Source organism: Triticum urartu, chromosome 3, assembly GCF_003073215.2.
Source record: "Triticum urartu cultivar G1812 chromosome 3, Tu2.1, whole genome shotgun sequence".
Taxonomy (NCBI): domain Eukaryota; kingdom Viridiplantae; phylum Streptophyta; class Magnoliopsida; order Poales; family Poaceae; genus Triticum; species Triticum urartu.
The window spans coordinates 319839804-319983982 of NC_053024.1; positions in this window are offsets into that span (position 1 = coordinate 319839804).

Consider the following 144179-nt stretch of genomic DNA (forward strand, 5'->3'; position numbering starts at 1 on the left):
GAGACCTACTCTACACAACTCCAAAAGTCTTGAAACTTTATGGAGAATTATTTTGGAATATATAAAAAATATTGGGCGAAGAAAGCACTAGAGGGGGCCACCAGCCATCCACAAGGGTGGGGGCGCACCCTACCCCCTGGGTGTGCCCCTGCCTTATGGGCCAAGTGGCAGGCCCGCGATGCCCATCTTCTCCTATATGGTGTGTTTTGACTTGGAAAAAATCGAAAGGAAGCTTTCGGTAAGAAGCACTGCCGTCTCGAGGCGGAACTTGGGGAGAACCAGTCTAGGGCTCTGGCGGAGCTGTTCTGTCGGGGAAACTTCCCTCCAGGAGGACGAAATCATCGCCATCGTCATCACCAATGATCCTCTCATCGAGAGGGGGTCAATCTCCATCCACACCTTCACTAGCACTATCCCCTCTTAAACCCTAGTTCATCTCTTGTATCTGATCTTGTCGGCGTCCCCAGACTTGCCTGCCTGTGGCCCACGGTGTGGCTCCGTCAGTGGCCTTATATGGCCCATCGTCACCAGCAAACACTCAAGACCCTCACGAGGTGTCGAGCCTCACGAGGCGGACGATGCAAGATTATGAGGACATGACTACCTTGGATACGACCAAAAATATTGCATACATGCATATTTGTCAGGTGATTTCTAGTGCAAACTATTCAATAATCTATTTATGTTATCCATAACAAAAATACTTCACACACTTTTGTGTTTTGTCTAATTGCAGGTGTATGGGACATTTCTACAATCCACATACGAAGATACGGGAAAAGGAGAAGTTTAGATTCTGTTCAAAAAGTCCTCTCACGTCACTTTTTGGCCAAGAGAAGATAGAGTCCAAGTCTCTCACGTTCTGCTTTCAGATTCGGACTACACACACATACCTGACTCAAAACGTCAACAACTTTTTCATACGGACTCCAAATTGGGTGATTCTTTTTTGTTGGAAAATAGATTCCGTGCTCTTTCCAATCCAATTGGAATCACCCTCAAATTCGTCCGGAGCATTGAGATATCGACGAAACAATCTGACACTGCATTAGAATCCGAGTCAAACAACAAGTCCAAAGGTGTTGCACCACCTCCACTTCGGCCCATGAGCCTTGTACGACCTAGGGTTAGTTTTAAGCTGCCTTGGGACGTCCTTCCACCTCCTTGGCCGCCACCCCTTGCTCCTATATAAGTAGATCCATCTAGTAGCTTTTTCCTTGGGTTTTGTTTAGATTAAAAGTTTGCCATAGCTGCAACTTCGCGTACTTCGTTTGTGTCCAGCGACCAGACCAAGACGTCACAGAACCCCACCTTCATCAATAAAGCTTTCCTCTTATATTCGCAATATCCATATTGCAATTTCAATTTCTTGCTTGTTCTTCATTGCTTGCAGGAAATAGACCCTCATGGTCAGGTTGATCATGCTCCGGCGTGGTCAATAACCTCTCGGAGTTGGTTGAGTGATTGCTAAACTGCGCGACGTCCTCACAAGTTCGTAGTCGGATCGTCAAAGTCGACTTCCACCAAAACGATAGCCACCATCTCATCGAAAGATCGGGCCCCTCGCCTCTATCAAGTGGTATCAGATTTTCGGGTTGCTCGGTGAGATTTTACAGTTTTTCGTAGTTTAGATCAAGTCTGTTCTTCATACCTACAGTCCACGAAAAAGCCAAAAAAATTAGGGTTAGTTCATCATATCTGAACCAGTCTAAGCCTTTGCATAGTCTTTTCAGTAGTTTGCTTTGTTGAATTTGCGGTTGCATCTTCGTGTCTAGTTGCTGGTCTTAGAGTCTAGTCTTTTAGAGTTTCGAGTTTTGGTTATAAGTTGTCACGCCGCCGCCGCACCATCCTCCTCGGGGGCGGCCTCACGAGGATGGCTTGCGAGGGGCGGAGAGATCAAGGCAAGGGGCACCTCACGAGTTTCCTGTGACGCAAGCCATGACGACCAAGGCCAGGCGGGCGCCAGCGTGCATAGTGTCCTCATTTCCTCTTTGGTGCTAAAGAGGCAAGCGCAGGCGAGGAGTCCCGAGGCATCAGGCAAAGGTTTCCACATCGGTTCAACGAGACCAAGACCAGTAGGACGGCAGGATGGATGTCACCGTGGAGCCCAGGACGGGGTCACCACCACAGCCTTTGGCAGGCGAAGACCATCTTTTGTCAAGATAGCTTGTACTAGCTGTCCCCCTTCAAATTGGCCGTTGTGGAATCCCTTCCCGCCTAATAATTGGGAAGAGGACCCGGGCCTCTACATATAGGACTAGCCACCACCGTACGGAGGCATCTCATCTTGGACCGGATCCATTCCACCAAGGCCACCACTCTCACCAAGCATAAGAGCACCTCTCCTCAGGAGGCTGTTCTTCCCTTGTAACTGTTCATCCTTAGCCCAAGAGGCAATCCACCACACCACACTGGAGTAGGGTATTACACCACATCGGTGGCCCGAACCAGTATAAATCTTGTGTCCCTTTGTTGTGACATTCCAAAAATTTTCTTTTGATTTTCTGCAAAAACTTTGTTGGTTTTAAGAAGAGGCCATTTAAAATTTTTCCCAGAAAACCTCTCTCTTAAAAACTTTCACCTTTGGCAAGGATTTTCATTTTTACATCCTTTTGAAATTTGGTGTTTGAATTTTGGAAACTTTTCTTCTGGTTGTTTCCCTCTCAAATTTATTTATTTTCATTTAAAAAGAAACCCTAGGAGTTTTGGGACTTCTTTCTTCTTTTAAAAAAAAACCACCCATGATTTTACCATGTCACATGTGGTAAAACCTCTCAAAATCCCTTCTTCCTCCTTGGAACAATCTAAGTTCTCTATCCCAACAAGTCCAAACCATTTTTAGATTTTATTTCAATCATTTTATCTCTCAAATCTTTTCTGTCAATTATTTTGAGCCTGAGTGATTTTCAAAGCAAGTACCTTATTGCCTTTGAGTTTTAATCTCAAACCAACTCCTCTGGATTGTCCTTAGCATCCACAACCCAAAACCATCTTGATCCACTCCTCCTCTTCAAATTTTTCAAATTTCAGTCTCTGCAAGTTTGGACCAGATTTGCCAAATTTGGAGAAATTCATATCTCCTCTTCTCCAAAAATTCTACCAAAATTCAGGCAACCTCTAGTTGCAATGAGAGACCACTCCATCAAAAATCAGCTCAAGGAAAAATCCCTCGAGGCCAGAATCATTCTGTCGAACACTTGGCATGCACTGTTTTTATTCATGTTCAGTAAATTCAGAATTTTGCAGTGTCGTTCTCCGACAGAGGTTCAGTCACATGTCCACAGTGCCCTTGGCACGTTGCTCGCCGCCTGGCCTGCTTGTCCCGAGCTCCACACGCGCGCTTGGCGCCTTCCTGGCGTCGGTGGCACCCTGGCCCGCCTGCGCCGGCGTGTCTTGCGGCGGCCAAACCACCGTAGCAGCCGACAGGGAGCAGAACAGCGGCTCAACGCCGTTCGGCGCCGCCCAATCCTCCTGGTAGCTCCGCGTGGCCATCTCCTTGCCAGCGCATGCATGCAGCACCGTCGCCATGGCCTAGCACGCGCAGAGCGCGTTCTCTGCCGCCGGCATGCCGTGCGGCCATTCCGTCGAGGGCAGGCCGTAATCCTCCCTCCCGTGCTGAGTTGGACACTGGGATGGCACCAGTGCTCCACCTAGTCGACGCTCAAGCCCGTAAGCCAGCCGTCCACCCACAGCGCCGCCGTAATCGCCCGCCGGACTTATCTGTTCACGACAACCGCCTCGGGCCGTCTATATATAGCCTCCCCGAGCTTGCTCTTGCCCCCGGACAACTCCACCACCTCTCCATACCTCGCCTAGCCACTAGAAGGACCTCGAGGGGCCTTTCTTCCTCGACTCCGGCCACCTCCGTCCGCCTCGTGCTCCGGCAACGTTCACTCTGGTGAGAACTCCTCCGCCGCCCTACTCTCGCCCGTAACCTCGTACCACCTCCAGAGGTCTAACCCCCTCCTCAATTTGATCTCCGCAGCTCTCTCTGACGAGGCCCTCAACCACCCGAACCGCCGTCCACCGGAGCAAGGCTCGCCGTCGACGTGGTACTCGCCGGCGACCACCACCACCACCAACCGACGTGGAATGACGCCCTGAGCACGGAGGTACCTTCCGATCTCTCTGCCTCGCCGTGGATCGCCGCCGGCGACCACCGCGGCTCTCGGGCACCGTCGAGCTCTACCGCCACTTTTGAAAATTCAAACCTGACGGGCGGGACCCGCCTGTCAGCCTCTCTGTACTTTCTAAAAGAACCGTTTTCTGAAAGCGTCTTTTGCCAAAATGCGCTTCCCTCTAGGCTGGCGTATTCTCTATCGAAGCGTTTTCTGTTTTTATAAGCTAGCCCCTAGAAACTTTCTGTTTCATTACAGATGAGTCCCTAGACAAAAACCTTTATAACTTTTAAACAGAAGAGTATTTTTGAGTGATTCTTTTTCTGTCCTCTTTGAAATTTTGTCTAGTTTTATATCAGATTTATTTGAAAAAAATTTGGAATAATTTTTGTGCACCTCTCGGTATTTACGTTAGCGCGTGTGTTTTCTTTATACCGTAGATACCGAAGGAGGTGATGGAACCGCGAACTTCACCGAGCTAGGCTCCGACTACTCTGAACCAGGCAAGCATGTTTGAACTTTTGATATGATGATTGTTTTGGCATGTTTGCATTAAGTAGTTTCATGGCATATTGACGAGCATACCGACGAGTGTCATGTTACATGCAACGTTGAAGCAAGTGAGTATCAAGAATTCCATAAGTGGATGGATGTGAGTATGAATGGCCATGTGTTGGCATGAGGATGGGTAAGATGGCAGTGTTGTAGCATGCCAGTCTTATGCCAGACTATGTGACTTCAGTGTCAAACCGTATCGGTCCAGTTCCTCCCATTTCCTTCTCTGTACTACCACATGTTTTCCGCAAGGAATATGGCTTAGTAAGTTGCAAACCGCTTTCCTGGTACACACCAAAAGGAGAGGCTGTGATGATTGTTCCATGGCCCTGGATTAAAGCCAGTCATCCGGTCAGGGGGCATGGGTGTTTCCGGTTGGGACCGAGAGGGGGCACCCCTTAGAGCGCGCGTATATAAATTTTATCCCATGCTATTCGAGATTGTGATCTCCCCGTCTCAAAAGTTTTTCTTGGACGATGTCTAGGGTGAGTCCTGGCATCGAGAGGTAGGATGGGTGTGTACTGGTTAGCTGTGTTTTCTTCCGAAATACCGTAAACGGAACTAGTCCTTCGTGACTACGGAAATCCGTTGGTTGTGGGAAAAAATTTTGTACAAACTCTGCAGAGTCATACATTCCTTTGAATCATCTATTCCATGTCCAAATTCGTATTATCTCGTTCTAACAGTGTCAGTTTGATGACAGAGACTCCGGTGAATCACATGAGTGCTAAGTCCGGTTAAATGTTTAATTCTGTGGATGGACTAACCCGTTTATTATCATGAATTGAATGTTTATTATGAGCATTATTTCCTTGTGAATAAAAGCCCTTTCTGCGATGTCGCTCAGACGTCCGACTGTGGCATTGTTATTATTTACTTTCAATAAAAGCCCTTTCTGCGATGTCGCTCAGACGTCCGACTGTGGCATTTCTTTTAAAGCCCTTTATGTGGTGTCGCTGAGACGCCCGACTGTGGCATTTCTTTTAAGCCCTTTATGTGGTGTCTCTTAGACGCCCGACTGTGGCATTTCTTTTAAAGCCCTTTATGTGTTGTCGCTGAGATGCCCGACTGAGGCATTTCTTTTAGAGCCCTTTATGTGGTGTCGCTAAGACGCCCGACTGTGGCATGATTTTCTTTTATTTATTTGTTCCCCTTTCGAGGCGTCGCTTCAGTCACCCGATTGGTTTCCATTTATATTTCTGTTGGGATTTCAGGCGGACTACCGCCGATTCCTTTTTTGCTTACCTTGCCTGCTAATATTTTGAATATGCATTGGTAAATTAATCATGACGCATTCATGCATGCATTTGTTATATCTTACATCCGAACTGTCTTGCGAGTACTTTCAAAGTACTCACTGGCTTGTTGATTTGGCCAGATGCTGACGAAGGTGATCTCATGGATGAAGAGTTCGATAGCGAGTCCGATGCCTAGAGGAATCCCAGTCAGTCTCGTGCGACCCTGGATTTGGTCACTGTATTATATCCTCTTCCGCTACCCGAATAAATTCGTCGAGCCTCACCTCGACGCTCGATGAGATGCCAGTTTGAGAGTCATGCTATCACACTCCCCACTATGTTATTCCACCATCACTTTACTCTCGAGTCAGTAGTATGCCACCACACCATTGTGTTATATCCGCCATTATGTATAATTATTGGCGCGCTTTTAAGGATTTGTTGAGCACCCTTAGCTCAACCCTGTAATATATTTTTTTTGCTACTGGCTTATTGTATCAAGAATTTGTCTACTAGTGAGGAGGATTTCTCTCATACTGGACTCAAAAGATTGGTTTCTCAATAAATATTTTTATTGGAAAACCGGTCGTGACAAGCTTGGTACCAGAGCCAGGCTAACTGTAGGAAGCCACTAGGTGCGATCGCTAATCGGTTATTAGCATGATAGAGCCAATTTATATTTTTGCAATTGTAGTCATTTTCTGACTATCAGCATAAGTTTATGATCTGACCATTCAAAATTTTTGCCTACTTTTGTAGATGGCCGACAACAGCTGCGAGTCTCAGACCTTCGCCAACGTTCCCGATGGGTTCGTCAAGCTTCTCTCCTTCATCGTTCAGGTCGCGATGGGGCCATCTGTGCGCCCAGTCTTCACACTCTACCAGCACAAGGTCAACGACAGTCTGACCATGCACCAGGCCGCGGTGCAGTTCAAGGGAGGGCGTGGTGAGTTACGCCGCTTCCGGTTCGTGGGAAGAGCCATGCCTACGGAGAAGCATGCTATGCAGATGGCAGCCCGCGAGGCGATAGCTCGCCTCAAGGATGTCCTTCCCGTGATGAAGACTCGTCATTACCGCTATCTTCCATGCCATGTGCCCTACACCTGTCACTACGCATTCTCCTGCCCCAGAGGAGAACGAGACGAGGCTTTTGAGATGCTTATTGAGTATCTCCGGGCTCTGGAGGCAGCCTTCGACAACCTGGTGGACGACTTCGTGGCTGCCCGCATGGACTCAGTCCATGGCTGTGCCGCCAACAGGAGGGAGCTCCTGCCCACCGCACCGCCACTGACTTTTGTCTCGTCCTCAGCATCTTATGCACCTACTCGCCGCCTGCCTACCACCGAAGAGTTCAACCAAGTCATTGCGCCCACTCCAGCGCGCACTGCACCACCCTTCGCGCCCACTCCTGTTCGCGTTGCTCCGCCCCTGGCACCCGCTCCATCTACTCGGTGCAGCACTACGCGTATGGATCCTATTAGCGAGGAGGAAGTCGAGTCCCCAGCCTCGCTACGCCTCACCCTTGCCAGGGCCAAGGACAACATCAACATCTCCCGCTGAGTACGCTTAGCCGTCATGCGATGTACCGCTTTAGAAGATATGTTTATATGTACATAGGTTGTGAGAAGTAGCTTGTTTGCGCATCATGTAGGAACTGGAGAAGTGCACTAGCCTAAATAACATGTCAGGATTATGTACGCATATCCTGAGTGATGTATTGTATAATTATCGCCCGCGTGTAAGATACGTAATGAGCAGTCCTTCTCCGTGCGCAAATCGATTTGTTTTCCTTAAGTAATCTTGGCTATTTAATTTATTTGCCAGCCTTGTGCATTTATGGATTTGTTTTTGTGACTACTTTCGCTTTTCTTATGAGTTTTACAAAATATATCCCCAGAGTGAAAAATGTCTCGTCCTTGGACTCGCTCCATGCCAACTCCGCCAGAGGAAAATTATGACACTCGACCAGGCAACAATTTCACACAAGGGCAGTCGAGTCAACAGGACAGTGAAACGGCACTTTCTCAAATGTGCCGCCTTTATGAGCAGAGTCAGCAACATCATCGGGAAATGATGAACCAAGTCATAAACATGGGAAATCACCATGGACAGTATCAGCAGCATTCCAAGTTATCTGAGCTACAAAAGACACGTCCCCAAACATTTTCTCATACTGACAAGCCTCTTGAAGCCGAGGACTGGCTTCGAGACATGGAGAGAAAGTTACTCATTGCAAAATGTTCGGACCCTGAAAAGGTACTATATGCTCCGCACTATCTCACAGGAGCAGCCGCATCCTGGTGGGAGAATTTCCTATGCATGCATCCCAACGAAAATGATATAACCTGGGATGATTTCAAGGAAGGTTTCCGTGGTGCACACATTCCTAAGAGTATTATGAAAATCAAGAAGAGAGAGTTCGATGACCTCAAACAAAGGAACATGACAGTGTCAGATTACAACGGTCAATTTACTCTATTGTCTCGCTACGCCAATGAAGAGCGTATGACTGAAAGCAAGAAGATGGAGAAATTCCTTGACGGTCTGGCGCCCGCGCTTAAATGCCAACTGGTCGTGCACACTTTTCCAGATTTTAAAACACTGGTGGACAAAGCCATTACTCTAGAAAATGAGAGACGCAGCTTGGAAGATTTCCGCAAGCAAAAAAGGGACCAGATTAACCATGCTCGGAATCACCGAAGCAAGACAGATGTTCAAAAGGGTGGGACACACAAATCCTCGTGCAACGTCTCACGCCCAATCAAGAATTTCCATGCAAGGGACAAGGAGTTCACATATCGCCCAGGCGTTACTTGTTACGCCTGTGGAGAGGAAGGGCACTATGCCAAACAGTGCCCCAAGCCGAGGAACTCAACCCCAAAGCCAAATAACGGCGGTAATAATTCAGCGCCCAAGCGAAACAATTTCAATCCCAACAACAACCACAGGAAGGGTCATCTGAACCACGTAACCAAAGAGGAGGCACAAAATGCTCCGGATATCGTACTCGGTACGTTTCCTATCAACACAATACCTGCAATGGTTTTGTTTGATTCTGGAGCTTCTCACTCTTTCATTTCGAAAAGTTTTGCTTTGCAAAATAATTTTTCGATGCTTCCTTTGGAGAAATCCATGATCATCAAGTCCCCTGGGATTCAGCAAGTTACTCAGAGTTCCTGTCCGAATGTGGTTATTGAGTTCGAAGGATTGGAGTTTCAGGCAAATCTTATTGTGTTGGAAAATAAAGGACTGGATGTCATCCTAGGGATGGACTGGCTAACCACCAACAAGGGTTTTATTGACTGTTTCAACCAGACCGTAATTCTCACACACCACCACGGGAAGACAATAAGGGTGTCCGCCAAGGAAAGAAAAATACCCCGGCAACCGAGATTGAATAAGGTGGACGTTTCTGAGCTAAACAAGGTTCCAGTAATGTGTGAATTTCCAGACGTATTCTCCGAAGAACTACCAGGCATGCCACCAGACCGAGAGATAGAGTTCAGCATTGAGCTCACACCAGGAACCACCCCCATATACAAGAAACCATACCGAATGGCACCATGCGAGTTAGTTGAGTTGAAGAAACAAATAAAGGAATTGCTAGACAAAGGATACATTCGAGCCAGCTCCTCACCTTGGGGTCACCAATTTTATTTGCCAAAAAGAAGGATGGAACACTGAGATTGTGCATAGACTACCGACCACTTAACATGGTCACAGTCAAGAACAAATACCCGATGCCAAGGATAAACGATTTGTTTGATCAACTCGCTCAGGCCAAGGTATTCTCAAAAATTGACTTAAGGTCCGGATACCATCAGTTAAAGGTGCGAACAGAAGATATCCCCAAAACAGCCTTCACCTCCAGATATGGACTGTATGAGTTCACAGTAATGCCATTTGGATTAACGAACGCCCCCGCATATTTTGTTCACCTCATGAACAAAGTATTTATGAAATTTATGGACAAGTTCGTTATGGTATTCATCGACGATATTCTGGTATACTCCAAGACACCAGAAGAGCACGCGGAACATCTCAGGATTGTGCTAGAAGAACTCAGGAAACACCAATTGTATGCCAAGTTCAGCAAGTGCGAATTTTGGCTAAGACAAGTAGGCTTTCTAGGCCACGTACTGACCCAAGACGGTATCGCAGTAGACCTGGAGAGAGTCAAGGCCGTACTTGGCTGGAAGTCACCAGCCAGCGTAACGAACATACGGAGTTTCTTGGGAATGGCAGGATATTACCGCAGATTTATTAAAGGATTCTCCACCATAGCCAAGCCTATGACGCAGTTACTCAAGAAAGACAAGAAGTTTGAATGGACAGAAGCCTGCGAGGAAAGTTTCCAAGTGCTAAAACGGAAATTAACGACAGCGCCGGTATTAATTGTACCCGACATACACAAGAATTTTGAAGTGTATTGTGACGCATCCCGAAAGGGCCTCGGGTGCGTGTTGATGCAAGAAGGCAAGGTTGTCGCCTACGCTTCAAGGCAACTTCGCAAGCATGAGGAATATTATCCCACTCATGACTTAGAAATGGCAGCTGTCATTCATGCACTCAAGGAATGGAGGCATTTCTTACTTGGGAATCGATGTGAAATATATACGGACCATAAAAGTCTCAAATATATTTTCACACAACCAGAACTAAATTTACGGCAACGACGCTGGTTGGAATTGGTAAAGGATTATGATGTTGGTATCCATTACCATCCAGGAAAAGCAAATGTAGTGGCCGATGCTCTTAGTCGGAACCCCAGCTCCAACAAAAACAGTCTGCAAAGCTTGAGGCCCGAATTCCAACAAGAATTTGCCAAACTCAACTTGATAATGGTAGCAAAAGGCACCATATCAAACTTGGAAATACAACCCGACCTTGTGGAGGAAATTAAAGGAGCTCAGCCTGGTCACCCCAGCATCGAAGGCATCAAAAGAAAGGTGAGTATGGGCAAGGCCTCGGAATTCGTCATAGACGATGGAGGGATATTATGGTACGGAGAAAGACTCTGCGTGCCAAACATAGAAGACCTTAAACAGCAAATTTTAGCTGAAGCCCACACCGCCCTGTACTCGATCCACCATGGAGGAACCAAAATGTATAAGGATATTCAGGAAAGATTTTGGTGGCACGGTATGAAGAGGGACATAGCCACCTTCATTGCATGTTGCGACTCATGTCAACGCATAAAAGCTGAGCATCAGAAACCAACCGGACTACTGCAACCGAACAAAATACCTGAGTGGAAATGGGATGAAATAGGGATGGATTTCATTGTCAGACTACCTCGGTCACAACATGGGAATGATGCCATATGGGTCATTACCGACAGGTTAACCAAAGTGGCACACTTTATCCCAGTAAAGACGACCCACACCACTCAGAGGCTTGCCAAGATTTATCTATCCCGCATAGTTTGTCTGCACGGTGTCCCGAAGACTATAATATCCGACAGAGGCACCCAGTTCGTCTCGAGGTTCTGGGATCATTTACAACAGGCTCTGGGAACTCAACTAGCCTTCAGTACAGCATACCATCCCCAGACTGATGGACAAACGGAACACGTAAACCAAATTTTAGAAGACATGCTGAGAGCATGTGTCCTCACCTATGGAACCAGTTGGGAAGAAAGCCTGCCATATGCCGAGTTTGCATACAACAACAGTTACCAGGCCAGCCTGCAAATGGCACCATTTGAAGCTTTATACGGATGGAGATGTCGTACCCCGCTAAATTGGTCAGAAACCGGAGACAGCCGCATCTTCGGCCCAGACATGCTCAGAGAAGCCGAGGAAAAAGTCAAACTAATCAGAGATCGACTCAAGACCGCTCAAAGCCGACAGGAGTGTTATTACGATCAGAAACATCGTGGGGTCAGCTTCGAACCCGGTGAGTTCGTATACCTGAGAGTATCCCCCATGAGAGGATTACAACGATTCAAGATTAAAGGAAAGCTAGCACCAAGATTCATCGGACCATTCTGTATAATGGCACGAAGAGGCACGGTAGCCTACCAGCTAGACTTACCTGAGGAATTATCCGATGTCCACAACGTGTTCCACGTTTCGCAGTTAAGGAAGTGCGTAAACAACCCGGAGAAACAAGTATCCAATGAGAACATTGACGTGCAGCCAGACCTCACTTATCGGGAACGTCCAGTAAGAATATTAGAGGAGTATGAAAGGAGGACCCGACAGAAAACCATCAAGTTTTTCAAAGTTCAGTGGAGCAATCACACCGACAGTGAAGCAACTTGGGAAAGAGAGGATTTTCTTCGGGCAGAGCATCCACACTTATTTAAGGATCAGCTGAAATCTCGGGGACGAGATTTTTCCTAAGGGGGTAGGTGTTGTGACATTCCAAAAATTTTCTTTTGATTTTCACCAAAAACTTTGTTGGTTTTAAGAAGAGGCCATTTAAATTTTTTCCCAGAAAACCTCTCTCTTAAAAACTTTCACCTTTGGCAAGGATTTTCATTTTTACATCCTTTTCAAATTTGGTGTTTGAATTTTGGAAACTTTTCTTCTGGTTGTTTCCCTCTCAAATTTATTTATTTTCATTTAAAAAGAAACCCTAGGAGTTTTGGGACTTCTTTCTTTTTTTTTAAAAAGAAGCCACCCATGATTTTACCATGTCACATGTGGTAAAACCTCTCAAAATCCCTTCTTCCTCCTTGGAACAATAAAGTTCTCTATCCCAACAAGTCCAAACCATTTTTGGATTTTATTTCAATCATTTTATCTCTCAAATCTTTTCTGTCAATTATTTTGAGCCTGAGTGATTTTCAAAGCAAGTACCTTCTTGCCTTTGAGTTTTAATCTCAAACCAACTCCTCTGGATTGTCCTTAGCATCCACAACCCAGAACCATCTTGATCCACTCCTCCTCTTTTCAAATTTTTCAAATTTCAGTCTCTGCAAGTTTGGACCAGATTTGCCAAATTTGGTGAAATTCATATCTCCTCTTCTCCAAAAATTCTACCAAAATTCAGGCAACCTCTAGTTGCAATGAGAGACCACTCCACCAAAAATCAGCTCAAGGAAAAATCCCTAGAGGCCAGAATCATTCTGTCGAACACTTGGCGTGCACTATTTTTGTTCATGTTCAGTAAATTCAGAATTTTGCAGTGTCGTTCTCCGACAGAGGTTTAGTCACATGTCCACAGTGCCCTTGGCATGTTGCTCGCCGCCTGGCCTGCTTGTCCAGAGCTCCACACGTGCGCTTGGCGCCTTCCTGGCGTCGGTGGCACCCTGGCCCGCCTGCGCCGGCGTGTCTTGCGGCGGCCGAACCACCGTAACAGCCGATAGGGAGCAGAACGGCGGCTCAACGCCGTTCGGCGCTGCCCAATCCTCCTGGTAGCTCCGCGTGGCCATCTCCTTGCCAGCGCACGCATGCAGCACTGTCGCCGTGGCCTGGCACGCGCAGAGCGCGTTCTCTGCCGCTGGCGTGCCGTGCGGCCGTTTCGTCGAGAGCAGGCCAATCCTCCCTCCCGTGCTGAGTTGGACACTGGGATGGCACCAGTGCTCCACCTAGTCGACGCTTAACCCCGTAAGCCAGCCGTCCACCCACAGCGCCGCCGTAATCGCCCGCCGGACATATCCGTTCACGGCAACCGCCTCGGGCCGTCTATATATAGCCTCCCCGAGCTTGCTCTTGCCCCTGGACAACTCCACCACCTCTCCATACCTCGCCTAGCCACTGGAAGGACCTCAAGGGGCCTTTCTTCCTCGACTCCGGCCACCTCCGTCCGCCTCGGGCTCCGGCAACGTTCTCTCCGGTGAGAACTCCTCCGCCGCCCTACTCTCGCCCGTAACCTCGTACCACCTCCAGAGGTCTAACCCCCTCCTCAATTTGATCTCCGCAGCTCTCTCCGACGAGGCCCTCGACCACCCGAACCGCCGTCCGCCGGAGCAAGGCTCGCCGTCGACGTGGTACTCGCCGGCGACCACCCCCACCAACCGACGCGGAATGACGCCCTGAGCACGGAGGTACCTTCCGATCTCTCTGCCTCGCCGTGGATCGCCGCCAGCGACCACCGCGGCTCTCGGGCACCGTCGAGCTCTGCCGCCACTTTTGAAAATTCAAACCTGACGGGCGGGACCCGCCTGTCAGCCTCTCTGTCCTTTCTAAACGAACCGTTTTCTGAAAGCGTCTTTTGCCAAAATGCGCTTTCCCTCTGGGCTAGCGTATTCTCTATCGAAGCGTTTTCTGTTTTTATAAGCTAGCCCCTAGAAACTTTCTGTTTCATTACAGATGAGTCCCTGGACAAAAACCTTTATAACTTTTAAACAGAAGAGTATTTTTGAGTGATTCTTTTTCTGTCCTCTTTGAAATCTTGTCTAGTTTTTTATCAGATTTATTTGAAAAATATTTGGAATAATTTTTGTGCACCTCTCGGTATTTACGTTAGCACGTGTGTTTTCTTTATACCGTAGATACCGAAGGAGGTGACGGAACCGCGAACTTCACCGAGCTAGGCTCCGACTACTCTGAACCAGGCAAGCATGTTTGAACTTTTGATATGATGATTGTTTTGGCATGTTTGCATTAAGTAGTTTCATGGCATGTTGACGAGCATACCGACGAGTGTCATGTTACATGCAACGTTGAAGCAAGTGAGTATCAAGAATTCCATAAGTGGATGGATGTGAGTATGAATGGCCATGTGTTGGCATGAGGATGGGTAAGATGGCAGTGTTGTAGCATACCAGTCTTATGCCAGACTATGTGACTTTAGTGTCAAACCGTATCGGTCCAGTTCCTCCCATTTCCTCCTCTGTACTACCACATGTTTTCCGCAAGGAATATGGCTTAGTAAGTTGCAAACCGCTTTCCTGGTACACACCAAAAGGAGAGGCCATGATGATGGTTCCATGGCCCTGGATTAAAGCCAGTCATCCAGTCAGGGGGCATGCGTGTTTCCGGTTGGGACTGAGAGGGGGGCACCCCTTAGAGCGCGCGTATATAAATTTTATCCCATGCTATTCGAGATTGTGATCTCCCCGTCTCAAAAGTTTTTCTTGGACGATGTCTAGGGTGAGTCCTGGCATCGAGAGGTAGGATGGGTGTGTACTGGTTAGCTGTGTTTTCTTCCGAAATACTGTAAACGGAACTAGTCCTTCGTGACTATGGAAATCCATTGGCTGTGGGAAAATTTTATGTACAAACTCTGCAGAGTCATACATTCCTTTGAATCATCTATTCCATGTCCAAATTCGTATTATCTCGTTCTAACAGTGTCAGTTTGATGACAGAGACTAATAAAAGCCCTTTCTGCGATGTCGCTCAGACGTCCGACTGTGGCATTGTTATTATTTACTTTCAATAAAAGCCCTTTCTGCGATGTCGCTCAGACGTCCGACTGTGGCATTGTTATTATTTACTTTCAATAAAAGCCCTTTCTGCGATGTCGCTCAGACGTCCGACTATGGCATTTCTTTTAAAGCCCTTTGTGTGGTGTCGCTGAGACGCCCGACTGTGGCATTTCTTTTAAAGCCCTTTATGTGGTGTCGCTGAGACGCCCGACTGTGGCATTTCTTTTAAAGCCCTTTCCGTGATGTCGCTTAGACGTCCGACTGTGGCATTTCTTTTAAAGCCCTTTCCGTGATGTCGCTTAGACGTCCGACTGTGGCATTTCTTTTAAAGCCCTTTCCGTGATGTCGCTTAGACGTCCGACTGTGGCATTTCTTTTAAAGCCCTTTCTGCGATGTCGCTCAGACGTCCGACTATGGCATTTCTTTTGCTTAGACGCCCGACTGTGGCATTTCTTTTAAGCCCTTTATGTGGTGTCGCTTAGACGCCCGACTGTGGCAATTCTTTTTAAGCCCTTTATGTGGTGTCGCTTAGACGCCCGACTGTGGCATTTCTTTTAAGCCCTTTATGTGGTGTCGCTTAGACGCCCGACTGTGGCAATTCTTTTTAAGCCCTTTATGTGGTGTCGCTTAGACGCCCGACTGTGGCATTTCTTTTAAGCCCTTTATGTGGTGTCGCTTAGACGCCCGACTGTGGCAATTCTTTTTAAGCCCTTTATGTGGTGTCGCTTAGACGCCCGACTGTGGCATTTCTTTTAAGCCCTTTATGTGGTGTCGGTTAGACGCCCGACTGTGGCATTTCTTTTAAAGCCCTTTATGTGGTGTTGCTGAGACGCCCGACTGTGGCATTTCTTTTAGAGCCCTTTATGTGGTGTCGCTAAGACGCCCGACTATGGCATGATTTTCTTTTATTTATTTGTTCCCCTTTCGAGGCGTCGCTTCAGACACCCGATTGGTTTCCATTTATATTTCTATTGGGATTTCAGGTGGACTACCGCCCATTCCCTTTTTGCTTACCTTGCCTGCTAATATTTTCAATATGCATTGGTAAATTAATCATGACGCATTCATGCATGCATTTGTTATATCTTACGTCCGAACTGTCTTGCGAGTACTTTCAAAGTACTCACTGGCTTGTTGATTTGGCCAGATGCTGACGAAGGTGATCTCATGGATGAAGAGTTCGATAGCGAGTCCGACGCCTAGAGGAATCCTAGTCAGTCTCGTGCGACCCTGGATTTGGTCACTGTATTATATCCGCTTCCGCTACCCGAATAAATTCATCGAGCCTCACCTCGACGCTCGATGAGATGCCAGTTTGAGAGTCATGCTATCACACTCCCCACTGTGTTATTCCACCATCACTTTACTCTCGAGTCAGTAGTATGCCACCACACCATTGTGTTATATCCGCCATTATGTATAATTATTGGCGCGCTTGTAAGGATTTGTTGAGCACCCTTAGCTCAACCCTGTAATATTTTTTTTGCTACTGGCTTATTGTATCAAGAATTTGTCTACCAGTGAGGAGGATTTCTCTCATACTGGACTCAAAAGATTGGTTTCTCAATAAATATTTTTATTGGAAAACCGGTCGTGACATTTGTTGTGCGAGTTCGACGCGCTGAGCCTTGAGATTGTGGTGAGGGCGTGACCTAGAGGGAGGAGAGATCTTCGTGTGCACACCACTGTCCGAACATTAAGGGTTTTGCCGGAACCCGAAATCCAACATTTGGCGTGCCAGGTAGGGGTTCCCCGAAACCTCTCCTCCATTAGCAGATACGCTAACGCTCTGCAGCGCTGATGTCCGGCGACCCGAGTGCCGACGCTAACCACTGGGCAGCCTGGCCAGCCCGGGCGGCATCATTCGCCCAAGAAGACCTCAACTCCATGCTGCAGGCGGCACATGCACCACCAAACGCCACAGGGTGCGGGCGGCATGGCCCGACGCCTTCCACCCTTACCCGCGGCGCGTGTGGGCCACCGCAAGGGCCTCAAGCTACGCCTTGGCGACTGCGCCGCACTCTTGACGGGAACAAGCGAACATGAGGGCCGCGCTCACAATGGCGCGGGAGCTGCTGCGATGCCGACTGATGGAGAGCAGGCGGGATGCATTGCTGGAGCGTGTTGCCGAGCTGTTGGATGCCGCAGCCAGGGGCACGCCGCCTTTATGCTCCTTGCTTATGCCTCAGGCTGTGGCCAGATCGCACGGTGGGCCTCGTCGCGCCCGCGCGCCCCCGGGTGCACCAGGAGGGTTCGTCGGCATCGACGCAACCAGCGGCGCCGGACACCCAACCGCACCTGTGCCTCCCCCAATGGGCGCAGGCATATGCATCGCCACCCACAGTCCCGACAGGATGCCTCCCTACCATCCTGGCGCGCCGAGCCAAGCGACGTGGAGCGTGGGGCACCTCAGCGAGGTTTCCGGGGCGATGGCTCCAGAGGCCTATGTGCCTCGCATGATGGACCAGGAGTACACACCGGAAGATGATCCCGGTTCGTTCCTCGAGCAGGGTTTGGAAGAGGAGATGCTGGAAGCTGAGGCCTTCTAGCAGCCACCCGGGAGCCTCGCTAACCACGCTGGCGACAACAACTACAGGGTACCACTAATCTCTGAGGAGCAGGCTTACGCTAACCATGGGTCGCAAGTGAATCGGGTCAAAGCGGTGGACGACGGCCCCAGCACAGGAGTCCCCCTTCCACCAGGGGAAGCACATTGGGAGCTGCGGGGGAGGAGCCAAGAGCAAGGCCCCTCCCCGCATCGTATGGAGCAAGGCGTCGCCCAGAGGTAGGTCCTCTGCCGGGGAGGCACTGGCGAGCCTTCCCCCCGGCAGAGGGCCCGTGGTCGCCGATGGCGCCGCTAGCATCCCCTTTTCCCCTTGGCATCGTCCTGGTTTCTGGATGCCCCAACGATGGTCGAGGGCAGCACAAGGCGGGGCCCTCGCCTGGCAATATGAAGCAAGGCTCACGCCTGTGAAGGCCTCGGCTTGTGACACTCTCACATAATAATGAGTTGGGCTGTACACGCCTCGGAGTCTCCGGAGTGCCGCCCTCGGGCCTCGGGGTCTCCCACCCATGTCCTAGTGGAAGCACCATGCTCCGCGCTGGCCGTTGACACTGTCCCCCAATGACTATGCTCACGGCCTGTGAAAGCACTTAGCTCCGCGCAGGTGAGAATACTCGAAGACAAGAAGACTAGCTAGGTGCCGGACGCGGCCATTTGCTTTTCACCTCTATTCTGTAGCTCAGACTCACAGCTTTTGATCTTGAATTTGAAGTTGCATTTCCATTGGCAATCGTGGGGGGGGGGAATCCTTTCTCGTTCTTGTTGATTTCGTGAGTTTCTGGATTCGTGTTTTGTTTGAGGTTCGCATCCGCTACCTCCCCCCTTCCGAGCACCTCGCGAGCGGGGGCTGGCACCGGCGTACACGCGCTTCGCGCACACCTTGCCATTACTGGCACTCCCTTCTCATGAGACCCTCTCGGGTGGACTGTCGGACCTCTCAGGAAACCAAAACCTCGCGAGCTCGTGAAGGGCTCCTCACGGAAGGAACGCACGTCCACAACTGCCAAATCAGTTTGAAGCCCGGCTAAACCAAAGTAAGTTACGACATCAAGCCCGCAACGGGAGTCGCGAGCACCCAAAAGCGTGCTTTAAGCCTGGCCTAAGGAATGAAGTGGTAGTCTATTTACATGTGGGGCTTCCCCTCTCCAAAATGCTCTTACATTGTGAGGGGCCATACCCAAGCTTTTGCGTGCAAGTTCAAAATAGAGGAGCGAGGGCTCAGCCGGACATATCGCTCGCCTCGTCTCCCGAATCGCTTCCGGACAGGCTGCTAGCGCCATCGCTGTCGCTGTCTTCGCCGCCATTAGCCACACCACGATCAGCCACACTGCCATCAACCACGCCACCATCAACCACGTTGCCCTCATCCGCCGTGACCACCACCGCGTCGTCATCAGAAGCAAAATGCCCTAACTAGAGCGTCCACATTATCGTCCACCTAGTGCACTAGGTTGCCCCGGATGACCACGAGCACTGGGGCAATGGCGGCAGCAAAATCAAAGTCAGGATTGGTGTTCAGGAGATGGCTGAAGACGCGGGAGAATGCGTGCCCGAGAAGGCCTCGGCTCTTTTCATCCACAAGCTCGCGAGCCCTCTCAGCACGGCTCTCCAGGCGCGTCACAACATCAGTGAAGAAGCGAAGATGTTTGGCGTAATCCTTGGTGTGGGGATGAGGGGCATGCTCATCGCAGATGGTACCAAGCGCCTGGTTGGCCTTCGTCCTCATGTCCCGAAGCATGGGAGCGTGCTCGCGTAGTATCGTCTGCTGGCAAAGTGCCTCATCCCTGCTTTCTTGCGCGAAGGACTCGACGCTGGCAACCCGCTACTGAAGAGAGAGAAGCTCGGCACGGGTGGAAGCCAGCTCGGCCTGCACCGAGATCAGGGCGGCTGCGGCGACTTTCTCCTGCTGTTCCGCATCAGCCAGCCCTGACCTGAGGGTAGCGGTCCAACCCACACCTTCGGCTTCCACAAGCTTCAGCTTCAGGTCATACCTGCCATCAAGATCCGCGTGAGCCTCGGCCACCCTGCTGTCGACCTCCTCCTGGGCCCTGGCCTCACGCGCGCCGATAGAATCCTCTGCTTGGGCGACTTGCCGCTCCCTCATCTCCAACCACTCAAGATCAAGGCTGCGCTCCGTGGCCTCCAGCAACAGTGCTTCCTCGCGCCTTAAGATATCCTCCTCATCGGATGGAGCGCCCTTCATCGATGCCAGGGCAACTCTGCGCACCTCCACCTGCTGCTCCAAGGAGGCGTTCAAGGCCTGGAGCTCCCGCCTGCGCTCCTTGGTTGCCGCGCGGCGATTGTCCGCCTCCCTGGCCTCCTCCAAGGCCCGGGCGCTGGCCCCTCGCGAGGTTGCCAGGGATGCCTCGGCCTTCGCATTGGCATGCTCATGCTGGAGGCACCCGAGGTTGATAGCCACCTTCAGTTGATGCCACTCCTCCACCAGCCGGAGGCCTTTGGCTTCAAGGCGAGCGTCAACGTCCACGAGTTCTCCGCCGAGCCAGCTCATCACGCCATTTCCTCCTGAAAGTGCTCGTGCGCAAACTTAAGCACACGACCGGGTCCGTCCCCCACAGCGGTGGTTGCCGACGGGATCCGAAGCGGCTCATACCCTTTCGGCATGGGGCTGGGAGCTAGCGCCTCCCGGGTCGCTGACCGGGCTTCGGTAGGGTCCTAGATGGGTTGAGGTCCACTTCTCGAAGAAGAAGCCAGGATCAAAGTCATCCAGCCACCGTCCATAACCACAGGAGGAGCCCTTGGCACACTTGCTGCACCCCAGGCAAGGCCACGAAGGAGAGACGGCAAAAGCGCGGGCTCAAGGCGCCAGGCTAGCGTGTTTGCCTCTCCGGCCGATCTCGCACCAGGTGCGGCATGCTGGCTTGGGACGCTCAAGGCCAGCAGGATATTCGAGGCAGGAGAAGGTTGCTTCCCGGGAGACTTCGCGGCCTTAGCAGAAGGGACCCTGAGGAGCCGTGGTCGGGAGGGGAAGCAGCGCTCGAGAAATTACAAAGATAAGGTACTCACTCGTCTATGGCGATGTACTTCCTCTGCTTCAACGGCCGGAAGGCATCACTACTGCAGCTTGGAGACCCTTTCCTCTTGCGGCGCGCATTAAAGTCCAGACGGAGCCGACCGAAGCCTTGGGCGCGGCGACCAACACGGGGCGCGGCTGGTGAGGCACCCGAGGAGATGACCTCGGGAGTGCTAGGCCGAAGGGAGCCCACTGGCTCCACCTCGCGATGACCTGCTGAGACCTCGGAGGCTTCGGCCTCAGGAGCATTTGATTGCGTCGCCCCCTCAGCTGTCACCCCATGGCAAGAGTCACGGGCTCCCAGGAATGGCACCTCGGGAGACTCGAGGGGTGCCGATGCCTCAGTACCCGCGCCTCCAGCCTCCAGTGGTGCTCGCCCCCTGCATCCACTCTTGGGGTAAGTTCGACGCTGGCGGCAAGGAGGGGAACCACGAAGACAGGGTTCTCGCGGGGCCCTTCAAGGCCGACTGGATGCAACCCCCGTTCACCGAAGGGGGCATCTGCCCCGCGAATTCCACCCTGTTTGAGCAGTAGTACAAAAGACAACCCTCCTGCAGCATATCGGCTGGTGAGGGGTCGCCCGTCAGGACCTCGACTTGGGCAGAAGCCCCGACTCCTGGCCGCTGGAGAGGGCCCACATTAGCCAGAAATGGCGCTGGAGTGGGGCGACACGGCGTCGGAGGAACTCCTTCATCACCATGGGAACAGTCACGCCTAGATCTTTCCACCTCTTCAACCGGAGCCAGACGAAGGCAAGGCGGGGGTCCGCGAGCTTCTCGTGGCCCTAGCCGGAGCTGGGAATGGCGGGCGCCAAATGGGGCCAGAGCAGGGGGCTGAGCACACCGCATCCACAAACACACACCATGTCCGAAACCCGCTCGCAGATGGTGGGAGCTCAAAGTAAATCCTCGAGCCGGCCGTCGCAGCCATGACCTGGAAGCTCAGGCATCCCGAGTAGTGTTGACGATCAGTCAGGTGGAGCGAGAAGAAATGGCACAGTAAGGCCACGGAAGGAGTAATGCCCACCATGGCCTTGGAGACTAAGGCGAAAACGACAAGAAGGGAAACGGATTGGGGAACTAGGTGCAGCATATGGATCTGATAGTGGGAAAGCATGGCGTTGAAGAAGGTGGAAAAGGGAGGAACCAGGCCTGCCCACAGGGCGTCAATGAATAATTGGACCTCGGTTGCTGTCCTATCAACACAGGTGCGGGAAGCAGGCCAGGCCACTATCTTCACCCACTCGTTGAAACCAGTGGTGAGCATTGGGTGTACCTTGTCCTTGGCTTCCTGGTTAAGCACCAACGACCGGCCAACGGCGGGTTCAATGCCTGGATGTGGCTTGGCTGAAGACTGGGACTTCTTCTTCCCCTTCTCCGTTTGGCTCGGCGCCATGGCGACGAGGTGGGTCGAGCTCAGGTCAAGTTGGGAGAGGATATTGTTGTTTTGGAAGGCGGAGAAATTGGAGAAGCACATCACCAGCAACGAGGGAATAACTGTGTAAGTCACGGTGGCCGCCAAGCTAGGCAGATATCAAGGCTGCATGGGGGAGCGGGGTCATCCACATCCTGTTAATCGCCACGCGTCAACCAAGGCCGCAGGCTGTTGGGGCCTGCGACGCTCCACACTTGCCCCTTGGCTTCTCCTTGAAGCCAAGTCCGAGCGCGCCTTGGGCTCGGGGGCTACTGTCGGCGTCCTGGGAACGGGGGTCCCCAGACTTGCCTACCTGCGTCCCACGACATGGCTCCGTCATCGGCCCCGTATGACCCTTCTTAACCAGCAAACACTCAAGACCCTCGCGAGGGGCCGAGCCTCGCGAGGCGGACAACGCAAGACCTCCTCGGGGGCGGCCTCACCAGGCTGGCTCACAAGGGGCGGAGAGATCAAGGCAAGGGGCACCTCGCGAGGTTCCTGTGATGCAAGCCATGACGACCAAGGCCAGGCAGGTGCCAGCGTGCACAGTTTCCTTGTTTTCTCTTTGGTGCTAAAGAGGCAAGCGCAGGCAAGGAGTCCCGAGGCATTAGGCAAAGATTTCCATATCGGTGCAACGAGACCAAGACCAGCAAGACGACGGGACGGAGGTCGCCGTGGAGCCCAGGATGGCGTCACCACCAGAGCCTTTGGCGGGCGTAGACCATCTTTTCTCAGGATAGCTTGTACTAGCTGTCCCCCCCTCAAATTGGTCATTGTGGGATCCCTTCCCTCATAATATTTGGGAAGAGGACCTGGGCCTCTATATATAGGACTAGCCACCATCATTGGGAGGCATCTCATCTTGGACTGGATCCATTCCACCAAGGCCACCACACTCACCAAGCACAAGAGTACCTCTCCTCAGGAGGCTGTTCTTCCCTTGTAACTGTTAATCCTCAGCACAAGAGGCCATCCACCACACCACACTAGAGTAGGGTATTACACCACATTAGTGGCCCGAACCAGTATAAATCTTGTGTCCCTTTGTTGTGCGAATTCGGCGCGCTGAGCCTTGAGATTGCGGCAAGGGCATGAGCTAGAGGGAGGAGAGATCTTTGTGCGCACCCCAATGTTCGAACCTAAAGTGTTTTGCCAGAACACGAAATCCGATAGATCTTTGTCTCAAAACCACAGACTGGTACCTGTGGGTTGCTAGTAGTGTTGATTACTCCTTGTAGTTGATGCTAGTTGGTTTAATCGGTGGAAGATCATATGTTCAGATTCTTAATGATAATTAATAATCCAATGATTATGAACATGAATATGCTTTGTGAGTAGTTACGTTTGTTACTGAGTACATGAGAGAAGTCTTGTTATAAGTAATCATGTGAATTTGGTATTCGCTTGATATTTTGATCAGATGTATGTTGTCTTTCCTCTAGTGGTGTTATGTGAACGTCGACTACATGACACTTCAGGCTACAAAAAGGATTGGGCCACCTTGCTGCACCTTAGTTACTTTTTTTACTTGTTACCCCTTATGAATTATCTTATCACATTACTATCTGTTACTGATAATTTCAGTGCTTGCAGAGAATACCTTGCTGAAAATCGCTTGTCATTTCCTTCTGCTCCTCGTTGGGTTCGACACTCTTACTTCTTGAAAGGACTACGATAGATCTCGTATACTTGTGGGTCATACAGACTCTTTTCTTACGCCGTTGTCGGGGATTGAAGCGCCTTTGGTAAGTGCAATTTGGTCAAGAAATATTTATATAGTGTGCTAAAATTTAGGGTCACTTGCTACTATGGAAAATAATCCTTTGAGGAGCTTGTTTGGGGTATCTTCACCTCGATCGAAAGAGCAAAGAGTGGCTCCTCAACCTGCTGCACCTACTGAAAATATTTATTATGAAATTCCTTCTGGTATGACAGATTAACTGCTAGCTAATCCTTATGCAGGAGACAGAACATTACATCCTGATATGCATCTAATCTATGTGGATGAAGTTTGTGGATTATTTAAGCTTGCAGGTTTTCCCGAGGATGATGTCAAGACGAGGGTTTTCCCTTTATTTTTGAAGGGAAAGGCATTGACATGGTATAGGCTATGTGATGATATTGGATCTTGGTACTACAACTGATTGAAATTGGAATTTCATGAAAAGTTTTATCCTACGCATCTGGTCCATCGTGATCGAAATTACATTTATAATTTTTGGCCTCGTGAAGGAGAACGTATCGCTCAAGCTTGGGGGAGGCTTAATTCAATGCTATATTTATGCCCCAATCAAGAGCTCTAAAGGGAAATTATTATTCAGAATGTTTATGCTCGGCTTTCTCGTAATTATCAATCCGTGGTCGATACTTCTTGTACTGGTTCTTTTATGAAGAAGACTATTGAATTCAAATGGAATTTATTGGAAAGAATTAAACGCAACTCTGAAGATTGGGAACTCAACGAAGGTAAGGATTCAGGTATAAACCATAAGTTTGATTGTGTTAAATCTTTTATGGATACCGATGCTTTTCGTGATTTTAGCACTAAATATGGACTTGACTCTAAGATAGTAGCTTATTTCGGTGAATCTTTTGCTACTCATGTTGATCTCCCTAAGGAGAAGTGGTTTAAATATCATTCTCCCATTGAAGTCAATGTGGTATAACCTATTAAAGTTGAAGAAGAAACTATTACTTATAATGTTGATCCTATTGTTCCTATTGCTTATATTGAGAAACCACCTTTTCCTGTTCGAATAAAGGATCATGCTAAAGCTTCAACTGTGGTTCGTAAGAGTTATACTAGAACACCTACACACCCTGAGCAAATTGAAGTAAAACCTAGTATTTCTTTGGTTAAAGATCTCTTGGTAGATAATATTGATGGGCATGTTATTTATTTCTATGATGAAGCTGCTAGAATTGCTAAACCCGATATTAAAGATAAACATAGACCTGTTGTTGGCAGGCCTGTTGTTTCTGTTAAAATAGGAGATCATTGTAACCACGGCTTATGTGATGTGGGTGCTAGTGTGAGTGCAATTCCTTTGTCCTTATATCAAGAATTTTTGACTTATATTGCTCCTGCTGAGATAGAATATAATGATGTTACTATTATTCTTGCCAATAGAGATACTATATCACTAATTGGGTTTGTTAGACATGTTGAAGTCTTTTGTGGGAAAATAAAATACCCTACTGATTTTCTTGTTCTCGCTTCCCCACAAGATGACTTTTGTCCCATTATATTTGGTAGACCTTTCTTGAATACTGTTAGTGCTAAGATAGACTGTGAGAAAGAAAATGTTACTGTAAGTTTTGGGGATATGTCTCATGATTTTAATTTCTCTAAATTTTGTAGACAACCTCATGATATAAGGAATTGTCTATTAAGGATGAAATTATTGGTCTTGATTCTATTGTCGTGCCTCCTACTGATCCTTTAGAACAATATTTGCTAGACCATGAAAATAATATGTTTATGAATGAAAGGAATTTGATGAAATATTCTTTAATCGAGGGCCTGTTTTGAAACACTAGTTTCCTGTTGAAATCCTTGGGGATCCTCCTCCACCCACGGGTGATCTCGTGTTTGAGATTAAACAATTACCTGATACTTTGAAATATGCTTATCTCGATGAAAAGAAGATATATCTTGTTATTATTAGTGCTAACCTTTCAGAGCATGAAGAAAATAAATTATTTAAAACTCTGAAGAAGCACCGTGTCGCCATTGGATATACTCTTGATGATCTTAATGGCATTAGTCCCACTCTAGTCAGCACAAATTTAGTTTGAAGCCTGATACTAAACCAGTTGTTGATCATCAATGATGATTAAATCCCAAGAATAAAGAAGTGGTAAGAAACGAAATACTAAAGCTTATGGAGGTAGGTATAATTTATCCTATTGCTGATAGTAGATGGGTAAGTCCCGTTCATTGTGTCCCTAAGAAGGGAGGTATTACTGTTGTTCCTAATGATAAGAATGAATTGATTCCACACAGAATTGTTACAGGTTATAGAATGGTAATTGATTTTCACAAATTGAATAAAGCTACTAGAAAAGATCATTACCCTCTACCTTTTATTTATAAAATGCTAGAAAGATTATCCAAACATACCTATTTTTTGCTTTCTAGATGATTATTCTGGTTTCTCTCAAATACCTGTGTCAAAGAGGAGCAAGAAAAGACCACTTTTACTTGCCCTTTCGGTACTTTTGCTTATAGACGTATGCCTTTCGTTTATGCAATGCACCTTCTACCTTTCAAAGATGTATGACTGTTATATTCTCTGATTTTCGTGAAAAGATTGTTCAGGTTTTCATGCATGATTTCTCCGTCTAAGGAACTTCTTTTGTTGATTGCTTAAGTAACCTTAGTCGAGTTTTGCAGAGATGTGAAGAAACTAATCTTGTCTTGAATTGGGAGAAATGCCACTTTATGGTTAATGAAGGTATTGTCTTGGGGCATAATTTTTCTGAAACAGGTATTGAAGTTGACAATGCTAAAGTAGATGCTATTGAAAAGATGCCGTGTACTAAAGATATCAAAGGTATAACAAGTTTCATGTTCATGCTGGTTTCTATAGGAGGTTTATTAAAGACTTCTCTAAAATTTCAAGGCCTCTCACTAATCTCTTGCAAAAAGATGTTCCTTTTGTTTTTGATGATGATTGTGTAAAAGCATTTGAAATACTTAAGAAAGCCTTGATTTCTACACCTATTGTTCAGCTATCTGATTGGAATTTACCCTTTGAAATTATGTGTGATGCTAGTGATTCTATTGTTGGTGCTGTTCTAGGACAATTAGTTGATAAGAAATTTAATGTTATCCATTATGCTAGTAAAACTCTAGACAGTGCCCAGAGAAATTATGCTACTACCGAAAAAGAATTTCCAGCAGTCGTTTTCGCTTGTGATAAGTTAAGATCTTATATTGTTGATTCCAAATTAACTGTTCACAATGATCATGCTGCGATTAAATATCTTATGGAAAAGAAAGATGCTAAACCTAGAATTATTAGATGGGTTCTTTCGTTACAAGAATTAGATTTACATATTATTGATAGAAAGGGAGCTGAGAACCCCGTTGTAGACAACTTGTCTAGGTTAGAAAAGGTTCTTGATGACCCCTGCCTATTGATGATAGCTTTCCTGATGAGCAATTAGGTGTCATAAGTGCTTCTCGTAATACTCCGTGGTATCTTGATTATGCTAAATACATTGTTGCTAAATTTATACCACCTAGTTTCACATACCAGCAAAATAAAAAGTTTTTCTATGATTCAAGACATTACTTTTGGATGACCCACATCTTTATAAAGAAGGAGTAGATGGTGTTATTAGACATTGTGTACCTGAGCATTAAGAGGAATAGATCCTACGCAAGTGCCACTCCGAGGCCTACGGAGGACACCACACTAGAGATAGAACTGCACATAAGGTATTACAATCTCATTCTTATTGGCCTACTCACTTCAAGGATGGTCGTAAGTTTGTCTTGGCGTGTGATGAGTGCCAAAGAATTGGTAATATTAGTAGTCGTCGGGAAATGCCTATGAATTATTCACTTGTTATTGAACCGTTTGATGTTTGGGGCTTTGATTATATGGGACCTTTTCCTTCCTCTAATGGGTATACACATATTTTAGTTGCTGTTGATTACGTTACTAAGTGGGTAGAAGCTATTCCAAATATTAGTGCTGATCATAACACTTCTATTAAGATGCTTAAAGAAGTTATTTTTCCGAGGTTTGGAGTGCCTAGATATTTAATGACTTGTGGTGGTTCACATTTTATTCATGGTGCTTTCCGCAAAATGCTTGCTAAATATGATGTTAACCATAGAATTGCACCTCCTTATCATCCTCAGTCTAGTTGTCAAGTAGAGATAAGAAATAGAGAGATTAAATTGATTTTGCAAAATACTATTAATAGATCTAGAAAGAATTGGTCTAAGAAACTTGATGATGCATTATGGGCTTATAGAACTGCATATAAGAACCCTATGGGTATGTCTCCGTATAAAATTGTTTATGGAAAAGCATGGCACTTACCTCTTGAACTAGAACATAAAGCTTGTTGGGCAATAAAAGAGCTCAATTATGATTTCAAACTTGCCGGTGAGAAGAGGTTATTTTACATTACCTCACTTGATGAATGGAGAACCCAAGCCTATGAGAATGCCAAGTTGTTTAAAGAAATGGTTAGAAGATGGTATGACAAAAGGATATGAAAGCGTGTGTTTAATGTAGCTGATCGTGTTTTTCTATACAACTCTCATTTAAGATTTTTTGCGGGAAAACTTCTCTCTAAATGGGAGGGTCCTTACATTATCAAGGAGGTCTATCGTTCCGGTGCCATCAAGGTAAACAACACCGAAGGCACAAATCCGAAGGTGGTAAACGGTCAAAGAATCAAACATTATATCTCACGTACTCCCATAAATGTTGAGACCAATATAATTAATACCATAACACCAGAGGAGTACATAAGGGATACTTTCCAGAACTTTTCAGACTCCAAATAGGAATAGGTATGTGGTACGGTAAGTAAACCAACTCCAAAATGTTTTCAATGGTAATTTTTCTCCGTTTTGGAATATTTAAAAAATTAGGAAAATTAAAAGTAGTCCAAAAGATGCACGAGGAGACCACAAGGGTGGAGGGCGCACCCTACCCCCCTGGGCGTGCCCCCTGACTTGTGGCCACCTCTTGTGCCCTCCAGACTCCATTTTCTTGTACAACACTTCTTTTGGTCGGTAAAAATTCATTATATAATCTCCCGAAGGTTTTGACCATCGTACCACAACAAAATCTTCTGTTCTTGTTTCGAGCTGTTTTTCTGATAGATCTAGATCACCATGACGTCTCCAAGCGCCCCCAAGGGCAAGTTTTTTGAGAAGGTCATCAAACCCTACTTTGTGGAGGTGCTGCAACACCCTCAAGCCATTGATATGCGTGAGGGGGTGCGGCACATCCTCGATGTTGAGGGGGCGAAGAAGACCGTAAGCATGGAGACAAGACTCGAAGGAATGGAGCAGTAAGTTTTCAAGTGCCAAGGGATGGTGGAACATGGACTCAACACCAATCACATAATGATCGCGGAGTTCACCAACCATCACAAGCTAGATTCCAAGAACATCGGGGAGGCCATCTTCAAGCTTCATGAGAAAATAGAGCATCTCCAAGCCCAGATCTATGACCTGCAAAACCAAAACTATGAATATGAATACATATTTAAGAGGATGAGTTTGGCTGCAGATATGAGGATCTCAGAGACTCATTCATCATTCAATGATGGCGAGCCTATGCCTTGGAAGATGGATGACAAGTCTACTACATCAACACCTCCATCATCACCACCTCTGAAGAAAGAGACATAAATACATGGGTATGAGCACTCCCCTTAGCAACTGCCAAGCTTGGGGGAGGTGCCCCGGTATCGTATCACCATAACACCTTTACCTTTATCGTTTTTCTTAGTTCGATCCTTTTGGTTATTTCTTGATCTAGTAGAATGAAGTTTTTAGTATGATCTAGCTTTGAGTTTTGTTTCGAGATCTATCTATGTAATCGAGTCCGCGAGTTATATATAATAAAGAGTAGTTTTGAGTTGAGGGCTTTGCTTTCTTGTTATGATCTTGAGGGAATAAAATAAGAGAAAGAATAAAAAGAAATAAAAAGACCATATATTGATCTTATGGGGAGTAATGACTTCACATATAAAGAGTATGATGAATAAAAGTTGGTGAGAGTTGATAAACATTGTCGGCGTTCTAGGAACGGGGGTACCTAGACTTGCCTACCTGCGGCCCATGGCATGGCTCTGCCAGCGGCCTGGTACGACCCAGCTTCAACAACAACAACCCAAGACCCTTGCAAGGGGCCAAGCCTCGCGAGGCAGACGACACCAAGACCTCCCTAGGGGGAAGCCTCACCAGGCTGGCTCCCGAGGTGCAGAGATATCGCTGCAAGGTGCACCTCGCGAGGTTCATATGATGTGAGCCATGACGACCAAGGCCAAGGGGGCGGCAATGGGTGCAGTGTACCAGTTTCCTCTTTGGTGCTAAGGAGGCAAGCACAGGCATGGAGTCCCGAGGCATCAGGAAAAGGTTTCCATTTTGGTGCAATAAGACCAAGACCTCAAGGACGACCGGACGGAGGTCATTGCAGAGCCCACCGCGGCGTCACGACCAGGAGCTTTTGCACGTGAAGACTACTTTTGTCAGGATAACTTGTACTAGTTGTCGCCCTTTGAATTTGGCAGTTGTGGGATCCCTTCCTGCCAACATTTGGAAGAGGACCAAGGGCACTATAAATAGGACCTAGCCACCACCATAGAGGGGACGGATCCATTCAACCCTGACCAGCACACCAGCTCATTGAGCCCAAGAACACCTCTCCTCCTGAGGCTGTTCATCCATTGTACTAGTTCATCCACAGCCCCTTGAGGCTAATCCACCACAAAGCAGGAGTAGGGTTTTACACCGCAAGGTGGCCCGAACCTGGGTAAACTGCCGTGTCTCTTGGTTGCTGGGTTCGTCGAACTAGGATGTAGGATCGACGAGCAGACATGTCGGGGAGGGCGAGTTCTTCTCACGCACCCCAGTGTTCGAACCTCTCAAGGGTGAGCGGAACCCAGAATCCAACAAACATAGTTTTGGTCATTGTTGCAATTAATAGGAAGTAATAAAGAAAGAGAGGCTTTACATATAAATATACTATCTTGGACATCTTTTGTAATTGTGAGCACTCATTAAAATATGACATGCTAAAAAGTTGATGTTGGACAAGGAAGACAACATAATGGGTTATGTTTTCTTATATCCGAATAGAAGTTATATTGTCGTGGATCCTCCAACATGTTGAGCTTGCTTTTCTCCCTCATGCTAGACAAATTCTTTGCACTAAGTAGAGATACTACATGTGCTTCCAAACACCCTTAAACCAATTTTGCCATGAGAGTCCACCATACCTACCTATGGATTGAGTAAGATCCTTCAAATAAGTTGTCATCGGTGCAAGCAATAAAAAATACTATCTAAATATGTATGATCTATTAGTGTGAAGAAAATAAGCTTTATACAAACTTGTGATATGGAAGAAATAAAAGCGACAGATTGCATAATAAAGTTCTTTATCACAAGCGGCAATATAAAGTGACGTTCTTTTGCATTTAGATTTTGTGCATCCAACCATAAAAGCGCATGACAACCTCTGCTTCCATCTGCGAAGGGCCTATCTTTTACTTTTATATTCTACCCTTATACAAGAGTCATGGTGATCTTCACCTTTCATTTTACACCTTTTCTTTGGCAATCACTATATGTTGGATATATATATATATATTTGTATATTTATATATATTTATATATATATCAACTTGGATGTAAATTATCATAAAGTATTATTGTTGACATTACTCTTGAGGTAAAAGGTTGCGAGGCGAAACTATAAGCCCCTATATTTCTCCATGTCTTATTGAAGATTTGAACCCATAAGTATTGCGTGAGTATTAGAAATGTGAAAGACTAAATGATAGTTGAGTATATGGACTCCCTGAAAAGCTCTTATATTGACTATTTCCGATGTTATGATAAATTGCAATTGCTTCGATGCCTGAGATCATAGTTTCTTAGTTTTCAATAAATTTCTGATTCATACTTTACCTTCTGAACGAATTGTTACTTTAGCATAAGAAATTAGACGACATTATATGTTGTTGTCCTAAAGATCATAATGATGCCCTCATGTCCATATTTTATTTTATCGACACCTCTATCTCTAAACATGTGGACATATTTTTCGATTTTGGCTTTCTCTTGGGGACAAGCGAGGTCTAAGCTTGGGGGAGTTGATATGTCCATTTTGCATCATGCTTTTATATTGTTATTTATTGCATTATGAGTTGTTATTACACATTATATTACAAAACTTATGCCTTTCTCTCTTATTTTACAAGGTTTACATGAAGAGAGAGAATGCCAACAGCTGGAATTCTGGACTGGAAAAGGTGCAAATATTGGAGACCTATTCTGCACAACTCCAAAAGTCCTGAAACTTCACGGAAAATTATTTTGGAATATGTAAAAAAATTGGGCATAGAAAGCACCAGAGGGGGGCCACGAGCCATCCACAAGGGTGGGGGAGCCCTACCCCCTGGGCGCGCCCGCCTCCCTTGTGGGCTACCTGGCAGACCCCTGATGCCCATCTTCTGCTATATGGTGTGTTTTGACCTAGAAAATGAAATAAAAAGGAAGCTTTCGGGATGAAGCATCGCTGTCTCGAGGCGGAACTTGGGAAAACCAATCTAGGGCTCTGGCGGACCTATTCTATCGGGGAAACTTCACTCCAGGAGGGGGAAATGATCACCATCGTCATCACCAATGATCCTCTCATCGAGAGGGGGTCAATCTCCATCAACATCTTCAACAGCATTGTAACACCATCGATGCGACTATAGCTCCCACGTGTCGAGGCACGACTTAGAGACATAATCGCATTGAAGGCATATGTCGCAAGTTAGGCAATCATCACAACATCCCATGTAATATAGATAATAAAAGGGGAGATAACATAGTTGGCTTACACTCGCCACATCAATCAAGTACATAAATAACATTACATCATCCAAACACTCATGGCCCGACTACAGCACCAAAATAAAAGATAACCCAACATGCGACACGGTCCCGATCACCCCCAACAGGGCACCACTACTGATCATCAGGGAAAGACACATAGTATCGTTGAGAGTCCTCGTTGAACTCCCACTTGAGCTCAAGCGCGCCATCTGGAGCGGAATCATCAGGCCCTACATCTGGTGTAATAGTAATCTATGAGCCACAGGGAATCAGCAATCTCGCACCCTCGCAATCAAGACTATTTAAGCTTATAGGTAAGGTAAGGTAAATATGAGTGGAGCTGCAGCAAGCGACTAGCATATATGGTGGCTAACCTATTCGCAAAAGAGAGCGAGAAGAGAAAGCAAAGCGCGGTCGAATAACTAAAGGGAAATCCTGCGGCAAGCATTACTCCAACACCATGTCCACTTCCCGGACTCCGCCGAGAAGAGGCCATCACGGTAACACACACAGTTGATTCATTTTAATTAAATTAAGGTTCAAGTTATCTACAACCGGACATTAACAAATTCCCATCTGCCCATAACCGCGGGCACAGCTTTCGAAAGTTCAAATCCCTGCAGGGGAGTCCCAACTTAGCCCATGACAAGCTCTCACGGTCAACGAAGGAATAGACCTCCTCCCGAGACGTTTCGATCAGACTCGGTATCTCGGTTCTTCAAGACACTTCGACAGGTTAAAACAAATCCAGCAACACCGCCCGAATGTGCTGACAAATCCCAATAGGAGCTGCACATATCTCGTTCTCAAGGCACACTCAGATAGGTCGAGCTATGAGTAAAACCAACCCTCGAGTTTCCCCGAGGTGGCCCCGCAGGCTGCCTGGTTCGGACCAACACTCAGAGGAGCACTGGCCCGAGGGGGGGGGGTTTAAATAAGATGACCCTCGGGCTCCGGAAACCCAAGGGAAAAAGAGGCTAGGTGGCAAATTGTAAAACCAAGGTTGGGCATTGCTGGAAAAGCTTTAATCAAGGCGAACTATCAAGGGGTTCCCATTATAACCCAACCGCGTAAGGAACGCAAAATCTGGGAACATAACACCGATACGACGGAAACTAGGGCGGCAAGAGTGGAACAAAACACTAGGCGAGAGGCCGAGCCTTCCACCCTTTACCAAGTATATAGATGCATTAAGATAACATGGCAATATAATGATATCCCAACATGTAAATAGTGTTCCAACAAGGAACGGTCTCCAATCTTCACCTGCAACTAGCAACGCTATGAGAGGGGCTGAGCAAAGCGGTAACATAGCCAAACAACGGTTTGCTAGGACATGGTGGGTTAGAGGTTTGACATGGAAATTTGGGAAGCTTGAAAGCAAATGTTAGGCATCGTAGCATTGGCATAGCAAAAGAGCGAGCATCTAGCAAAGCAAAGATAGTAGTGATTTCGAGGGTATGATCATCTTGCCTGCAAAGTTGTCAGAGTTGACTAGATCCTCGAAAGCAAACTCAACGGGCTCCTCGTTAGCAAAATCGTCTCTCGGCTCTACCCAAACAAGACAAACAAGCAACAAGGACACAATCAACCACGTGCAAAGCTCAAACAATATGATGCAAGGATGGCATGCTATGTGGGATGCGATGCGGGATGCATATACAAGATTTGACAGGGAATGCATGAACCTGGCCTCCACTTGGAATTACAAGTGTGCCACTGGAAAGATGAGATGAAATCACTTGAAAACGATATAAAGAACGCTGGAATCGGAGTTACGGTTTGGAAATGGCAAGCAATTCAAATATGACCACGTTCTGTGATTTACAGCAAGTAGCCATCTAAATGCAATGAGATAAACAAGCTACAACACCCAAACATGGCATCAAAATACATGGAAGGGATCCATTCAAGATGCTTAACAAAATTCTAGCACTGAGCTACGGCCAATTCATCCATTAACAGGTTCAAACAAGCATGGCAAAAATGCATATGGTAAACAGATCTCAGACTTAGTGAAATTAACACTTGTCTGGAATTTCAGATCAGGTAGCACTCTTTGGAGCATGAAAACTATATGCTACAGGATCTGAACATGGCAAAGTAAAGCATGGCATGGAGCTACTCAAAGAGCTTAACAAAAGTCCCTTAGTGACCTTGAGCCAAAAGGGATCATAAAATACAATTGCAAGCATGTGAAGATGGCAAAAACATAATCAGTTCTCAGACTTAGTGAAAACTGGAACATGCTGAAACAGATATCAAGTAGGCATGTTTACGAGCTCGATGCACTCACTACAGAGCATGCCATGACCAACTAAGCATACATCCATCAATAATACACAAAATTCAAGCTATACATGGCAAGAACAATAACATAACATGCACGGATCAAGCACAACATCATCGGCAAAATCGCTAACAAGTAGACAATCTGCCCAGATTCACGAAATAGCTAAAGTAGAGCTCGATTGACTCAAGCTAGGTTGCTCCATAATGGAAAACAAAGACATGGATGGATAGAGCACTACAATATTAACAAAACATCCTTACCGATCAGCCTCAAAAGAGGCACAGATCACTAGGAAACAACATGAACATATAGTCATATAAGATAAACAGGTCAAGGACTTAGTGGAAATGCTAAGTCCCTGAAATCAGCATTACCAAGTGCCTCACTTTGCAAGCTTGTGCTAGTCACCACACACATCATACAAATACATGGGTTGCACCTCTGGAAAGATGGCAAAACCCTTAACAAAACATATGTAGAACTCATGGGCATATCATGCACACAATAATCATGGCAAAAAATGACAAATATCTAAATGGAGCAGCAGATCTGACAATTATCTCAAGTATCACTCTTCCAACAGCATTTCGGGCATCAAGATGAACTCAAATGTAAATGATGCAATGGAATTAAATGTTGTACTCTCTGAGACGAACATTTTGATATGCTATATGCCAAAAATGGAGTTACCGATGAGGAGTTACGATACGATGAACAGGAGCATATGAACTAGGGTTTCGGGAGAAAGTCAACCGAGATTTCGGATCTTAGATCTGCACGCTTCCCGAGGTCACCGGGATAGTGCACCGGAGCTTCGCCGGAGAGGGACTTGGAGGGCGCCGGAGGAGGAGGAAGGCGGCCGGGCTTGGCGGACCAGCCGGAGCTCTCGCCGGCGTCGACGGGAGCAGCTGCCGAAGTTGAGGAGGCGCGGGGCGGCGCTGAGTTGGCGGGGTCTTCTTCGGCGACAAGGCGGCGGGGCGGCGCCGGCGCGGTGGAGGCGGAGCGGCGGCCGGCGACGAGGGAGGCCGGGCGGCGGCGCGAAGAAGACGACCCGGGCCGCGGGGGCTCTCCTTGGGCCCGGCGGGCCGCGGGCGTCGATGGGATGCGGGAAGCCACGTGGCACGCAGACACTGGCCGGGCGCGGCGGCGCGAAACGTCCGGTGGCGGCGGAGCGATTTTAGGGTTTGGACGGGGGAGAGATCCGGATTTTCGGAGGAGGACCTATTTATAGGCATAGGAGGAGCTAGGAGAGTCCAAATGAGGTGCGGTTTTCGGCCACGCGATCGTGATCAAACGCTCTAGGTGATGGAGAGGGTTTTGGAGGGTTTTGGGCCAACTTGGAGGGGTGTTGGGCTGCATGAGATGAACACGTATGCAAATGCAATGCACATGATGACATGATATGAGATGCATGACAACGATAACAACACATGGAGAAAAAGACCCAAACCCGAGAAAATAAAATAACTTAAGGCCGGAAACGGCAAGAGTTGGAATACATATTGGGAAAGTCATATCCGGGGTGTTACAAGCACTGTGACGCCCCCAATTTGACCGTACACTAATCATACACGCAAACGTGTATGATCAAGATCAGGGACTGACGGGAAGATATCACAACACGACTCTACAAATAAAATAAGTCATACAAGCATCATATTACAAGCCAAGGGTCTCGAGGGCTCGAATACAAGAGCTCGATCATAGATGAGTCAGCGGAAGCAACAATGTCTGAGTACAGACATAAGTTAAAACAAGTTTGCCTTAAGAAGGCTAGCACAAATTGGGATACAAATCGAAAGAGGCGCAGGCCTCCTGCCTGGGATCCTCCTAAACTACTCCTGGTCGTCGTCAGCGGGCTGCACGTACTAGTAGGCACCTCCCGAGTAGTAGTAGTCATCATCGACAGTGGCGTCTAGCTCCTGGGCTCCGTCGTCTAGTCGCAACAATCGAGTATAGAAAGGGGGAAAAGGGGGAGCAAAGCAACCATGAGTACTCATCCAAAGTACTCGCAAGCAAGGAGCTACACTACATATGTATGCATTGGTATCAGATGGAAAAAGGGCGTATCATATGTGGATTGAACTGCAGAATGCCGGAATAAGATAGGGATATCTAGTCCTTTCGAAGACTATGATTCTAGTAACCTCCATCTTGCAGCAAAAGAAGAGAGTAGATGGTAAGTTCACCAAGTAACATCACATAGCATAAACCTAACCGATGATCCTCCCCTCGTCGCCCTGTGAGAGAGCGATCACCCATTGTATCTGGCACTTGGAAGATTGTGTTTTATTAAGTATCCAATTCTAGTTGTCATAAGGTCAAGGTACAACTCCAAGTCGTCTTGTTACCGAAGATCATGGCTATTCGAATAGATTAACTTCCATGCAGGGGTGCACCACATTTCCCAACACGCTCGATCCCCTTTGTCCGGGCACACTTTCCTGGGTCATTCCCGGCCTCGGAAGATCGACACATCGCAACCCTACCTAGGCACAACAGAGAGGTCAGCACGCTGGTCTAAATCCTATGGCGCATGGGTCTGGGCCCATCGCCCATTGCACACCTGCACATTGCGTACGCGGACGGTGAGCAGACCTAGCCTCCCTTATACAAGATCAGGCGTTCCAGTCGTACCTGTCACGCGCCGCTCAGTCGCTGACGTCACGAAGGCTTCGGCTGTTACCATGACGTCGAGTGCCCATAACTGTCCACGCGTAGTTGGTTAGTGCATATAGGACAGTAGCCAGACTCAGATCAAATATCAGATCTCGTTAAGCGTGTTATTTTGAAGTAACCGCGAACGCCGACCAGGGCCACGCCCACCTCTCACCTAGGTGGTCTCCGCCTGCCCTGTCGCTCTGCCTCAAAGTAACAGTCGGGGGCCGTCGGGAACCCAGGCCCACCACTACCTGGATGGAACCACCTGCCCCTTCAGCCCCCAACATCGGAATGACTTGCGGGTACTCAATGAACCGACCCGACTTTAGTCACAACATGTATAGTATGTATATATAGTAAAAACCCATGATCAACACCCGAGTGATCACGACCCGATAGTATAGCATGGCAGACTGACAAGAATGTAGGGCCACTGATGATAATCTAGCATCCTATACTAAGCATTTAGGATTGCAAGCAAGGTATCAATAGTTGTAGCAACAATGACAGGCTATGCATCAGAATAGGATTAACGGAAAGCAGTAACATGGTACACTACTCTAATGCAACAGTATAGAGGAGAGTAGGCGATATCTGGTGATCAAGGGGGGGGGCTTGCCTGGTTGCTCTGGCAAGAACGAGGGGTCATCTTCGATGTAGTCGTACACACAGACTTCCGCAGCGGTCTCGGAGTCTACCGGAAATAAGTAACGGAGGGGGAACACAATAAATAAGGGAGCAATCAATGTAATAAATAGCAAACGGAGGTGGGCTGTCAATGTTGTGCTAGGGGTGACCTAACATAGGGACAGGTGATACCGGTGAAGGGGGGAAACATCCGGGAAAGTATTGCCGGTGTTTGGCATTTTCGGACAAACGAAACGGATGTGGGATATTGCGTGTTCTCTATGCTAGCGACGTGCGGCGTACAAACGGAGTGCGAATTTGGATTCGTCTCGTTGTTCTGAGAAACTTTCATATATAAAACTTTTTCATCCGAGCTACGGTTTATTTATTATGAATTTTTCAAAGTTCTAAACAATTTATTGAAATTATTAATAGTCCAAAAATATATCAGAAACGCTAAGTGTACCCAAAAGTACACCTAGCCCGCAGTTGTGTGGGGCTGACAGAGGGCCCGGTCAATTGCCTAGTCAACAGTTGACTGGTCAAGGCCCCTGTGGGACCCATCTGTCATTGACTGAACTGATAAATGATTCTAATTAATCTAATTAAATCATGGGGCAGAGCTGTCAGTCTCTACTAACTTTATGAAATTTAGATATTAGTTAATTGACTAATAGTCGGGGTGGGGGACACCTATCATTAGGCCAACTCTAAGTAATAAAAAAACTGAAGAACAGGGGCTAATCCCCATTACCAGCTCGGCTGAGCCTGCGCTCCTCTAGAGGACGCCGAGGCCATGGCCAACAGCGGCCGGTCGGAGCAGTTGTGAAGGGCGGGAGAGCGGGGCACGGCCTGGCACCGGTGCCGGGTGCTCGAGATGGCCGTCGATGTGCGCAAGGTAGTGGGAGGAACGGTGGGCGCGGGGGGACCGGGGGAGCCGCGGACGACGGTGGTTTCCGAAGCAACAACGGGCGGAGGCAGGGACTCCGGCGGGTGCGGCACCGGCGTGCGGTGGAGGGCGTGACCGCGAGCATAGTGGGGCGAGCGGCGCGGGAGGGCTGCCAGGCGCGGCGGGTTGCGTTTGTCGGTGGCAGCGAGCGAGAGAGCGCAGGGCGGCAGAGGCAGCCGCCGGCGGGCGTGGTCGGGCATAGCGGCGGCAGGGTTATGAGAGCGCGAGCATGGCCGGGGAGCACTAGGCGGAGACGGGCACAGGGCGTATTGCAAGCAGCATATTGCGAAGATCATCATTGATTGCTTTTAAGAACTCATGCTCTTGCTCAAGGTTGAGCTTTTCAAAGCGTAATTTCTCATGAGCCCTTAAAATTTCTTGATGATCTCCTAAGATAGTTTCATGAGCTAACTTAAGAGTGTTTAGTTCTTTAGTTAGAGACTCAATCTTCTCCTTATCATTGTCATTCGTTTTATCTTGATTAGCATGATTAATTGACGTTTCATCATAGTATTCATCACTAGAGTTGTCAACAAGTAAATCATCATCACCTAACAAGTCATCTTCATCACTATTGAAATCAACATACTCGGGGTGTGATACCTTTGGGCCTTTAGCCATGAAGCATGTTCCAACTCCTTCATTTGGTGAGTCAAATATGTCGTAGGAGTTGGTTGTCACAAGTGTTAGACCGGCGACACCTTCATCTTGAGTATATTCGGAGTCGGAGTGATAGCTTCTCTCGGAGTGGTTGTCGGAGTCGGAGCCGGATACCCATTCACCAACATGAGCTTGATGTCTTCGTTTTGTGTAGCTCCTTGATGACTTGTCCTTTCTTTCCGAATCCTTGCTTCTTTGTGAGGGTCTTCGTTCATAACGATCATCTCTACTCCTTCTTTCTCTAGATGGTGATTCTTCTCTTCTACTTCTTCTCTTGGGAGAATCTTCTCTTCTCTTGTAGGGAGCCGTACACTCATTGGAATATTGTCCGGGCCTTCCACAATTGTAGCAGTTTCGCTCTCGACTAGAAGATCTTTTGTCATTGTAGGACCTTGACTTGGAGCTTCTCTCTTTGCTTCTACTCTTGTAGAACTTGTTGAAGTTCTTCACCATTAAGTTCAATTCTTCATTGAAGGTTTGTTTCTCACTCGATGATGTGGGGGCTTCACATGAGGCTTTGTAAGCACCACTTGATTTGTTGTGAAGTTCCTCTTTATCCTTGAGTGACATCTCATGAGCAACAATTCTTCCGATGACTGCCGTTGGCTTGAGATCTTTGTAATTTGGCATCATTTTGATCAGTGTGCACACGGTATCATATTTTCCATCCATTGCTCTTAGGATCTTCTTGATGATGAATCTATCGGTCATCTCTTCACTCCCTAAGCAGGCAATCGCATTTGTGATAAGAGCAAGCCTAGAGTACATTTCAGCGACACCTTCCATCCTTCATTTTGAACTTGTCAAGTTGACTTTGAAGCACATCCAATTTGGATTCCTTGACGGAGTCAGTACCTTCGTGCATATCAATCAAAGTATCCCAATTTCCTTTGCATTCTCAAGACGGCTGATTTTGTTGAATTCTTCGGGGCACAATCCGTTGAAGAGGATATCACAAGCTTGAGCGTTGTATTGCAGCATTTTCAACTCTTCCATGGTGGCTTCATGGTTCGGTTCTTTCCCATCAAAGAATTCACCTTGCAAGCCAATACACACAATAGCCTAAACGGCGGGGTTATGTCCAAGAATATGCATTTTCATCTTATGCTTCCAACTAGCGAAATTAGTGCCGTCAAAGTAAGGACCTCTACGGTGATAATTTCCCTCGCTAGACGCCATACTCTCCTAGGTTGTGAAACCAAGGCTATGAACGCCAAAAGCTATGGAAATCAAAGCAAATGGAGACCAAATCTCTGATACCACTTGTAGGATTGAAAGTTTGTCTAGAGGGGGGGGTGATTAGACTACTTGACCAAATAAAAATCTAGCCTTTTCCCAATTTTAGTTCTTGGCAGATTTTAGCTATCTTAGCACAAGTCAAGCAATCTCCACATAGTTCAAGCAAGCATGCAAAAGAGTATATGAGCAGCGGAAAGTAAAGCATGCAACTTGCAAGAATGTAAAGGGAAGGGTTTGGAGGATTCAAACGCAATTGGAGACACGGATGTTTTTGTCGTGGTTCCGATGGGTGGTGCTATCGTACATCCACGTTGATGGAGACTTCAACCCACGGAGGGTAACGGTTGCGCGAGTCCACGGAGGGCTCCACCCACGAAGGGTCCACGAAGAAGCAACCTTCTCTATTCCATCACAGCTGTCGCCCACGAAGGACTTGCCTCACTAGCGGTAGATCTTCATGAAGTAGGCGATCTCCTTGCCCTTACAAACTCCTTGGTTCAACTCCACAATCTTGTCGGAGGCTCCCAAGTGACACCTTGCCAATCTAGGAGACACCACTCTCCAAGAAGTAACAAATGGTGTGTTGATGATGAACTCCTTGCTCTTGTGCTTCAAATGATAGTCTCCCCAACACTCAACTCTCTCTCACAGGATTTGGATTTGGTGTAAAGAAGATTTGAGTGGAAAGCAACTTGGGGAAGGCTAGAGATCAAGATTCATATGGTTGGAATGGAATATCTTGACCTCAACACAAGTGTAGGTGGTTCTCTCTTAGAAAATGTGTATTGGAAGTGTAGATATGTTCTGATGGCTCTCTTCACGAATAAAGAGTGGGTGGAGGGGTATATATAGCCTCCACACAGAATCTAACTGTTACACACAATTTGCCAAACTCGGTTGGACCGAATGGTTAAACTCGGTCGGATCGATTCAACAAACCTAGTGACCGTTAGGATTTTCGGTGGGACTGAGATGCAACTCGGTAGGACCGATATGGTTAGTGTTAGGGCATAACGTAATCTCGGTTTGACCGATTACACAATCTCGGTTTGACCGATTACACAAACTCGGTGGGACCGATTTTGGTAATAAGCTAACCAGAGAGTTGGTCAGGTAAACTCGGTGGGACCGATTCGCTCATCTCGGTGAGACCGAAGTGTTACAAAAGGGAAACAGAGAGTTTACATTGCAATCTCGGTGGGACTGATCGCTCATCTCGGTAAGACCGAAACATTATGAAGGGAAATAGAGAGATTACAATCCCATCTCGGTGAGACCGAGATCCCTATCGGTGAGACCGATTTGCCTAGGGTTTGTGGCAGTGGATATGACATTTGAAACTCTGTGGTGCCGGATAGAAAGAATTGGTGGGGCCGAGTTTGACTTTTGGTTTAGGTCATATGTGGATGTGGGAAGGTAGTTGAGGGTTTTGGAGCATATCACTAAGCATTTTGAGCTAGCAAGCCATTAAGCAACACCTCATCCCTCCTTGATAGTATTGGCTTTTCCTATAGACTCAATGTGATCTTGGATCACTAAAATATAAAATGTAGAGTCTTGAGCTTCAAGCTTGAGCCAAACTTTTTTCCTTAGAATTTTGAGGGATCCACTTTCCTCATCCATGCCATGTCATTCATTGAGCTTTTCCTGAAATATTAATCTTGGAATAATGTTAGCTCAATGAGCTATATGTTGTTAGGAATTACCAAAACCACCCAGGGATAGTTGCACTTTCAAAAACCCAAACAGCTACAAACCCCAAATGATTGAGCATCACTGAAGAGATTGATCCTGAGTGGATCCGACGCTTGTTACCTTTGAAGACTGTGCTTCTTCCAGACGGTTAGGCGTCATGGTCTAGAGCATCCAAGAGGAATTGTGGATCACCGAGTGACCAAAGTTGTGAAGGTTTGGAAGTCGCCTGAAGACTTACCACGAGTGATTAGACGAGGTCTGCGTGACCTTAGTTCAAGGAGAATACGGTGAGGACTGGGTGTCCTGAGCTGCGTGTTCAGGACTGGGTGTCCGGGACTGTGTGTCCTCGAGTTTAAATACTCTGCCGCTCCAACCAGACGTACAACTGAGACAGCAGTTGGAACTGGTCTACCAAATCATTATCTTCACCAAGCTTACTGGTTCTATTTCCTCAATTCTTTCATTTCCTCATAACTGTGTTGGTTGTTTGGTCATATCTATGTTTGAAGACTTTGACTGAAGACTTTCTCAATTTCCTCAGTTTAATTTCTTCAGTCTGTTTGTCTTCATCCTGTGTTATCCTGTGATTACGTTTCTTGTACTCTGTGCCTGTCTTCATTTCATCATGATGACTATGCTTGTATTCTATTATGTTTACTTTTGAGTACTTATTCCGCTGCTAGTAGTTCCTCGCTAAGGAATTTCCTCACCGGCAAATTCCTCAGTGAAGAATTTCATAAAAATCGCCTATTCACCCCCCCTCTAGTTGATATAACGCACTTTCAATTGGTATCAGAGCAAGGTACTCCCTTGTTCTGTGTGATTTTGGTTTAACCGCCTGGAGTTTTAGTTATGTCGACCGCAGGTATGACGAAAGTGACATGCCCCACCTTTAACGATCACGAGTATCCCAAATGGAAGGCCATGATGAAGAAATGCCTCATGGCGATGAACAATGAGCTATGGACCATCACTGAGATTGGTCTAACCGATCTGTGCAAGATGGCGGAAGCTAATGACATTCGCAAGTACACTCTTCTAAACGTCACGGCGAAGGATGTCATCTGCTCCAGTCTGTCACAAAATCAGTTCAGGAATGTCATGCATCTTGATCATGCGAAGCTCATCTGGGACCGTCTCTCTGAGGTCTATGAAGGTCATCAAACCTGTCATGATCCTTGGTTTGAGGACTTCAAGGAATCTCTCAAAACGATGACATTCGAACCAGAATCATCATCTTCTGCATCATTCCTTATGGCAAAAGATGCTGAGGTAACTGAATGCTACCTATCCCAGTCTAGTGATAATGAATCTGGTGATGAATTTGGACCCAGCTATGTCAAACTTGCTTCCCTTGCCACTAAACAACAAAGAGCTTTGGAAAAAGTTCACTATATGCTAAACAAGAGCGATGATATGTTGGGTGAAGAAATGGATCAGTCAAAAGCTTTGGCTGAAAGTCTTCAGAGACTTCATACTAAGTATGACACCCTTCAAGATCAACATAACACTCTCTTATCTGACCATGAGAAGCTTTCTTATGAATTTCTTCAAAGAAAGCAAGACCTTGAGAATCTAAGAGTGAGTTATGAAGATCTTCAGAAGGAGCGCGATTCATTACTTGCTCAACAAATCAGCGCATCTCAGGAAGAATTTGTTCCGCCATGCTTGAAGTGCATTGAATGTGAATCTGCTAATTCTTCACCAGAATGTTCAAATGCTGCTAATGTTTCAAATTCTTCACATGCCTCTGCTATCACTAATTCCTCATCTGAGGACATTGCTAGTATCACTAACGATGCAGGGCTGAAAGAATTGTACACGACAGGCATGTACAAAAGCCTCAAAGGGCATCAGGCTCTTTGTGATGTGCTTAAAAAGCCGATCCTCAACAGGAACCCTAGGAAAGAGGGTATCGCCTTTGAGAGGAAACTCAATGCTGATGGTACATATTGGAAGCCTGAGCAGTACCCCAAAACTACATGGGTTGCTGCAAAGGGACCTCTAGTTGATCCATCTAACTTATCTGGATTTGCATGTGAATCTCCTTATTCTGATGATGAGTCAATTGACTCCAACTATAAGCTATTCAAAAATCACAATGGTGAAGTATTTGCTAGATATGTTGGCACTAAATGCAGGAACGGCTCCCCTATGAAGAAAATATGGGTTCCCAAAAGATGCCTTGAAAATCTTCAGGTGAATGTCATCATGACGCCACCTGTGAAGAATAGGAACCCCAGATCAAATTTTTCATATGGACCAAATTCCTCATATGGATCAAAGTCCTCATATGAACATCATCGTGCTAACCCGTCTATTTCACAGGGAAGATCTAAGGATTATGGATATGTGCATTATTCTTCAAATCATTATGTCCATAAGTCCTCGAAGAATTTCTCTGGATACTCTTATGCTTACTCTAACCCCTCTTATGTGAAACGATATGGACTGGCTTCTATGCCATCCTTTTCGTATGGAGCTCGCAGAATGATGAACTCTTTGCCACCCCTTCAGATGTGGGTGGTGAAGAAAAAGAACTAATCTCTTCTGTAGGGTCAGGTCTCCAGACGCACGTAATCGTCTGAAGAATTTGCTGGAGACCTGAGCATGCCTGATAGGATGCAGGCTAATCATGAAGAAATGAACTTTCATTTCTCACGTCCTCATACTGCTTTATCAATCCTTTTACTTGATGAAATTGATCTGATGAATTGATGTCATATTCTTCACTGATGAAGTATATGAGTTTGTAAGCTGCACTAATTCGTCTGCAGGATGATCAAGCTAAAGCCACTGAGTGGGTCGTCGATAGTGGATGTACAAATCACATGACTGGTGACAAGAATCTATTGATGGATGCTCCGTTATCTCCGTCGCATATGAATCATATCATCTTTGCTGACAAAGGCAAAAGTAAGGTATTGGGTCTAGGTAAGGTTGCGATTACAAAGGATCGACACATGGACAAAGTCATGCTTGTTGAGTCCTTAGGATACAACCTTATGTCTGTCTCAATGCTTTGTGATCTTGATATGGTTGTTGTCTTTGGCAAGTACTGTTGTGTTGTGGTTATGGATGCTGACAATTCCAATGTCTTCAAAAGCTTTAGGAGAGGAGACCTGTATATTGTTGATTTCTCTACAGGACCACAACCAGCCGTGTGCTTACTTGCAAAAGCTTCAGAGGGCTGGCTCTGGCATCGACGACTTGGTCATGCAGGCATGGGGAATTTGCACACGCTTGCGAGGAATAAGCATGTCATTGGCATCGACAATGTCAAATTCCTCAAGGATCACCTATGCGGAGCCTGTGAAGCTGGGAAGATGACGAAAGCCAAGCATCCAGCAAAGACTATCATGACCACCACTCGCTCGTTTGAATTTCTGCACATGGATCTCTTTGGTCCTAATCATTATTCTGCTATTTCAAATGAAGCATATCAATATGGCTTTGTTATTGTTGATGAATATTCTCGCTACACATGGGTACACCTTGTTACTTACAAACATGAAGTGCAGGAAGTCTTCAAACGATTTTTCTCGAGGGCTTCAACCAACTTTGGTGTGAAGATCAAGCACATCAGAAGTGACAATGGCACTGAGTTCAAGAATTCTGGTCTCGATGACTATCTTGATGAACTTGCTATTACTCATGAGTTATCTCCTCCCTACACTCCTCAGCAGAATGGCGTCGTGGAGCGCCAGAACAGGACTCTTGCTGAGATGGCTCGCACTATGCTTGATGAATACAAAACGCCTCGTCATTTCTGGACTGAGGCAATTGATACTGCCTGCCACATCATCAACAGAGTATATCTTCACAAATTCTTCAAAAAGACTGCCTATGAACTCCTCACTGATAAGAAACCCAATGTAAGTTATTTCAAAGTCTTCGGTGCTAAATGTTGGATTAGAGATCCTCATCACAACTCAAAATTTGCACCGAAACCACATGAAGGTTTTATGCTTGGTTACGGAAAGGACTCGCACACCTATAGAGTCTTCAACAACGTTCTTCACAAAGTTGTTGAAATTTTAGATGTGCGGTTCGATGAAACTAATGGCTCGCAAAGAGAGCACCTACCTACTGTGATAGATGAACCAGCACCTGAGGAAAATATCAAGTTCAAGGCTACTGAAGATGTCATTCCTACTGAAGAATCTGCTGAAGAGTTCATTCCAGAACATGAAGAACGTCGAGCTAATACACCTGAAGAAAATGCTGAAGAAAATGGTGTTGAAGAAAGCTCTGATCAAACTCTTCAACGACAACTAGCTCATCCTCGCATTGCAAAAGAAGTGCAAGTTGAAAAGATCATCAATGATATCAAAGCGCCAGGTCCTCTCACATGCTCAAAAGCTTCAGAGTTGTCTAACTTTTGTGGGTAGTATGCTTTTGTCTCTATTACAGAGCCCACTAAGGTAGATGAAGCATTTATGGAGCTTGAGTGGATTCAGGCCATGCAAGAGGAATTACATCAGTTCGAGCTCAACAATGTCTGGGAACTGGTCAAACGTCCAGATCCTCGCAAGCACAATATCATCGGCACAAAGTGGATCTACCGGAACAAGCAAGATGAAAATGGCCTTGTGGTGAGGAATAAGGCACGGCTTGTAGCTCAAGGCTACACACAGGTTGAAGGAATTGATTTCGATGAAACTTTTGCACCTGTTGCTAGACTTGAGGCTATTCGCATATTACTTGCTTATGCTAACCATCATGATATCACTTTATATCAAATGGATGTGAAAAGTGCATTCCTCAATGGTAAGCTTGAGGAAGAACTATATGTTGCTCAACCCCCAGGTTTTGAAGATCCAAAGAATCCTGACAAAGTCTTCAGACTCAACAAGGCCCTCTATGGCCTCAAGCAGGCCCCACGGGCTTGGTATGATACCTTGAAGGAACTCCTCATGAAGAAAGGCTTCAAACCCGGTTCTCTCGACCCTACTCTTTTCACTAAATCTTATGTTGGTGAATTGTTTGTGTGCCAAATATATGTTGATGATATTATCTTGGCTGTACTGACCAACGTTATAGTGATGAATTTGCCTATATGATGAGTGAAGAATATCAAATGTCTAGTATGGGAGAGTTGAAATTCTTCTTAGGTCTTCAAATTCGTCAACAACACAATGGCATATTCATCTCTTAGGAGAAATACCTCAAGGATGTACTGAGGAAGTTCGGCATGCAAGATTGCAAAGGCGTCAAAATTCCTATGCCCACAAATGGCCATCTATGCACTGATGAAAATGGTATTGACTTCGATCATAAGGTATACCGCTCCATGATAGGTTCCTTACTGTACTTATGTGCATCTAGGCCAGATATAATGCTTAGTGTTTGCATGTGTGCCCGATTTCAAGCTGCACCGAAGGAATCACACCATAAGGCTGTGAAGCATATTCTTCGATATCTAGCTCACACACCAACACTTGGATTATGGTACCCCAAGGGCTCGGCTTTTGATCTTGTTGGATATTCTGACTCTGACAATGAGAGTGCCATCAAGATTGCTCACAACCCAGTTCAGCACTCGAAGACAAAGAACATTCAGATTCGTCATCATTTTCTTCGTGAACATGTGTTGAAGGGCGACATTTCTATTGAGCATGTGAAGACTGAAGAACAGCTAGCCAATATCTTCACAAAGCCCTTAGATGAGAAGGGATTTAGCAAGTTGCGGTGTGAGCTAAATATCCTAGAATCTTCGAATGTTCTTTGAAAATGACACTCATCCTAACACTTATGCAAAATTGATGACTTAGATGTGCAACACATGAAGAAACATTTTTTCTTCAATCAATGAAGAATAACACTCTTAGTGTGAAGAAATTAACGAAGAATTTGATTCTCAGAACCCTACGATAATTGTACGCGGTGTCTGAAATCATCATTCTTATACGGTGGGTCACACCACTACCAAAAGTTGAAATTCCTCAATTATTCATATTCTTCAACTTTTCATTGTCTTCACTTGTCCTGTCGTTTTTCTTCATTGGCTATATATATACATATATATATATATGAGTTTATGTCCTCTACAGCATTCACTTATTGCTATTTCTTCAAGTTGGTTTTCTGCTAAGTGAATCTGATCGGACCCTTCCCCTCTATGCTATACTCAACCCAATCTATTCACAAATTCTTCATGTGCGTTCTATTTGAAACTCGTTCAAAATCTTCATTGTATCCTTGCCAGCTGAAGAAATTGCGAACGGAATTTTAAAACCTATCTTATCTAAATTTTCGGCTTTGCCGCTCAAACCGTTCTACATCCCACGATACACTTATCCACTCACCCACGATCTAACACGATCTCCACCTCTCACTACATGGGTGACACATGTCATACGGATGAGAAGGGTCAGGGGCACGTTCGTCCAATTTCTCCGGGCAAGCAGTTTTTCACCGTGGCTATAAATACGCCTCCTTCGCTTCCTCACTTCTTTTACTCCGCTCGACCTCTCTCTCCAGCTCGAGCTTCTCAAACCCTAGCGCCGCCGGTGAGGAGGAGCTTCACTGCCTCGACCTCATCGCCGACGTACTCGCGCCGACCGCGGAAATCTTCACTCCGCCGCCGCCGTAGCCGTCTTCCTTTGCCAAGTTAGGGCGTGGAAGATCTGCACAGACGAACTTCACATCTCCTCACTCCAGTTCATCGTGTTCTTCGTCCAGGGTAATTAAAAGTTACTTTTACTGCCCTCGTTGATTCGAATGATTATCTACAAAATCTTCAAATATGTTTTTCTTCATATCTTCACACACTGAACACCTCACAAGTCATCTGTTCTTGATTCATTTCCCTAAGCATCATTTTTCTTCAAGATTCCTCAATTGTGTGGATCTTCGATCTATACAACTCTGGAACCTAAGATAAAGAATGCTTAGTGAAAATCTTCAAGACTCATCTGGTCAAATTCCTCAAACTTGTTCTTTTTGAAAAACCTTCTAAGAACGCATATGACCTCTCCAAATTCCTCGCAACTATACTCTGTTCACAGGTACACATGTCAGCTGCTGAATTACTAGGTTCTCATCAACTTAACTCATTTGCAGAGTTCCTCGAAGAAAAGTTGCATACTTCTTCAGAGAATTCGATTGTTCAAATTCCTCAACTGAAGAAAATGGCTGATGGTAAAAGGCCACAGAAGGGAGGAAAGAGGCCTGAGGTAAATACAGCGTTTGAGATCCCTGATGACATATATGCCGGGTACTGCACACCTACTGAGGAAACCAAGAATGAGCGCAAAGTGCGCAAACAGAGGATAGAGAGGAGATGGGCAAGAGAATGGAGGGAGTACAGATATGTCACTCCTAAGTACATGAAGAAATTCGCACTCAATCCTCCATGCCCAAGAGCTCCATTGGCACCTGGCCAAATAGCAGATCCCACCAGCCTCAAGCGCGGTGAGGACTATCCTGATGAATGGGCCAAGCACCAAACCAAGTTGGCTAAGCAAGCCAGAGAAGCCGTGAGGAAATTCAATGAAGACTCTACCGCTGCTGCTGCCTCTGCTGAGGCCTCTGCTGTCAAGCCAAAGAAGGCTATGTCTAAGAAGCCTGCACGCAGGCCAAGTTCCTCAGCAATGCCCTCACGGCCAGAATCATCAAAGCCCTCACGGCCAATTCCTCATGCTGCTCCTGTTCCTCCAAAGTCCTCAGCTCCTCCGCCAAAGCCTTCAGCTATTCCGACCAAATCCTCAGCACCTGTGCATCTTGCCTCATGCCAATGGACTACCCGCATCTCCATTGCCTCAGGTGTCTTAGCTACTTCCTCAGCTGCACTAAGTTCCTCAGCTGGCCCCTCATTGTTGAAGACAAAGGCCACTATTGGACGAGGTCCTCGCCCAAGTCCTCAAAAGAAGCAAGTCACTTTCCAAGTGCCGTCTGATGAAGACGAAGCTGATGATGATGAACTTGCAGAAATCATCAGAGACAGGCAAGTCAGGGCCGCTAGAGCCAAGGGATTAGAGGTGCCACTGCTTTTGGGTCCCAAGCTGATCCTCGACTACATTGATGATTGGCACAAGGACCCCAACACTCCCTTTCCTGACTTCAAGCTGACTCATGGCCAGAGTCACATGCTAACCCACTTCATTCAAGAAGAAAAGTGGAAATTTGAGAAGTCCAGGCAGATCAAGAAAGCGCAGTACAAGAAAGAGCGCTATCTGAAGAAAAACGTTGTCTCTATGACAACTGAAGAACTTGTCACTATTCAGACTGAGATTAAGAAACTCAGTGATGACTTTGACGCATATCGCTCTGATTGGCTTGGAGCCAAGGTTCGTTTTGTGAAACTTGCGAATAACTTCACTTCCAATGCTGTAGCCCCAACGCAACAGGAAATTCCTTAGGCTGAAGCATCTGCTCAGCCTACTGAAGAGAATGCCAGCACCGCTAATGACAATCCGGCTGCTGAAGATAATGTGAGTTCCAGGGCTGATGACTGCATTCCAGCCGCTAAAGAAATTGCCAAGGCACCCACTAGTGGTGTGCCTGAAGAAACTGAAGAACTCAGGGCAACTGCATCCGTTGTGCCTGAAGAAAATCAACCAGATTCCTCAGCTGCTCCTGCACCAACTTCAACTCCAATCCTTCCATCTGCATCAGATGTGAAGAAGACCAAGGCTGCAGAGCGTGCTGCAGTGAAGAAAAGGAAAGCATCAGTTGTTTCAGATTCTTCAGCTCCGAAGAAAATGAAGCCTATGACAAGCTCATTTGCAAATCCGATTGATGTTGCTCCCATCTCAACCAGGCCATCAAAGGACCTTGTTCCATTTGATGAAGAATATGTGATCCCGAGCGGATCTGATGAAGAAACTCCTTCTGCTTCTTCATCTGAACCATTGGATGAAGAAATTAAAGTGGATGCGATCCCTTCAACACCTATCATCTCCTCGCCTATGCCCTAGTTCACAGCTGAAGAGGCTGGCGTTGAAGAAATGGAAGATGAAGATGTGGACATTGGCTGCTCCACACCCGTAATCAGTGATGAATTCTGGGAAAGTAAGCATCCAAACTCTCCAATGTTCACCCCTCTATAGCAAATTCCTCAGTCCCCCACACAAACTGTACACATGGGTTCTGAAGAAACTCATCCCACTGCATCTGTCCATGAGGAAATTCCAGCCACTAGCGCTGAAGAAACTGCTGCTGCTGAACAACCAACGATGTAGAATGCCATTGAGGAGGAACCAGAAATTCCTCAGCCTGAAGAACCTGCGATTGAGATTCCTGAGGTCGTGATGCAACTCACTGACACTCCTCTGCCGAAGCCAAAGGATCCATTCTCACGCAAGCAAAAGTTCAAGACTGATGATTTCTTCGGTAAGCACGTCTTCTTCGAAGATTACAACCCATATGACTCTGCTCGCATTAGGAAGAGGCGTTTCTGGACTGCCAGTCAAACAAATTTCTATTCCTAAGTGCTGTTCAACAAGGAGAAGATCTTCTACCATGAGCATATTCCTCACGTGGATATGGAATCTCTGCCGTGCTTCGTACCAGTCCTCAGTGTTCTTCACGACGCTGGACTGCTCAACTTTTGCTCTAACATCTGCGATTGGAATGAAGAACTAATTCTTCAATTCTATGCAACACTGCACATCACCGGAGATGCTGAAGATGTGAATTCATGGGTGCTGGACTGGATGTCTGAAAACACTCACTACACTACACCAGCCTCTGAATTGCTTCGTGCTCTACCATTCAGTCCTCCCCTTGAAGAAGCTCGCTGCATCTACAGTGAACCTGAGCTCACACATCATTACATGCAGGTGCTGATGAAACCTTTGAAGCCAGGTCAAGCACCAAGAACCAAATTCCTCGTGAAGGAATTGTTGTACGTGCCCAGAACTGTCTATCGTATTCTTACGAGGACAATCAGTCCCATCAAAGGCCACGACTCATCTGATGAGGAAATTGTTGGCATCATGAAGAATCTGGTATTCAACATCGTTCATGGCATTCCTATCAATTATCACGATTTCTTCATGAGGACTATGGCAAATGTTGCACTGTCACCGTTTGAGCTGAAGCCTTATGGACCTTGGATTATGAGATTCCTCAGAACAAGGTCATCACTCAACTACAAAGCTAATTTATAGAATCATCTCAGCTACTTGCCCCCAATTGAAGTCCTCAAGCAGACATATTCCTCAGTTGATGGAAAGGGCAAAGCACCAGCTGTAATAGATGAAGGCATTCGTCCATTGGATGGTCAGTTTCGCAAAGCTGCATCTTATTCCACCAATGATGACTCTGCCACACATGACTCTGCCAATGCACACAAGTCCACTCCTCAAGCCACTTCTCCGCACGTGATGACTGACCGTGAACTTCTGCTTAGTCTTCACCAGAAGGTGGATCGAAATCACAAATGGGTTAAGTGTCAGTTTGGTTCAATTCTTCACAACATGACTGCCACACACAATGCAGTGAAGAAAAACCACTACTACCTCCATCAAGTCTTCGATCGCACCTGGGCAATCCTCTAACATCTATATGGTGAAGAAGATCTTAAGAACATGGGTCTCAAAGAAGATTTTGACTGGTCTGCACCTGCACCGAAGAAATTCAAGAAGGTCTAGGTTCCTTCTCTGGTGGCCAGCTCATTTTCTTCATCGCGCAACACTGATGAACATGAAGATTTGGACGACACTGCGGTAGGCCCTACATCAACATACGACCCCAACAACGCTGGCGCTCCTTCATCAACATTATTATCTTCAGGGGCGTTAGTCCTCATTTTCTATCCTTTTGGTCATTCGATGACAAAGGGGGAGAAATATGAGTTAGTCTTCTAGCGGGTCTACTATATGGGCGTTTTTTTACTTGCTAAGTTACAACTCTCATTCTTCTGAAACTTTATTGGATCGAGTTGTAATCTTAAACCCGTTGGTGCTCTGATACTTTTGATGCACTATGCTCTGATACTTTTGATGCACTATTCTACATGCTTATTCCTCATTAATATTATTGCACGCATGCTGAATTTCATCAGGCACCATATTTCATCATGCATTTCAAATTCTTCATATTATATGTTAAATGCGTGTATGAATTACAAGATATAGGGGAGATCTCCATGATTCAACTCTTCAAGTGTGCATTGCTTCAAAGGAAAATTCCTCACTATGCACATCTTCAGGGGGAGTTCTTCTATATCTTGCAATCAAATTCCTCAATATCAGTAGTTACACTTCATATGTTTATCCCCGTTGAAAACTTAACCTATATTGTCATCAATCACCAAAAAGGGGGAGATTGTAAGTGCATCTAGTGCCCCTTAGTGATTTTGGTGTATTGAAGACTCATAGGTTAAGGGACTAATGCGTTTGTGAGTGTACACAGGTCTATAAGTCTATGAGGAGTTTGATATTTACAGGAAAAGTCGACCCCTAAAAATGAATATCTTCGACTGAAGATTTTTGTATTTCTGAAGACTTTCATGAAGACTTTGAAATTGAAGAAATTGGTGTGTCCGTGAAGACTTGATATTCATGCAAGGAATATGAAGCTTGAAGACTTTTGTTTTCATAGTTTTGTTTTTTCTCTTTATTGAGTCATAGGAAACACCGTACTATTAAAGGGGGTCGAGGAAATACTAAGGAAAAATTTCCATGTGATGCTCAACTCAAAATCCTACACCTACCAATCCCTTCGAGTGAAGCCATTGGAAATCTCATACAGTTCAGTCAATTTCTTCAGTGACAGAGACGAAGTTCTTCTGGTCTCTGAGGAATTTGTCCTGAGTGAGGAGTTAGGAATTCGCCAGTGCGGATTGCCTACACAGTGAGGAACATGATGGCCCTGAGGATTTCGCTACTCAAAATTCCGACCGTTGTTGTGCTATGCGCCAGCTATCCCAAAATATTTATCCACCTAACGGTCATATCATTGAAGGGCATTTATGTCTTATCATGTCGGGCTGCTCCCTAGGCTATAAATAGCCACCCCCTACAACCACTAGCTGGTTGGCTGGTCCGAGAGAAATTGACACTAGTCATTTGAGAGCAACCCATCCTCTGAGGACTTTGAGAGAAAATCATCAAGTGAGGAAAAACCAAAAACCCAAAACCCAAACACCTACAAACCCCAAGTGATTGAGCATCACTGAAGAGATTGATCCTGAGTGGATCCGACGCTTGTTACCTTTGAAGACTGTGCTTCTTCCAGACGGTTAGGCGTCATGGTCTAGAGCATCCAAGAGGAATTGTGGATCGCCGAGTCCCCAAAGTTGTGAAGGTTTGGAAGTCGCCTGAAGACTTACCATGAGTGATTGGACGAGGTCTGGGTGACCTTAGTTCAAGGAGAATACGGTGAGGACTGGGTGTCCTGAGCTGCGTGTTCAGGACTGGGTGTCCGGCACTGTGTGTCCTCAAGTTTAAATACTCAGGCGCTCCAACCAGACGTACAACTGAGACATCAGTTGGAACTGGTCTACCAAATCATTGTCTTCACCAAGCTTACTGGTTCTATTTCCTCAACTCTTTCATTTCCTCATAACTGTGTTGGTTGTTTGGTCATATCTGTGTTTGAAGACTTTGACTGAAGACTTTCTCAATTTCCTCAGTTTAATTTCTTCAGTCTGTTTGTCTTCATCCTGTGTTATCCTGTGATTACGTTTCCTGTACTCTGTGCCTGTCTTCATTTCATCATGATGACTATGCTTGTATTCTGTTATGTTTACTTTTGAGTACTTATTCCGCTGCTAGTAGTTCTTCGCTAAGGAATTTCCTCACCGGCAAATTCCTCAGTGAAGAATTTCATAAAAATCGCCTATTCACCCCCCTCTAGTCGATATAACGCACTTTCAGAGAGGGTCACCACGAGCTCGATGGTGAGGTCGGGGGGCCGGGGACGACTCGGAGGTGACGAATTGGAGCGGTGACGGGCGGTGGCTAGAGGTTGAAGAAGGGGTTAATCCCGTCGTTGCAAGGCTCCCCGACGTCGAGTCGGTGTAGCAGGAGACATAGACGATGACTGTGGTTCTTCTATACACGGAGATGCGGCGAGGGGAGCATGGTGGCTATGCGAACAATGGCGCAGCGGCCATGGGCAACTCGAGGTCGAAGAGAGTGATGAGAGGAGAGGGAAAGATCATCTAGGGTTCGCCAATGAGGATAGGGGCGGTCTTATCCTCGCGGGGGTTCGCCAGATGCTTGAGACAGCAACATCCGCGGCATGGACGTGCGTGCGTGAGCCATGCCATGGCCTTTGTTCCCTTTGTACAGAGGTTAAATGAAAAGGTCTTGGTAGTGGGCTGGGCCATTTACTGTAGTGGGTAGAGCCCATTGCTACAGTAGCAAGTTTTCCCTTTTTCCTTTTCTTTTATTTCTGTTTTATTTTAGCTACTATTTTCTTTTTATTAGCCAAGGCAAATGAATTCTTTAAACATGTAATTTGGCACATAATTCAAGCACAATATTTTGGAGTGGCACATAAAGTTTGGAGCCAATTGGAGTTAAATAAATAACTAATAATTTTGCAAAGGCCATTTTATTTACTGTTGGAGCACTTATTAATTTCCTAGGATTTTATCTGTGATTCAAATGATGTTGGTTTCTACATGGTAATTCCTTAGTGAATATTTGCAACCTAATGAACATTTTTAATTCACTGTTTTATGAAACTATACTTTGACTTGTTATTTGAATTTGCATTTGAACTAATTTTTAAACGAGTGAGGTTTAGCAAAAATTTAATTACAATGACCTAGCATCATTAACAGGGGTTTACTATAGCTTAACTATCGGGGTGTCACAAGCACCGTCTCCTATCAGACCCTAGTTCATCTCTTGTATCTGATGTTTGTCTCAAAACCTCAGATTGGTACCTGTGGGTTGCTAGTAGTGTTAATTAGTCCTTGTAGTTGATGCTAGTTGGTTTATTCAGTGGAAGATCATATGTTCAGATCCTTAATGATAATTAATACTCCTCTGATTATGAACATGAATGCTTTGTGAGTAGTTACATTTGTTCATGAGGACATCGGAGAAGTCTTGTTATAAGTAATCATGTGAATTTGGTATTCGTTCGATATTTTGATAAGATGTATGTTGTCTTTCCTCTAGTGGTGTTATGTGAATGTCGACTACATGACAGTTCACCATTGTTTGGGCCTAGTGGAAGGCATTGGGAAGTAATAAGTGGATGATGGGTTGCTAGAGTGATAGAAACTTAAACCCTAGTTTATGCGTTGCTTCGAAAGGGGCTAATTTCGATCCATATGTTTGATGCTATGGTTAGATTTATCTTAATTCTTCTTTCGTAGTTGCAGATGCTTGCGATAGGGGTTAATCATAAGTGGGAGGCTTGTCCAAGGAAGGGAATCACCCAAGCACCGGTCCCCCCACATATCAAATTATCAAAGTAACGAACACGAATAATATGAGCATGATGAAAACTAGCTTGACAGTAATTCCCATGTGTCCTCGGGAGCGCTTGGTTTATATAACAGTTTGTTTAGACTTGTCCATTTCTACAAAAAGGATTGAGCCACCTTGCTGAACCTTAGTCACTTTTGTTACTTGTTACCCGTTACGAACTATCTTATCACACAACTATCTGTTACCGATAATTTTGAGTGCTTGTAGAGAATACCTTGCTGAAAACCGCTTGTCATTTCCTTCTGCTCCTCGTTGGGTTCGACACACTTACTTATGGAAAGGACTACGATAGATCCCCTATACTTGTGGGTCAGCAAGACTCTTTTCTGGTGCTATTGCCAGGGAGTGAAGTGCCTTTGGTAAGTGTAATTTTGTAAGGAAACATTTATATAGTGTGCTGAAATTTACTGTCACTTGCTTCTATGGAAAATAATCCTTTGAGGGGCTATTTCGGGGTATCTTCACCTTGACCAGAAGAGCAAAGAGTTTCTCCTCAACCAATTGCACCTACTAAAAATGTTTATTGAGAAATTCCTTCGGGTATGATAGAGAAGCTGCTAGCTAATCCTTAAGTAGGAGACAGAACATTACATCCTGATATGCATCTAATCTATGTGGATGAAGTTTGTGGATTATTTAAGCTTGCAGGTTTGCCCGAGGATGATGTCAATAGGAAGGTTTTCCCTTTATCTTTGAAGGAAAAGTCATTGACATGGTATAGGCTATGTGATAATATTGGATGGAACTACAACCGTTTGAAATTGGGATTTCATCAAAGGTTTTATCCTATGCACGTGGTTCATTGTGATCGAAATTATATTCATAATTTTTGGCGTCGTGAAGGAGAAAGTACCACTCAAGCTTGGGGAGGCTTAAGTCAATGTTACATGCCCCAATCATGAGCGCTCAAGAGAAATTATTATTCAGAATTTTTATGCTCGGCTTTCAATTTTTATACCCCAATCATGAGCTCTTAATGCTACTTTCATGCCCCATAGGTGGCCGTGGTTTCCCATGACATATTGTGGCCAAGATGCAGCCTCCCGACGCTGTCTTTGCCACATCTCGACGACCCTCAGGTGAATCTTCGTTCGAAACCGGCCTTGCTCTACTGGCCCAGCTCCCCACAGGGTTGTGTGTCGATATTTTTCTACTTCCGTCTGCTGTTCCAAAGCCACCTAGACTTTTACTATTATTAGAGGTAAAGCTAGTTCCCGCAGTCGAATATAAGAGTTGGTTCAAACTGGGAAGAAAGTGGGAAAGCTTTAGCATGAATCTAGGACTTGGTTCTAAGAGAAAACGGGGGAAAGTAGTAGATACTAGCTACCCAACCGGTCTCTTGGTTGAGAAGGCAAAGAAAGCGGGGCAGATGGCAATGGGTGGGGGAAGTGGACCTGTCTCTTGGTCGAAAAAGGAAATACAATGAGGGGTGTTGGGGGGACAATGCAAATGAGAATGAGCAGGTGTTAGATTTCCTGTGCTCTCATAGGAAAATGTCGCCGAGGAGATAAAAAATGGGACACATGCAGACATGTTGCCTGAATGTTTGCCCCTGTCGGCAACCACATCTGCTTCACCACTTTATGCCCCTGCTGTCCATATTCCCTTATCGCTATCGTTGATGTAAAGTCACATGAAGCATGAAGCAATGCCACCTAATGTCACTATTAAGTATTTCTACCGCCAGTCTAGTGTCATCGATAAATTGAAGCGATGACACCACCATTTTATGAAGTGCTTTCATCTTGCTTTATTTCCCATGAATTGTGTTTTTGAAGTTACAATTAAATCTGACACCGCTAACATTGCATCGTCCTAGTGGAACTGCTCAAATTTGATTGCACATTTACTGACCATGTGCTGCTCCCATGACAGTATTACTAATGCTATTGTTCTGCGCGGTAATCTAGTGGCGGTGTTGATGTGATGTGATGTTACTTCTTACTTGATGGCACTTTTTCATATTGTCAATGAAGTGCCAATTATAACACAATAGATGCTGCTGTTAATCATATGCCACTGCTAATAACTGTCACTGCTTAAATAACCGCATTTCATATTTGCTCAAACAGGGATGTCTGTCTCCATATCGTTTCTATTTGTGCAATCAAAAGTACACACATCTGTTTTAGTAGAACTACACAAAATGAGATGGCTATTCCTAGTTGTCGTCGTCTAACCTGCTATCTTCCAGTTATTCGTACATTGCTATTAACTAGGTAGAACGACCAACGTAATCTAAAAAAAGCCGATTCATATGTTTTACTTCCTGATTGCACTGCAGGGACGAGCGAAAACAACTGCATCCTAGTCGGGAATGCACTTTCTCCCAATTCAAGGATGGACAGAGGAGTAGCTAGCACGGCTACGCAGAGGTTTTTGGGATAGATTCGCAGACAAGAGGCATTGTGGTCTACTCATTTATGCAAATAGTGGTGCTTAAATTTAGTGGAACTACACAAGAAGTTCAGATGGTCAGTACACTACATGGTTTAGTTCAGCATTCCAACTGAGAACACCATTATAATTGGTTATTCTGGAATGAGAGAACCTAACCCTGGATGGAGGCAACAAGAAATACCAGAGTGAACTCCAGGAAATTAAAGTCTGCCTAGGGAGGCCCTTTTCTCAGAGAAGCCCTGCTTGATTTTTCCTGATTTGTAAACCTTCTCACAACTTTGTCTTTTGTTGTGAACTAGTAAATGTTTGTTATGTTCTATGAGTCATTCAGATGTATAAAGTTGTGAAACTTATGCTTTTCAAGTATTTTATGAAGCCGAGTTTAATGTGAATTTTCCACATGGACGCTGGACTATTGTGTGAACGTTTGGAATTTTCATTGTGGCCTCAGTTAACTGCATGAACCACTGTAACAAGATATGTAGTTGCTTATATACTTTAGACAACAGAGTATTGATTGTTAGCTGGTTGATCGATAGCTGACTTTTCTAGTGTTGAAGCGAGTTGAGCCAATGTGTCATGTTTTGCTCAACTGCTTACAAGTGGGGTAGCGCCAATAGTGTTAACAAGTATTTAACCAGCCTTATGTATACGGCGGTGGACAGTTCTCGAAAAGGTACTCTATTTCATCAAGCACACACTGCTCATATGATAAACCGTGACAAGTAATGTCTTACCATGCCATATTACATGAAAAAACTAGCAAGGACGCATCTATTTCGACAATAATTACGATGGTTCTCACATGATTCACGGGCACACAAAAGTAGCAGTAGTTCCCATAGGCGGATTCAAACAGAGTACTAGCACCAGAGGGCTCGATAATAGGCAAGGTTCAGATAATTAGAAACAATCCAAAGTACTTTTAAACACTAGTTGGGCCAACTATTTCATGCCTTGATCTAATTTGGGATGGACACAAGATGGACCTTGCCATGAACATCATCGAGGACGTCCGGTAGCAGCACAATCTTGTCAAGCTTCTTGAAAACAACCTTGTGGCCTTGCTACTCACAAACTTGTTTGTCAAGGCATGCCACATCATCCTCTAGCATAAGCTTGACAAGAATAGTATGCCTCACAAATGAAGGAGTAGCTTTGAACTTCTTGTGCTTCAGTACACCCTGGACAATACGCCTAACAACATTGTGGCTGGAATACATCTCAACTCTGGTATAAGTGCAACTGGCTTCCATGATCCAACAACCTAAGAACTTAGTTTTCTCATTGCATATATTCAGGTCATCTGCCTCATAGTGAGTGACATGTACAACCACACAATCCTTGTCTGCATCAGGGCTCTAATTGAAACAGAATCGAATTCTGAATTACTTTCCAATATAAAAACACAAGTTATTTAAACCACTATGTAGAGTCAAAAGTATGCATGACAAGTAAGGTAGCATGGCATCGAAGCTAATAAAATCTTGCATTATTTATCACCACATACTTAGATGAAAAGCCACAATCGAGATCGGCAAAGAAGAAAATCACATTGGGCAGCTCAGCAGGGGGGGACACATCCTCGAAGGGGGAAAACTGCTGATGTAGGGCCATGGGGGCTATACCTCAAACGGGCCATTGACCATCTCAGTTGTGGCCATGAGCGTATCTGGGGTCGGCTTGGTGGCGGCCTCCATCTTCTTGGAGCTCTCTCTCTCTCTCATGGGAATCAGCCTCCCGTGTCTACTCCAACATCGGTAGATCTTTGCCTAGTTCTCCTTGTTCCATCACGAAACTGACGAATAGGAAACAACTGAAAGGAAAACACAATCGCAATGACAATTAAATAAAAAGAGAGTGAGGATCGGTTACTGCTTTGAAGAAGTTATTTTTTTTTCTGAAAGAAAATATACCAACATCATGGATCCGCGTACCTTCCCTTTGCTGGGAGAGAAGAACAATGGCAGATGCGAGTGTTGTCTTTCCCGAAGGGGATTCAGTGAAGAGCGAAATGATGATTACTTCGTCCGTCAAACTTAGACTGTGGGGAGGTGGGGTTTTGTGATATGACGGCTCGTTACTGCCGCACTACGACCAGGGTGACTCTCCGCCTGCATACTTTCTTATAATTTGGTCGATGGCATTTGGGCCCGTGTGTTGCATGGCCCACATGTGGGTGAACCAAAGTAAAACGACACTCAGTAGCGGGAGACGTTTTGATGACCTCGGAGGAGCCAGAACCAGTAGTGTATCCACTGTACTAGTAGTAATTGTTTTTCTAGCACTACAAAAAGAAGACACATATGTGACATTTTGGGCCGAATGAATATTTTTTCTATCATACTTATGACACTTCTATGATGATAATTGTGACAAAACCTGGTATCATCATAGATGTGGTGGGCTCCTACTTCTATGACAAAAAATCATGACAGAAAATGGGATTTTCTTCCTGGGCGGGACGGAGACGCGGCTGCATGACATTCTTTGGGTCGTCCATGATGGAAAAACCATGGTAGAAGCGAGGGCGAGGAAAATATCGGGGTGTTCCCGGTTACGGTGGGTGGTCGGGGACGAGCGATGCATGGAGATTTGTGTGTTTCTCTCGAACACGCACGCACGTGGGTGCTAGGCGTTGGGCTATAACTGAACCCGAGCGAGGCGTTCGCCTACTGAACCCGAGCGATTGCAGTGCAGTCTACGCGTTACTGAACCCGAGCGATCGATCGATGGCTGTTAACTAAACCCAATCGAGCGATTCCTTCGCTACTGCTGCTAACTGAAGCTGATCAATGCTGCCTCTGGATGAACAGTGAGCATTGCTGGGGGGTTTGGATGAACAGTTCCCAGTGGGGGTGGATGAACAGGACCGCGTGGTGTTGCGTTTGGATGAACAGGACCCCGATCGATCGAGCCGGTTGGGGCTGGATGAACAGGACCACCCCGTGGAGGGATGGATGAATAGTAGACGGTGGAGGGCTAGATGAATAGTATCCCATGGTGGGGTGGTTGAACAGGAGCCCGTGTGGAGAGGGCTGGTTGAACAATAGCTAGTGGAGTAGCGCTTGTGGAGGCTGGATGAACAGGAGCCCGTGGATGAACAGTCGTAGGTGGAGGCCGGAGGAGGTCGACGGTGGATGAACAGTAGCCCGTGGAGGCTGGAGGGGGTTGACGGTGGAGATGAACAGTATCCCGTGGAGTCCCGTTTTGCGGTACGCCACACGCCTCCCGATGAACTGGACCCCCATTTCGACCATAGCGCTCCAACACAAGTTCGTTTCCTCCGTTTTGCAGTACGCCACACGCCTCCCAATCAATAGGACCCCATTTTGACCGTAGGAGGTCCGTTTCCTCCATTTTGCAATACACCAAACCCCTCCCGATGAACAGGATCCCGTTTCGAACGTGGCCGGTCGAACACAAGGCCGTTTCCTCTATCAGGTGGAGGAATAATTATTTTGCGCATAATAAGGAGGCACTTCCTTGAGGCTACAGTGGACCCAGCTGCCAGCCTCTCCACGTACAGTACTCTTCCGATGGAAGTCGGTCGTTGACCACATTGACCACGCCGCGCCGAGAGCACGACGGCGGTGGACGACGGTGAGGCCTAGGAAGGGGACGACGCGGAGCCGGGGTAGACGCGGTAGTGGATACCCACGCGGAGAGGAGTATGAGGGTTCACTGGTTCGGCTGCGGTGTGAGGCTGCTGTCGCCACAGAATAATAGGGGTGTGGGCAAGTGGAGGGATGGCCTGGCCAGCAATGGGACTACTAGGGGGCGGTGAGGCCTCCGCGGCAGCTCAACCGGCCATGGGAGGCAGGAGCAGGCGACACGACCGGGGCTGCTTTGGGCGGCTGGAGCAAGAAGACAAGAGGTTGAAGAAGCACGACGGTTGCTGGATGGACATCATACGGTCACTGCAGCTAGAATCATTTATATTGACTAAGTTGACAAAGCCCTTGGTACGCGTCAACTTAGTAGGCCCACAGGTCAGCTTCCGAAACGGTGTGCCCCAGATGTCAGGTGGAGGAATCATTTTTTGGGCGGGTGAAGCTAGAATATCCGAAATTGAAGAAGAAGCACGACATCCGTTGGATGGATATCCAACGGCCACTGCTGCTAGAACCGTGTGTTGACTATAAGTTGACAAAGCCTTGCATACGCGTCAACTCTTTTTTTGAGGGGATGCGTCAACTTAGTAAGGCCACAAGTGTGTGGAAGAGAACTTATAGCCCATTTGAGATTTGTAAGAATGTGCAACTAATTTTTGAATTCTAATGGAATTACTACAACCCATTTATAGTTTGTTAAAATACAACCAATTTCAACCAACCGTTCAAAACAGAATTCAATAAAATTTCCCACATTTTGATGGGACCCAAAATATTTTTATCCCAAAATTTCTAGTCAGATTAAATACAATTTCAATATAAATTTATATTATGTAAAAATCCAACAAAACATTGCGCTCGCAACAATTAATGAAATTAAAATTTTCAATATCCAAAAATAATATTTTATAAAGTAATTACGTGTTTGGTTTATTTTTTATAGTTACTACGCAGTTTTTTATAATTACATCCCATTTATTATATCTTAAAAGCCCATTTTCTTGTTAAGCCTAATGCATCCCTCCTAGGAAAGATTTGCAGCCTAGCGGGGCGGAGAATAACAACTTGACCTTCCCTGGGTATTCCTAAAAAAAGTATAGCTGGGCTAGCCATTTTTATGTTGGAAAAAATTAATATCTGGGCTGGATATCTGGCCTGGGCTAGCCGGGCCACAGGCCGCCCAGTTAATACATGCAGCTATGTTTTCGTTGTTGTTCAGAGGAGAAAAATTCATATCTGGGCTAAACATCGCTCAAGAAAAACTTTGTAGTGCTCACACCTCAAAAACACAAATACTGCTCAAGCTGCTTGGTCCTAGCTGTCGGCCGCTTCTTGTGCAATTCTCTCATTTATTGACTACACAGGTTGACAATGGTGTGGGGCCATGATGTCAGGAAACCAGGAGGAAGCAAAAAAATTTATAGTTTTTTATACTAATAAGGAGGCACTTGCGTACGCGTGGCTATGGCACTGGTGGGTCCCCACTGTCATCCTCTCCAAGTAAATTCATCTCCTCATCCTCATGTCCGTTGACCATGTTGACAACGTGAGACGGCGGTGCCACGACGAGCGCAACAACTCGAAGGACGACGGAGAGGGCCTCGCGGGCCCAGATGGTCTGATACAACGCCCGCTGCTCATTCGGGAAGCCAGGATCATAGGACCACTTGTCCGCGACGGCATTGTAGTTCGCTTGTTCACCGGTGCTCGTTGAGGAGACAGAGGTTGCAGCACAGGTCCTCCTGCGTTGGTAGCTCTTCCACCATTAGGGCGTCGAAGTGCGGCTGCACATGCTCTATGGTGAACACGACATGAACCGACTTGGACAGTGGGGCCGACTCCTGGTCGGAAGCTACGTTGTAACGCCCCGGACACACCCCCCTGGTGGTCGTTACTCGTGGCGGGATCTAGACTAGCCCCACAGAACAATACTAGTCTTTTCTGCGCACTTTGTCCTCACTCATGCGCACCCGGGACCAACTTCCCGGTCGGCCACCCATCCTGAAATTACTCCAAGCTAAGCACGCATAACTTTGGAGTTCTTTCCGAATGGGCTCCCGAAAAAGAAGGAATTCCTTATTGATATGAGTAGTCTATCATACCTAATAAGCCAGTCTATCACATACACCCCCACTTAGAGGAACCGACGTCCTCGTCGGGCCACAGGAACGTTCCCTCTTGGCACATACGTCTGTGCATCCAGTCTGGTACATTTGCATGTCATGTGCCACGACGGGTCACAAATGCATGAACAACATGATCGCGCACCTATCAGCAAACATCCGTGTAACTGCGAGGGTCGGCTCTGATACCAACTTGTAATGCCCCGGACAAACCCCCCGATGGTCGTTACTCCTGGCGGGATCTAGACTAGCCCCACAGATCAATACTAGTCTTTTCTGCGCACTTTGTCCTCACTCGTGCGCACCCAGGACCGGCTTCCCAGTCGGTCACCCATCCTGAAATTACTCCAAGCTAAGCACGCTTAACTTTGGAGTTCTTTCCGAATGGGCTCCCGAAAAAGAAGGAATTCCTTATTGATATGAGTAGTCTATCATCCCTAATAAGCCAGGCTATCACATACGTCCATTGTCTGATTGTCGTCGCTCAGCTCGACATGTCCGGCTACTAGACCGACCCACTGCCAAGCACGAGTCTGACTGCCCTGGCCCACCCAGACCGCCTCCCTCGCTCGCGCGCGGTTTCCGCCCGAAACGGTCAACGCCGCCCGCCCCGCTTCCCGGTGCAGGCGATTGCTCCGCCTTCAAACGACACAACTGTCGTCCGTCCATCCTTTTGCCGCCCACATTAATGATACGCGATTGCCGAGGCGGCTACTCCGGTGCCACACATCCGTCCCTCCGCCGCCCACCATTGCTATATAAGTTGTTGCGCCGGCCATAGCCGCAGCCATCCGCATCTGTTCCCTTTCTCCTGTCCACACCACTACTGCCCACCATGGCTTCCTCGCAGTCCAACGCTCTTCGGGATGGGCGAACAACGGACCACAAGGAGATGGCAGCCATTCCTACCGACTGGCTGGCCGGCAGGCAACCGAAGGACAACGACATCCCAATGGAGAACATGGTAGTCGACGATCCGGTGTCAACCCCCTCCTCCGCGCCATCCTTCCCGGTGCATTGCACCATGACCATCGGTGAGGCCCGTGCCCAATATATGGACATGGTGAGGCAGAAGCGTGAGGAGCAGTTCGAGGAGGCGCATGCCGACACTGCCTACAACCACCATCTCCTCCAGGAGCATCAGCAGGCGAAGGAGCAGATCGCCGCGGAGCGGGGTGATACGTCTCCATCGTATCTACTTTTCCAAACACTTGTGTCCTTGTTTTGGACTCTAACTTGCATGATTTGAATGGAACTAACCCAGACTGACGCTGTTTTCAGCAGAATTACCATGGTGTTATTTATGTGCAGGAACAAATGTTCTCGGAACGACCTGAAACTTCATGGAGCAACTTTTCAGAAAATATGAAATACCTGCAAAAGATGAAGGCCACGGGGCCCACCACCTCTCCACGAGGGTGGGGGCGCGCCCCCCTAACTCATGGGCCCCCTGTTGCCTCTCTAACTCCAACTCCATATATTGTGTTTCGGGGAGAGAAAAATCAGAGAGAAGAAATCATCGCGTTTTATGATACGGAGCCGCCGCCAAGCCCTAAAACCTCTTGGGAGGGCTGATCTGGAGTCCGTTTGGGGCTCCGGAGAGGGGAATCCGTCGCCATCGTCATCATCAACCATCCTCCATCGCCAATTTCATGATGCACACCGCCGTGCATGAGTAATTCCATTGTAGGCTTGTTGGACGGTGATGGGTTGGATAGGATATATCATGTAATCGAGTTAGTTTTGTTAGGGTTTGATCCCTAGCATCCACTATGTTCTGAGATTGATGTTGCTATGACTTTGCTATGCTTAATGCTTGTCAGTAGGGCCCAAGTGCCATGATTTCAGATATGAACCTATTATGTTTTCATCAATATATGAGTGTTCTTGATCCTATCTTGCAAGTCTATAGTCACCTATTATGTGTTATGATCCATTCACCCTGAAGTGACAATAATCGGGATACTTACCGGTGATGACCGTAGTTTGAGGAGTTCATGTATTCACTATGTGTTAATGCTTTGTTCCGGTTCTCTATTAAAAGGAGGCCTTAATATCCCTTAGTTTCCGTAAGGACCCCGCTGCCATGGGAGGGTAGGACAAAAGATGTTATGCAAGTTCTTTTCCATAAGCACGTATGACTATATTCGGAATACATGCCTACATTACATTGATGAACTTGAGCTAGTTATGTGTCACCCTAGGTTATGACTGTTACATGATGAACCGCATCCGGCATAATTCTCCATCACCGATCCATTGCCTACGAGCTTTCCATATATGGTTCTTCGCTTATTTACTTTCCCGTTGCTATTGATATCATCACTACAAAATACCAAAAAATTTACTTTTACTTATGTTACCTTTTGCTACCGTTACCACTACTATCATATTACTTTGCTACTAAATACGTTGCTGCAGATATTAAGTTTCCAGGTGTGGTTGAATTGACAACTCAAATGCTAATACTTGAGTGTATTATTTGGCTCCCCTTGTGTCGAATCAATAAATTTGGGTCGAATACTCTACCCTCGAAAACTGTTGCGATCCCCTATACTTGTGGGTTAACAAGACTATTTTCTGGCGCCGTTGCCGGGGAGCATAGCTTTATTCTTTGAGTCACATGGGATTTAAATCTATTTATCATTATGAAGAACTTGAAATATCCAAGAACTAAGATTTATCCCTCAACTACGAGGGGAGGTAAGGAACTGCCATCTAGCTCTGCACTTGATACATCTTCTGTTTTGAGTAAGCTTGCGACACCTACACCTGCTTCTGCTATTCGTTCTGATATGTCGTATGTTATTAATGATGCCACTTCTGCTATGCATGATACTTATGATGAAACTACTTCTATGCTTGATACTACTGTGCCACTTGGTAAATTTCTTGATGAACAACTTGCTAGAGATAAAGAAATTGAAAATATTGAATCTAATGATACTGATGAAAGTGATGATGAAGAATCACTTGTTATTCCTAATGGTTATTGAGGGAGTCCTGGATTAGGGGGTGTTCGGATAGCCGGACTATACCTTCAGCCGGACTCTTGTACTATGAAGATACAAGATTGAAGACTTCGTCCCGTGTCCGGGAGGGACTTTCCTTGGCGTGGAAGGCAAGCTTGGCGATACGGATATGTAGATCTCCTAGCATTGTAACCGACTCTATGTAACCATAACCCTATCCGATGTCTATATAAACCAGAGGGTTTTAGTCCATAGGACAACGTACACATCAACGATCATACCATAGGCTAGCTTCTAGGGTTTAGCCTCTTCGATCTCGTGGTAGATCTACTCTTGTACTACCCATATCATCAATATTAATCAAGCATGAGGTAGGGGTTTACCTCCATCGAGAGGGCCCGAACCTGGGTAAAACTTCGTGTCCGTTGTCTCCTGTTACCATCCGGCCTAGACGCATAGGTCGGGACCCCCTACCCGAGATCTGCCGGTTTTGACACCGACATTGGTGCTTTCATTGAGAGTTCCTCTGTGTCGTCACCATCAGGAAGGATGCCTCGCCCCATTTTTAAAGACGGCACCGTTGCTAAGGGAGCTTTGGCCGTCGGCCAAACCCTCCGGCTAGGTGGTTTTCCTATGACCGCCTGTTCGGCTTCTGCGCCGATGATGACCTCTCGAGCCATCAAAAACAATCTTCATGTCGGCTCGGAACTCACCGAGCAGTTAGATCCAATGGAGCTCTCCTCCATAAACGAGCTCTTGGATCGCTTCGCCGCCCTGGGAGTCACCACGGATTACGACCAGATTGGGTCTAAACCCGATCTGAGAGAGATTAACTCTCCCCAAGTCACCCATCATGTTGCCGTGGTAGAGGGACAGTGTGGCGACCCTTCATCTATCTTAAAGACTCGCTACGTCCGGATTCCCGATCCCTCGAAGCCGAATAGCCGTGGAGGGGAGGATATCACTCAAGACCTGAATTTAGAGTCAGGCGACGGGCTGGATTCATTGGACAACATCCAGGAATACAAATTTTCGAGTTCGGAAATTCCTTGGCCTCTGAGCCTTAGATGGGTTGAGGCTTCGGATTTAATTCCACCCACCCACCCCAACATAAGCGTTCTATCCAAAATCAGGCAAGAACCCGATGAAACAGTACATCATTACTGGGCCAGATTCCTCCTGGTTAAGAACAGGCTAAGGGACTGCCGCAAGGAAGACGCAATCTCAACCTTCTACAATAATTGCACGGACAAGGGAATACTCAACGTCATAAGTCGCCGTGATATTACACGCTTCGCTGACTTGGCTTCCATTGTACGAAAATACTGTGCGATGGAAAGCGCCTGGAAAACCGATATAAAATTTTGGGACAATCCGGCACTGAATACAAACCGAGTCCGAAATAAAAGGGTGCATCATCACCAGTCACCCGGGTCAAGCACTAAAAAGCAAAAACCCTCTATAGGGCATGGAACCGTACTGGAAGGATGGCTTAATGGACCCTGTAAAATTCACAGTACAGAGGACGCCACACCAACTCACAGCCTTAGAGCATGTTGGATACTCCGGCAAGTGGCCAAAATTGGCGAAAATCTCCTAATTCCGGAGGCCACAGAAAGCCACCCCAGAGACACCAATACGGTATTAACAGTCATCGAGACTTCCGCATCAAATAATATGCGAAAAAGGACACTCCGCAGCCTTGCCGAAGTCTACCAAGTAGCAACAATAAACCCATGGAGTGACACGGCTATTACCTTTAACGCTAGTGATGAACCTATATCCCGAACAGCCCGAGCACCAGCCGCATTGGTCCTCAGTCCAATAGTGGATGGCTTTCGTCTTACCAAGGACTCATTTATGGACGGCGGCAGCGGATTGAACCTCATTTATGAGGAGACCCTTCAAAAAATGGAAATAGACTGGAACCGCATTGAGTGAAGCAACACAACCTTTAGAGGAGTAATCCCCAGTCGGGAAGCGCGCTGTACAGGAAAAATCACACTAGATGTGGTGTTCGGCACGCCGGATAATTACAGGTCCGAAGAGGTCACGTTCCAGGTGGCTCCGTTCAGCAGCGGTTACCACGCTCTGCTAGGGAGGGAAGCGTTTACAGTCTTCCAAGCAATACCCCATTACGGATACATGAAGCTCAAGATGCCCGGGCCTAACGGGATCATCACTCTCGTTAGTGATCCGGACATAGCACTCCGCGCCGAAAACAAGATAGCCGCACTGGCCCTCGAGGCACTATCCGAAGCCCTAGCGACTGAGGAGCTAACTGCACTACGCTCTACGGTGAATAGGGACGATGTGGTACTCGACAAAAGATCCAAGTCCACCTCCTTTAAACCGGCGGACGAAATAGTCAAATTCCAAGTCCATCCAACGGACCCCAATAAAACAGCTTCCATCGGGGCACAGTTAAACCCTGATGTCGACGCCGCATTGCGAGAGTTCCTACGAGAGAACTGGGACATTTTCGCCTGGCACCCTTAAGACATGCCAGGAATCCCGTGCAGGCTGGCTGAGCACAGCTTAAATATCCAAGCAGGATTCAAACCTGTCAAATAGGCTCTTTGGCGTTTTTCTGAACCTAAGAGACAGGCCATGGGAGAGGAGCTAGCAAAGCTATTGGAGGCCGGATTCATCAGAGATATAAAACATCCGGACTGGCTAGCCAACCTGGTGATGGTACCAAAGAAGGACAAATCCTGGCACCTGTGTGTTGATTTTAAAGACCTTAACAAGTCTTGTCCAAAGGATCCCTTCCCCCTCCCCGCATCGATCAAATTATCGACGCTAACGCAGGACACGATTCGTTGTGTTTCCTCGACGCATATTTCTGGCTACCATCAAATTATGATGGCAGAACCAGACCAAGCCGGAACGACATTTATCACACCATACAGGCCATTCTGCTTCAACACAATGCCCTTCGGGCCCAAAAACGCCGGCGCAACATATCAGCGCATGATTCAGACATGTCTGGCAAGCCAGATCGGCAAAACAGTGGAGGCATATGTAGATGATGTGGTCGTCAAAATAAGACATGTTGAATCTCTAGTAGATGACTTGAGGCTCACATTTGATAACCTCCGAACATACGACATCAAGCTCAACCCGGAAAAATGCGTTTTCGGCGTTCTAGCCGGAAAGCTCTTGGGATTCATAGTATCCGGGAGAGGAATTGAAGCAAATCCAGCCAAGATCCGCGCTTTGTCGCAACTGGATATCCCAAAGGACCTCAAACAAATACAAAAGTTAACTGGATGCGTGGCGGCTCTAAGCCGCTTTATCTCCCGCTTGGGAGAAAAGGCCCTACCCCTTTACCGCCTCCTTCGGCGCACCGAACACTTCAAATGGACGGACGCAACGAAATAAAAGCCACACTAGCAACAAACCCAGTCCTGGCCACACCAAATATTGGCGAACCAATGCTATTATACATTGCAGCAACACATCAGGTTGTAAGCGCAGTACTCGTCGTCGAACGAGAAGCGGACGGACACAAATTCCCCCTTCAAAAGCTGGTCTACTACGTGTCCACTGTCCTCACTCCCTGCAAATCACGGTACCCGCATTATCAAAAGATTGCGTACGCGGTATTCATGGCATCCCGGAAGCTACGACACTACTTTCAAGAGTGTTCAATAACAGTAGCCTCGGAAGTACCACCTAATGATATTATAAACAACTGTGACGCAACGGGCCGGATTGCAAAATGGGCCATTGAGCTCCTCCCGTTCAACATAACTTATAAGCCTCGATGAGCCATCAAATCACAAGTCTTGGCCGACTTCGTCGCAGAATGGACGGAGGCTGAACTCCCTAAAGAATACGGCACATATTCAAATTGGATCATGCATTTCGACGGCTCCAAGATGTTGGCCGGACTGGGGGCTGGCATCGTTATGACGTCCCCCACAGGAGACACAGTTCAATACATACTACAGATTATGTACACGGACTCCAACAATGCAGCAGAATATGAGGTCCTTTTACATGGTCCCGGATGGCAGTATCCATGGGCATCCAATGCCTAGAGGTGCGCGAGGACTCGAACCTCGCAATATCCCAAATAAATGGAGACTTCGATGCCAAGGATCCAAAAATGGCAGCTTAACGCAATGCCGTCCTAAAAATGTCAGCTCGGTTCGAGGGGCTCGAATTTCACCATATAGCCCTGGAAAATAATCAGGCGACAGATGTCCTGGCTCGCATCAGTGCAAAGCGCGATGTAGTCCCCCAATATCTTCTTGGAAAGGCTGTTCAAGCCATCCGTAGTATGGGAAGGGGAGCCGAACAATAACAGCCCGGACCCAACCGCACTGCCCGACACCTAACATTCTGACACAATCGGAGGCTCTGCTAATGAAATAACACCTTCAGCCCACGTAATAATGGCCGTCATCACCCCGTGGACAGAACCATTCCTCTCCTACCTTACTAGGCAGGAACTCCCCGAGGACCAAAATGAGGCATGCTGCATAGTGCGGCGATCTAAAGCCTACAGAGTCCACGAGGGAGAGCTTTATAAGAAAAGCACTACCGAAGTCCTTCAAAGGTGCATCTCCGAAGAGGAGGGGCGGAACCTTCTGGCTGAAATTCATGCCGGACTCAGCGGTCATCACGCTACAGCCTGGTCCCTTGTAAGCAAGGCCTTCCGTACAGGCTTTTGTTGGCCGACGGCCCGGGCAGACGCTCAGGACTTAGTCCAACGATGCACCGGTTGCCAGCTCTTCGCAAACCAAAGCCATATGCCACCCACTGCCCTCCAAACTATCCCCATTACTTGGCCCTTCGCGGTATGGGGGCTTGACATGGTTGGACCCCTTAAAGGCGGAACCCACAAGCAAAAATACTTACTGGTCATGGTGGATAAGTTCACCAAATGGATAGAAGCCAAGCCTGTTAAGACGGCCAAATCCGGACCGGTGATAGACTTTATATCCGGGGTTGTACACTGTTACGGCATCCCCCACAGCATCATCACTGATAACGGCACAAACTTCACGGCCGACGAGGTAAAACTCTGGTGTAAAAACCTGGGCATCAAGCTCGATTATGCTTCTGTCTATCACCCACAAACTAGCGGCCAGGTCGAACATGCAAATGGTCTTATCATGAGTGGCATCAAACCCAGATTAGTGCGGTCCCTCAAGGAATCTAACACGCACTGGGTAGAGGAGCTCGACTCCGTACTCTGGGGGCTGCGGACCATGCCGAATCGCACCACCGGATACAAACCATTCTTTATGGTGTACGGCGCAGAGGCAGTTTTGCCTTGCGACATAATTCATGACTCACCTCGAGCGTGCATGTACGAAGAAAGAGAAGCCGAACTCGATCGGCAGGACATCTTGGACGCATTGGAGGAGGAGCGTCACGTGGCAAAAGCCCGTTCTGCATTCTATCAAGAGCAGGCTCGAAGATACCAAAGCAGAGAAGTACGGGCCAAAAATTACAATGTTGGCGAATTAATTCTACGACTACCAGACAAGAAAAAGGACAAACTCAAGCCCAAGTGGGAGGGTCCCTTCATAATTGACCAAGTCCTGACTGGTGGAGCGTACCGCCTGCGGGTTGCATCGGATAACCAACTTGAGCCAAACCCATGGAACACAGCACGTCTTCGAAGATTCTATTCCTAGCACCGGACTCTGTGTTCATCTCCTTCCTCTGTCCATTTTTTATATATGTTCTGTCTTACATTTCTCTTCCTCTCTCTCTCTCTCTTTTATAGCCTCTAAAGGCTCATAAAGTGACGCGCTATCCATGCTCATTAAAGCTGGGGGCTTCTTTAAACAGAAGCTTATTCATACGGGCTTCATGCCCAACACATGTGTCACACTTCCGCATGTACCTTTTATTCACCATTATATGCATCGATATGACTTAAGTTTTGGCCAAGCTGGGTTGCCTGGCTCCTGTGCTTACCCCTACGTTCCCGATTGTTTGGCTAGGTGGTAAAGGGAGCACCTCTACGATTGTTACTGCTTGGTCAGCCGGACGTGTACCTCAGATTGGGTGAAGCCGAAATCTAGCGTTCTTAAGGGAATATTCGGTCGGTGAACTAAAGATGATCTTTTTTTATTTTTATCTATACGCCCCCAGATGTTTTTCCTACGTTTCTTTTCGCAGCATGGACATGCACCTTAGGGCATGCCTCCCAGGGAAAGGAACCCCTAACGAAACTATTCTCCCTCGAAGATGTTTCTTACTAACCATGTAATATAACATAACTAGTCGGGCACTTGTATGTTCAAGCCCTAATGACCCCTACGCCTGGTCTCCATGCATTCCCCGGTTCCTATATAACCGCATGGGAATTCAGACACACTCCAGACCGTCATGTCCCGAGGCTGAAGCGAAAAGGTCGGCCATGACAAATGATCTACAATCAGGCTAGAAGGCAATATAAATGTCAATTAAATTACATAGTCATTTTGACTAGTTGTATTCCTCTTCAATACCATCTAACAGGATGTCTAATTTACAGTCCTGCTGGGAATACTTTGCAGCCAACTCTACTTGGCCGTATACTAAGCTTACAGGGATCTCCTTCCCATCGGGCCCTACAGGACCGACCTCGGCTATGTGGTTGGGGTCAGCCTTTGCATACCGCGTCTTCACCATGGCCCAGGCCTCCCTAGCGCCTTGATGGCAGGCTGATATCTTCCACAATCGAAAGCCCCGCCGTGCACCCTTTAGCTTCGCCGCAAGCTCTCCAAGACCTTCAGTCATGGAGATGGATGGCCACAGGGCCTGGGCGATGCCTTGCATCGCCTGCCGAACTTGATCGAGCAGTTGTGAGAGCTCGGGAAGAAGGTCACCCGTAGAACCAGGCATCTCCTCTGCAGGACGACCTGTTAGCACACCTACAGACATTTCTCTGTTAGTCGACTTCCCTGCCGAACTTTCTTTCAAAGGTTCGTTCAAGCACTTACTAAATATGCCGTGCTAAACCCGCTGATTCTCCTTCACGGAGTTTGACAGCTGGGCACGAACATCTTTCAGCTCGAAGCCCAGCTTGGTGTTGGCATCTTGGAGATCGTTCTTCTCCCGCCTCACCTTTGTCAGCACCTTCTCACCAGCCTTTAGCTGGCGTAGGAGGTGTTGCCTTTCCAAATTCAATCCGGCGCCATCTGCAATTTCATTTGTCAGATTCGCACCAAAGCCGTGCTTCACAAAATACTTATCTTTCGAAGTGTATATTACCAGAGGGGGTCTCCTTGGGCTCCCCTACCGCGGCTAGTGCTGCCTCAAGTTGGGCTTTGCACTCTTCCAGCTCCTTGGACTGTAGGGAATTCTTTTCCGTAAGAACCTACATCACAAATGATCTTTAAATCAGTTCTTCTAACTGTTTCAAGTCTCGGGGGCTACTGGTATATACATATAATTACCAGAATTTTCTTACCCGTATGTCTTTTACATACTACTCCGTGGCTCTGGCTAGACCATTTTGAGCGGCACGGAGATATGCATCTCCCGAGTTGAAGGCATCTAACGCCCCTTGGGAGAAACAAGCGTCGCGAAGAATTGTCGGGCGACGCCTGTGGCTCATGGCACTCTCCACCTCAGAGTTGGTGGCAGACAACCCGTCCACATCCTCCATCGGTGGAGCGTCTGGCGCGCGCCTTGCGTTCGCCTCCGCCTCCTGACCAGGCTTTGGAGCCTGGCTGGTGGAGGCGCGATTGGCAGCCTCTCCGGATGTAGTCCGGCGAGGTCTCTTTGTCCTGAAAAGAGCGCGAGTCTCAAGATGCCTCGAAGGTATAACACCTGGGATAAGGGGGCGTGCCATACCTTTGCGCTGATGCCTCGGTCCGGATTGCACTTCTTTTCTGCCCGCGGGGCTCTACGGCCCCTCGTTGGCTTATCGCCACAGGTTCGGCCTTCCGCCTTATATACCTCGCCTGCAAAGTTCGGTTGCACTCAGGAAACTGAACACGAGTGGGCGGACACCTATTCGGGGTACTGGGACTTCGATCTCAGGTACCTATGGGGTCAGGATTAGCCCTGGGTAATTGGCTGTAATGGCCACCAAGGCGTTGTCCTTGCTCAATTGATGGAACACTCCATCAATCAGCTCCACAGATATGTCCGGATCCTCTTGGGAGGCCGGGTCGAGGGACCGTCCTGGGTCCTCGGGTTGTGGAGGAGGGCTGCTTATTTCCTTAACCGCCCGGCGCAGTTCCTGCGTTGAAGTCGTCAGACTGAATATTTAACAATGGGAATACAAAATGGATGGACAAGTAAATACGGCCGCTTACCCAGGTCGGGGGATTGTGCATGGAGAATCCACCCTGAGGGTTGACGCGGAGAAATTCCTCATCTTCTCCCTTATACAAAGTGGACAAGATCTTTAGTAGAGCGGCAGCTGAATCTGGCCCCTTACGGCCGTAGAGGGTGGCGTCGTCCTCCCCGTTGAAGTCCCACATGGGGTGGCTTCTATACTGAAGCAGTTGCACCCCCCTCATAATGCATTCGGCCATAACCTCGATCATGGTTAGTCCGGAATGGGCTAACAATCTTATTCGGCCCATCAGGTAAATGATGTCCCTATCACCTCCCCTCTGAGGGCTCCGTGGGCGCCATCTTAGGTGCTTCTTTAAGGGAGCACTGTTGAATTCAGGGAGGCCGATCCGGATAGGATCCGGCAGCGGAACGTCTTCTATATAAAACAACTCAGAGAGCCAGTCTTCGGACGCCTTCTTTGGGGTTCCGGACAGATATCCGGTCCCGGCGATGCGCCACACTTCGGCTCCGCCCACTTGATACATTGACCCCTTCTTGGAACGGGGCACGAGCCACAATAGCTCCTTCCACAGTCCGAAATGAGCTTCGACACCCAAGAACAGCTCTCAGAGGGCTACAAAGCCCGCGATATGCAGTAATGAGGCAGGCGTGAGATTATGTAGCTGGAGGCCGTAGAACTCCAGCAACCCCCAAAGAAATGGATGCATTGGAAATCCGAGCCCCCTTATTAAGTAAGGGACGAGGCACACCCGCTCTCCTTTGGCGGGATTAGGGGCATTCTCTGCTTGCTCGCCGCCGTTGTAGACGGCAAGACCGGCTCGAACCGGGACCATATAGGCAGGGGGAGAAATCCCTTGGTCTGGAGTGTCACTAGCTCGCTATGCGGGATGGAACATCTCTCCCAATATCCATGCTTAGGACGGCTGGCCATGGTGGAGTGGACCTTTGTCGGATGCGCTCTGATGAACACTCACGGAGGGGAGAAGGTGTGGATTGGATCTAAATCCTCGTCCCCTTAAATAGGGCAGCTCGTTTACGCAGTTAGGGGTGTGAATGTAAAAACACTCAGACTTTTCATATTTGTTTGACACGTGGGAAGCGGCCATTATTGGGCGTAGAAGCCAAGGAGCGCAACATCTACAAGAAACCGAACTTCATTCAAACAGGTACACGGAATTTGGAGGAGAACCCGCCTTGCAATGCCGAAGACAATCTGCGCGCCGGACTAATCGTCATTGAAGCCTGGTTCGGGGGCTACTGAGGGAGTCCTGGATTAGGGGGTGTTCGGATAGCCGGACTATACCTTCAGCCGGAGCCCGTGAGCGGCGACCGTGCCGCTACCGCCGCTGAGGCCGTGAGGGGCCGAGCCGAGGTTTTGCTGGGGAAGTTCCGCTCCCCCAGCGTCCTGCCCGGGCGCAGTGCCGCCGGCCTTGCGACCTCGAGAGGCGAAGCCATCCAGCATGACTCCACCACCGGTGACGACGTTTTGGGAGAGTGATCCCTTCGCGACATCCATCCTGTTTTATTCCTGCATATGCACCATGCCTTGCGGAGGCGTCAAAACTTGTGTTTGGCGTTGTGGAACAATCTTATGGCTTGTAATATTTGCTTTGAATTTCCTGGAATTTGCATTTTCCTCTCCTACTTGCTTACGCTCTACGTCGGGAGGGCCCAGCCCCGCGCGTACCTCACCCAGCATTAGCCCCGACCGGAAACCAAGGACGGGACTAAGGAGTGAGTTGCTACGTGGCAAGTTAGGTTCCTGAATCGCGATGCTTAGGAGTCCCCCTTGACGCGCGAGCAACAAGTAGGGAAGGGGGGAGCGAGGAGTGGATTGATCATTCTACGTCGGCAGGGCCCGGCCCCACGCGTACCTCACCCAGTGTTAGCCCTGACCGGAAACCAAGGACGAGACTAAGGAGTGAGGGGCTACGTGGCAAGTTAGGCTCCTGAGTCGCGATGCTCAGGAGTCCCCCTAGACGCTCAAACGGGTTTCGTACCTTGGCTCCGCTTGGGGAGTGGCGCGCGACGGCCAGGTCCAAAGGACCTGGCTGGGTGGCGTGTGCTCGGGCGAGGCCCGGGCGTAGCCCCCGTGTCCAGCCCCCTCGCGCGGCACCCCCAAGGGGAGGTGTTGCGATGGTGCCGGACACTGAGCTCTGGGCTCCCTGAGGTTGGTACGGCCGTGGGCCACCCTCAGTTGTTTATCACCAGCGCGGAGCAGAGCGCTTCCATATGTGTACGGGCATAGCCGCTCCTCGGCAATGTCGTCAGCCAACGCGGAGCGTGGTGCTTCTACTAGTGCGTGGGAGGGGGCTCCCCTCCAGGAGGAGCCCCCGGGGCGTGTACATCCCCGCCCTGACACGTGGCCGGCACGGTAGGGCTAGGAGAGGTGTATCTGGGCACCCGTGAGCCAGCACGGGACTCACGAGGCCCTACCTCAAGGCGGGTTGCGCCTGGCTCTGGGCCTTTATCAATTGGTGTGTTCCTGCAGGGTTGTTAGAATGCAAATGCTCTACGTCCTCAGGTCCCGGCCCTCGAGCGAGCTCAGCCACCGCTGGTATGACAGGTCGCGATGCCGTGGGTCAAGGCCAGGGGGTGAGGGCTGGAGAGCTAGTAGGAGCCCATGAGTCGTGATGCTCAGGTACCCCCCTTTTAACATGCAAGCGCTTTGCATGACGACAAGTAGTAGGTGATAATTATGGGAATCAGATTAAGCGTGAAAGAACAACTTCACCCTAAGGTAAATGCTGGAAAGGCAACTGCCGCTGGGTCGGGCCCAAGCGGCGTGGGGATGATGCAGCCCGAGGGGCGCCCCCAACAAGGTAAGTAAAGAGCACAACCAAAATGGATACATGCCGCGGGGACGGGCCCACGCGGCCTGGGAATGGTGCAGCCCTGTGGGCGCTCCCAGCTGAAAGTAGAACTCTGAAAGATGTCACATGGTGCTGTTGAAGATGAAGTGATGCTGAGGAAGTGAGCGATGTGCGGTGAAGACGTCGGCCCTCATGAGCCCCCAGGCCCAGGGGCCTCGGGAGGCTCCGGTGGCACGTGCAGGTCTCCGGGGACCATCGCCACCTCCGCGAGGACCGCGCGATGCCTGCCCTCCTGAGCCTCCAGAATCCTCCTCAACAGGCATTGATATGCGGTGACCGCACTCGGCAGGCCGAAGGGCATGCGAACGTAGCTCTCAGGTGGTCCCTCGCAGCGCCGTACGGCCGAAGGCCATAGGCGCTCCTGGGACGCAGCTCGGTTGAGCCCTGGTATGTCGATGCAGACGCGCAGTCCTCCATCCTCGCCTGGGTGTGGGGCCACGGAAGGTAAGCGGCGGCTGCCGCGCATGACTCTGGACTCTTGTAGCTCGTGGGCGTTCCTTGCGATGAACTCCTGATGGTTTGGTCTCCTTTGACTTGTACCTTCCAGAGGGAAGCGTGCTTGAAAGCACCCCTCCAAGTGGTGGCTGAGCGCCTCCCCCGTGACCTTGGCATGGTCGGTGGCTCTCCAAGAGAGAGCCCCCGAGCCCTGCTTGAGGAGGGCACCGGGCATGCCTTCCTATGCGTGAGGGCATGGCGCTCCCTGATCGGGCACGAAGCCTGACGCGATACCTCCGGAGGTGCCTGCCTCCTTGTGGCTCGGGCCAGGTGAGGTCTTCTTCTTCTCGAGGGTCGCCTCGGGAGGCCTCCCGCTCCCGTGATCTGGATCATCGATTGCTGCAGCTTGGAACGCATGCTCAAGCGAGCACACTGCGTCCCTTTCTTCACAAGGTACGGCGATGACTCGACCGCTTCCTGGCATCTTGAGGACATTGTAACCATGGTGAGTCACTGCCATAAACTTGGCTAGGGCTAGGTACCCAAGGATGGCGTTGTACGACAAGCGGATGTGAGCGACGTCGAAGTCGATGAGCTCGGTGCGGTAGTTGTTGCGTTGCCCGAAGGTGACCGGAAGGCGAACCTACCCAATTGGAACAGTGCAACCATTGGTGACTCCTGAGAAAGGCTTGGTCGGATGAAGCTGGCCATACGACACTTGGAGATTGTCGAACATCTCGACAGACAGGACGTTGAGTCCTGCTCCGCCATTGATGAGGGTCTTGGTGAGCTGCACGTTGGTGATGACTAGGGAGCAAAGCATCGGGAGGACTCCGGCCATTGCCGCACACTTGAGCTGGTCCGCGGAACTGAATGTGATCGTGCACGAAGACCACCTGAGTGGGCGCTTGGCCTCAAGCTAGGGAAGGACTGCATTCACCTCGCGAGCAAACTACTTGAAGATGCGCTGTGAGGCTGGGGCCTGGGTGCCACCCAAGATGCAAGCAATTGCACGCGGCTCTTGGAAGCCCCCAGCCCCATCGTCTTGGTGTTGTTCTTTGTTCCTCCTTGGTGGAGGCGGTAGAGGAGGGAGGCCTGCGATGCCGTGCGGGTGGCCCTCACGTGGCTAGTCCCTCCAGCCTCCCTCGCGAGGATGGTCCTGCCAGTGGTCCTCGCGAAAGCGGTCACGCCATCCCTGGCGAAGGCCACGGTCTTCCCATCGTCTGCCACCTCTTCCTCCTCCTCGGCCATAGCCCCTGTCTTTGCACTCTGGGCGTCGGACGATTTGCCCATCTCGCACAGCTCTGAGCTCTTGACATTCGTTGGTGTTGTGGGTGTGGAGGTCGTGGTACACGCAGTACCGTCCGCCCTTGGATGACTAGGGCTGGTCCCTGCCTCGCTTGGTGTCTAGTTCCGCTGCTAGCATGGCGGCCCCCTTGCGCTTCACGTCTTGGCCTTGGGCTTCTTTTCTTCCGGGTCGGCTGCCGGGAGCTCGAGGAGGGAGAGACGCCCTTCCTCAGCCCTGGCGCACTTGGTTGCCAAGTTGAACAGCTCCAGGGATGTGCACCAGTCTTCATGGATTGCTAGCTCTTCCTTCATCTTCACGTCGTGCACGCTGTCGGAGAAGGCTGAGATGATAGCTTCTACAGTCACCTTGGGGATCTTGAGGCGAGCGTAGTTGAAGCGCTGGATGTACTTCTGTAGGGTTTCTCCTGGCTGTTGCTTGATGCGGCGCAAGTCGCTCAAGGCCGGGGGCCGGTCGCGTGTGCCCTGGAAGTTGGCGATGAAGCGGGTGCGCATCTCGCTCCAGGAGGAGATCGTGCCGGGAGCCAGGTTCAGGAGCCAGGTGCGAGCGCCGTCCTTGAGCGCCATGGGGAACCAATTCGCCATGACCTTTTCGTCTCCGTTGGCGGCTACGATACCCAGCTCGTAGAGCTGCAGGAACTCTGCGGGGTCTGCTATGCCATCGTAGCGGGGAGGGAGGTCGGGCTTGAACTTTCCTGGCCATGTGACGCCGCGCAGCTCGGGGGTGAAGGTGAGGCAGCCTACCATGGCCACCGGCGCCCTTTGCTGGTGCTGGACTTGTTCTTGTGGGTCACCACGCGCCGCCACTGGGAGCAGCGCGTGGTCTCGTCGTGGAGGCGCTGGGGCACGATCTTGGCGTGCCGGCGCTGGGAGCGCACGAGCACCTTCCCGGGGACGTGGGATCTCTTGGCAGCTCCCTTCTTGCTACGCCGGCGCCGGACATGGAGGGCCCCGCCCTGGGGCTGCGCGGCTTGGAGCCAAGGCACCTTCTTGGGGAGGAGGCGGCGGAGGCGCCTCATGATCCTCGCACCCTGAACGGGATGGAGGGCGAAGCAGTGAGAGGGACCGCAAGGGGGAGCCCCCTGCGGCACTGACGAGCTCGGTGATGCGGGTGAGCCAGTCCTCGTAGAGGTCATCGACGGGGCGATAGTGCAGGAGCTCCCGCGCCAAGAGCAATGAGGCGCGCGCATCCATGGGTGCGCGACGGGTGTGGGACGACGAGCCAGCTGGAGTCAGCGACGGGGTGGCGGTGCGGCCATCCCGCCATGCCGAAGGATGCTGGGACGAGGCCTGCTGCTCGTTCCCCGCCGGGCCGGTGGCGGCGTTGGCGGCGAGCGATGGGGAACGACATGGGGGCCGCCGACGGGCGCCGTTTGGGCGACACGAGTGGCGCGAGCATCCCGGCGCTCGGCGCGAGCCCGACGAGCGTCAACCATGGACATGATGGAAGATCACACGCGAACATCGGAAGAAAGATTCCAGCGCACCCCTACCTGGCGCGCCAAATGTCAGCTTTCGGGTTCCGGCAGACCCTTGAGGTTCGAACACTGGGGTGCACACGGAGATCTCTGCCCTACCGATCTACGTCCGATCCTCTCGTGCAAACTAAGATGAAAATGATGAATGACACAAGAGACACGAGGTTTATACTGGTTCGGGCCACCGTTGTGGTGTAATACCCTACTCAAATGTGTGGTGTGGTGGATTGCCTCAGGGGCTGATGATGAATAGTAAAAGGGAAGAACAGCCTCACGATAGGTGTTCTTGAGCTGGTGCGATCAACTGCTAGGGTGAGTTCTGTCGCCTCTCTTTTTTCTGGGTGTCCCCTTCCTTTGTGGAGGCTAGCTCTATTTATAGAGGCCCTGGGCCTCTCCCCGAATAATTGAGCGGGAAGGGCGCCAACAATTGGCCATTTTGAAGGGGAACATCTAGTACAAGTTATCCTGACCAAAGGTGGTCTTCGGCTGCCAAAAGCATTGGTGATGATGCCGTCTTGGGCTCCACGGTGACCTCCGTCCTGCCGCTCTGCTGGTCTTGGTCTCGTTGCACCGGAATGGCAACCTTTGCCTGATGCCTTGGCCTATGCTTGCCCCCTTTGCACCAAAGGGGAAACAAGAACCATGTGCAGGCCGGCGCCCGCCTGGCCTTGATCGTCAATGCTTGCGTCATGGGATCCTCGCGAGGTACCCTTGTATTGATCTCTCCGCCTCCTCGTGAGCCTGCCTGATGAGGCTGCCTCTGAGGAAACTTCCTGTCGTCCGCCCCATGAGGCTTGGCCCTTCATGAGGGTCTTGAGCTTGCGTTGATGAAGATGGGCCGTGCTAGGCCCCCACTTGAGCCACGCCGCAGGCCGCATGCAGGCAAGTCTGGGGACCCCCGTTCCTAGAATGCTGACAGCCCCACCCTGCCGGCAGAGAGGGGGAGGATTTCCCCCGCTGCGCCGAGGTGCCGCCCGCCGGCAACGAGACAGAGGACATTTCCGGCTCCACCGAGGCCCCGCCTCACTGCCAACGAGGTCGTGCCACACAGAAAATGAGGAAGAGTAGAACATGGTAGGTCACCGCCGCTCAGGTTCAAGTAAGGCCACTGCTGCTACCCTCTGGTTTCTGGCACTGAGTTGTACATCATGGAGCAATTCTATGATTACAGGATGATTGAAGAGCGCTCCGTGGTTGAGAAAGCTCATGAGATACAGTCATTTGCTAGAGAACTTGAGCACTTTAGTTGTACGCTACAGGACAAGTTTGTTGCCGGAGGTATCACCACTAAGCTTCCTCCTTCGTGGATCTCATTGGCACTCTTGATGTGGAAGAAAAGGCGAGAGCAATGGACACACATGCTCGAGGAATTGAGGGAGGATCTAGTGCCAATCTGGTACAGAAGAAGAACTTCCTGCCCCACAAGTTCAAGAACAAGGGCAAGTTTGATGGTAAAGCAAAGTTTGATGGGAAGAACAAGACTGTGCAACACACAAACTTCAAGAAGAAGAATCACAAGAAGAAAGGTGTTTGTCATGTGGGGATCGTGATCATTGGGCTCCTAGTTTCCATAATCACTATGACAAGCTAGGCGGGTTGATCACTGATGGCCGGTTAGCTTCTTGGCGGCGACGTGGAGTCGGAGAGCTATGTTGGAGAAGGACGCTACTTCTACTTAACTACTGGTGCAGTTGGCTGACTGACACGTGGGCTCAACAGGCATTTGGGCCACATGTCAGTTACGCAACCGCACCTGCAGTTAAGTCACTGAAGCTTCTGTTCTGCTCAGCCGGACACAGGTGGGTAGCTTTGGTTAATTAATTATACATCCAACGCACCCCTTTTTAGTTGAAGAATATGTGAAATGTAATGAAATCCGGCATGTTTATATGAAATCCGACTGTGTATGAATGAATTTATTTCGATTAGTTTGAATTCTTGTATCAGTGGCATTGGATGAACATGCAAAACAATACGTACTAGCATTATTCCCAGGGTGATCACCTAGTTTGCAGCAGTTTCACATGTACTCCCTTCGGTCCTTTCTAGTATGCATACAAGTTTTGTCTACAGTCAAAGTATCTCTACTTTGACCAATCTTATAGAAAAAAGTATGCACTTTACAATGTGCGAAGTAAAAAGGAACAGAAGGAGTACAAAGAGTTTGAGGAGCTTTTTAGCGTTCATGTACATTGCAATCAAACACACAAGCCTGTCAATTCATAGAGAGCATTCAAAACAATCGATGATTATGCATCTCAGCGATTCACATGTCAGAGCCAATATTTACTTCACAACTAAAGAATAAAGAAAAAATGGATTGACGCTGCTGACAGCAAAGGGCGTCCCATTCGAAAATACCAAACACATGTCTTCTTGCTAAAATCAATGAGCAAAATTTGGCAAGGTTGTCCCATTCCAAAATATCGAATGCCTACGATTGTGGAATGGGCAGGGTTTTCCATCAGTTCATACATTGACATGGCACCTCGTGCTAAATAAACCAGCCGTTCTTCTTGTGCAGTTCCACTAAAATCAACCAAATTCGCTCGGCACCTCCTTTCTAGTGGTGGAAATGAATGATTCGATGTATTGAAGAACATTTTGTGCAGTTCCCATTGAAATCAAGCTGAGCACCCATGTTTGCACAAATACAAAAAAAGTGATTAGTATAAAGCAAACTGTACTATGAATTGACAGTTTAAATAGTCACCTACATGGTCCAGGTAGAGCACACTTTTAGAAAAATGGAACTCACCAGAAAGAATCCTAGAACAACATTGTACTCGCGCATCACAGCAAGAAAATGGATATTTGTCAGTCCTTCTGGGCTGAAGTTAGTTTGGTCTTGTGGGGGGTAATGTAACCATCCTTGAACTGCTCCTTCTGATGAGAAGATAGACAGGGCTTCTTCATCCTGGCATAATCGGAACTAGTCACTTCACGTACTCCATATTCTTCTTTAGAGGACGATGATCCTGTTGTGCAAAGACAAGAGGACAACTAAATGCTAGCATCCCTGTTTGCTCGAAAAAAAGCATAGGAAATATTTGAAACAACACAGATGAAGCACTTCTCAAGGACAATACTACTTTTTGATGACAGTATCTAAACTGTAGCACAACACCAATAGTGATGACAAAGCTCAATCATATGGATGAAATCAGTGGGCAAGTACCAACCTTTGTCAGGAGGCTTATTGTGTAGAGCATACAGATTAAGCACTTCTCCAGGACCATCTGTTGCTATCTACTGTGGTGGCCATACTTACTATATACTCCTTTGATGTTTCCAACATCTTCTTGTGCAGTTCCACTAAAATATATGGCATCTTCAAAGAAGATCCCTGTTTGCACAAGTAGAGATAATTACGTATTACATTAAGAGTGGAATCAAATCAGTGGCAAAACAATTGCTCGTTCCAGCCATAGCAATAAATTAAGATGCAAAACTATATCATTACTTGTGTCATCACAGTTCCAGTGCTTCATTACAGCACCGGGAGTTGATTTTTTTCTTCCGCTTGTTCTTGCCCTTCGTCACTTTGTTCAATAATTGACAAGCTTCGCCCTCAATGTAAGATTTGGCATGTCAATTAGGTTGCACAAGTATAGCACTAAACAATGACATTAATTTTCTGATGAAAGTGGCAAAATACAGGCCAACAGATGTGAAATATCCTTATTTTACCTCAATGGGATATTACGGTGCACATACAGATTGGAAGTCTTGTCTCCATTTGTGTAGTACACTAAAATCAAGCAACATTATCGTACAAGTAGCACAACATATGAAAGCACACTGGAGAATCATGTGAAAGAAGGCTAGTACTGACCTCTCATGACGCGGAATTCAAACAACTCACAAGAAGAATATCTAAACAAAATTTGCCAACACGGATAGGAAGCAAGATCTCCTCTTGTGCAGATCCACTAAGATCAAGCAATCAAGCAACATTGTCAGTGTGACATTTTGGTTGAACTGCACAAAACACTCTTAAAACAAAAGTGTTTTGTGCAGTGCAACAAAAGGTCAAAATGGCAACAAGGTGAAGTAGATAACCCTGTTTTCATAGAGGTGCAAAGGAAACAACTAGTGGTCAATAACGGTGGATGAAACAGAAGCCAACAAAAAGAAGCATCTACCTTATATAAATGAGAAAGAAAGCAAGACAGTAGCATTTCTCAAACGGTGGCATTGATTAATATTAATAGATAGATTATAATAACAATAAAATCTGTTAAACATGTAATTTGCTTTTAACTGTGGCATTGCATCAATTTTCCAGCGGCATTATTAGAGGGTGTTAGTTTACAGGGACATTTTGGTGGAGGGACTAAAAAAACTCCGTGTCAGTCCCATCTAAACCAAACAGGAGGGACTTTTAGGGACTAAAAGTGGGCATTTGGGACTAAAGAAAGAAGAACCCGAGGGGGAGTCTTTTTGGGACTTTTTCAAACAGTTGCCCCTGCCACGCATCGCACCTTGTCTCTATTAGTTCATTACTAGGGGTAACATGGTCTTTTAGCATGTCATTTAATAACCTATAGTCCATGTTTAGTCCCTAGAACCAAGCAGGTAGGGACTAGGGAGTTCTTAACCAAACAGGGCCTTAGATTAACAACAGCTAAAGAGTTGCACAGGACAGTGGACGCACCAGCACCATGTGCATCTACCGATGTACTGGGGTGATGCACAGTCTGTTGCAACAAAGAACAAACAACCAAGGAGCATATTTGTGTTGGTCCCAGTTTTGTTATCTTTAGACACCTTTCCCTATGTGAGCACAGCAAATCTAGTCCTGCTCAAACTCTAAAACCTTGTCCCCCAAAACAAACGATCAGTTCGTTACAGATGTGCGTACTGCGTTTGTTATTGTTTTCCCTTTTTGACCAACGTAGGTGTTGGATAGCCAGTCTCTACTAGTACTTTCCCCCTTCCTTTCCTCTTTGAACCACGTCCTAGATTTATGCTATACAACTTTCCCCACTACTTTCCCCCATTCCTTTCCTCTTTGAACCACGTCTGAGATTCATGCGATACAGCTTTCCCCACGACTTTCCCCCTTCCTTTCCTTTTTGTACCACGTCCTACATTCATGCTATACAACTTTTCCCACTACTTTCCCCCATTCCTTTCCTCTTTGAACCACGTCCTAGATTCATGGTATACAACTTTCCCCACTACTTTCCTGTTTGATCCAACACCTAGATTCGAGTGGAGAAGCGGAGAAAGCCCACATGCAGCTAGAGCAATGCATGTGGAATAAGTAAATTATAGTACCTTAAGGTTCCTGGGGTGTGGTTCGGTGGACGACCGGAGGCCGTTCGGCCACACTATGTACGGCGGCGAAGAAGAAGGGGTCGGAGGCCCTCCCACGCCGCCGCTGGGTGAAAGTGAACAGCTGTGATGGTAGTGTATTCCCTCCCTCGCCGATGGTGACAGCGTTAAGCCTCCTTCCCTTCCCGGCAAACGGATCCTGCCAGCTCTTTGACCAGCAGTGAGGGGAGAGAGAGAGGCCAACGAAGTCTTGTTTAGATCTGGAGAGGGTGAGAGAGTGTGAAGAGAGCAACTACAAGAAGACCAGTAGTGAGGGGAGAGAGAGGCCAACGAAGCCTTCTTTAGATTTGGAGAGGGTGAGAGAGTGTGATGAGAGAAACTACAAGCGTTGAGGCTCCAGCGTGTATATATATACTGGAGAGAGTGTGAAGAGTGCAAACCCTAGAAAACAAGCGCCGAGGTTGCAGCTGATCGTATAGCTCCATATCCATGCATTTTGAGCAGTCAAAGAATCCTCTTGGCACGAATTATGCTCAAGTGTAGTTATCGAACCCAAGACCTCAAGTTTGATAAGCAAATAGGCTAACCAGCTACACAACCCTCCCATTATGTTCAAAGAGAGGAAAATAACCTTTTTATACATTCCTGGATTCGTGTGACAAGCATGCCGTGTTTTTTTTGCATGGGAGTCATTGGGATTTAAATCATAATCGTGCCATGTGGCTTTGGTGGTAAGACTATCCACAGTGGTGCAGAAATAATGCAGCCTTAGTCACCTTACCTCTCTCCACGTAGTACGTTGGGTCCCACCAGATAGAGGGTGAAACAAACAAATTAATAAGACAAATTAAAAGCGCCAGCGGTATATCTTACCTCACACATCTCGCTACTGCTCGGGAACACTGTCCAATTGAACCCTCTATTCGCTCACGTACTATTTTAAGTGAATCCTTATTATAACATGCGCACAATTTTGGGCACTTGTATTCGACCTAAGTTAGTGTGCCACCGTATCTCGTACGACTACCTCGGTATGGGTGTAATAAGTCACGTTAGAAGGTGCAAGCAGATTGGAGGAGAAGGAGAAACTTGACCGGTCATTCCTTCAATCAAAGCCCTGATTTCTATCTCTAAACGCAACAATTAATCCAAACAACTAAGAGATGTCGTTTTAGCTACCATGTAGGGCCACGTATTAACTCGCATGCAAGCCGACTATGATTTCTTGATTGATCAACGCGTAGTTGCGCTCCATGCATTGGGTTTCTGGGGGAGATAACAAGGCAGAGTAAGGAGTGTTTGGTTACATTGCTTAGGCTGGTCATAGTGGTGAGTAACTTGGCCTAGTAACATGCATATGTTACTAGTCTATGTTACTACTACAAGAAGTTTTCCGTCGGAAGCGAGCCGATCTGGCTCTCCTGAGCTAGCAAGGTTTTTCTAGCCCACCCAAGCTAGCTGGCCCACAAATGCTAACATATTTCAACAGTTTCGAAATGCCTAACCTTGCCCGGCTATGCTATAAGGTGTTCTTGCTAAGGATCCAAATGCTCTCTAGCAATGAGGCCAGGAGGGGATTGAGATGCGTAGTTAATGGTCGACGCCTAAATTTTTTGGGAATATCTGATTTCCGTAAGATGACTTAACACCTAGATGGAGGGAGTACTACTCCTCAGTCCAGGTTTGATGGAATATTCGTCTCCTCTTCGCTTCTTGTACGTACTCCATTTGTATCTCACTTCCTGTGGCTTCCCACTCGCATGATTTTCCTATTCTATGAACCTGTGTGTGTGTGTGTTTAACAACATGTTTGTGTTAGAGAGAGCGACAGATCGACCTACTCCTACAGAGAGATGGTGTGTAGTGTATGATTTTCGCCACGAGAGTCGGTGCATCCTCTCGTTTCCGGGCGTCCCGTAGGGACAGAATGACAGCTGCCACGCCCGCTCCCGACCAGCCTGGCCCCACACAAAGCCCTTCCATCAACTGCGCGCGCTTCCCGCCTGAAACGGTCAGCGCCGCTCCATAGAATCGGTGTCGCATTCATGCCCGGGCAGAGCGGATGCAACCTTTCACTGGCGCCTGCGTTAAAGGGAGAAGCGGGTTCATGAGTGATGGTTGCTTCGTCTGTCCAAATTACCGTTGGGTCTATGTGATTTGACGGCTCATTGGTCATTATTACTTAGGTGGTAGGACTACTAGATGTCCCACACTTTTGGCGAAAGGAGGTACTACTAGTTTACAATTTTCTCTATTCTTACAGTGGAGGAGTGCAAGAGCAGTGAAAACACGCAGGCTCAGTGATTAGATGGCCCACCTCACACTATCACCATATCTTCTGGACACCGTGTGACACCTAGCTCTTTACATAGTATTCCCTCTGTTTCTAAATATATGTCTTTGTAGAGATTCCACTAGGTGGACTACATACGGAACAAAATGAATGAATCTACACTTAAAATGCATTTAGATACATCTGTATGTGGTTCATGGTGAATTCTCTACAAAGACTTATATTTAGGAATGGAGGAAGTACTAGTATAGTATGTACTGTAATTTATCAGCAAGATAGTACAATGCTATGAAGCTTCCAGCTTCTGTTACTTGTATCTTGCGTCCAAGGTTGCCCATTGCAACATTGCATCAAATACAAGGGAGACTAACATGCATGCTATTGCATCTCAATGATTGACAGATCATAGCAAATATGTACTCCCTTCATTCCAAAATAAGTGTCTCAACTTTATGTAGGGGGTGTTTGTTTCCAGGGACTTTTTAGTGTAGGGACTAGAAAAGGTCCCTCATAGAGACTTTTTAACCAAACATGAGGGACTACTAGGGACTAAAACTTGCTTTTTTGGACTTAATGAAGAAGACTCTCAAGGAGAGTCTTTTCTAGGACTTTACCAACAATGCCCCTCTCTGCACCCATTGCCCCACCGCCCCATGGTGTTGTTTGGTTGTTATTTTTCTGTATACTGGGGGCAACATGGTCATTCAATAACCTCTAGGGAGGGACTAGGGACTTTTTAGTCCCTGAAAACAATCAGGGAGGGACTTTTTAAGGAGTAGGGACTTTTTAGTTGGGTCTAGAAAAAGTTCTAGGACTTATGAACCAAACAGGGCCTCAATATGGACTACATACGGAGCAAAATGAGTGAATCTACACTTTAAATATGTCTATATACATCAGTGTTTGGAGCATGTACTAGTACTTCATATTGAAATCTAGTAAAAGACATATATATTCCAAACAATATGATAATATGTCTAACCAAGGTAGTAGGGACAAGGAGTAAACGGAGGGAGTAGTAAAATTTTCTCCTCATCATGCGAGCCACCGCGCGCATGGGCAAGGGAGCGGGCGTAAGGCGTATAATACTACTACTAGTAAGCAACCTTCACCTCATCCTGCGAGCCACCGTGCCCGTGGGTGGGGGAGAAGGCGTACTAAGCAAGTTTCTCCTCGTTCTGTGAGTTGACGGGACACATCAAAAGTATTCTAGTGTATAGAGCCTTGCCTCTAAGGTAGGCCCCACATGGTCTGCCTCTTTTTTAACATAACGCGTCAAGTCGAAATTTGTTTGTTCACCCGTGGTAGACGATCCTCCCTCCATCTAGTGGACAACCCGTGCACGTGTCAAATTACCATGTGGGCTACCTTTTTGTACAGAAATGAGCTCCATCGTGTACCCGCGCGGGTGTGGTTGGGAAAGAAACGAGAGTACGTGTGCCATGCATGCACCTCTTCTCTTCGTGCCCGTCCCCCATCTACGTGGGTGTGTGTGAGAGATACAAACCTAGACAAATGGCTTGTACATTCGTGAGTGTTGTTTGTTGGGGTGGAGAGGTTGATTTCGTGAATGTATTTGTGGGAATATATGTCGATGACATCTCAAACAAATTTTTTCATGCAATGTATGTGAAATGGAGGCCTATCCATATCATATATAGAGGGCCGGGCGATCCACGAGAAGAGATGGAGGGGTCATAGATATCGATAGAGTCGAAGAGAAGATCAAGTGGGTGGGTGCGAGATCGATGAAGAGAGCCATCGAAATTGTGTGTGTGTGTGTGCAAGTCAAACATATAGGGCGACTGACCTACCGGAACGTCAGAGGGCATAGGTCAAGTTTGTGTGTGGTAGGGAGACATGACTAGAGCTAGCGCCCGATGTATCGGTATGTGTGTGTGGGAGGGGGTGGGGGAGGGGTAGGCAGAGGCCTAACTTTAGAGGTAGAACGACTCGTATATGTGTTGAAATGGAGAGACCCAGCTATGTCTTGAGGGAGATCAGTCAACATCCATACATAACTGAAGGACGGGAAATAGGATGGGACAGAGAGAGAGAGAGAGAGAGAGGAGAGAGAGAGGGAGAGGGGTAGAGTGTTGGATGGGTGATGAAGTTGCTTCTTGAAGATGGTGGGAGAGGCTTACTAGAAAAACTGAGGGTGGAACTGCAATATTATCAATAAGAGTGGGGATGTGTTTCTGTGTGTGCCTGTGCGTGATAGATCTGTCGGGACGCATCCATGGATGAATAAGGGGAACCATGTGTTTGGTAAGCAAACCTAACTAGATCGGTAGATCAATTGTTGTTTGTCGAAGGAAGGGCACATAACTAATGAGGTGGATCGATCGACACGTGGGGAAAAACAAGTTATAAGGACCTAGCTAGCTATATGTATAGCGGGAGATCGGTCGGTGTACATCCATTTGTTAGAGGCAAATAAGGCCCGGCGAGACGGATAGACAGAGAGAATGGAGCTAGAAGGTGGCGCTAGAGGCCCAGCTACTAGCTAGATAGGGGGAGGAGTGTGCGGTTGTGAGATCGATGAAAAGAGGGGCGAGAGTTTACACGTGTGTGAGACCGTATGAGAGACACGAGTCGAGGACACATAAACGAGGAGATTGAAGGTGCATGTGTATGTTGTAGGCAAACATCACTGGAGAGGTTTATCGATCGGTGTGTTGGAAATGAGTTGTGGAGACTGTGGGAGAACGACCTAAAAAAATGAATGTGTGCGATGGATAGAATGCTGAGGGAGGGGGAGGGCGAGGAGGGCGTGTGCATGCACGAGAGAAAGTTAGTGGTAGCTACAAAGGTTAGAGGATTGCGTGGGTGCAAGAGACTAACAAAGATCATAATTTGATATGAAAGTGGATTCATATATTTGAATAGGAGATCATAGTGTTTTAAACATGTGCATGCATGAATATAGCGGTGATACGCGTGTTGTGATTTTGTACATGTTATACCATAATGTGATAATGCATGGCATTCGCAACTCATAGCTAAATGTCGAACAATCTAAACCATACTATACGTCAAACAATCTCACATTTTATTTGAATTTGTGATAATGTGTGGCATTTGCAGCTTATAACTAAGTATCGAACAATCTAAACAATACTATATATTGAACATTCTCACATTTTATTTGAATTTGTGGTAATGTGTGGTGTTTGCAACTCACATCTAAATACTTGTAGGCGTAGGGGGCGGGGCACCATACATAATGTGATAAACACATTATACATATGAGACATGGTTTAGATTATGAAGATCTAGTTAGAGCTTGAAATGTACTATGATTTGAAATCAACATAAATTGAATTCAAAAAATCAAATTCGAGTTCATATAGTACACATAGTTTATATGTAACTCGAGACTAATCATGTGGTGTGCTGTGAAGATAATACACAAACGATGGTTTAACTTGACAATAATGATGACTGTAGATCTTATTAAAACAGAGAAATGAATTCAAATGCTTTGACTTCACAATAATCATTATTGTAGATCTTATCCCAACACGCGAAAAGCCCGTGATACCCCTGAACCGAAAGAACTGCCTCAAATTGGTGGGGGTACTTTCATAAGTTACCCCACATTTCGGACAAGCGCGTCCCTAAGCCATGGTTCCCCACTCCCATCCCATCCGTCCACCCATTCGTACACCGATGTCGGGAAAACCCGCGAAGCCCCACACCATCCTCCGTCCGCCACCTAGCCGGAGCCGCTTCCCCGACGACGTCGTCCACAGCAACACCTCGACGTCCCTCATCCACCGTACCGGATGAGGATCGGTCGTCGATTTGGTCGTCCCGCTGGTTCAGCCACCCCGTCCTCCACCTCCAAGGAGCTGCCCCGACGTTCCCCTCGTCTTTCGTGCCACCTCTATTCCCACACCGTTGTCTTCACCTGCACCATCGGAAAAGCATCATCATCACCGTTTCTTTGGATGAAGCTGCGGCCTAATAGGCACCACCAAAGAGGTTGTAAACTAATCGCCGCATTTTCTTCTTGATTCGATCTCATGGTGCTACCGGCGCTCGTTCCCGAGCCGACACGATGCGGCTCCATCCACGGCGGTGTCGTCGGCCACATCCTCCACGGTGTCGCTCCCTCGGCGGCGACGTCCACATCAGTAGGAGCTGCTGCTCCTTTAGCTCTCGCTCGCGCTGCTGCTCTGCTCTTCCTCTCGGTCCCCTTCCTTGTCTGCTCTTGCTCTTGCTCGCGCTGCTACTCTCTGTAACACCCTCGATGCGACTATAGCTCCCATGTGTCGAGGCACTACTTAGAGACATAATCGCATTGAAGGCATATGTCGCAAGTAAGGTAATCTTTACAACATCCCATGTAATATAATAATAAAGGGGAGATAACATAGTTGGCTTACACTCGCCACGTCAATCAAGGTACATAAATAACATTACATCATCCAAACACTCATGGCCCGACTACGGCGCCAAAATAAAAGATAACCCAACATGCAACACGGTCCCGATCACCCCCAACTGGGCACCACTACTGATCATGAGGAAAGGAAACATAATAACACTGAGAGTCCTCGTCGAACTCCCACTTAAGCTCGAGCGCGTCACCTGGAGCGGAATCATCAGGCCCTGCATCTGGTGTAATAGTAATCTGTGAGCCACAGGGACTCAACAATCTCGCACCCTCGCGATCAAGACTAATTAAGCTTATAGGTAAGGCAAGGTAAATATATATGTGGAGCTGCAGCAAGCGACTAGCATATATGGTGGCTAACCTGTTCGCAAAAGAGAGCGAGAAGAGGAGGCAAAGCGCGAGCGAGAAACTAGAGAACAACCTGCGCAAGCATTACTCCAACACCGTGTCCACTTCCCGGACTCCACCGAGAAGAGGCCATCACGGTAACACACTCAGTTGATTCATTTTAATTAAGTTAAGGTTCAAGTTATCTACAACCGGACATTAACAAATTCCCATCTGCCCATAACCGCGGGCACAGCTTTCGAAAGTTCAAATCCCTGCAGGGGAGTCCCAACGTAGCCCATGACAAGCTCTCACGGTCAACGAAGGAATAGACCTCCTCCCAAGACATTCCGATCAGACTCGGTATCTCGGTTCTTCAAGAAAACTCCGACAATGGTAAAACAAGTCCAGCAACACCACCCATTGTGCCGACAAATGCCGATAGGAGCTGCACATATCTCGTTCTCAGGGCACACCGGATAAGCTAAGCGTACAGGAGCCAACGTAACCCAAGTTGCCAAGGGACGGCCCCGCACGGTGCTCTAGGTTGGACCAACACTCAGAGGAGCACTGGCCCGGGGGGGGGGTAAAATAAGATGACCCTTGAGTCTGCAGAACCCAAGGGAAAGAAAAGGCTAGGTGGCAAATGGTAAAACCAAGGTTGGGCATTGCTGGAGGAGTTTTATTCAAGGCAGACTGTCAAGGGGTTCCCATTATAACCCAACCGCGTAAGGAACGCAAAATCCGGGAACATAACACCGATATGACGGAAACTAGGGCGGCAAGAGTGGAACAAAACACTAGGCGAGAGGCCGAGCCTTCCACCCTTTACCAAGTATATATATGCATTAAGATAATAAGATAATATAATGATATCCCAACAAGTAAATAAATGTTCCAACAAGGAACGGCCTCCAATCTTCACCTACAACTAGCAACGCTATAAGAGGGGCTGAGCAAAGCGGTAACATAGCCAATCAACGGTTTGCTAGGACATGGTGGGTTAGAGGTTTTCCATGGAAATTTGGGAGGCTTGAAAGCAAATGGTAGGCATCGTAGCATTGGCATAGCAAAAGAGCGAGCAATCTAGCATAGCAAAGATAGTAGTGATTTCGAGGGTATGATCATCTTGCCTGCAAAGTTGTCAGAGTTGACTGGATCCTCGAAAGCAAACTCAACGGGCTCCTTGTTAGCGAACTCGTCTCCCGGCTCTACCAAACAAGACAAACAAGCAACAAGGACACAATCAACCAAGTGCAAGGATCAAACAATATGATGCAAGGATGGTATGCTATGCGGGATGTGATGCGGGATGCATATGCAAGATGTGACAAGGAATGCATGACCCTGGCCTCAACTTGGTAATCCAAGTGTGCCACTTGAAATATGAGATGAAATCGCTTGAAAATGATATAAAGAACGCCGGAATCGGAGTTACGGTTTGGAAATGGCAAGCAAAACAAATATGACACCGGTCTGCGATTTACAACAAGTAGCCATCTAAATGCAATGAGATGAACATGCTACAACACCCAAACATGGCAAAGTAAAGCATGGCATGGAGCTAATAAAAGATCTTAACAAAAGTCCCTTAGTGACCTTGAGCCAAAAGGGATCATAAAATACAATTGCAAGCATGTGAACATGGCAAAAATATAATCAGATCACAGACTTAGTGAAAACTGGAGCATGCTGAAAACAGATATCAAGTAGGCATGTTTACGATCTCGATGCACTCACCACGGAGCAATACATGAAAAGATAAGCATACATCTATCAAGAACACACAAAATTCAAGCTAGACATGGCAAGAACAATAGCATAGCATGCACGGGTCAACTACAACATCACCGGCAAAATTGCAAACAAGTTGACAATCTGCCCAGATTCACAAAGTAGCAAAAGTAGAGCTCAATTGACTCAAGCTAGGGTGCTCCATAATTGCAAACAAAGACATGGATGGATAGAGCACTACAATATTAACAAAACATCCTTACTGATCATCCTCAAAAGAGGCACCGATCACTAGGAAACAACAAGAACATATGGCCATATGAGATAAACAGGTCAAGGACTTAGTGGAATTGCTAAGTCCCTGAAATCAGCACTACCAAGTGCCTCACTTCGCAAGCTTGCACTAGAAACCACACACATCACAAAAATACATGGGTTGCACCTCTGAAAAATGGCAAAACCCTTAACGAAACATATGTAAAACTGATGGGAATATCATGCACACAATAAACATGGCAAAAATGACAAATATGCAAATGGAGAAGCAGATCTGACAATTAACTCAAGTAGCCCTCTTCTAACAGCATTTCGTGCATCAAGATGAACTCAAATGAAAATGATGCAATGGAATGAAATGATGTACTCTCTGAGATGAACATTTTGATATGCTATATGCCAAAAACGGAGCTACGGATGCAAAGTTATGATGCGATGAACAGGAGCATATGGATTAGGGTTTCGGGCAAAAAGTCAACCGTCTCAGATCCAGATCTAGATCCAGCCGGCGCGGATTTCAAGGATCGCCGGATTTACTATTCACAGCCGGAGAAGAAGGGGACGGCGGCCGGCGTTGGTGGTGGTGCTCTCCGAGGACTCGGCCGGCACGGGGCGGCGCGATGGAGGCGGCGGCCGGCGAGGCGCGCGAGCCGGGGCGGAGCGGGCGACGGCGAGGTGGCGCCGGCGCGGCGGGGCGGCAGCCGCCGGCGAGGGGTGTGGTGGCGCCGGGTGGAGTAGGCGGGAGGCGCGGGCGGCGAGGTGAGAGGAGGCGCGGGGCGCGGCGGAGAGGTGGGCCGCAGGGGCCGGCCTCGGGCTCCCGGGCCGCGGCGGCGGCGGGGACAGGCGATGGCCACGTGGCAGGCGGCGGCGGATCCGGACACGTCCGGCTCGGCGCGGACGTTGTCCGGCGGCGGCGGAGATCTTTTTTTTTAGGGTTGGACTGGGAGAGATCCAGATTTGGAAATGGGGGAGGTATAAATAGGCATAGAGGGAGCTAGGAGAGTCCAAATGGTACGAAACTTGACAGTCGGTCTACCGGTAGTAAACCAAGGCTTCTTGGCAAGTCTCGGTCCAATCCGGAAATGTTTAAACCCCACACACGAAAGAAGCTAGAAATGACCACCGGAGGAGAACGAAGCGCCAGAATGCAAAACGAACAACAGGGAAAATGCTCGAATGCATGAGATGAACATGTATGCAAATGCAATGCACATGATGACATGATATGAGATGCATGACAACGACAACAACACACGGAGACAAAAACCCGAACCCGAGAAAATAAAATAAGTTAACGCCGGAAACGGCAAGAGTTGGAGTACAAATTGGGAAAGTCATATCCGGGGTGTTACACTCTCGCTCTTGCTCTTGCTTGTGATGCTGCTCCGATTTAGCTAAACTTCAGTCGACCGAACCGACTTTTGGGTCAGTCGATTTTTAGGGGGTGGGGGGGCTCGCCGGAGTTAAGGAAGAATCAGCCGTAGCGGGGAGGGGGACTCGCCGAAGAGGTACCCCACTATCTATCTTAGGTTTTAGGGTGGGGGCGATGGTCGCCGGTGGTGGCGTGGGGATCGCCGGAGAAAAAGCTCGGCACGGGGGGCCTATAGGGATGGCCGAGGCGGCGGTGGACCAGCGGTGGGGAGTGTTTTCGGGGCGGGCGGGGCGGCGCACGGCCGGCCGCGGCTGGGGGGGGGGGGGAGGATCGAAAGTATGTCTAGAGGGGGGTGATTAGACTACTTGACCAAATAAAAATCTAGCCTTTTCCCAATTTTAGTTCTTGGCAGATTTTAGCTACCTTAGCACAAGTCAAGCAATCTCCACACAATTCAAGCAAGCATGCAAAAGAGTGTATGAGCAGCGGAAAGTAAAGCATGCAACTTGCAAGAATGTAAAGGGAAGGGTTTGGAGGATTCAAACGCAATTGGAGACGCGGATGTTTTTGTCGTGGTTCCGATAGGTGGTGCTATCGTACATCCACGTTGATGGAGAATTCAACCCACGGAGGGTAACGGTTGCGCGAGTCCACGGAGGGCTCCACCCACGAAGGGTCCACGAAGAAGCAACCTTGTCTATTCCATCCCGGCCATCGCCCACGAAGGACTTGCCTCACTAGCGGTAGATCTTCACGAAGTTGGCGATCTCCTTGCCCTTACAAACTCCTTGGTTCAACTCCACAATCTTGTCGGAGGCTCCCAAGTGACACCTAGCCAATCTAGGAGACACCACTCTCCAAGAAGTAACAAATGGTGTGTTGATGATGAACTCCTTGCTCTTGTGCTTCAAATGATAGTCTCCCCAACACTCAACTCTCTCTCTCACATGATTTGGATTTTGTGGAAAGAAGATTTGAGTGGAAAGCAAATTGGGGAAGGCTAGAGATCAAGATTCATATGGTTGGAATGGAATATCTTGACCTCAACACAAGTGTAGGTGGTTCTCTCTCAGAAAATGTGTATTGGAAGTGTAGGTATGTTCTGATGGCTCTCTCCACAAATGAAGAGTGAGTGGAGGGGTATATATAACCTCCACACAAAGTCTAACTGTTACACACAATTTGCCAAACTCGATGGGACCGAATGGTTAAACTCGGTCGGACCGATTCAGCAAACCTAGTGACCGTTAGGATTTTCGGTGGGACTGAGATGCAACTCGGTAGGACCGATATGGTTAGGGTTAGGGCATAACGTAATCTCAGTGTGACCGATTACACAAACTCGGTGGGACCGATTTTGGTAATAAGCTAACCAGAGAGTTGGTCAGGTAAACTCGGTGGGGCCAATTCGCTCATCTCGGTGAGACCGAAATGTTACAAAAGGGAAACAGAGAGTTTACATTGCAATCTCAGTGGGACCGATAGCTCATCTCGGTAAGACCGAAACGTTATGAAGGGAAACAGAGAGATTACAATCCCATCTCGGTGAGACTGAGATCCCTATCGGTGAGACCGATTTGCCTAGGGTTTGTGGCAGTGGCTCTGACATTTGAAACTCGGTGGCGCCAGATAGAAAGAATCGGTGAGGCCGAGTTTGACTTTTGGTTTAGGTCTTATGTGGATGTGGGAAGGTAGTTAAGGATTTTGGAGCATATCACTAAGCATTTTCAGAAAGCAAGCCATTAAGCAACACCTCATCCCTCCTTGATAGTATTGGCTTTTCCTATAGACTCAATGTGATCTTGGATCACTAAAATATAAAATGTAGAGTCCTGAGCTTCAAGCTTGAGCCAAACTTTTTGTCCTTAGAATCTTGAGGGATCCACTTTCCTCATCCATGCCATGCCATTCATTGAGCTTTTCCTGAAATATTAATTTTGGAATAATGTTAGCTCAATGAGCTATATGTTGTTAGGAATTACCAAAACCACCCAGGGATAGTTGCACTTTCAATTTCCCCCCTTTTGGTAATTGATGACAACATATAGATCAAAGCTTCGACAAATGATAATAAGAGTGAAAGATATTGTCGCTTTGAGAAGTATGTGAAAAGCAAGAGCTCCCCCTAAATTTGTGCATATCTAAATATTTGCTTTGGACTGCAAATGCACAATGAGTTAGGACCATGGGTTACTCTTCAATGTCACATACATCTTGGTGGAGCGCTCAAAATAATAAAGATTGAATACATGCACTCATCACCAAGCAAAGTGAATGATCATATAAGGATAAGTAAGATAATATCATCTAACAAGTATAAGTGTAACTTATGATCATCAATGTCTCACAGATAATAGCATAGTATCTCAAGCAATCAAAAGTAAACAAAGTTCAACCACCAAAGCAAGAGAGAATAAAAAGCAACACTCTCTCTCGAAGCCTATGATCTATACATGTTTCTCCCCCTTTGGCAACAAGTTACCAAAAAGTTCATAGAAAATGCATAGCACTAAAACGTCTCTCAAGCTTGGTCTTCAGGTGGTGGCGTAGAGATGGCTCCTTGGACGAAGACTTAAGTTGATGTGGGTGGAGCTGAAGGAGTTGGTGCTGGAGCTGGTTGCACTGAAGCTGTAGGTGGTGCAGATGAAGTGGCTCTAGTGTCTGGAATAGGCACTTCAGCAGACCTCTGAGCTCTAGGCACTCTGGCAAATGCATCAGTGGTTGTCTTGCCCTTCCTCTCCTGCATATCATCTTGAAGTTGCTCCACAACAAACTGAATCTCAGTTACCTTCACATCAGAGTCATAGAATTTTTGCTCCATGATTCTTTCCAAGCTCTCCTGGTTTTGAGTCAGGGTGGCCAGTCCCTTCTCAATCCTCAGAGTGGATGCAATCAGGTAGCCAAGCTGATCTTGCTTGCTCTTCAGGAGATACCGAGATGCTTCTTCAGTAGTTGGCATCCTTGCAGCCTTTTCAGTTTTTGCCTTCTCCTTCTTGGCTTGTGCGTGCACAGAAGATGGTTCATCCTCATTCATAACCACAATGTTGTCCTTGAAGTCTGGATATATAGGCATGTGCTCCTTGTCCAGCACATATGTACCAGTGCCCATCTTGGAGTTGATTAGCTCCTGGATCTGTGGGGCATACCCACAACTCCTCTTCTGATCTGCAGCTGTCCTCTTGATAGTTTCAACTATTAGGCTCATGACTTTGAACTTCTGTGGGACATCAAAGATGTGAAGCAAGTTAATTGCATGGCCTTTGATCCTCTTGTGATCACCTGACTTTGGCAAAAGAGTGTGCCTGAGGATCCAGTTGATGGTTGGCAAGCCTGAGAGAAGGTAATGTATAGATCCAAACTTATGTGTCTCAAGAGCAGCATCTGGGATCTCCTTGTACATGTGTGCCATTGTTGTGATCCTTCTTCCTGTTGGCATAGACATCCAAGTCATCTTCACTCTCTTTTGGGGCATTGATCAACTTCGCCCATTCAGCAACCGTGAACTGGTACCTCGTACCTTCAAACATCCAGACAATCCTTCCATCTAGGTAGAAATGAGCTGTGGAGTAGAACTGCATGATGAGCTCATCATTCCATTTTGTGAGCTTCTGAGCCACAAACTCATCGACTCCACAAGCCTTGAAACTATCATGTACACCTGGATAGTGATCCGCATTCTCCTTGATGTAGTCCCAGTCGACCCATCTCATGTCACACACTATGGGCTTCTTCTCAAGCAACACTGTCTCATAGAAGTCCTGTTGTTCCTTTGTGTGGAACCTGTAATCAACAATAGTCCTTCTCCTGGTGGCATATGGATCTGACTCTCTCCATAGCCTCAGACCTGAGTCCTTCCTTATCTTCATGTTCTCAGCTACTGGATGAGCATCATTGTGATCTGGGATTTTTGGCAGCTTCCTCAATACATGTGACTCATCATCTTCTTCTTCTATTTCAGCTTCAGGCACTAGGGCCTTGTTCTTTTCAGTAGCTGGTACACTCCTGGTATTCCTCTTAGGTGCACTTTTGGGCTTGGAGGCTGCTTTGGATGCTTCTTTGGGCTTTGATGTTGCAACCCCTGACTTTATAGCATCACCCATCAGCTTTTGTGCCTTGGATGCTCATGCAGCAACCTCTTCTTCCTCTTCCTCTTCAGAATCTCTCATGATTGAGGATCTCCCAAGCACTCTAGCAGTGGTCTTTTTGATCCTCTCCTTCCTCTTCTTCCCTTCTGCAGCAGCCTCTTTGGGTTCAGATCCCAAAGGGACTTGAGTAGATGCTCTGGCCTTAGACATTGGAATTCTCTTTGCAGGAACCTTTTGCTTCATGCCTGGCTTGGTGGCAGCAGCAGTGCTATATTCCTTCTTAACCACTTTCTTCTTGGAAGTGGCCTCATCCTCAACTGCCACATAGTCTTCATCCTCAAATTTAGAGGTCTTCTTCTTTCTGGCCCTGGTGGCAGCTTTGGGTAAGTTGCTTTGGGTGCTCCTGCTACCATCATCTTAAATGCTAGAGAGACTAGTGCACTAACTCAGGTGAACCTGCTCCTCTGACATGTTCTGGCTGTCACTCTGATCAGACATATTGCAAACATTGACAGCAGACCCTGTGAATAGATATAGATGAGATAGAGTGGATGAGCATCACAAAATGCAGAGGTTTTTGCAAAAGAATGAGTCAAAAACTTAGTTTTAGTTTTCCATAGAAGGCATTTCGGATCAACCGATTTGTAAACTCGGTGATACCGAAGCAGCTGTTGGAACCTAAACTAGTGAACTCGGTCAGACCGAGTCACAGTTCAGTGGCACCGAGACTGCTAGGGTTTCACAAAGTCCTAAACTTGGTCACACCGATTTGCAATTCTTGGTCAGACCGAAAATTACATGTGCAATGGCCTGAGCCGAATCGGTGGTACCGAGTTCCACAACTCGGTGGGTCCGAGATGGTTTCGGCGGAAACCTAACCCTAAATTTTCAATTCACAACTAAACTACGGAGTGTTTTGACTGGATAAGAATGATCTCAATCATGGCAAGATACATGGCGAACACAATGTGCTAGGAATCAGATAGGGATAGCACAGTGATTGAGTTCGTACCCAAGTTCAGCGATGAACTCGCTACGGCGGCAATGGCGGGGATGATTGCCGTTGACGGCGGCGGAGACCAGCAGCAGGAGGCGGCTGGCGACGAGGAAGACGATCCGGAGACCCTGGAGGTAGAGCGGGCTAAGCGCGGGTCGAGGAGGTTTGGAAAGTTTTCCAAAATTTGACCCGTGGGTATATATAGCCCGACCCTGTCGGTGTGACCGAGTGGAACAACTCGGTGGCACCGAGATTCATAACTGCAATTAGTTACTGCAACTCGGTGTGACCGAAAGGTTCAAATCGATTGCACCAAGATTGAAAACCTAGATCAACTTAGTGATCTCGGTATGACCGAAATGGATGAATCTTTCAGACCGAAACACACAAAGAAGTTTTGGAAGTTTAAGTCTATGACGAATCGGGGACTCCGAGTGCTCCTCACACAGAGTGGTTCGAATCTGACTTGATCAAATTTTGTGATGTAGCATGAATAGAGTTTGAGACAAGAAAACATAGATAGCTATAGAGGGTTCTTAGGCATTCTTGTCCATCCACTTGGCAAAAGAAAAGAAAACCAATCAATCAAAACAACAAGTGGATATCCTCGAATGAGTAAAATATGCAATCAACATGCACACACAATAAAATGGCAATTGAAATATGTGGCAAAGCATGCACAACCAATTCTAGCATCTATCAAACAATTTGTGATGACTAGGTCATCTATATATGAGTACATTGACTTAGGAGTCAAATGAGAACATTTGATCATAGGTCATACTAATTGTTTAAGCACAAGTGGGGTTACCACTTTTACATAAAGCATTCTTGTGTTCACACCATTAGAGTTGCTTTAGCTCAATTCTTAGAGTAAAGCTCCCCCTAGATGTGAGATCCCCCCTAAGAGGGATGAACTAACCTTGGGTTTTGTCGATGATGACTTCATGTAGATGTTGAAGATGTGGATGCTCAATGTTGATGTAGATCATTTGAAGCTATCCATTAGAGTGAGTTGCACTTTCAATACCTACATGGGTTAGTCCCACAAGGAACAAACAAGGATATCCATAGACATAAAGTGATGCACACACAAGATGATGTCTATGGAAGCTTTTAGGTTACCTTGTCCCTTGTCTTACCAACAAGAGGATTTGTGACTCCTTGAACTAGTGCAAGATGTGGAAGTTGATTACACTTGTTCATGCCAAGATGATAAGAGTGAAGTATGTTGGCGAAGTCACCCTCAAGAACTCTCTAGTTCTTCTTCTTCGGGATCCACACCATCTTGATGGGAATCCTCGGTGTTGTAGTTGTACTTGATGAAGTGGAACTTGAAGTAGTCTTGGGAACCCACTTGACTAAGGCCTTAGGAGCTTCTTCAAATGCATCAATTTCCTCTTGAAGCTTGTCCTTGCCTTTTTGCTTGTGGTCTTGTGGTGGAAGATCATCTTGAGCTTGTGTCCCTTTGAAAGAAGTAGGATCATACTTCTCTTGTTGAGGAACAAACTTCATCTTGGGGTATTGATCTTCTTCCCACTCAACTCCATTGGCATTGAACTTTCGTTCAAAACCAACACCTTGATTCTTCCGGTGCCTTCCTTGCTTGCGTATAATTTCCTTGAATTGCTTACTTCCGGCAAGGCTCTTGTAGACACCTTTCTCTATAATTCCCTTCAATAAGCTACTTCCTTGATCAAGTGTAACTTGGCTAAGAGAATCATTAGTGGAATCAAGAGAACTACTAGAAGCAACAATATTGGATTTAGCATAATTATTGTTACTACTAGAGGAATAATCTTTCTTGTTCTTGTTACTAGACTTGACTTGAGGCATGTAAGTGGATAAGAGTAAACGCTTGTCAATGTAAGAAGAACTTTTCTTACGAAGATCATCATTGATTGCTTTTAAGAACTCATGCTCTTGCTCAAGGTTGAGCTTTTCAAAGCATAATTTCTCATGAGTCCTTAAAAGTTCTCGATGATCTCCTAAGATAGTTTCATGAGCTAACTTAAGAGTGTTTAGTTCTTTAGTTAGAGACTCAATATTCTCCTGATCATTGTCATTCGTTTCATCTTGATTAGCATGATTAATTGACGTTTCATCACAATATTCATCACTAGAGTTGTCAACAAGTAAAGCATCATCACCTAACAAGTCGTCTTCATCACTATTGAAATCAACATACTCGGGGTGTGATACCTTTGGGCCATTAGCCATGAAGCATGTTCCAACTCCTTCATTTGTGAGTCAAAAATGCCGTAGGAGTTGTTTGTCACAAGTGCTAGACCGGCAACACCTTCATCTTGAGTATATTCGGAGTCGGAGTGATAGCTTCTCTCTGAGTGGTTGTGGGAGTCGGAGCGGGATACCCATTCACCAACATGAGCTTGATGTCTTCGTTTTGTGTAGCTCCTTGATGACTTGTCCTTTCTTTCTGAATCCTTACTTCTCCATGAGGGTCTTCGTTCATAACGATCATATCTACTCCTTCTTTCTCTAGATGGTGATTTTTCTCTTCTACTTATTCTCTTGGGAGAATCTTCTCTTCTCTTGTAGGGGGCCGTACACTCATTGGAATAGTGTCCGGGCCTTCCACAATTGTAGCAGTTTCGCTCTCGACTAGAAGATCTTTTGTCATTGTAGGACCTTGACTTGGAGCTTCTATCTTTGCTTCTACTCTTGTAGAACTTGTTGAAGTTCTTCACCATTAAGCTCAATTCTTCATTGAAGGTTTGTTTCTCACTCGATGATGTGGGGGCTTCACATGAGGCTTTGTAAGCACCACTTGATTTGTTGTGAAGTTCCTCTTTATCCTTGAGTGACATCTCATGAGCAACAATTCTTCCGATGACTTCCGTTGGCTTGAGATCTTTGTAATTTGGCATCATTTGGATCAATGTGCACACGGTATCATATTTTCCATCCAAGGCTCTTAGGATCTTCTTGATGATGAATCTATCGGTCATCTCTTCACTCCCTAAGACGGCAATCTCATTTGTGATAAGAGCAAGCCTAGAGTACATTTCAGCAACACATTCACCATCCATCATTTTCAACTTGTCAAGTTGACTTTGAAGCACATCCAATTTGGATTCCTTGACGGAGTCGGTACCTTCGTGCATATAAATCAAAGTATCCCAAATTTCCTTTGCATTCTCAAGACAGCTGATTTTGTTGAATTCTACGGGGCACAATCCATTGAAGAGGATATCACAAGCTTGAGCGTTGTATTGCAGCATTTTCAACTCTTCCGCGGTGGCTTCACGGTTCGGTTCTTTCCCGTCAAAGAATTCACCTTGCAAGCCAATACACACAATAGCCCAAACAGCGGGGTTATGTCCAAGAATATGCATTTTCATCTTATGCTTCCAACTACCAAAATTAGTTCCATGAAAGTAAGGACCTCTACGGTGATAATTTCCCTCGCTAGACGCCATACTCTCTTCGGTTGTGAAACCAAGGCTATGACCGCCAAAAGCTATGGAAATCAAAGCAAATGGAAACCAAAGCTCTGATACCACTTGTACGATCGAAAGTATGTCTATAGGGGGGTGATTAGACTACTTGACCAAATAAAAATCTAGCCTTTTCCCAATTTTAGTTCTTGGCAGATTTTAGCTATCTTAGCACAAGTCAAGCAATCTCCACACAATTCAAGCAAGCATGCAAAAGAGTGTATGAGCAGCGGAAAGTAAAGCATGCAACTTGCAAGAATGTAAAGGGAAGGGTTTGGAGGATTCAAACGCAATTGGAGACACGGATGTTTTTGTCGTGGTTCCGATAGGTGGTGCTATCATACATCCACGTTGATGGAGACTTCAACCCACTGAGGGTAATGGTTGCGTGAGTCCACAGAGGGCTCCACCCACGAAGGGTCCACGAAGAAGCAACCTTGTCTATTCCATCACGGCCGTCGCCCACGAAGGACTTGCCTCACTAGCGGTAGATCTTCACGAAGTAGGCGATCTCCTTGCCCTTACAAACTCCTTGGTTCAACTCCACAATCTTGTCGGAGGCTCCCAAGTGACACCTAGCCAATCTAGGAGACACCACTCTCGAAGAAGTAACAAATGGTGTGTTGATGATGAACTCCTTGCTCTTGTGCTTCAAATGATAGTCTCCCCAACACTCAACTCTCTCTCACAGGATTTGGATTTGGTGGAAAGAAGATTTGAGTGGAAAGCAACTTGGGGAAGGCTAGTGATCAAGATTCATATGGTTGGAATGGAATATCTTGACCTCAACACAAGTGTAGGTGGTTCTCTCTCAGAAAATGTGTATTGGAAGTGTAGGTATGTTCTGATGGCTCTCTCCACGAATGAAGAGTGGGTGGAGGGGTATATATAGCCTCCACACAAAATCTAACCGTTACACACAATTTGCCAAACTCGATGGGACCGAATGGTTAAACTCGGTCGGACCGATTCAGCAAACCTAGTGACCGTTAGGATTTTCGGTGGGACTGAGATGCAACTTGGTAGCACCGATATGGTTAGGGTTAGGGCATAACGTAATCTCGGTGTGACCGATTACACAAACTCGGTGGGACCAATTTTGGTTATAAGCTAACCAGAGAGTTGGTCAGGTAAACTCGGTGGGACCGAGTCGCTCATCTCGGTGAGACCGAAATGTTACAAAAGGGAAACAGAGAGTTTACATTGCAATCTCGGTGGGACCGATCGCTCATCTCGGTCAGACCAAAACGTTACGAAGGGAAACGGAGAGATTACAATCCCATCTCGGTGAGACCGAGATCGCTATCAGTGAGACCAATTTGCCTAGGGTTTGTGGCAGTGGCTATGACATTTGAAACTCTGTGGCGCCGTATAGAAATAATCGGTGGGGCCGAGTATGACTTTTGGTTTAGGTCATATGTGGATGTGGGAAGGTAGTTGAGGATTTTGGAGCATATCACTAAGCATTTTGAGCAAGCAAGCCATTAAGCAACACCTCATCCCTCCTTGATAGTATTGGCTTTTCCTATAGACTCAATGTGATCTTGGATCACTAAAATATAAAATGTAGAGTCTCGAGCTTCAAGCTTGAGCCAAACTTTTTGTCCTTAGAATCTTGAGGGATCCACTTTCCTCATCCGTGCCATGCCATTCATTGAGCTTTTCCTGGAATATTAATCCTGGAATAATGTTAGCTCAGTGAGCTATATGTTGTTAGGAATTACCAAAACCACCCAAGGATAGTTGCACTTTCAGGGGGGAGGGGGCTGTTTGGCCGGTGGTGGCTGGTGGCTCAGGGGGGTGGAGGTTGAAGATGAACTGCAGGCCCTTGATTTCGTATCCAACGGCTGCAAAATCGACTAACCAGAGATGAAAAAGTGACTCGACTGATGTGTAGCCTCACCTCTAGTGCGTTCGGTTTCGACACTAAAATTTAGTTTCGACAGCAAAATTCTGTTTCAACAGTTAAGTTTAGTTTCGATAGTTAAATTCAGTTTCGACAGTTAAGTTCAGAGATGACCGACTGATGTATTTTACATCTAGCACTTTGTGGTTATGTATTTTACGTCATCTATTGGAGATGCTATTAGAATTCCACTCAGGTTAACATTGTCTCTCTTGTCCTGCTTTAGCCTCGTCGTCGTATAACTCATCGGAGCTGCTACAATGATGAAACCCTCCATCACCGGTGGAGCAGTACCTCGGGCTCCATCTCCAGACGCCTAATTTCTTCTTCCCCTCCTCCGACAGCCAAGTCAGCTGGAGCATCCTCACCGGCTAACCCAATCACGTTGAGATCGACATGGCTTTGCCAAAGAGGTTGTACACTTGTTGCATCTCTTTTTTACTCTACATGTTATATATATTGTCCACTGAGCACATAGAGTAACGGGAAATACGATTATTTTATCCTACTATATGACAAGCAGTGAGGTACCAGGCAACTTAGCTATCCGTGATGGACTCTCTTGAACACCATCATTACTTATCTCTACGCGTTTGAGCTGTGCATTTGTCGATGGCCCTGGGAGCTGAGCTAGTAGGGCAGTGGCCTGGGTCCAAACTAATAGAAGTAGCACAAAAACATTTTTTTAGTGTAGGATTTTCCTTGCTCAATCCTGCCTACTAGAATCGCCCGTGCTTGAAAGGAAAAGTGAATGAAAAACATAGGAATTGGAAAGTTTCCTATGGTACTACTTTTCATCAATTTGGTGCAAACGAATGTAGTAAAGGAAAACTGTAGGATTTGTTCCTTTAGTGTCTCCTTGAAAGAAAAACCATAGGAATTTTAATTTCCACTTGTCCTCCTTTTCAAATTCCTATTCATGAAGCACAAGGCTAAGAGATAGTAGCATAATAGCATTATAACCATACATTTTCTTGTGGTTTGACTTAATCTCACCATGCTTCTTTGCATCCTGTGTTCTTCCAATTCTTGTGAACCAAACACCCAGATTGGCAGAAATCCTGTGTTTTTAAATTTTCTGTTTTGCACGTGCATTCCTATCCTATTCCCGTCTATTTCCTATCCCTGCATTGTTAGAATCCTCAAATTCAAACAAGCCCTTACACAATTACTTATCTTATAGATATGTGTCAAAGAAAACCTTGTGTGATTTGTCCTGCTCCCGTGGTGCTTTGTTCCACCCAAGCTTAGCTGCTCCAACAACGGAAGGGTTCACCACAGCAGGGATCCGCTCTCCAGACTGTCTTTCGCCGCCTCTGATCTTGTTCCCCGCCGCTGGCAGCCACGACAACTGCATTACCATCATCAACTGAGCAGATGACCTTGAGGACTACACGGGTCCGCAAGAGAGGTTGCACTCTTCCGTGTCTGCTTATGTTATGCATCGCTTAATATGATGACATGCTACTTTATCGTCGTGTTCACCTATTAGACTCCGAGTCAGGTCCAAACTTATGCTGAAACTTGAGTTTTTAAATGGTTGTGGGGTACATATTGGGCCAGCAATCAGTACTATCTGTCTACTATCTGGTTAATCTCGGGTGTCTACTATGAGTTTCATGTTGGGTGCAAACAAACATTAAAGGAGCCACTATCTATATTTTTAACTAAAGCTATTATCTGCCTGCTATCATTGGTTTTGGGTCTATCCACAGTTTTCTACCATCACTCCGGATTTGTGCATGCACTCCTTACATAATCTCACTATGTTTTATTCCTATGCATGTGAGTTATTGTACACAATGGAACTGGACATGTAGAGGAAAAGAGACGAGCCTTGCGTGGCAATAGAATTTCATGCAGACGTCGCTCCATGGTGGGCACAAACGCAGCCCCCCTCCACCCATTTACCCCATGAGGTCTTTGCTCTAACTTGTCATGCTGATGTTGGTAATATCATGCATATGGTGCCTTGCATTGCTTATTGTATACATCAAAGATGTCATCTGTTTAGTTTAGACATGCTTTATGTCAATGCCATATGTTTAGTTTCTTTATCGTATATGTGAACCATGCAATGCCATCTTGTTTAGCTAGGCATCATATATGTGAATTTTGCAATGCCACCCTGGTTAGCCAGTCATCTTATATGTGAATTATATCATGACATCATTTTTTATTACGTGTTAAATTTGTCAACAATTTTAGTACATTCAATTACTCTTCCTGTGCATCAGCCATTCGACATGGTCATGGAAAAATCTGGAGTGGAAACAAGGTCTTTAGAGCAGACAATGCTATCTGACAAAGTGCAAGTCTTGCTAGTTACAGATAGCTCCTCAGAGGAGGATTCAGAGACAAATGACCAGTCCTATTCCCCCAGAGGTGCATGCTATAACTTGGCAGGGTTATGTTGCTCATATCATGCGTATGGTATCTTGCATTGCTATGCCATTTTCTTACTTTATACATGCTTTGTGTGAATGCCACCTATTTAGTGTCTAATTACCATATATGTGAATTATGCAATGCCATCTTGTTGCAAGACATTATATATGTGAATTATGAAATGCTATCATGTTGCAAGGCATTATATATGTGAATTATGCAATGCCATGCTGTTTAGCTAAGTGTCATATATGTGAATTATATCATGTCGTCCTTTTTTTGTATTTCTCATTGCTTTTGTCAGCAATGTTTGTATATTCAACTGCTCTTCCTGTGCATCAGCCATTTAAATTGGTGGTGGAGAAATCTGGAGTGAAAACAAGGTCTTCAGAGAAGACAATGCTACCTGCTGAAGCAGATATCTTGCTGGTTACAGATAGGTCTTCAGAGGAGGATTCAGAGGCAGATGACCAGTCCTATTATCCCCCTGAGGTGGATGCTCAAACTTGACAGGGTTATATTACTCATGTCATGCATATGTTGTATTGTAATGCTTAGTTTTTACATCATATACACGATATTGAATGCCATCTCCTTCATTGACACACCATATATGCGATTGCCCTCTGGTCACTTCCTTAGTATGTAAATCATATATTTGAATTATATCATACCATGATGTTTACAGAGACAACATGTATCTGAATTATGGCATGCCAACCCATTTTATAAAGACATAATATAGGTATATCCTCTCATCCTCTTTACATAGTCATCATATTTTGAATTATGTCATTCTATCCGTGAATTATATCATGCCATCATGTTTCCATCGACGACATGTTTGTGATTTATGGCATGCCAACCACTTTAATAGACACATCATATAGTTATATCATGTCATCCTGTTTACATAGTCATCATATTTTGAAGTATGTCATTCTATCCTTCTTAGTTAGCCATCATACATGTGAAATTGTGTCATGCTATCCTGATTAATTAGCCATCATATATATGAAATTATGTCCTGCTATTCTGCTTGGTTAGACCACATAAATGTGAATTGTTTCATGCCTTGTTTTCTTCCCTACTATCCATTGCACCTGTCTATCTTACAATGTATGTACATTCAATTACTTTTCTTGTTTATCAACCATTTCAATTGGAGGGGGTGATGGCAGTATCTGTGGGAGTAAAAACACGGTCCTTAGAAAAGATCGTGCTACCTATCGATAGAGATAGAACCACAGTTGTACTTGCCCAAGAACCAACCCCACCACACATAACCCAAACTCACGCAGATTGTACCCTACCCAGTTGGACAGAGAACTAGCTATAGCCCTTCTAACCCCAACCCTAGCAGATATTAACCCAGTTCCCGTTGACACAGCACCGTCTCCACCATAGAGCACCCAAACACGAGCAGTTAGTAAGGCAACTGCAGTTCCCAAAGCACAAGGACCACCACTCCGAACCCCAAGTCAACGCTTAAAGCAGAAGAAGAATTGTTCCCAGGTCAGGTTCCGTAGTTATGGTTCATACTACATTGCTCTTGCATCACTGTATTTACTCATAACAACTAATTTAAAATTTGAAGGATGCAATTGAAACTCCAATGGCGCAACAGGTATGTTTTAAACCTGTTTCTTTAACGTGTTTGATGTTGTAACTTGCTCTATGTTGATTCCAGTTTCAATTGAATAAACAGTTATGTGCTCATGCCATGCACATTACAAGTGTCGTTACTGCTATGTAGTTTCCCACGCTTATATTCTGTCTATGCTGCTTTGTCTTAAATAGATATGCTTCGAACTGTATCTATCTTGATTTGGCAACATAAACTAGAAGGATATAGGCCATAGAGTGACCATACTACATAGATATATGTTTGTTTCATGCTGTTATCCTGTCCACCTTACTACTGAACTGGTTTACCAAAATGAGTTTCATATACTAAATTGTAAACCTGTAATGTGTTTGTTTGTTTCTCTTTTACAACGCAGATAAAATATTGGAGAAGAGTACCCCGTTATGCAATGGGAAAGGAAGTAATGCAGATAAGGTTCAAGATAGTGAGACATCCCCAAGGTCTCCAAGAAAGCCGATAAAAACTATATTGAAGACACTAAGACAACCCCAAAGTCTTGTCTTGATGTAGTGTTCGAGTTACTGGCTACTACTGATGGCACCAGCTCTTCGAACTCGCTGCCTGAATCAGTTCGGCTTCTTGAGTCTCAACTTCAAGTTGAAAGACATCGATCAGATGTTATGCGACAGGAAGCCGAAGGACTGAGGAAGTCCCTGCAGAATTCAGATGCATACTTTCTGGTGCAACAACAAGTGCTGGAGGATTTAAGCGCCAAACAAGATAAAGTTAATAAGCTTGCTAAGCATCTTGCCAACATTATAGGTACCCAGGATATTGTTTCTTGAGATCTTCTAAAGTGGTTTCAGTTCTGGACTTGTTTTGCTACGGTGTTTATATGCTGCTTTGTTCCTTATATTTGCACTGGTGGCGAACTTTGATGCCGAGTGGATGTAATATGTGTAATAGCCGTGATAGCCTAGCGTAAGTTGCTTGTTCCTTATTGTCTTGTTTATTTGTTTTCTTGTAGTCAGTGCAGTTCTTTTTCCACCGTTTGCTAGTGGCCGCAATAACCTATTTTTTAAAACTAGGCCACAATAACCATGGGCTACATATTTACTGTAGTTAACATGGGCCTCCTACGGGCCATAGAAACAATGGGCCTTCTATGGGGCGTACAAAAAATGGTCCTTATACGGGCCATAGACACAATGGGCCTTCTACAAGACGTATCATCAATGGGCCTTCTCCGGGCCATATGATCGGTTGGCCAAACATGGGCCTATAATAGACCACATTATGGTCGTAAATGGGCTAGATTTGAAATCATCCGTTCATGGGCCGACCATAATGGGTCGTCGTTAATCGGTCGTATTTTATGATGCTATGAAAACGGCCCAACGTATTAACGGGGCACAAACGGGCCGACTGTAACCACAAGCTGAATTTGGCCTACAAGCAGAAAATGACAGTAGCGGGTCGTAAGTAAACGAATACTAGAAATGAGTCCAAGAATAAATGGGCCCTAAGAAGGCCGAAAGATAACATGGGCTGGAAATGGCCCAACGGAATAATGGGCCGTTAACGGGTATAAAGTGATACACTGTTCATTACGGGCCAGATTCACCACGTGCCGTTAATGGGCTGAGGGTTACTAAGGGCCTCATATGGGCCGAAAGACGTCATGGGCCATACATGGGCCGGAATTTAAAACGGGCTGGAATTATATTGGACGACCCAAATGATGCTACTAGGCCTAATTTGGATAGGCCGTAAACGGGCCCTGGGTTAGCGAGCTGTAAATGGGCTAATGCAAACATGCCGCTAACAGGCTTGCCGTGGGCCAGCCCACCACCTTTTGACCAAGTCAAACGGGCCAGCCTTTTCACAGGAATGGGCCTCTGTTAGGCCGTGCCACATGTCGACGTATCATAGGCGCTTTGGGTCCAATGAGTGGATGACATCTGTCCCAACTGTGAGCTGACACGTGTTTCCTCCAGCCAATGATGATTTTACATGTGGAAAATCCCCATTGGTCGGGGCTGTTAACGGGTTATCGGATCCAAAACCGGACCCGATAGCTTAACGGCATTCCGTTATGGTGGATTCCATGTGTCAGTCACCCTTGACGAAAGCACTTCTATGACGCACGATTTATCATCATGGAAGTGGACACTTCCGTGATGATAATTTTTCTAATGTCATGGAACACTTCTACGACAGCACAGGTATGACTATGTTGATTTTGTCATAAATTCGTCATGGATGTACATGCATGACAGAAAACGTGACCTACTGTGACAAACACGTATCATCACGGAAGTGTATTTTTTTGTAGTGTAGGTAGCTGTAGAGTGTCTCCACTGTACTAGTAGTAATTGTTTCTCTGGGCCCAAGATAAAATAGCGCATCCACCCTAGTAAATAATAAAATCAATTCAAAATCCCATATATTTACTTAATGAGAGGTGCTAGCCAGCACACCGCGCACAAAAAAACATGGGCGCTCTTCTTCGTCGTCACTCCCACCCACCTCATGTCAGCTCACTCCACTCGTACACCCAAATTCCTCACCTTGGTCCTACAGAAAACCCCAGCTCCCCTTCTTCCTCAATACTACAGAAAACCCCATTTCCCCTTCTTCTTCACTCGCACTACAACTAGGCTTGTCATTCGTTACTTTGCTCAAATCCATGAGCTCGACGCAACAACCTCGAGGAAAATGTAGTCGGCTGACCCCAGCGCCAAGAAGATGAGGCTCCAACCAGCGGTGATGCCTGTTATAGATCCCGCACTCAGCAGCGCAAGCAAAAGCGGCGAGCCCGCCCCCACCGGATCCCAGGAACCCGTAGAATCTCGGGTGGACCGCATCAGCGATCTCCCGGACGCCATCCTTGGGTGATTCATCTCACTTCTCCCCACCTAGGATGGCTGCCGCAGCCAAGTCCTCTCAACTCAGTGGCGCCCTATATGGCGCGCCATGATAACCCAAAAGTATAGGGGATCGCAACAGTTTTTGACGGTAGACTATTCAACCCAAATATATAGATTCGACACTAGGGGAGCCAAAGAATATTTGTAAGTATTACGAGCTGAGGTGTCAATTCTACCACACCTGGAGATTAATTATCTACAGCAAAGTGATCAGTAGCACAGTAATATGATAGTTTTTATAGTAGTGACTATAGCAATAGCAATAGCAATAGTAATAGTGATAGCAGTAATTTTGTAGCAAGTGCAACAGTAACAATAGCAGTAGTAACTTACCAGAAACAATCTGATAGAAATTCGTAGGCATTTTATCAGCGATTTGTTGGATGATATTCATCATGTGACAGTCATAACCTAGGGCGATACGACTCTAGCTTTAGTTCAAAAATATAATGTAAGCATGTATTCCATAAATAGTCATACGTGCTTGTGGAAAAAACTTGCATGACATGTTTTGTCCTACCCTCCCGTGGCAGCGGGGTCCAATAGGAAACTAAGGGATATTAAGGCCTCCTCTTAATAGATATCCGGAACAAGGCATTAAGACATGGTGAATACATGAACTCCTCAAACTACTGTCATCACCAGGAGTGGTCCCGACTATTGCCACTCCGGGGTTGCCTGATCATAACACGTACTAGGTGACTATAACTTGCAAGATCAGATCTAGAACATGGATATAATGGTGATAACATAAATGTTTCAGATATGAAATCATGGCACCCGGGTCCAAAGTGACAAGAATTAAGCATGGCAAAGTCATAGCAACAACAATCTCAGAACATAGTGGATACTAGGGATCAAGCCCTAACAAAACTAACTAGATTATATGATGTATCTCATCCAACTCCTCACCGACCAGCGTGCCTATGAAGGAATTACTCACTCCCGGTGGGGAGCATCATGGAATTGGCGATGGATAAGGGTTGGTGATGACGAAGATCCCCCTCTCGAGAGCCCCAAATGGACTCTAGATTTGGCCTCCCGATGAATAACAGGAGGTGACGACGGCTCCGTCTCGTGGAACATGATAATTCTTTCTAATTGATTTTTCTGGAAATATGGGATTTTATAGCCTCTGTTTTAGGGTCTGCGGGGCCACTAGGTGGGGACAATACAGCTGCACGCGCCTGGGGGGCAGGCGCGCCCTGGTGGGTTGTGCCCACCCAGGTGCCCCCCTCCGGTGGTTCTTGGCACCAGAAATTCCCTTTTATTGTATAAAAAAACCTTGCAAAGTTTCATTCCATTCCGAGAACTTTTATTTCTGCACAAAAACAACACCATGGTAGTTCTGGTGAAAACAACATCAGTCTAGGGTTAGTTTCATTCAAATCATGCAAATTAGAGTCCAAAACAAGAGGAAAGCATTAGGAAAAGTAGATACGTTGGAGACGTATCATCTCCCCCAAGCTTAAACGTTTGCTTGTCCTCAAGCAATTCAGTTGATAAACTGAAAGTGAAAAAGAAAAACTTTTATGAACTATTTTGCTCTTGTTTGCATAAATAAGCTTAAACAACACCCAGGTTTTTAGCCAACATTATAACTAAGCATGCCGACAATAACTCTTAATAATTATATTAACTCATATCAATGACATAGTCAGCTAGCGAGCAATAATAAGATATCTCAAATAGCAACACGTTGTGAAACAACCATGATATAATATGACAATATTGGTATCTTGCTAGCCCTTCCCGAGACCACAAAACATAAATGGAGAGCACCTCCAAAGTTCAAGCAACGACTAAACATTGTAATTCATGGTATAAAAGATCCAGTCATGATGCACCCAACATTAGGTACCCACAATGCATCAGCATGACAGCATAGCTCTCAGGTTCTGGCACTTATTTTAGAAGGTGATGACACAACATGAAAGTAAATAGATTGTCCCTTCATAGAGGGAAGCAGTGATTTGCAGAGGTGCTAGAGCTCAAGTTTTTACAACAGAGGTAAATGATATTTTGAGACATGCACCCTTCTTATTTACTTCATGACCATCAGTTATCAATATATTCCATGCTACGCATGCTAGCGGCGGTTCCCAAGCGATAAAAGTAAAGGTTTACTCCCCCTCCACCAACAATCACACTCCACGGCTTGTCCGAAACAATGGGTGTCGTCCATACTAACAATATTCTCGGGGGAGTTTTGTTTAATTATTTGCAATTTGAGTTCGGGACCGGGAATCCCTATTACCGCCCTTTTTCTCATGCAGTGGCAAGTGAATAAACACTCAACCTGAGAATAACCCACTTAGCATGGCAGATACCGACCACCTCCTATCGTTCCATGAACGATCCAGGCATATAAAAAGGATATTTATTTGAAGTTTTTAGAGGTGGCACATGCAAATTTACTTAGGACGTCAGGGTAATACCGCATATAGGTAGGTATGGTTGACTCATATGGAATAACTTGGGTTCAAGTTTTTGATGTACAAGAATAATTCCCACTTAGTACAGGCGAAGACTAGCAAATAGGTTGAGAAGCGGCCAGGTAGAGAGCAACAACGGTCATGAACACGCATTATGCATAAGTAACATTGGACACTAGCATGAGTAGGATATGAACACCATGAACATAAATATCATAGAGGCTATGTTGTTTTTGATTCAACTACATGCATGAACATGTGCCTAGTCAAGCCACTCGAACAATCAGAGGAGGATACCATATCATCATACTACATCACAATCATTGTAATGCAATGTTGATATCCAAGATAAATCATTATCCACTCCTAGCTACTTATGCATGGCATGAGAAACTATAATATCTAATTGTCATTGCAAACATGTTTGATCATAATGGGCTGAAGCATGGATACTAGGTTAAACATATTTACAAAAATAGAACAAGTCGAGTTCATACCCGTTTCTCTCTGCCACGACCAGTTCATCGAATATCATCATTATTTCCTTTCACTTGGACGACCGAACAATATGAAAATAATAATAGTGCAAGAGTGTCGTGGACTAAGCTAGAATCTGCAAACATTTTATTCAACAGGAGAAGACAAGGTAAAATGGGCTCTTTGTTAGATCAACAATTATGCATATGAGAGCCACTCATCATTTTCATCGTGGTCCTCTCCTCGGTATGACTCAAATAAAAAGCAAAGAAACTCATATAAACATACTGAAATATTTTTGGAGTTTTTGGTTTTCTTGAACAAGCAAATAAGCAAAAACAAGAAAAGCTATTTACATGGGAAAGCTCCCAACAAGCAAAAGAAGAACAAGGAAATATTTTTGGGTTTTCTTTTTAGTGCTACAGCTAACTACTCTGGAAAGAAAAATAAAAAGAAGCAGGAACTATTTTTTGATTTTCTCAAAGTTTTTCAAACACACAAGAAGAAAGCGAGAAAATAAATTTAACATGGATGATACAATGAAATATTGGGGACACCGAGAACTGGAATGAAATTTGTGAACATGAATGTAATGTCGGTGAAAATACATACTCCCCCAAGCTTCGGCTTTTGGACTAACTTGGTCTAGGGCCACTTGAAGAAACTGTGGGTTCCTATGTTCAAATGCTAAGGAGCTGGCACCTAAGGATCCCACTGCTGAGGCTCCGCCTGTGCTGCAGCTAGGTTGTTCCAGTAGGCGACGATGTCCTAGGGCATAATCCTGTATCTTCCCCTGGCAAAAGGATCAAACAAAGCAGGTGCAGGAAGTGGAATAATATGATGAGTGTTGTCACTAAAAACAAGGTTATAAGGAATAGGGATGTTAGGAAAATTGCATGCAATAAACTGGTGGTGTTCCATGGCTGCACGATCTAGTTAAACCTTGGGTGAACGATAATCATGCTGGTCTATCTAAATGTTAAACTGAGTCGCCAAGCGAGTAGCGTAAATAGCACCATGTATTTTTCCCTTGGATCCATTAATGTGGAGGCAACGTGCCACGATAGCTCCTAGGCTATAAGTGTTGTCGCCGTGAAGTGCGCCATGCAAAACAGCAAAGTCTGGCGCATTGAATGCACCTACTTTCTCTCTAGCAAGCAAACACTTAGCAATAAATAAATCAAAGTAATGCAAGGCAGGAAAGTGTATGCTAGCGGCGGTGACACCTGACACCCCTCTCTCATCCCCCACTATAAGAGTGCGGTAAAAGCCATCAAACTCCATAGGTGTAGGCTCAACTAAACTCCCGTCAGAAGGGATCATGCACATGTCACAAAATTTAGTAAGTGGTATCTGACAGGTTTATTCCTAGGAAGAAAACGAAAACTTTGCAGGGGATTATTCCTAGTAAGAAAACAAAAACAACGCCATAGTAGTTCTGCTAAAAACAGTGTCAGTCCGGGGTTAGTTTCATTCAAATCATGCAAATTAGAGTCCAAAACAAGAGGAAAAGTGTTAGGAAATGTAGATACATTGGAGACATATCACGCCATGCCCCTTAATCTCGACTGTCGTTAGCTAGCTCCCTTTAATGATTTTGAACTCTCCGGATCCATCGTCTCCTCCTACCAGGCCTCTGTTCGATGCCTCTGCATCCTGGCATGCTACCTGAGCATGCCCTGCACAGTGGATGCCTGGCTGACATCCCCTGAATTCATAGAACAACAGCTACTTGAGTTCTACTATTCCCCAGAAATCACGTACCACATACTAAACACCATGTACTTGTGCCCTCAGCACCGATGTCCAGACACCATGTACTTGCTCTTTCGACACTCTTTTTTTAGACCTTAGCTGTTTTTAATCTTCATGTATATTTAGGCAATATGACGGGGTAAGAATGTTATAACCAATAGGTGGTAAGAACTAGGATTTTCTCACTTCTCATGACATTCAATTGAAGACAATAATGCTGGAATGATATGTAGCCGACCATGCAAACACTAGATTTGTCACATTCTTCCTGCTGAATGCGAAATTACTATTGTCCATCAGGCTTAAGTATATTAGTAGCATGGTTTTGATGGATGGGTATGTTGACGAGCAAATAAAGGAGTTTCAGGTGGACAAAAGGGCTTCTGAACGTGCCGGGCTTCTATTTACATCATCTTGTGGTCATAATCCATTAAATTTTACGACCCAGGATGTTCATTCTATGGACATGACTGATCCATTTGACGGAGACTAGCGAAAATACTGCTGGAGTTAGATGTTGTTGCCCTTTTCAATCTGGATTTTGTCTAAACCTGATGAACAGTTAACCCTCGTGCTTTTGTATAGTTTGTAAGCTGGAGTTAGATGTTGTTTCCCTTTTCAACATGGCTGTGACTGCCATTTTTTTGAAACAAGGCAAATGGCTTGCCATTTGTTTGATTAAGAGAGAAATATTGTAACAAATCCAACCAAGGGAAATAACATCACTCTCGCCGGCTGCTTGAGCTCACTATGCATTACAGAACCCAAGTGCTTAGCCCCCACCAGCACCCACAAACTTATTTTGAGCTATCACACCAAATGGGCTGTAAATTTTCATAAGAAAGGTTGTCTGGCTGTGACAGATTTGGATTCTGACGTTTGGTACTCATGAGGAAAAATCCTATCCAAGGTGGTGTCGACTTACTAGTCAACAAACGATTCTGCCTACCAGCCGTTGGATTGATATCCAACATCTGTCGTGTATCTTCTATCTCTTGTCTGCTTCCTCCAGCCGCCCAAACCAAACCACCCCGTCGGTTCACCTGCTCATGCATCCCATGACTGGTTGTGCCTCCACCGCCCTACTGTACCCTTAAACGTTGGCTAGTCCATCCCTCTATTCCCCCGCACGTCCTGTTATTCCGGTGACGTCTGCCCAAACACGCACTCGCACCCGCACCCGAACCAGTCAACCCTCATACTCCCCTCCGCCCGCGGATAGACCGGTGCATCTTGCATGGCTCCTGTTCGTTCCATCCAAGGCCTCACAGTCGTCATCTGCCTTGGTTTTCTCACCGTGCGTGGTGCGCCGCTGTCACAGCCCTAAAATTTTGCTTGTAAATAGTTGCATCAGAGTGCATTATGCATCATGTCTAAATTCCAATGAAATTGAATTGAGGGAATTCTCAAGCTTCAAAAATCTTTTTAAAATGATGAACATTGAAATATTTCAAATGAGCTCAACAAAAATGTTCCTGTTAATCTCTGAAGATATTGGCAAGAGCTAAAACTCAAACCAATATTTTTTGAATCTAAGAAAAGATTATTTTTGGACTTTGAATCAAACCAATAATTATTTGAATTGGATATATATTCATAATAACTAGTTTATGAATCCAATAATTCTGAAAAATGGTGAGGGGCTCTGAATATAATATATCTAGCCACATGATAATTCTCAGAAGCTAAGAAAATGGTTTGGTTTTTGAACTAAACCAAAACAATTTGTAGAAATAGAAAACAAAACAGAAAAGGGAAAGGGAAAGGTTTTACCTGGCCTTACCTGAAGCCGGCCCAGCTGGCAGCCTAGCCAAAAGGCCAGCCCACCAGAGTCGCCACCGTCTCCCACCTCGCGCTAGAAGGACGCGAGGCATGTGGCCACCGCGCACCCGCACACGCCCATGCCACCTCCACCTTGCCTGCGTGCCCCCTCGGCGGCCTGGACGACCCTGGAGTCGCCACACACCCCCCCTCTACTCTCACCCAAGACCTCTACCCTCCCCTCTACTCTCTCTCTCTCTCACGGCTGCCCGAACAAGCCGGAGTGTGCCGCCGCAAAGCACCACGCCCACCGCCGTCCCCTTGCACCGTGGCCATGACCTCTAGCTTCGTTTCGACGCCGAGAAGCTCCAGGCCAAACAACGCGCCCGCGGATGCCCTGCAGCCTCGTCACCGTCGCCATCTTCCTCATCCGCTCCGACGAACGCCGTCGACCGATTCATCATCGTCCAAGCTTCCCCAGCCTCGCCGTCGCCTCTGCCAGCCCCTACGTGAGCCACTCTCCATTTCCCCCTGGAATCCCCATCGTTTTCTTTCCCTAGCCAACTTTTCCACCTTGGCCGAGCGCCGCCGTCTGCCATGGCCGATGAGGTTCTTTCCCCTGAGCACCTCCGATTGTTCCAGTGGCACCAGCGAGCTCCCTGAGCTCCTAGGAGTTCGCCCAACCGCTTTGCTTGCTCCTAGCCAAGCGTAGCACCCCGCCGTGCTAAGCTGTAGCTCCGGCCGCCGCTTCTGCCCACCGCCGTCGCCGCGACACGCCGTCCCCAGCAACCCCGCTTGCACCGATGGATGCGGTCGACTGCCAGCTTTCCAACGGGACCGACCGCAGCCCAAACCGCTGCCTGTAGCGCGAGCCCGAGCAACTCCGGCGACCCTCCGCCGTCGGCTTTGGTCGTCGGCATTAAGCTGTCGATGTGGCACACTTAATTAACCTAATGACAATCTAATTGACCTCCTAGGTCACTGACAGCGGGCCCCACGATGAGTCAAAGCTGAGTCAATGCGGGGTTAAACCGGAGTTTAACACTGTCTCAATGACATGCGGGTCCCACCCGTCAGGTTTGACCATGGTTGACTGCTGACATCACTATGACACACTGCTGACGTCATAAATACATTTGCTGGGATTTTCTTATTCAGAAATAAATCTGAAAATTCCATAAAATGTTTAAACTTCAAAAAATCATAGAAAATAATCTATAACTCCAATGGAAATAAGTTATATATGAAAAATTATCAGAAAAATCCAATCTATCCATCTATATCATTTTCATGCATGTTAGAACAACTTTTGGCTACTGTTTACCACAAATCAAATGAATGGCATTTAAATAACCATATGTGGAGTTGAATTTGAACCTTGGGTTCAAACCAACTTCATTTACTTGTGTTGCTAGTTGCATTAGCTCAATGAAATTCATATTGCCATGTCATGATCATGCATCATACTGTCGCATTGCATTGGTTGTGTTTCTTCTTTGTTTGTCAGTGCTTGTCCCCTTTCAGCAGACGTTATACCGACGCTGTGATCATTGACACTGTTGAAGACCCAATGCTATCTTCAGAAGTGCCAGGCAAGCAAACCCCCTTGTTCATTCTGATACAATCCCACTCTCTCGCTCCTGCTCTCTTTTACTACATTAGGACAACAAAGATTCACCTGTTACATGGTGCGGTAGCTGAACCCTTTTCCTCTACATGACCTGTCATTGCCAAAGTAAATAGATGAAACCCACTAGCACGAGTAGGAGTTGTTTGAGCCCTGATGTGCCTTCTCATTCATGCTTGTTTGTCTTGCCTTCTACTTCTTAGAGTCGAGTCAGGTCTAATTCATCGGGGATGAATTGGAATGGTGATGAACATGTCCTACTGTGTGTGAGCTATGTGTGTGATCATGATTTGGTAAAGGTAGTGGTGAGAGGCCATGTAGGAGTACATGGTGGGTTGTCTCATTGAAGACGTCCTTAGGAACTGAGTTCTGTGTTTGTGATCCATGAATAGCTACTACCACGCATTGGAATGCTTAAGTGCCCCTCTCGACTTATTAATCAACATGATCTCTCTCCAGGAGTTGCAACTAGTTTTTGGTGTTTGTAGGTAGTGTTAGTATTCTACCAAGTGGCACCCGGTACAGGTGGGCTTGGGACAGACTAGGCACCGTGGCATGATGTACCAAGCGTAGAACCATCCATCGAGGTGGGCTTGGGAACCCTACACATGTCGTTTGGGGCCGTGAGCGACACCCCAGCCGGATCTCCTTGCGGATGGAACCCGAATAGGCAATAAACCTGGACTAGAGACTTGTGTGGTTAGTCAGGTCGTGGCCGACTCCTTCACCAGGCTTCCGCTTGAAGGTGCCAAGATACACGGCGTGTACATGGTGTAAGTGGCAAGAGCGTGTGTGAAGAAGTACACACCTGCAGGGTTACCATCATCTATTCGAATAGCCGTGTCCGCGGTAAAGGACTTCTGGGTTGTCTGTACAGTTCATAGACAAGTGAAAGTGGATACTCTAAAATGCGCAAGATAAGTGTGAGTTCTATGGATGACATTCTCGTAGGGAGACGGGAGCGGATCCATAGTGGTGTATTGATATGGTGAACAAGTGGACTCATGTGCGCCACCTCAAAAGAGTTACTTGCAGTCGTAGTTCAGGATAGCCACCGAGTCAAAGCTGGCTTGCTACAGTTAAACTCCACCACCCCCTTTGTTGATACCGATGCATATGTAGCTAGTTCTGATGTAAGTCTTGTTGGGTACATTTGTACTCACGTTTACTTAACTTATGTTTTTGCAGAGAGACTTCAGTCTCACTAGTAGTTCCGCATGGAATTCAACATTTAGCTTGTTATCTCAGCTACGATCTTGTGCCCTCAGCACGGTCTTGTAGACAGTCAGGCTTCTTAGCCTTTTTCTTTTGTACTTGTCTGTACACAGACAAGATAAGCTTCCGCATGTGCTTGTTGCTTGTATGACATGAATGATGGGTCCTCATACCCATGTTTTTAATATATGGCTCTTCGGAGCCTAATGAATAAATACTTTGAGTGGTAGAGTTTTGTTGTGATGCCATGTTGTATTTACACATATCGGGCATATTGTCTGTATGATTGAAATGCTTGGTATGTTGGGATCCGAGAACCTAGTTGTTTATCCATGGTAGCCTCTCTTATTGGGAAATGTAGTCTAGTGCGTCCACTGAGCCATGGTAGTCTGCTACAGCCTGTTTTATCGGAGTCCTGCTAGCCTAGTTACAACTGCTCTGGAACACTTAGACTGGCCGGCATGCGATCCACTTCGTTCCTGTGTTTGTCCCTTTGGGGAAATGTCACACGGTGATTTCCAGAGTCCTGCTAGCCTGCTACAGCCCGGGTACTCGGAGTCCTGTCAGCCCAGTTGCTACAGCCCATATTCACACGTTGGTGACCGACACGTTCAAGACTGGGTCATGTATGCCTGTCCCCGTAAGGTAGTGCCACTTTGGGTTCACGACTAGTCATGTCGGCCCGGGTTCTCTGTCATATGGATGCTAGCAACACTATCATATACATGAGCCAAAAGGCGCAAACGGTCCCGGGCCAGGTATAGTGGCACCCATGGGAATACCGTGCGTGAGGCCGCAAAGTGATATGATGTGTTACATGCTAGATCAATGTGGCTTAGGATCGGGGTCCCGACTGCCGTCGTCTGGCATTGTCAACATGGTCAAAAACCGAGAGGAATAAGGAGATGACTGTAGATGGAGAGGCTAACAGTAGGGACCCACTAGGGTCATGCCAGTACACAAGCAAGTGCCTCATTATTAGAAGCCAAAAAATGGTTCCTATTAATTGTTGGACATTTGGGGCCCATGTCATTGTCAACTTAGTCAATAAACGAGAGGATTACACAACGAGTGGCTGATAGCAGAGATCCAGCAGGTCGCGCAGTTGTTATTTATTTATTTTAGGAACAAGCAATTGCTATTTACTAGTTTTAGAGACAGATTAGTGTAACAACGGGGTTGTGCGGGCCCTTCCCAACCAGTCCACTTTTATGATGGCTTTAGCTTCTAGGAAGGACTTCAATAAACCTTTCTTTTCTGAGGTGTTTTTTATTGTAGCCTGGAACATCTGGACACAGAGGAATGGGAAGATTTTCAGAAATGACGATCCTAGTTTCAGATCTTGGAGGAAGAATTTTGTGCATGACCTTTCTTTGTTAGCACACAGAATCAAATGTAAATATAGGGATAGTCTTTTAGCTTGGATAGATTCTCTCACCTAGCTCTCTTTGTAAGTATTGTAATTTATTTCCTCTTGTTTTCTCTCTTTTGTATAGTGATCCTCTATTATTTTTGATGATTAAAAAGGTGTGAGGCTCTTGCCTTGCAGTATGTAGTAAAAAAACGGGATTGTGCGGGGGCTGTGGCCCGTCTAACCAGGCTTTTATTTTATGTTTACCACATGATGAGAATAGTTGTGTTTTTTTTCTTTCTGAAAATGGCTACCCACTTCTACCTTTTTTAAGGAAATACCCAATGGAGGCCTACTTGCTTTCTCAGCCCTGCTGGGCTGTAACATCCCGGATGTAACTTTCCCTATTTGTAGTCCAACTCTTGCCGTTTCCGGCGTTAAGTTATATTTATTTCCTCGGGTTCGGGTCTTTGTCTCCGTCTGTTGTCATAGTTGTCATGCATCTCATATCATCTCATCATGTGCATTGCATTTGCATACGTGTTTGTCTCTTGCACTCGAGCATTTTCCCCGTTGTCCGTTTTGCATTCCGGTGCTTCGTTCTCCTCCGGTGCTCATTTCTAGCCTTCTTTCGTGTGTGGGGATTAAACATTTCTGGATTGGGCCGAGACTTGCCAAGCGGCCTTGGTTTACTACCGGTAGACCGCCTGTCAAGTTTCGTACCATTTGGACTTCGTTTGATACTCCAACGGTTAACCGAGGAACCGAAAAGGCGTCGTGTGTGTTGCAGCCCAACACCCCTCCATTTTGGCCCAAAACCCATCAAACTCTGCTCCATCATCTAGAGCGTTCGATCACGATCGCGTGGCCGAAAACCGCACCTCATTTGGACTCTCCTAGCTCCCTCTATGCCTATTTAAACACCCCCCCCCCCAATTTCGGATCTCCTCCTACCTCCGAAACCCTAAAAATAATCTCCGCGCGGCCGGACGTGTCCGCCCGCCGCCGGATGAAAAATCCCGCCGCGCCGCCGCCACGTGGCAGCCTCCCATTCGTCGCCTCCCTCTCTCTCCACCGCCGCCGCCGGAGCCCGCCACGGCCCGTGGCCGGCCCGCCCGCGCCCGCGCACGGGCCAGAGGAGCCGCTGCCGCCCCGCGCCCTTCTCCTCCCGAGCAGACCGCCGCCGCCGCCGCCGCCTCGCGCCGCCGCAGCCCCGCGCCGCCGCCGCCACCGCCGGCCCCGGCCCGGCCACTCCTCTCCCCAGCTCCGGCCACCGGCGCCCTCTCCGGCGAGCTCGATCCGGCCGCCTCGGGTTGCGTGCCGTGAAACCCTAGATCCAGATCCGGAGGTTGATTTTTTTCTCTATGTCCCAGAAATTCCGATCCAAGTGCTCATGTTCGCGGCTTCGTAACTTTGCATCCGTAGCTCCGATTTGGGCTTATAGCATATCAAAATGTTCATCTCGGAGAGTACATCATTTCTTTCCATTGCATCATTTTCATTTGAGCTTATCTTGATGCCCGAAATGCTGTTAGAAGAGGGCTACTTGAGTTAATTGTCAGATCTGCTACTCCGTTTAGCAGTTTTGTTAAGGGTTTTGTCATCTCTCCAGAGGTGCAACCCATGTATTTTTAGGATGTGTGTGGTGACTTGTGCAAGCTTGCAAAGTGGTGCACTTGCTAATTATGTTTTCAGGGACTTAGTAATTTCACTGTCCTGGAGCTGTTTATCTCACGATGCCATATGTTCATGTTGTTTCCTAGTGATCCGTGCCTCTTTTGAGGATGATCAGTAAGGATGTTTTGTTAATATTGTAGTGATCTATCCATCCATGTTTTTGTTTGCAATTATGGAGAACGCTAGCTTGAGTCAATCGAGCTCTACTTTTGCTACTTTGTGAATCTTGGCAGATTGTCAACTTGTTTGCAATTTTGCCGGTGATGTTGTAGTTGATCCGTGCATGCTATGCTATTGTTCTTGCCATTTCTAGCTTGCATTTTGTGTGTTCTTGATAGATGTATACTTTACTTGCCATGACTTGCACCGTAGTGAGTACATCAAGCTCGTAAACATGCCTACTTGAGTTATATATCAGCATGTGTCAGTTTTTCACAGTCTGAAAACCGATTATGTTTTTGCTATGTTCACGTGCTTGCAATTATATTTTCTGATCCCTTTTGGCTCAAGGTCACTAAGGGACTTATGTTAAGATCTTTGAGTAGCTCCATGCCATGCTTTACTTTGCCATGTTCAGGTCCTGCAACATGTAGTTTTGTGGCTCCGAAGAGGGCTACCTGATCTGAAATTCCAGACAAGTGTTGATTTCACTAAGTCTGAGATCTGTTTGCCATATGCATTTTTGCCATGCTTGTTTGAACCTGTTACTGGATGATTTGACCGTAGATCAATGCTATACTTTTGTTAAGAATCTTGTGTGCATCCCTGCCATGTATTTTGTTGTCATGTTTGGGTGTTGTAGCATGTTCATCTCATTGCATTTAGTTGGCTACTTGCTGTAAATCGCAGACCGGTGTCATATTTGAATCGCTTGCCATTTCCAAACCGTAACTCCGATTCCGGCGTTCTTTATATCGTTTTCAAGCGATTTCATCTCATCTTTCCAGTGGAGCACTTGGTTTTCAAAGTTGAGGCCAGGTTCTTGCATTTCCTGTCATATCTTGCATTTTGCTTCCCGCATCGCATCCCGCATAGCATATCATCATTGCATCATATTGCTTGATCTTTGCTCGTGGTTGATTGTATCCTTGTTGCTTGTTTGTTTTGTTTGGGTAGATCCGGGAGACGAGTTCGCTAATGAGGAGCCCGTTGAGTTTGCTTTTGAGGATCCAGTCAACTCTGACAACTGTGCAGGCAAGATGATCACACCCTCGAAATCACTACTATCTTTGCTATGCTACTTTGCTTGCTCTTTTGCTATGCCATTGCTATGATGCCTACCACTTGCTGCAAGCCTCCAAAATTGCCATGTCAAACCTCTAACCCACCATTGTCCTAGCAAACCGTTGACTGGCTATGTTACCGCTTTGCTCAGCCCCTCTTATAGCATTGCTAGTTGCAGGTGAAGATTGAAGGCCGTTCCTTGTTGGAACATCTTTTATTTACTTGTTGGGATATCATTATATTGCCCTGTTATCTTAATGCATCTATATACTTGGTAAAAGGGTGGAAGGCTCGGCCTCTCGCCTAGTGTTTTTTCCACTCTTGCCACCCTAGTTTCCGTCATATCGGTGTTATGTTCCCGGATTTTTGCGTTCCTTACGCGGTTGGGTTATAATGGGAACCCCTTGATATTTCACCTTGATTAAAGATTTTCCAGCAATGCCCAACCTTGGTTTTACCATTTGCCACCTAGCCTTTTCTTTCCCTTGGGTTCTGCAGACTCAAGGGTCATCTTATTTTAACCCCCCCCCGGGCCAGTGCTCCTCTGAGTGTTGGTCCACCTGTCAGCTACCGGTGGCCACCAGGGGCAACTCTGGGCTGGCCTACCCGTACCTAAGACAATCTGAGTGTGCCCTGAGAAAGAGATATGTGCAGCTCCTATCGGGATTTGTCGGCACATTCGGGCGGTGTTGCTGGTCTTGTTTTAACCTTTCGAAGTGTCTTGAGTAACCGAGATACCGAGTCTGATCGGATCGTCTTGGGAGGAGGTCTATTCCTTCGTTGACCGTGAGAGCTTGTCATGGGCTAAGTTGGGACTCCCCTGCAGGGATTTGAACTTTTGAAAGCCGTGCCCGCGGTTATGGGCAGATGTGAATTTGTTAATGTCTGGTTGTAGATAACTTGAACCTTAAATAATTAAAATGAATCAACTGAGTGTATTACCGTGATGGCCTCTTCTCGGCGGAGTCCGGGAAGTGGACACGGTGTTCGAGTAATGTTTGCGCAGGTTGCTCGCTAGTTTCTCGCTCGCGCTTTGCCTCCTCTTCTCGCTCTCTTTTGCGAATAAGTTAGCCACCATACTTGCTAGTCGCTTGCTGCAGCTCCACTTATATTTACCTTGCCATACCTACAAGCTTAAATAGTCTTGATCGCGAGGGTGCGAGATTGCTGAGTCCCTGTGGCTCATAGATTACTATTACACCAGATGCAGGGCCTGATGATTCCGCTCCAGGAGACGCGTTTGAGCTCAAGTGGGAGTTCGACGAAGACTCTCAACGTTACTATGTTTCCTTTCCCGATGATCAGTAGTGGTGCCCAGTTGGGGGTGAACGGGAGCGTTGTCGCATGTTGGGTTCTCTTTTATTTTGGCGCCATAGTCGGGCCATGAGTGTTTGGATGATGTAATGTTATTTATGTACTTGATTGACGTGGCGAGTGTAAGCCAACTATATTATCTCCCCTTTTATTATTATATTACATGGGATGTTTGTGAAGATTACCTAACTTGCGACATATGCCTTCAATGCGATTATGTCTCTAAGTCGTGCCTCGACACGTGGGAGCAATAGTCGCATCGAGGGTGTTACAAGTTGGTAATCAGAGCCTTCCCCGACCTTAGGAACCCCATTGCTTGATCGTTCTTAGCGGCCGAGTTGTGTCTAGAAAAATGTTTTGAGTCATTTAGGAATTATATATCGGAGAGTATAGGAATTCTTTTTACTTCCCAGTCTCCTCATCACTCTGGTAAGGCATCCTGACGTAGATTTTTGACTCTTCTCTTCTCAAATTTCACTAAAAAAAAATTTAGGATCACGCGGGTATCTTGGAATAGTTCTGATGGTTTTATGATGAGAAGTGTCCTGGGGAGTTGAGCTCTGAGGTGTTGTCATCATAATTTTATCGTTGCAGTTCTGGAATACCTGAGTTTAGTATGCCGACGTCGGAAATCTCTTTTATGCAGTTCGTTGGTGAGATAGCCTTGACGCCACCCAGTACTGGGGCGGGAGTTCGGGAGTATCGCCATAACATGTATAACGGATGCTTTTCGAAGGTTGAGGTAGATGGTTTCCGGAGGTTTCTTGGTTATGTGTTGAAGGATGGATACAGCTGGATGTAGGATTTTCTAGTTTGGGTGAGATATTATGCTTCCCCTGTATCCCCAACACCTGATTGCATAACCGGAAAGGTTCGGGAATTTCATAGGTGGGAATTCTAGTAGCTCTAGTTCTTCTTCCACGGATATTGGTATGAGATTGGGATTTCTTACCGATTATTCATTCTTGATCCATACCTTGTTGATTTATTTCTCTACCTTAATTCTACGTGGCTTCTCAATTTATGGATATGTGACCATTTCAAGAGGAATGCATTCGTTCATTTTGTTCGGATGTGAAGACTATATGTTGCAATTTTCATTCCGTTGGATTTCAGCTTCAATATTTGTCTGTCATTGTGCTAACAGACGTCAACCTCTTCAGGATGGCTCCTCCAACACGCACGACTCCGAATCCTGATCCGCCACCACCTCCACCTCCTCCAGAGGCATGGCAAGCTGTGATGGCCGCAACCAATGCAAACACACAGTTGATCATGCAAATTCTTCAAGAGCGCAATCAAGGCAGCCAAGGGAATCAAGGCAGCAATCAGAATCACTTTGCTACACTCAACCAGTTCCTTGCTAACGGGCCAAAGACTTTCAGCAATTGTGTTGAGGCAACCGATGCTGACGATTGGCTTGTGGATTTGTGCAAGCATTTCGAGTGCAGTAACGTCAGGCCTGAGGACTTTGTCAAGTTCGCTTCCTTCCAACTCAAAGATCAAGCTGCAGAATGGTTCCAGCAGTACAAGGACTCCAGAGGTGGACGTGTTATCACTTGGGATGATTACCGTCGAGATTTCAGGGCTCATCATATTCCCCAGAGCGAGGTTGAAAGCAAGCGTGAGGAATTCCGCAATCTGAAGCAAGGCTCTTTGTCTGTCTATGACTACAACAAGTTGTTCCAGAAGCTCGCCCGCTTTGCCAAGCAGGACGTTCCTGATGAGAAGAGCATGATATACCAGTTCAGAGGTGGTCTCAGAGAAGAAATCCAGCTAGCTCTTGTTCTCTTTGAGCCCTTGAGATACGATGAGTTCTACAACATGGCACTGAAGCAAGAGGCTGCTCAGTTGAGGTGCGATGCTTCCAAGAAGCGAGTCAGAGATGTTACTCCTTCTTCCTCTACTTAAGTGGCCAAGCAGCAGAAGTATTGGCTTCCTCCTCCTCCGTTCCGTTAGCCGTATCAGCAGAAGAGCAAAGGTGGTAGTGGTTCTTCCCCCCCCCCCAACCCTAGCTTGCAGATCGAGTGCTCCGTATCACCGTTCGCTTGCAGAGGTCACGTGCAACAAGTGCCAACAGAAGGGTCACTATGCCAACAAGTGTTTCAACTAGAGGCGTCTTCCTCCTCCTCCTCCTGTCAGATCGGCAAGTACAGCTGTGGTCAAGCATAAGCCCAAGCATGCCAAGGTCAATTTGATGAATGCAGCTCAGGCAGAGGACTCGTCAGATGTGATCATGGGCAACCTTCCTATTAACGATGTTCCTGCAGAAGTTCTTTTTGACACGGGCGCATCGCATTGTTTCATCTCGAGACCGTTTTCATCTAAGCATGGTTTGCCTTTGCAAATTTTGCCTAGTCCTTTAGCAGTTGTATCTCCCGGTAAGCGCATGCATGCTAACTCCATTGCTCCGGATGTTACTATCACCTTGGGAGACTACAAGTTTCTATCTTCTCCTACGGTTCTTGGTGACTTGGATATTGATCTTATTCTCGGAATGGATTGGCTTTCTAAGCACAAGGCTCAGCTTGATTGTGCAGCCAGGCAGATTCAATTGACTCATTCGTCTGAGGATGTAATTGTCTTTGCCGCTCGGGATAATACCATCCGTCTGTTTTCTCTCAATGAGAAGGGTGAATTGGATGCTATCTCTCAAATTCCAGTCGTTTGCGAATATCAAGACATTTTTCCAGAAGAGCTTCCAGGAATGCCTCCGCACCGGCCAGTTGAATTCGTTATTGATCTTGAGCCTGGTACGGAACCTGTGTGCAAACGTCCTTACAAGCTCAGACCTGAAGAGTTGAAGGAGCTGAAGAAGCAACTCGATATTCAAGAGAAAATGGGTCTCATCCGGCCTAGTTCTTCTCCGTGGGGTTGTGGTGTTCTTTTTGTGAAAAAGAAGGATGGAACGGACCAACTTTGTGTTGATTACCGTCCAGTGAACAAGAAGACCATCAAGAACAAATACCCACTTCCCAACATCAATGAGCTGTTCGAACAACTCAAAGGTGCTCAAGTATTCTCCAAGCTTGATCTCCGCATGGGTTATCACCAGATTCGCATTCGTGAAGATGATATTCCCAAGACGGCTTTCAGGACAAGCTTTGGTTCATATGAATACACTGTCATGTCTTTTGGTCTCGTCAACGCTCCTCCGACGTTCTCTCGCATGATGAATTTCATCTTCAACGCCTACACCAATGACTTCGTTTTGGTCTATCTCAACGACATTCTGGTTTTCTCGAAGAACAAGGAAGATCATGCCAAGCACTTGCGTTTGTTTCTTGATAAGCTCAGAGAACATCAGTTCTACGCCAAGTTCTCCAGGTGTGAATTTTGGCTCGATGAAGTGCTTTATCTTGGTCATATCATCTCTGCCAAGGGCATTGCCGTGAATCCTGAGAAGGTGTCTGCAATTGTGAATTGGGAACCTCCTCAGAACGTGAAGCAACTCCGTAGGTTCCTCGGTCTCGCAAGCTATTGCCGAAGATTCGTTGAAAACTTTTCCAAAATCGTGAAGCCTCTCTCAAATCTTGTTCAGAAGCACGTCAAGTACGTTTGGTCTCCGGAGTGTGATATTGCTTTCAACACTTTGAAAGAGAAATTGATCACTGCTCCAGTTCTGACTCCGCCTGATGAATCCAAACCGTACGAGGTCTTTTGTGATGCCTCTCTCCAAGGTCTTGGCGCAGTATTGATGCAAGAGAAGAATGTTGTTGCTTATACATCTCGCCAGTTGAAGCCTAATGAGAAGAACTACCCCACTCATGATCTCGAGTTGGCGGCAGTTGTGCATGCTCTTTTGACTTGGAGACATCTTCTATTGGGAAGAAAAGTGGACATTTTCACTGATCACAAGAGTCTCAAGTACATCTTCACTCAGCCTAATCTCAACGTCAGGAAAAATCGATGGGTCGAAATGATTCAAGAGTATAATCCGAGTATCGAGTATACTCCAGGCAAGGCCAATGTGATTGCTAACGCTTTGAGCAGGAAAGCTTACTGCAACAGTCTGATTCTCAAGCCTTATCAACCCGAGCTTTGTGAAGCTTTCCGCAAACTTAACCTGCAAGTTGTTCCTCAAGGTCTCCTCGCCAACCTTCTAGTCTCTCCTACCTTAGAAGACCAGATTCGCCAAAACCAGCTTCTTGATGCTATGGTGAAAAAGGTGAAGATTGGGATTGCCATGAGTCAGTCCAAGTACAAGTGCTACCGCCTTGATGACAAGGACACTCTCTTCTTCGAGGATCGTATTGTTGTGCCCAAAGGTGAACTTCGTAAAGTGATCATGAACAAGGCTCACAATTCTCTCCTCTCCATCCACCCTGGGAGCACGAAGATGTATCAGGACCTTAAACAAGCTTATTGGTGGACTCGAATGAAGCGCGAGATCGCTCAATTCGTGAATGAATGTGATGTCTGCAGAAGAGTGAAGGCAGGACACCAAAGGCGAGCAGGTCTCCTCCAACCTCTTGCCATTCCAGAATGGATGTTTGACCGCATTGAAATGGACTTCCTGACTGGGTTTCCAAAGTCCAAGCGTGGCAATGATGCTATATTCGTTGTCATCGACAAACTCACCAAAGTGGCTCACTTTCTGCCTATCAAAGAGTCGATCACTGCAGCTCAATTGGCGGAACTCTATACCTCTCGTATTGTCTCTCTGCACGGTATTCCACAAGTGATCTCTTCAGACCGTGGCAGCATCTTTACATCCAAGTTTTGGGATTCTTTCCAGAAGGCCATGGGCACGAACATCCGCTTCAGCACAGATTTCCATCCTCAAACTAGCAGTCAAGTCGAGCGTGTCAACCAGATTCTTGAAGATATGCTCAGCGCTTGTGTGATCTCCTTCGGCATGAAGTGGGAGGATTGTCTTCCTTATACTAAATTCTCCTACAACAACAGTTTTCAAGCAAGTTCGGGAAAGGCCCCATTTGAAATTCTGTATGGAAGGAAGTGCCGAACCCCTCTCAACTGGTCTGAAACCGGTGAACGTCAGCTTTTGGGTAATGACTTAATCACAGAAGCAGAAGAAATGTGCAAAGTCATTCGTGATAACCTCAAAGCAGCCCAATCCCGTCAGAAGAGCTACTATGATAGTAAGCACCGTGATTTGGCTTTCGAGATCGGAGATCATGTGTACCTCCGCGTCTCTCCTATGAAAGGTACTCGTCGCTTCGGTATCAAAGGGAAGCTTGCCCCTAGATACGTGGGACCTTTCAAGATTGTCAGCAAGAGAGGCGACCTCGCCTATCAACTCGAGCTTCCTTCAAACTTTGCGAATGTTCATGACGTGTTCCATGTCTCTCAGCTTCGAAAGTGCTTCAAGACTCCTGACCGCACCGTCAACTTCGAGGACATTGAGCTCCAAGAAGATCTCTCTTATCGTGAGCACCCAGTTGCTATTCTTGAAGAAACTGAACGCAAGACTCGCAACAAGTCAATCAAATTTCTCAAAGTCAAGTGGTCACACCATTCCGACCGTGAAGCTACCTGGGAACGCGAGGATCACCTCCGTTCTGAGTACCCGGCGTTCATTCAGTCCTAGATCTCGGGACGAGATCCTTTCGTAGTGGTGGAGTGTTGTAACACCCCGGATGTAACTTTTCCTATTTGTAGTCCAACTCTTGCCGTTTCCGGCGTTAAGTTATATTTATTTCCTCGGGTTCGGGTCTTTGTCTCCGTGTGTTGTTATCGTTGTCATGCATTTCATATCATGTCATCATGTGCATTGCATTTGCATACGTGTTCGTCTCTTGCACTCGAGCATTTTCCCCGTTGTCCGTTTTGCATTTCGGCGCTTCGTTCTCCTCCGGTGGTCATTTCTAGCCTTCTTTCATGTGTGGGGATTAAACATTTCCGGATTGGACCGAGACTTGCCAAGCGGCTTTGGTTTACGACCGGTAGACCGCCTGTCAAGTTTCGTACCATTTGGACTTCGTTTGATACTCCAACGGCCTCGTGTGTGTTGCAGCCCAACACCCCTCCATTTTGGCCCCAAACCCACCAAATTCTCCTCCATCATCTAGAGCGTTCGATCACGATCGCATGGCCGAAAACCGCACCTCATTTGGACTCTCCTAGCTCCCTCTATGCCTATTTAAACACCCCCCCCCCCGATTTCAGATCTCCTCCTACCTCCGAAACCCTAAAAATCATCTCCGCGCGGCCGGACGTGTCCGCCCACCGCCGGACGAAAAATCCCGCCGCGCCGCCGCCATGTGGCAGCCTCCCATTCGCCGCCTCCCTCTCTCTCCACCGCCGCCGCCGGAGCCGCTGCGTCCCCGCGCCCTTCTCCTCCCGACCCGACCGCCGCCGCCGACGCCGCCACCTCGCGCCGCCGCCGCCGCCTCCGGCCGCCGCCGCCTCCGCCGGCCCCGGCCCGGCCACTCCTCTCCCTAGCTCCGGCCACCGGCGCCCTCTCCGGCGAGCTCGATCCGGCCGCCTCGCGTTGCGTGCCGTGAAACCCTAGATCCAGATCCGGAGGTTTATTTTTTCTCTAAGTCCCAGAAATTCCGATCCAAGTGCTCATGTTCGCGGCTTCGTAACTTTGCATCCGGAGCTCCGATTTAGGCGTGTAGCATATCAGAATGTTCATCTCAGAAAGTACATCATTTCTTTCCATTGCATCATTTTCATTTGAGGTCTACTTGAGTTAATTGTCAGATCTGCTACTCCGTTTAGCACTTTTGTCATATTTGCCATGATTAATATGTGCATGCTATGCCCATGAGTTCTACATGTGTTTTGTTAAGGGTTTTGTCATCTCTCCAGAGGTGCAACCCATGTATTTTTAGGATGTGTGTGGTGACTTGTGCAAGCTTGCAAAGTGGTGCACTTGCTAATTCTGTTTTCAGGGAATTAGTAATTTCACTAAGTCCTGGAGCTGTTTATCTCATGATGTCATATGTTCAGGTTGTTTCCTAGTGATCCATGCCTCTTTTGAGGATGATCAGTAAGGATGTTTTGTTAATCTTGTAGTGCAATTATGGAGCACCCTAGCTTGAGTCAATCGAGCTCTACTTTTGCTACTTTGTGAATCTGGGCAGATTGTCAACTTGTTTGCAATTTTGCCGGTGATGTTGTAGTTGATCCGTGCATGCTATGCTATTGTTCTTGCCCTTTGTAGCTTGCATTTTGTGTGTTCTTGATAGTTGTATACTTGTCTTGCCATGACTTGCACCGTAGTGAGTGCATCGAGCTCGTAAACATGCCTACTTGAGTTATATATCAGCATGTGTCAGTTTTTCACTAAGTCTGAAAACTGATTATGTTTTTTCTATGTTCACGTGCTTGCAATTATATTTTCTTATCCCTTTTGGCTCAAGGTCACTAAGGGACTTATGTTAAGCTCTTTGAGTAGCTCCATGCCATGCTTTACTTTGCCATCTTCAGGTCCTGCAACATGTATTTTTGTGGCTCCGAAGAGGGCTACCTGATCTGAAATTCCAGACAAGTGTTGGTTTCACTAAGTCTGAGATCTGTTTGCCATCTGCATTTTTGCCATGCGTGTTTGAACCTGTTAATGGATGATTTGACCGTAGCTCAGTGCTAGACTTTTGGTAAGCATCTTGTGTGCATCCCTGCCATGTATTTTGTTGCATTGTTTGGGTGTTGTAGCATGTTCATCTCATTGCATTTAGTTGGCTACTTGCTGTAAATCGCAAACCGGTGTCATATTTGAATCGCTTGCCATTGCCAAACCGTAACTCCGATTCCGGCGTTCTTTATATCGTTTTCAAGAGATTTCATCTCATCTTTCCAGTGGAACACTTGGTTTTCCAAGTTGAGGCCAGGTTCTTGCATTTCCTGTCATATCTTGCATTTTGCTTCCCGCATCGCATCCCGCATAGCATATCATCATTGCATCATATTGCTTGATCTTTGCTCGTGGTTGATTGTATTCTTATTGCTTGTTTGTTTTGTTTGGGTAGATCTGGGAGACGAGTTTGCTAACGAGGAGCCCGTTGAGTTTCCTTTTGAGGATCCAGTCAACTCTGACAACTATGCAGGCAAGATGATCACACCCTCGAAATCACTACTATCTTTGCTATGTTAGTTTGCTCGCTCTTTTGCTATGCCATTGCTACGATGCCTACCACTTGCTGCAAGCCTCCCAAATTTCCATGTCAAACCTCTAACCCACCATTGTCCTAGCAAACCGTTGATTGGCTATGTTACCGCTTTGCTCAGCCCCTCTTATAGCGTTGCTAGTTGCCGGTGAAGATTGAAGGCCGTTCCTTGTTGGAACATCTTTTATTTACTTGTTGGGATATCATTATATTACCCTGTTATCTTAATGCATCTATATACTTGGTAAAAGGGTGGAAGGCTCGGCCTCTTGCCTAGTGTTTTGTTCCACTCTTGCCGCCCTAGTTTCCGTCATATCGGTGTTATGTTCCCGGATTTTTGCGTTCCTTACGCGGTTGGGTTATAATGGGAACCCCTTGATATTTCGCCTTGATTAAAGCTTTTCCAGCAATGCCCAACCTTGGTTTTACCATTTGCCACCTAGCCTTTTCTTTCCCTTGGGTTCTGCAGACTCAAGGGTCATCTTATTTTAACCCCCCCAGGCCAGTGCTCCTCTGAGTGTTGGTCCACCTGTCAGCTACCGTTGGCCACCAGGGGCTACTCTGGGCTGGCCTACCCGTACCTAAGACAATCTGAGTGTGCCCTGAGAAAGAGATATGTGCAGCTCCTATCGGGATTTGTCGGCACATTCAGGCGGTGTTGTTGGTCTTGTTTTAACCTGTCGAAGTGTCTTGAGTAACCGAGATACCGAGTCTGATCGAAACGTCTTGGGAGGAGGTCTATTCCTTCATTGACCATGAGAGCTTGTCATGGGCTAAGTTGGGACTCCCCTGCAGGGATTTGAACTTTCGAAAGCCGTGCCCGCGGTTATGGGCAGATGGGAATTTGTCCGGTTGTAGATAACTTGAAACTTAAATAATTAAAATGAATCAACTGAGTGTGTTACCGTGATGGCCTCTTCTCGTCGGAGTCCAGGAAGTGGACACGGTGTTGGAGTAATGTTTGCGCAGGTTTCTCGCTAGTTTCTCGCTCGTGCTTTGCCTCCTCTTCACGCTCTCTTTTGCGAATAAGTTAGCCACCATACTTGCTAGTCACTTGCTGCAGCTAAACTTATATTTACCTTGCCATACCTACAAGCTTAAATAGTCTTGATCGCGAGGGTGCGAGATTGCTGAGTCCCTGTGGCTCACAGATTACTTCCAAAGCAGATGCAGGGCCTGATGATTCCGCTCCAGGTGACGCGCTTGAGCTCAAGTGGGAGTTTGACAAGGACTCTCAACGATACTATGTTTCCTTTCCCGATGATCAGTAGTGGTGCCCAGTTGGGGGTGAACGGGACCGTTGTCGCATGTTGGGTTCTCTTTTATTTTGGCGTCGTAGTCGGGCCATGAGTGTTTGGATGATGTAATGTTATTTATGTACTTGATTGACGTGGCGAGTGTAAGCCAACTATGTTATCTCCCCTTTTATTATTATATTACATGGGATGTTTGTGAAGATTACCTAACTTGCGACATATGCCTTCAATGCGATTATGTGTCTAAGTCGTGCCTCGACACGTGGGAGCCATAATCGCATCGAGGGTGTTACATGGGCTGCAAATCTTTCAAGGCAAAAGCATGTATTCGCTTGCCCAGAAAATGAAGTAGTAAGAAATGGGATTTAAATCCTAAAAACACAGGCAATTAGTTTCAAAAATCTTTTTTAAGATTTCGAATTTAATTGTTTTTTTGTTGGGAAAATTATGTTTGATTTTAAATTGTTATAAATTTATTATTTTTAAATTAGTTTGAACGTGATTCAAAATTTCGGGATTAAAAACAGTTCGGACCGCACCGAAATATGAAAATTCCTTGAAGTTGTAACCATGGCCAGAATATGGGCTGTAATGATTAGAAAAAGAATATGGGCTTCAAAAAAATTCTTAAGAATTAGCCAGTGGGCTATACATTGATTAGCAATAATGGCAGATGGGTTGTATGTTGTTTTCCGCATATTTGAGGCTGACTTGTCGTCCTACTAGGTTGACACGTACGCTTTCCTATAAAAAGGTTGACGTGCACGCAAGGCCGTGTTAACTTAGTTACCACACGAGACCAGTGATTTTTGGATGTCCATCAGCCATGGTGCTTCTTCAATCTGTGATCTTCCTGCTCCAGCCGCTCAAACCAGCGCCGGCGTGACTGCCTGCTCCGTCCTCAAGTGGCCGGCTGTGCAGCCACGCAGGCCTCACCGCACCACTCTACTCCTATTGTTGGCCTGGCCATCCCTCTACTAATCCACAACTGTTGTTATTCTCCGGCGACGGTAGGTGAACTAGTAAACCCTCGTACTCCCCTCCGCGTGGGAAACAACTGTCGAGTCTTCCCTGGCTCCATGTCGTTCCCTTCCTAGGCCTCGCCGTTTTCCACCACCCTAGTTCTGTCGGTGCGGCATGGTCAACATGGTCAACAAACGACATCCATCAGAAGAGAACTGTACAGGGAGAGGCTAACAGTTTTCCACGGCCGCACGCAAGTAATGATTCCTCCACCTGAGAGCGGGGACCCACCAGAAGGGCCTTTGTATTTCACGTAGAAACGTTCCTCCCGCTGACAGCTTGGACCAACCAGCTATATCTTCACATGCAAGGAAGTGTCTCCTTATTACGCACAAAAAAATGAATACTCCCCAAGCTAGCTAGGACCCACCATATTTCGAGCCTAACTTGTGGGCCTACTAAGTTGACACGGACAGAGGGCTTTGTCAACTTAGTCAATATAAAGGATTCTAGCCGTAGTGATCGTACGATGTCCATCAAACGACGATCCTGCTTCTTCAACATCTGGTCTTCTTGCTCCAGCCACCCATACCAGCGCCGGTCGTGCTGCCTGCTCCTGCCTCCGGTGTCCGGCTGTGCTGCCGCGCAGGCCCCACCGCTGCATCCTACTCCCATCGCTGGCCTGGCCATCCCTCTACTCACCCAGACCTCCTGTTATTCTCTGGGGATGGCAGCCTCACACTGCAACCAAACCAGTAAACCCTCATACTCCCCTCCGGGTCGGAAACAACTTCTGAGTCTACCCTAGCTCCGGGTCATTCCCTTCCTAGGCCTCGTTGTCATCAATCGCCTTGGTGCTCTCGGCGCGGCGTGGTCAACGTGGTCAAGGAATGACTTCCATCAGAAGAGGACTGTACGTGGAGAGGCTGACAGGTGGGTCCACGGCCGCATCAAGGAAGTGCCTCCTTATTACGTGGAAAATAATGATTCCTCCACCTGACAGTGCGGACCCATCGGAAGGGCCTTTGTATTTTGCAAAAAGAAAGTTTCCCCTTGACAGCTGGGACCCACCACATATATCCTCGAATGCAAGGAAGTTCCTCCATATTAGGCGCAAAAAAATGATTCTTCCCCCTAATAGTTGGGACCCACTAGCTATATCTTCGCACGCAAGGAAGTGCGCCCTTATCCTCCCTGACAGTTTGGACCCACCCGATCGAAGCGTACATAGCCATGTCTGTCTAGTCGCGAATGTGTACGTACATACTGGTCGATCGTTCTCTCTACAATGATGAACCATGGCCGAGCAAGCAGGGGGACGTGGAGTGGCAGACGCCCCAACGTCGGAGTTCAGGTAGTCCAGTCTAAACCGTATACACCTACATACAAACAGATGCCAAAAAATAAGGCCACGTACGTACATGCAGGCGCGGTCTCAAACGCCTACTCACGCATTCGTATGGCCAGGTCTCAAGTACATGGAGAGGTAACGGACGGCAACAACGGCATCCTGTTCATCGGAAGCTAACTGGCTGGGTCGAAATAGAGAAACGGCAGCGTGTTCATCGGGAGGCAACGAAATGCGGCGTGTTCATCGGGAGCCAACCGTCTTGGATGGAACAGCCGAAACGGGGTCTGGCGTACCACAAAACGGAGGAAACAGACTTGTGATTGAGCTCCTACGGTCGAAACGGCGTGCTATTGATCAGGAGGGGTGTGGCATACCGTAAAACGGAGGAAACAAACTTGTGTTGGAGCGCCTGTGGTGGAAACGGAGTCCTGTTCATTGGGGCGGGTGTGGCGTACCGCAAAACGGGACTCCACGGGCTACTATTCGTCCATCGTCTACTTCCTCGCTCCAACCTCCACGGGCTACTGTTCATCCACCGTTGATTTCCTCCAAAGCTTCCACCTGCTATTGTTCATACGTCGGCGTCCTGGGAACGGGGTAACCCAGACTTGCCTACCTGCGGCCCACGGTGTGGCTCCATCGATGGCCCGGTATGGCCCAGCTTCAGCAACAACAACCCAATACCCTCGCGAGGGGCCAAGCCTCGCGAGGCGGACGACACCAAGGCCTCCCTGGGGGGCGGCCTCAACAGGCTGGCTCCCGAGGAGTGGAGATATCAAGGCAAGGTGCAACTCGTGAGGTTCACATGACGTGAGCCATGACGACCAAGGCCAGGTGGGCGCCAGCGGGCTCAGTTTACCAGTTTCCGTTTGGTGCCAAGGAGGCAAGCGTAGACGCGGAGTCCCGAGGAATCAAGCAGAGGTTTCCATATCGGTGCAACAAGACCAAGACCGCTAGGACGGCAGGACGGAGGTCATCGCAGAGCCCACCTTGGCGTCACCACCATAGGCTTTTGCAGGCGAAGACTACTTTTGTCAGGATAACTTGTACTAGGTGTTCCCCTTCAAATTTGGCCATTGTGGGATACCTTCCCGCCTTGCATTTGGGAAGAGGACCAAGCCCGCTATAAATAGGACTTATCCACCGCCATAGAAGGGGAAGGATCACTCAGATCATCCTCTCACCCACCAGCTCATCAAGCTCAAGAACACCTCACCTCCTAAGGATGTTCAACCACGGTACTAGTTCATCCTCAAGCCCTCGAGGCAATCCACCACAAATCTGCCTGCTCAACGATTCCTAGGTCTAACTCGAAAAACCCAAGGGACAAGAGAAGCAGCAGTTATCCTGTTCGGGCTACCTTGCGGTGTAATACCCTACTCCAGCTTTGTGGTGGATTACCTCGAGGGGCTGAGGATGAACTAGTACAATGGTTGAACATCCTCAGGAGGTGAGGTGTTCTTGAGCTCGACGGGCTGGTGGGTGAGAGGATGATCTGAATGATCCTTCCCCTTCTATGGTGGTGGCTAAGTCCTATTTACAGCGGCCTTGGTCCTCTACCGAAATGTAGGGCGGGACGGGATCCCACAACGGCCAAATTTGAAGGGGGGCAACTAGTACAAGTTATCCTGATAAAAGTAGTTTTCTCCTATGAAACCCTGTAGTGGTGACACCAAGGTGGGATCCGCGATGATATGGAAACCTTTCGTCCTGGCAGTTTTGGTCTTGTTGCACTGATATGGAAACCTTTGCTTGATTCCTCGGGACTCCGCGCCCGCCCTTGCCTCCGTGGCACCAAAGGGGAAACTGGTACGCTGCGCCCACTGGTGCCCGCCTGTCCTTGGTCGTCATG